The sequence below is a fragment of the Bubalus kerabau genome, chromosome 14, assembly GCF_029407905.1.
Source record: "Bubalus kerabau isolate K-KA32 ecotype Philippines breed swamp buffalo chromosome 14, PCC_UOA_SB_1v2, whole genome shotgun sequence".
Lineage (NCBI taxonomy): Eukaryota > Metazoa > Chordata > Mammalia > Artiodactyla > Bovidae > Bubalus > Bubalus kerabau.
Window position 1 is genome coordinate 23,482,142 of NC_073637.1, and position 132,519 is coordinate 23,614,660.

The following is a 132,519-nucleotide window of genomic DNA, read 5'->3' on the forward strand; positions in this document are numbered from 1 at the left end:
TTTAGTTCTTCATTTCTCTTTTTGTTTTGCAGCAGAACTGAAGAAAACTGTACGGATAGCACCCTGTTTCAAGAGGGGATTGGATCCAGGGGAAGGTCAACCTCTCAACACCCCCGCCACCGCGGGGCTGTCTCCAAACTACAGTGAGTCCCTGGAGCTGTCATTGATTGTCACAGCCACTGCTCCTCAACACACAGCCAGCCAAGCTGAGAGAGAAGGTTCCCAGTGGCGTCACTCGTGCCCATCAGCTGAGCAGTCACTCAAATGCACTCTTATACCAGGCTCTAGAGATGTAACGACCTGGTGCGGACAGGCCACAGAGGAGTTCCTACTATGCAAACTGTCCTCTCTCCTCCTCTCTCCTTCCCTCCTCACCTCCCCCCACCCCTGCCCATCATAAGCACAGGATGAAGAGGCCACACTGGGCAGTCTGCAAGTCCCTCAGGTGACCAGCTTAGAACAGCCACCTGAACTGATCCGGTCCCCATGTTCTGGAGCAACCATGGTCACCCTCCTGTCTTGCTGTTTAGACAGCGAGATGACTTCTGAGATGTCATCTGAGATCCGACTTTACTAAATAAACATATTTTACCTCATTCAATCACTCATCTCCCCATGTGAGAAATTTCTCTCCGTGGAAACAAATTTAAAAGACCCTTTATCTCTAACTCCCCTCTGTCAAAGTCAGCACAGTGAGAAAATCATATCAAACAACGTGGGATTAGGAGTGTTGACCACCCCCCTTGCCCAGTCAAAACTCTGACTATAACCTTCCAGGCCACGGTTCCCCACATCCTTGGGTTCAACCACCTGGGATAGGCTGTGAAGACCGGCAGCGTTCTCTGCTGGAAAAAATCCACTGTAAGTGGACCCACACAGTTCAGAAACATGTTGTTCAAAGATCAATTGGAGTAATATAAACGTCAACTACAGATATCTTAAGTCAATCTTTGTAGGTTTTGAGTAGACATGTAGCATAGCATGGGCCTCCCAGGGGCTCAGATGGTAAAGAATCCACCTGCAATGCAGGAGACCCAGGTTTGATCCCTGGGTTGAAAAGATCCCCTAGAGTAGGAAATGACAACCCACTCCAGTATTCTTGCCTGGAGAATCCCATGGACAGAGGAGCCTGGAGGGCTATACTCCATGGGGTTGCCACGAGTCGGACACAACTGTGCAACGAACACACACAGACACACACACACACACACACACACACGGCATAGGCTACGTTTCTGAGTGAGGCATGTTAGTCATCCATGAGGATGTTTAAAATCTAATTTCTTAGGATTCCATCTGAAATTACCTACCTGATTGAAACCATACCAATCATACAGCTCGTTTAGGCTGTTTTCTGTTTCAGCCAACTATGTCTCACTAATAAACTCTCATTTGCCACCATCCAATCGCCTCTTTGCTTGTATAATATAGAGGACGCCAGCTCTATAGAGATTCATGAGTAAAGCTTTCCAGGACTTCCCTGGTGGTCCAGTGGTTAAGAATCTGCCTCCCAATGGAGAGGACACGGGTATGATCCCTCCTAGTTTTTCCTTCAGGAAACTAAGATCCCACATGCTCCAGGGCACCAAAGCCTGAGCGCCACAATGAAGACCAAAAATAAATCAATAAACTCATCCTTTAAAAAAAAAAAGATTTCCAAATGTTTCCAATATTATAATCACTATGTAAACACAAGGGACTAAAACTCTGGTATTCTCATTCTTCCCTACATGGCATTACAGCAGAATTTCACTCACACACTAAAGTTTGTTTTGTGTCTTTATTTGTCCATCTTTGCCCAGAGGCCAAAACCAATAAAACTGAAAACTGAAAATGTAGCTTCACAATATCCTTGCAACCAAAGGGGCCCTCTGCACTTGTGTTTCTGATGGACAAAGACGTGTGTGTGTTTCAGACACAAACAAACGTACGGACAGTTACGGGAGGGACAAAGGAGCTAAAAATGGAAGCAACGGCCAGTCCGGAGCCCCGTCTCCATGACACCAGCACAAACAGGGTAGAAGCCTTAAAAAAGCCGTGACCATACTGTGATGCATTGTTAAGCAAATCATGTTTTGCCTTCTCTGAAAGGATGGGGTTTCCTATCGTCTTATTTAGGTTTCTCATTTTTCCATTATTGTTTTTAAATGAAATGGATGAATTGCATCAGGGTGTGTTGTTTTCCAAACAAAGCCCCAAGCACCGACACGTTCTTCTCCCCACGAGGTTCATGCGGACTTTTTATTTAAGGTGGCAATACCATGGGCTTCCCTAGTGGCTCAGCTGGTAAAGAATCTGCCTGCAATGCGGGAGACCTGGGTTCGATCTCCGGGTTGGGAAGATCCCCTGGAGAAGTGGAAGGCTACCCACTCAGTATTATGGCCTAGAGAATTCCATGGACTGTATAGTCCATGGGGTCACAAAGAGTCAGATACAACTGAGCGACTTTCACTTCACCATATGCTCCAAATTCAAAAAAGGTCTCAGGATCCTAGTTATCAGTTCAGAAAATGAATATGAACAATATATATAGAGAGAGTATCATATTTCAATAATATGACCTCTCCTACAAATGCCTTTAATTCAAAGAAAAACAACACAGACTTTTTTCATATTTCAGTTTTAATAAAATTTACAGCTCAAATTAATGCAAATAAAAACAAATTCTGAATAGATGTATTAAATATTATTAAATTATAATTATAAAAGGGGACTTCATACATGATTATTCAACAAGCATGTTGTGAAAACTCATACCCAAAATATCATTTTTCTTTGGCATGATCAGACATAATTTACATAATTAAATATATAATTCATACATATATAGAATGTTAGCCATATAATAAAATAACATATATATAGCAAAAATAAAGTATAATAGCATAAGTTTTAATATTCTATTTGCAATATATGAATTGAACTTTGCATTCAACATTTTCAAATTTCTGTATACACGAAGATAAACCAGGGAAGATCTTGTCTTACGCTTGGACACAGATCACCAGCTATTTCTGAGAAGTTTCTTATTTCACTCATCTTAATACACCATGAAATTAGAAGTTTCATCTCTTTTTATGTTTAGTATGATCCCAGATACTTTTTTTCTTTCAAATTAGATTTACATTCTTAAGAAATGCCTGTGAGAGGGAAGAAGAAAAAATGTCATTTATGACCAGGTTTTTATCCTACTTACACATATGCATAGTTTTAATATAGCTATATTTTCTTTTGCTTAAAGAATCTGTGGACTCTTAATTTATAGTGTAACCCTGAGGGTGTACATTAAGGTGTGTGTGGAGCAGGCGAAGGGTTTATCCGTACTTTTAGAAAGTTCGTTTTTTTATTTATTTTTCAAATATGTTTCTTGTCCATACTGCACGGCTTGTAGGATCTTGGTTTCCCAACCAGGGATTGAACCACTGAAAGCACTGAGTCCTAACCACTGAACCACCAGGGAATTCCCTAGAAAGTTTAAATGATGACTTCCACCACTGAAGTTTTAATGAGACACCTGCATCAGCCAAAAAATGAACTTGGCATCACCTAAATGATGCAAAAATATTCCTAAAATGTATTAATCTGTAATACTCTAACATCTTGTTAACTCCTTGGAGACAAACCATCAGAGATGACTCCTGCAGAAGACCTCACTAAATCTCCAAACTCTGCAATTTCAAAGGGGCCTGTTTATCAGCTCTGTCCTCTATGAACCTTGTCCAAGGAGAATGTAAGTTTGCATTTAATATTTTAAATTATAATACTTGTTTCTTTGAGAACTTTTCCAGTTATTATGTTGCCTTTTGGACTTTATATAAACTTACTCATAAGAATTACTCATAAGCTCGATTTCTTAATCTAAAAAAGGGCAGCTTTTTAGTTCAGCAACTTTCAATATGCAGAATTGAGTGCCAATTATTATTATTAATTTATCATTGCTTTTAATATAAGAAAAGCAACAACAGTAGGTCAGAATTGTCTCAGTAAAGGTCACCACAAAACTATCAGATGGAGAAGTAAATTCCCATATAGTTATTTGAGATAGAATAAGTTATGATCAACCTAGACAGCATATTAAAAAGAAGAGACATTACTTTGCCAACAAAGGTCTGTCTAGTCAAGACTATGGTTTTTCCAATAGTCATGTATGGCTGTGAGAGTTGGACTATGAAAAAAGCTGAGTGCCAAAGAATTGATGCTTTTGAACTGTGGTGTTGGAGAAGACCCTTGAGAGTTCCTTGGACTGCAAGGAGATCAAACCAGTCCATCCTAAAGGAGATTAGTCCTGATTGTTCATTTGAAGGACTGATGTTGAAGCTGAAACTCCAATACTTTGGCCACCTGATGTGAAGAGCTGACTCATTTGAAAAGCCCCTGGTGCTAGGAAAGATTGAAGGTAGGAGAAGGGGACGACAGAGGATGAGATGGTTGGATGGCATCACCAACTCAATGGACATGAGTTTCAAGAGTTGGTGATGGACAGGGAGGCCTGGCGTGTTGCAGTCCATGGGGTCACAGAGTCAGACATGACTGAGTGACTGAACAAGTTATACTGGCCAGATTAAGATATTCACTGCTGCTGCTGCTAAGTCGTTTCAGTTGTGTCCAACTCTGTGCAACCCGAGACGGCAGCCCACCAGGCCCCCCCAGTCCCTGGGATTCTCCAGGCAAGAACACTGGAGTGGGTTGCCATTTCCTTCTCCAATGCATGAAAGTGAAAAGTGAAAGTGAAGTCGCTCAGTCGTGTCTGACTCTTAGCGACCCCATGGACTGCAGCCTACCAGGCTCCTCCGTCCATGGTATTTTCCAGGCAAGAGTACTGGAGTGGGGTGCCATTGCCTTCTCTGAAGATATTCACAGATACTTCTAGATTACAGATTCTCCAAGACTCAAAAGCTGAGGAGTCAGTGTCTTTAAAAGGACTTGTCCATGGTCCTGATACACTGACACCACCCCCCAACACACCCCCAAAATGTTGACTTTGTATTACACTGGAAAGAACAATAAAGATTAGAAAGATCTTTGCCCAGAAATGAATACCCTTCAGTCTTTCCCATAGATTCTATGAAAGTGAAAGTCGCTTAGTTGTGTCTGACTCTTTGCAACCCCATGGACTACATAGTCCATGGAATGCTCCAGGCCAGAATACTGCAGTGCGTAGCCATTTCCTTCTCTAAGGAATCTTCCCAACCCAGGGATCAAACCCAGGTCTCCCTAATTGCAGGCGGATTTTTTACCAGCTAAGCCACAAGGGAAGCCCTGGTGGGGCTTCTATAATTATAAACAAATGTTAGAATTTACATTTGATTTATTTAGGTCATACCAATACTTTATTGCTCTAGAGCTCCAAGGGTAATTTAGCCAGAATGAAAATTCTAACTTACCATTTCACTCTGGCAAAATATATACCAGAGCAGACAATGCCTACATGTTCATCATGTGTTTGATTATTTGCTTTTCCTTCTATTCTTCTAATACTGTGTCTCTTATCTTAACCTGTATTGTATAAATCAAAATTCTAGGGTCCTACTTTTATTATACTGTGTCTACTTTTAAATTATGACTGTATCTATTTTGACCAGTTTTTTTTTTTAAGGTAGACTTTTAAATAGTTTTGTTCATCTCATGTATATTTGCATGTGATATGAAATAACATCAAATTTGAAATATTTTTGAAAATCACTCAGGAACAGTAAGGTTGCCAAAAAATCTGTTTCTATTAATTCAATCATTGTTGAGGACATACTTTTTTATTAATTTAATACACCATTTAGGCCAGACCTTAACACTAAGTGGAAAATCCACAGATTAAGTTCATTAGGTGGTGCTAAAATCAGCTTCCTGGGGTTTTTTAATTGTTCAAAATTTCTTAAGAAATCAAGCTGTTAAACAGAAAAAGGAAAATTGATAAATACATACTCACACGTAGGTCTTCTCCGTTTGCGAGCACAGAGGACTCACTGCTAGTCTTTTTAACAATCTAGCACATCTTTTGTAATCTAGGGAAAACATTTAAAAGATAATTATGTGTATAGTTACTACAAACGTGGGAAAAGCTGTGTTAAATTATTGTCACTAGTACTTAGTAATGATAGCTATAATTTAATAAGCATCTAATAGAGCAAGGACTTATCTGGATTTTCTCTCTAATTCTCCTACTGATGTAAGCAGCTGGACGCTATTGCTGTCTTCACTGTAGAGATGAGAAAACAGCCTGAAAATGTTAAGAATCTCATAGCTAGAATTCAGCTTCATTCCAAAGCCCAAAGTTTCTCCACCAGGCTGAGCTACCACTTAATCATTCTGCCTAGATGTCAACAGGACTCGTCCTCCCTAGTCATCAAACGCAAGCATTTTTGAAAAACTTACAACTCTGACTCAACATCCTGGGTAAAATTAAATATCCCTCAAGATGACCAATTTAGTTTAAGAAAAAACTACAAAATGTTTAAAGTTCATTGTCTTTGAAAAGTAAGTTTAGACTGAGAAAGGAATTTAAAAACAGGCAACGAGTTACCATACTTAATCACGATTTAGATAAAGGAGAGCATTTAAATATTATGTTTAGAATTGCTACTCAGTTCAGTAACTTAAGTATCCAAAAAAACTCATTAGACAACCTTTAAAATACATGCTACCATTATTCAGGAAAAAATCTATTACTTGTTATATAAATGATGTGATATGAAACTATTTATTTTTTTAAAAACTTAAGAGGAAATTTTTACTTATACTTCATGGCCATTTTTTTTTCATTTATATGAGACTGCCTTATTTGTGCCAAGGGATTTTTAAAATGATAAAATGTTTAAATCCTGACAAATACCGTGGTCCTTAAGGAAATCTGGCTCTTTTCAGATTTGTCTGAAATAGTCCCAATTAGAATGTGGTTTCATTCCTTTACAGTGTCAACAGCACAAACACAAACATGTTAAGTGTGAGTACCATCAATATTATAAACAGCACGTCTTACAATATTTAGTCTATTATTTCCCACTCACAGACAGTTGAAGTTTAAGATTACATGCATCTACAGTTGGATAAAGTTTTTTGGGGGGCTGTGCCAGGTCTTAGTTGGGGCAGGATCTAGTTTCCCGACAAGGGATTGAGCCCCAGACCCCCTGCACTGGGAGCACGGGGTCTTAGCCCCTAGGACTAAGGAAATCCCAAAGAATTTTTTAAAAGAACGAAAACGACCCAAGCTACTTACAAGCTGGCGTCGAGCAGTCCCTGGTGTTGTGATACAGCCTGTGGAAATGTTTGCTGCACTCAGCTGAAAACGTGACTGGCCCTGTCGCACAGGGAAAGAACGCTTATGGTACACGTCGCTGTGTTTTCCAAACAAACTCCCTAGCACTTTCTGCATAGTGATGATATCCCTGGTTTACATCTTCCCATGCCCTTAAAAGACCTTGCCTAAGATCAAGTCTTCCCCCGACCCAGACTCTGGAGGAGGCAATGAGGTGTGTCTGTAAAAAACAATCAAAATTCACTCCACAGTGTCAACCACTCACATAAAAGAACCTTCAATTTCAGAAAAACTCTTCAGAATAATTAAGAGACAAAAGCTCCAGATAGGAGAGGGGGAAAATCTGCAGAGAGCAAATTAAGAGGACGTGAAGAATGAAAAAACAAATATCTCTGGTTTCTACTTTATGCTCTTCAGTTTTGTATTTAACAGGAATGAAGTTTCTATGCAGGGACATTTATTCCACTTTCTACTTAGATTGATTTGTGTCTTATAAGCGACAAGGACTACTGTAAAGTGGACAGGGTATTGAGACTTCCCTTATCTTTCCCCACAAACCAAGACAGTCCACACCAAAATTCATCCCTATGTCTGAAGTCTGCTTTTATGGAAGTAGTAGAAGGAGAGCCCAGAGTGCCGATAGAGAAAGTTGCTCAGTTGTGTCCAACTCTTTGTGACCCCATGGATTGTAGCCCACCAGGCTCCTCTGTCCATAGGATTCTCCAGGCAAGAACACTGGAGTGGGTTGCCATTTCCTTCTCCAGTGGATCTTCCCGACCCAGGGATGGAACTCGTATCTCCTGCATTGGCAGGCAGGTTCTTCACCACTAGGAAAAGACTAGGAATGGAGTGAAGGTGGGGTGCACAGTTCACAATGATTAGGTGACTTGCTAGAATGTGGGGCACAGGATAACTATAATGATTCACCAAGTTGCACGAACAGCCCAGGAGTGCCGTGGGAGAGGAAGCTACATGTACTGACCCGGTGACAATAGGCCATCAGGACGTCTGCTCTGCCCTGAGCGAAACACCTCCACTGTGCTGCTGGCCGGGCAACATGGCTAGACCCCTACTGTATCACGGAGAGCTCGTCACATGACTCCACCCACCGATCCAGCCATACTCTGTCCCCGGCCACACACACTCTTGCCTAAATGGCCCAGGTCCTGTCCCAGATCACACCATGTGTTCAAAGGATTCCTTCTGACCAGAATGCCTCTCTGGTAAGGGAAAATCCTACTCATCCTTAAAGCCCACCTGACACGTTGTGTCCCCGACAGCCGTTCCTCGTAGTCTTTGGCAAAACCATCCACTTCCTGTGTCTCCCTAAACTCTGCTTACACTTCTATCACTCACCCAGATCTGGTTTATATCGTAATAATACTAGGTAATGGGATTTGTCCACCTTCCTGACCCAACTGTGAGCCTCTCACAGACATCTATCTTCAAATCCTCACTCCTTCATGAAGTAATCTGCATACAGTCTTTTTATTTAATTGAACCACTGATAAAGTTCATGCTTACCTGTGAAATGCTTGATGAATTTATCTTTTAAGTTCAAATCTCTTGGGAATATTTCTGAAAATAAAAAAAGAAAAACTTTAAAATTTCTCCAATGTGTCTTCATTAAAAATAACATTAGAACCACTAATTCAAAAGAATAATTTAGTAATTTTAAATATTTGAAAATAGTGATTTAAAATTTTAAATATTTTGTAATATTTAACAATGCAAAATATTGATTATATTTTTTAAAGTAAAAAAAAATTAGGTGAAATTTTAATACATCGTTTAACCTGCTGCTGCTGCTGTTGCTGCTAAACCACCTCAGTCGTGTCTGACTTTGTGCAACCTCCTAGACGGAAGCCCACCAGGCTCCCCTGTCCCTGGGATTCTCCAGGCAAGAACACTGGAGTGGGTTGCCATTTCCTTCTCCAATGCATGAAAGTGAAAAGTGAAAGGAAGTCTCGCTCTGTCGTGTCCAACTCTTAGCGACCCCATGGACTGCAGCCTACCAGGCTCCATCGTCCGTGGGATTTTCCAGGCAAGAGTACTGGAGTGGGGTGCCATTGCCTTCTCCATCGTTTAACCTAGTAAGTCCATAATATAATCCTTTCAATGTGTAATCAATGTTTCCCAGGGGGCACTAGTGGTAAAGAACCCATGCCAATGCAGGAGATGTAAGAGATGCCAGTTCAATCCCTGGGTCAGGAGGATCCTCTGGAGAAGGGAATGGCATCCCACCCCAGTATTCTTGACTGGAGAATCACATGGACAGAGGAGCCTGGAGGGCTACAGTCCATGGGGTCAAAAAGAGTCATACATGACTGAAGTGACTCAGCACACATGCACGAAAGAAGGCGGTCTATGTTTTTTATACTAAATTTTCAAAATCTGAGATGTATTTACCACTCACAGCACATGTCAGTTTGGACCAACCACCCTGCAAGTGTTCAGCGGTCATAAGTACCCAGTGGCTACCATGCCGGACAGTGCAAGGATAGAAGTATCCTTCATTCCTCTGGTAGCTAATGACAATGGTATAAGAGATTCCATGTACAGATGGATTAAAAATAAAAAGATCCCTAGATAATGCATGAAAATTATCCTGGAGCAACTTGAATAACCTCTCATCTCATTCATCCAATTTATGAAAATTTCTAGTTTTTATTTAACCAAAACAGTTACCATCTGCCACCCTCATCAATTTTAAGTTTACAACAATATATTTTTAAAGGAACAGATTTGCATATTATGTATATAATGTTGGCAAGCTTATCTCTTGTTCCTACTTCTTATTTAAAAATGACCAGAGATCATGTGAAATAATAAAAAATCATAACACAGAACAACTAGAAAATAACAAAAAATGTGTTTTAGTGATTGCTTTTACCTGCATATAACTTAATATCTTACCAAAAAGATAATTTGCTCTGCCATGATCAATTCTATACAAAGCCATGTTGGTGGATCCTTAGTACCTTCTGAGGTGCTGAAGGGTGTTACTGTGTGCTTCAATCCACCATTTTTATGTACTTGAACTGAAATATTTGTTATATAGTTCCTTGAGTTACCATTTCCTTTAAAGAGATGACATGCTTATTCTGCTAAGTCACTTCAGTCCTGTCCTATTCTTTGAGATGCTATGGACTGTACCCACCAGGCTCCTCTGTCCATGGGATTCTCCAGGCAAGAATACTGGAGTGTGTTGCCATGCCCTCCTCCAGGGGATCTTCCTGGACCAGGGATAGAACCCCCGTCTCTTATGTCTCCAGTGTCGGTGAACAGTTTCTTTACCACTAGTGCCACCTGGGAAACCCCAAGTTTCTTCTCTTTCCCAATATATTGGGTTGGCCAAAAAGTTCATTTGGGGTTTCCTATACTAGCCAATGGAAAACCTCGAATGAACTTTTTGGCCAATTCAATATAAAAACAATTATACTTTCAAAAATAAGAACTAGATTTATTACATCAGGGCTGAAAGAATCACTGAGGGAAAATATAAGTGTTTAAAACAATTCATATGTAGTAGTAGCTCAGTTCCATGGATCTCTGGGAGTTGGTAAGAAATACAGGATTTCAGGCCCAGATCTAAGAGTCACTTTAAACGAGAACTCTTAGGAGAGTCACTTGCACGTTTGAGAGCTGTACTCTAGATCTTCCAAAAAAGACATAAAACATCTTGAATCCTCAGCACTGAGTTCCTTCATAATCAATATGATATAATATTACTAACTAATGCATTTGTCATTTGTGGTTAGTAGAAGACATGAGACAGAATTCTTTCCAGTAAAAATCTGCCATCGTTGGAGGGAGGGGTTGTTGATGGTGTTTTGAATTTTTATCACTTCCTTATATTCAGGTACAAACAGATGCTCCAAGCTCATCCCGAGTCATCTCCTGTCCTGTGTTAACATCAGTCATTTCTCCGAGGAGCCCCAGTTCCTCTTACAGAGCATGGTATCAGAACCAAAGTCTGGACACCAGGTGATGTACTTGCTGCTACTGGGACGTGGCTGCTCCCAGGCCCTCACAGCTGACAGTCCAAGGACACATGTGTGTCATATGTGTGGGTGCCCTGATTTTTAATACTTTGTTTCTTCAGTTGCTCAGTAGTGTCCTAATCTTTGTGATCCCATGGACTGCAGCCCACCAGGCTTCCCTGTCCTTCACTATCTCCAGAAGTTTGCTCACACTCATATCCATTGAGTGGTTGATGCCATCCAACCATCTCATCCTAGTGTCTTTTTATATAGTGGTTTTTAATATACCTAGTGTTTAAATTATTTAAAATTGTACCACAATACTTAATGGATGGAATCCCAGCTGAGCTATTTCAAATCCTAAAAGATGATGCTGTGAAAAGGCTCAATATGCCAGCAAATTTGAAAAATTCAGCAGTGGCCACAGGACTGGAAAAGGTCAATTTTCATTCCAATCCCAAAGAAAGGCAATGCCAAAGATATTCAAACTCATGCACAATTGCACTCATCTCACACCCTAGCAAAGTAATGCTCAAGATTCTCTAAGCTATGCTTCAATAGTACATGAACCGAGAACTTCCAGATGTTCAAGCTGGATTTAGAAAAGTCAGAGGAACCAGAGATCAAATTGCCGACATCCGTTGGATCATAGAAAAAGCAAGAGAATTTCAGAAAAACATCTACTTCTGCTTCATTGACTACAGCCTTTGACTGTGTGGATCACAACAAACTGTGGAAAATCTTAAAGAGATGGGAATACCAGACCACCTTACCTGCTTCCTGAGAAACCTGCATGCAGGTCAAGAAGCAGCAGTTAGAACTGGACATGGAACAACAGACTGGTTCCAAATTGGAAAAGGAGTACGTCAAGGCTGTATATTGTCACCTTGTTTATTTACCTTATATGCTGAGTACATGATGCAAAAAGCCGGAATGGATGAAGCCCAAGTTGGAATCAAGATTGCCAGGAGAAATATCAATAACCTCAGATATGCAGATGACACCACCCTTATGGCAGAAAGTGAAGAGGAACTAAAGAGCCTCTTGATGAAAGTGAAAGAGGAGAGTGAATAAGCTGGCTTAAAACTCAGCATTCAAAAAACAAAGATCATGATATCAGGTCCCATCACTTCATGGCAAACAGATGGGAAAACAATGGAAACAGTGACAGACTTTATTTCTGTGGGCTCCAAAATCACTGCTGATGGTGGCTGCAGCCATGAAATTAAAAGATGCTTGCTCTTTGGAAGAAAAGCTATGATAAACCTAGACAGCATATTAAAAAGCAGAGACATTACTTTGCTGATAAAGGTCCATATAGTCAAAGCTACGGTTTTTCCAGTAGTCATGTATGGATATGAGAGTTGGACTATAAAGAAAGCTGAGTGCCAAAGAATTGATGCTTTTTAACTGTGGTGTTGGAGAAGACTCTTAAGTGTCCCTTGGACTGCAAGGAGATCAAACCAGCCCATCCTAAAGGAAATCAGTCATGGGTGTTCATTGGAAGGACTGATGCTGAAGCTGAAACTCCAGGATTCTGGCCACCTGATGCAAAGAACTGACTCATTGGAAAAGACCCTGATCCTGGGAAAGACTGAAGGCAGGAGGAGAAGGGGGATGACAGAGGATGAGATGGTTGGATGGCATCACCGACTCGATGGACATGAGTTTAAGTAAGCTCTGGGAGTTAGTGATGGACAGGGAAGCCTGGCATGCTGCAATCCATGGGGTCGAAAAGAGTCAGACATGACTGAGCGATTGAACTGAACTGAACTTGATAGAATACGTTTTTGGGATGTACAGCATCTGTAATATTTCACTGATGATACTGCAAAGAATTTAGGATTCAGATTTGTTTTGTCTTAACAAGGAAACAGATGCAAAGACATCACAGAGGAAGAGGGCCTGTGAAAGGAGGTGAATTCTGACAGTCAGAGGCAAGAGAAGTGTGTTCCTGGGGCTGGCGGCAAGGCAGAGGCAGCAGCTGTCAGTCTGTGAGGAGCAGGACCAACCCATGCGACCTGAACCCTGTGAGAACCCCAGAAAGGAAGAGAGGGCAGGTCACAGGGGACTTAATGTCCTGCCATCAAGAGAAGTTAGGACTTCCCTGGAAAACCCAGAGAAACCGCTGCTTATCTGTGACAGGAGGAAATAGTCTGGTGCTACAAAGAATATTCATTTGTAATTGTTCATAAATGGCCTTTACATCCCTGCTATAAGCCTCATGCCAGCAAGGTTTTATACTAAAAAAAAAAAATAGTAACACAAATCTGGTTCCATCAGTCTGCAGAAGAATGTACTGTCACCTCTTGAAAAGGCAAAGCCTTTCTATCAAAACTCTCAAAAAGCCCCTCTTATACTTCTCTTTCCCATGTGTGTGCATGCATGCATGCATACTAAGTCGCTTCAGTCGTGTCCGACTCTTATACGACCCTATGGCCTATAGCCCGCCAGGCTCCTCTCTCCATGGGATTCTCCAGGCAAGAACACTGGAATAGGTTGCCATGCCCTCCTCCAGGGGATCTTCCTGACCCAGGGATCGAACCTTTGTCTCTTATGTCTCCTGCATTGGCAGGTGGGCTCTTTACCACTAGCACCACCTGTTACACATTGCACACCAATTCCTTCTCTGTCCCAAGTTCCTCCAAACTCCCTCTAGTCCCACAACTGCCCAATTTCTCAGTCAGCCAACCCTGTCTTTATTTCAGTAGAGGAGACCCCAGTGCTCCCCTTCTTCTGCAGAATTCTGGGCATGATGCTTTGCTCCATTCTGCTGGTGTGATGGTGGAACAGTGGAGAAGCCAGGATGCGAGTAATGAAAGCCCACCGTCTACTCTGAGGCCCCAGCAGGGGGCACTCCTGGCTCTAGGCAAACAGTCTGGCTTGAACCAGGGTGATTGATGGGCAGGACAAGACAAAGGCAGGACCAGACTGCAGAGACATTCCGGGTAGACAAGTCTAACACGAGTTCCTTCAGCACAAGAACCAGTCATGTTGGTTCGTTGTGTTCCCACACCCATCAAAGCACGTCCAGTGTGTGCTGAGCGGCTAAACGACAGCAAGACTGCCGCCCTGTGCTGCGACCTCTCAGGGGGTACACCCCCCAGGGGCGCCTCTGCTCCCAGCCTAGGCGGGCATCTCCACGTGCGCACAGGCTCCAGAGACACCTCTGAGGGGCTTCCTCCTCCTCCCCAACCCACCACCTACCCCCTCACTCCCACACACCCCCGCCTTCCTGCCCTGCGCGCGCCCTGCACCCCAGCGCCCGGTCAGTCCTCCTAGTCTTGGGCTTCTCATGTCTCCTGCTCTTTCACCCGCCATCCTCTCCACCTCGGTGTCCCCCGACGTTGGCTGCTACTTCTCCTTCCCCATCCACCCCTTCTACTCCATCACTCGTTGGGCAACTAAGTGGTCAGGATCCTGAGCGCCCAGAGCTGATTCGGGAGCCGTGGGCAGCGTTGGGGCGGGGAGAGGGGACTCAGCTAAGCATCCCCAACCAGCCCCCTCGCCAGCTCCGAAGGACGCAGAAGAGCGTCGAGGCTCCAGACGCCGGTGATCTAACTTTATCCCCAAACTCGGAGAGACCGGCACGAGGTCCTGCGAGGTGCTGACCTGTCCTCCGGCCTCTGCCTCTGGGACGCAAAGGCAGGTCCTCGGGCTGCGAGCCCGCACCCCCAAGGCCTCCCACACCGGGAAGGGGAGCTTCGGGCTGGTTCTTCTGCCAGATGGGTTTCTGGTCACTAAAGTCTCGGCTGCGGTACATCTAATAATCTCATGACCTCCTTCCCTGAGCGCCAGGTACCGGCACCGACGCCTATTCTCCGAGGTGCACCGTCAGGCCGCCCCAACCCAGCGCCGCTCGGGGCCGTAGGAGCCCCCCAGCCCCAGGCTCGGGGCGCGGGGCTACTCACCTGAGCTTCGAGAGGCCGCGGGGAGGGACGGCTTCGGCTCCTCGCCCGCGACGTGCGCGCCCCTGCTGCCCCCGGGCCTCCCCTGCGTCCCTCGCGGGGCCAGGACGAGCGCCAGCAGGAGCAGCGCCGGCACCGGGGCGCCTGGCCTCGCCAGTCGCATGAGCGCGCGGGAGCGGCCGGAGAGCAGGCGGGTGCCGGGCGGAGGGTCCGCTCCCAGAGGACAGACGGCGGGCGACACCTGCGTGCCTCGGGGAGGGACGCAGGGCGCGGACGCAGGACGAGGACTCGGGCTGCCTAGGGGAACAGGGCAAGTCCCAGAGCGCGGATGCTCAAGAGTACGCTCAGCCTCTCCGACGACCCAGCCTTGGCTCTGCGGGTGTCCGGGCTCCCCGCGCAAGGCCCACTCTGTCTACCGCCGCGTCCAGCCCACCCGGCTCGAGACAACCGGCAACTTCCCGTTCTGGACCGCGGAAAGCAGCGCGGGAGCGGCGTGCGGCGGCAGAGACGCGGCTCCCAGTCTGAAAGGTGTAGGTCCCCGGAGCTTGAGCCCCGCCCCCAGCCCCGCCCCCAGCCCGGAGCCCCGCCCGCTCCCCCGACCTGGGCCTGGGTTGGGAGGGGGTGGAGGACAGCGGCTCCTTCCCGCCCACCGCAGACCCCGGCCCTCGGCCCCGCTTGGTACCCCTTGCCGCCACCTAACCGTGCGCTCGGGAGAGCAGTCCGCCGGGGTGGTCTCCTTAAGACAAAGACCTCCTTTCCAGCCACTGGTGGATGCCCACGAGAGAGAATGAGATTAAGTCCAGCTGTTTTTATTAAAACAAAATGGGCATCTCTCATCAAGGCGCGTCCCGTGAATTACAGAGGTTCTAGACATTTCATTAGCCCTCTTTATTGCTTTATATTATGTATGTTAAAAAGTTTTGAAATCGCTGGCTAATTAGTTGATTGCTTATTGTCTCCTCAGATGCAAAGTGCACACAATTGGTGGAAGAGGGGAGGAGTAACATTAAACAGTCCTACAAAGACATCTTGTCACTCACAAATCCCCAAAAGTAATCCCAACTTTTTCAAGTGGTTTTTCTAAACTTGGTGTTGCCAAAATGTCCGGAAAATCGCGAAAACAAAGCAAGCCTTACAGTTCAGTTCAGTCCAGTTCAGTCGCTCAGTCGTGTCCGACTCTTTTCGACCCCATGAATCGCAGCACGCCAGGCCCCCCTGTCCATCACCAACTCCCGGAGTTCACCCAGACTCACTATAAAATCGTGGCTTTGAGTGAAACTCTTGATAGCAAAGTGTGTTTTCCGCGGGGCTGCATCTCTGGATGGGGAAGATCCCCTGGAGGAGGAAAGGGCAACCCACTCCAGTATTCTTGCCTGGAAAATCCCTTGGACAGAGGAGTCTGGTGGGCTACAGTCCACGGGGTGGCAAAGATTTGAACACGACTGAGTGACTGAGCAGGCATGCACACACGTGTTCCAGGTGACGACTGATGCTTCCTGTCACTTTACTAGTAAAGAGGCACAAGAATCTGGTATTTTCACAGCAAACACAGCAGCGAGAGAATCCACCGTGGGACACATGGCCAAAGGAGCTCAGTGAAAAAACAAAACAAAACAAAACAAAACAGGGTGTGGTCAGGCCCTGGTGAAGGGGAATAAACTCACAGCTCTACTCAAGGGAAATAAGACAACGTTAGCAGTGCAGAGACATTGACAGGTGTTAATATTGCAAAAAGTAATTTTAATCAGAAATACAAGTTGAGAATGACTGTGAAAATAGTGGGAAAACTACAGTGTGAAATGATGCTGGTGGAAGAACAGACACAGAACCAACAGTGAGACAGGGAACCCATCACCTATTTGTCAGTGAAAAATCACTCTCCAACCTTGTTCATCTTGTAGCTGAAAGTTTGTACCCTTTTCCCCAACCTGTCTCTATTTCCCCCAGCCCCCAACCCCTGGCAACCACTTTTCTACTCCCTGTTTTATGTGTTTGACTTTTAAAAAAATTCCACATGTAAGTGATATCATGCAATTTTATCTTTCTCTGCCTGGCTTATCTGACTTAGTGTAATGCCCTCCAGATCCATCTATGTTGTCATAAACGACAGGGTTTCCTGCTTTTTCATCTTCCTTATCCATTCATCTGTTGTTGATGGACACTTAGGAGGCTCCAGATCTTGGCTATTGTGATTAATGCTGCAGTGAATATGGCAGTGCAGACCTGTCTTTGAGATACAGCTTCATTTCCTTTGAGGGTAAACCCAGAAGCAAGACTGCTGGGTCACATGGTAGTTCCGTTTTCCATGCTGGCTGCACTTATTTTGAACCAACTGTGAACCAACGGTGCACAAGGATTCCCTTTTCTTCATATCCTCACCGAGGCTATTTATTGCCTTTCTTCCCTGATAGCTCAGTTGGTAAAGAATCCGCCTGCAATGCAGGAGACCCCGGTTCGATTCCTGGGTTGGGAAGATCCCATGGAGAAGGGAAAGGCTACCCATTCCAGTATTCTGGCCTAGATAATTCCATGAACTGTATAGTCCATGGCATCACAAAGAGTCGGACACAACTGAGCAACTTGCACTCACTCTATCACAGCCATACTCACAGCTGTGAGATGATCTCTCACTGTGGTTGTGATGTTAAAATTTTCCCTGATGATCAACAACGAGCATCTTTTCATGTATGTGCTGACCATTTGTATGTCTTCTTTGAAAAATGTCTATTCAGTTCCTCTGCCCATTTTTAAATCAGGTTGTTTGGGGAGCAGGGGGCCTTGGTATTGAATCATGTGAATTTTTAATGCATTTTGAATATTAACCCCTTACCAGATACATAGTTTGCAAGTGTTTTCTCCCATTCAGTAGATTGCCTTTTCATTTGGGGAGTGGTTTCCTTTGCTGTGCAGAACTTTTATATTTATGTAGTCCCATTTGCTTAATTTCCTATTTTGTTGCACTTCCTTTTGGTGTCAAATCTAAAAAATCATTGCAAAGACCAACGTCAAGAGATTTTTTGCTATGCTTTCTTTTAGGAGTTTTATGCTTCCAGATCTTACATTCAGGTCTTTAATCCATTTTGAATTGATTTTTGTATATGGTGTAAGATGGTAATCTAATTTTATTCTTTTTGAACATGGCTGTCCAGTTTTCCCAACACTAATTATTGGAGAGAACATCCTTTCCCTAGTGTATATTTTTTGCCTCTTTACCATAAATTAACTGACCACATATTACTAACGACCCTTTATTTATAGGTTCTCTATTCTGTTTCATTGGCTTGTGTGTCTGTTTTTCTGTCAGCATACACTGTTCTGATGACTACAGCTCTGTAATCAAGTTTTACATCACATCAGGAAATGCGATGCTTCCATTTTGTTTTCCTTTCTTTATCTTGTTTTGGCTATTCATGTTCTCAAACACTTTTAAAAGATAGATTTCTAAAGGCACTAGTTGTCCAGTGGTTAGGACTCAGAACTTTCACTGCCAAGGGCCCAGGTTCAATCTCTAGTTAGGGATCTAGTTAGTAAGATCCCACCTGCAAGCCATACACTATGACCAAAATGAAAGAAAAAAGATTAAGTAAAAGGCACAATTGAAAAACTCATTGCTACACTTTCCCAAAATGATCAATAATGTAAACTTAAAATCGTCATCTCTGTATGTATTTTGTACCTTCTTTTATAACAAGGTTGTTTTTTTGACCAAAGTGAATAGAAGTCCTACTTCAGGTCAGCTGAGATTACTGATTCAGGGTTGTCTGTTAGAAATTCAGGACCTCAATTCAGTTTTGAATTCAGGGAACACAAAAATCTGGGAGAACTTCCAAGACAAAGCATGTCATGGAGTTTGTGGACCCAGTGAAGTGAAAGTCACTAAGTCATATCTAACTCTTTGCAATCCCATAGACTATACAGTCCATGGAATTCTCTAGGCCAGAATACTGGAGTGGGTAGCCTATCCTTTACCAGAAAATCTTCCCAACCCAGGAATCGAACCGGGGTCTCCTGCATTGTGGGTGATTCTTTACCAGCTGAGCTACTAGGGAAGCCTTATGGACCCAAGCCCCTTCCTATAGAAACAAAAGCTTTCAAGCTCATTTCTCTCTAGAACTAGGTGTATTACATTTCACACTCACCTTTCTCTTAACTATAATCCCTTATACAACTCAATTTCTTTCATAACTTTTTTTCCTGCCTATGTTAATGGAATTCTGTACACACACATACTCTAGACTTTAAGACTGTTACATAATATTTTACTGTCTGACTTGACCTAAACTTCATTCAATATAAATATAGTTTGAATTGAGTAACAGACAGCAAATTCTGTAAATATGATGGAAGTATGCTCCTGCAATGCAGGAGACCCAGGTTTGATCCCTGGCTTGGGAAAATCCCCTGGAGAAGGGAATGGCAATTCAATCTAGTATTCTTGCCTGGAAGATTCCTTGGACAGTGGAGCCTGGTGGGCTACAGTCCATGGGGTTGGAAAGAATCAGACACGACTGAGCGACTAACACATACACACTTTTCTTTTTATCTACCAACCCTTCAGAGTTTTTGCTGTGGTTCATGCAATTATATAGCGGGACAAGGGAGAGAAAAAGGAGAATATCAGTAAGGTGATTTATACCAAATGAATAAGAGGCATATTTATGACTAAATTTCCTATAACAAACTGGTTTTGTGACAACATACAGTTTCTATCAACCATTTCAGCAATGTTTATAATTAACCAGCTTTGGCATTAATGAGTTACATTATGGACAAAGACTCTCCTTCAGTTCAGTTCAGTCGCTCAGTTGTGTCCGACTCTTTGCGACCCCATGGACTGCAGCACGCCAGGCTTCCCTGTCCATCACCAACTTCCGGAGTTTGCTCACACTCATGTCCATTGAGTCAGTGATGCCATCCAACCATCTCATCCTCTGTTATCCCCTTCTCCTCCCTCCTTATCGCTACACAAAATATCAGGAAAGTAAGACAAAGAATCCATAGCCTGTGATAAATGTGACAGCAATCTCATTTACCATCACCGAGTCAGATGAGCAGACAGGTAACACCAGGCTTTTTGTCCACCTGCTGAGTGGCAAGTATTCCATATTTCTTATCATCTTTGGAACAAAAAACAACTTACAGCCTAGCACATAGCACAGCAACAAAATAAAGAAAAGACGTATAGGTCTAGGGATATTGGAAAACTGCTTTCTCTCTGTGATTTCTCTCAGGTCTCTCTACATACCTTGCCCATACATACCTTTATTTTTATTATTATTAATTATTTGTTGCGCTCACTCTCTGTTGCTCCACACAAACATTCTCTAATGGCTACTCTTCCTTGCAGTGTGCGGGCTTCTCAATGCTGTGGCTTCCTAGTTGCAGAGCACAGGTTCTATGTGTGTGGGCTTCAGTAGTTGTAGGTCCTGGGCTCTAGAGCACAGGCTTAGTAGCTGTGGCACATGGGCTTTGTTGCTGCATGGCATGTGGGATCTTCCCAGACCAGAAATCGAACCATGTCCCCTGCATTGCAAGGTGGATTCTTAACCACTGGACCCCCATGGAAGTCCCCATACATACCTTTAAAATCAAGGCAAGGCTAGAAGAGAATTATCCAGTATATTGGTACCATGTGATATTCCTGGGTGATATAGGCTTCCTGACTGCCCACAAATGGTCTCCACTGAAGGAGGCAACAGAGTGGACCTCACAAGATGCTGCTTTGAGGACATACAAACACATGTGACCATGCTGTCCTAAGTGGCCACCACTCTGGATACATGGGGCTCTTTAAAGATGTTACTAAATGATGTCAGAACTATGAAAAGCTTAATTTGTGTGCCTCCTCTCACAAGTGTTTAGTCTGAGCCACCTTTATGTCACTTTTATGATTCTGAATCAGCTAAGTGGCATACTTAAATAAAGTGGGAGGACAAAGATAGTACTTATAATTCTCTAGCAAGAGCATCGTCATGAGCTCTGTTCATACTTTTGAGCTGAGATACACAGGTACAAAGACACAGAAACAAATTGCGATGCTCTTAGGCGAACATTTGAAGCATTACAAATTCTGAAACTGTATATGTCCTGTGCTGCGTGCACATAAACCATCCAAGTGATTGGGGATAATTCAAACCAAGTAAAAGATTGGAATTTGAAAACATTTAATAAACTTTTATAATGTGCAGTGTTACACAGAGCAAAATGAATTACAAGACAGCGCTCTGATCGTGAAGGAGCAACAACATAGTATCTGTTAGTCTGGACTTGAAGCAATAAACATTAGTCACGGGTCACGCATGGTACCAGCAGGGAGTAGCTGCAGTTAACTCAAGTAAAACTTCATTGGTGGAACAGTGGATAAGACTCTACCAGCCAGTGTGGGAAGACAGGTCCGATCCCTGATCTGGGAAGATCCCACATACCTCAGAGCAGCTAAGCCCCGAGGGCCACAACTACTGAGCCTGTGTTCTAGGGCCTAGGAGTGACAACTACCGAGCCTACACACCGTAGGCTCAGCCCATACACAGTAGGCTCAGCCCACATGCCCTAGGGCCCATAATCTGCAACTAGAGAAGCCGGAACACTGCAGCAAAGAGCAGCCCCCACGTGCCACAACTAGAGAAACCCCGTGCAGCAACAGAGACCCAGTGCGACCAAAAAAAAAAAAAATTTTTTTTAAACTGTTAGAGCTTAAAAAAAAAAAAAAAGAAGTAGACTAGAAGATAGAGTCTAATGTGGCATTTCTAGGAAATGGGCATCTCAGGGAATCTACCTGGATGTATATCCCAGCTCTACACTTCATAGCTGGGTGACCTTTAGGGTACCTCACTCTCTCCAAGCCTCTGGTTCCTCCCTGCATAACAGGAACAACCCACTCACACTCACCCACCCACAATTAAGCTCAATTTAATTTTAGTCTCCTTTAAAATAAATACAAATGTAGAAATCCCAGGATGGCCAGAGGCCAGCTGCCATGCGATCCTGTAGTTCAGCAAGAACAATTTTCAGTCCTCTGCTGGCGATGTGAACGATGTTTTCATTTCTTTGGATGAGACTGATCTCCTTTTGAGGAAGTGGCCATAGCAGGCTCTTGACTGCAAATAATGTCTGCTGGGCTTCCCAGGTGGCTCAGACACTAAAGAATCTGCCTGCAATGTGAGAGACCCAGGTTCAATCCCTGGGCCTGGAAGATGCCCTGGAGAAGGAAATGGCAACCCACTTCAGTATTCTTGCCTGGGAAATCCTATGGACGGGAACCATGGTGGGCTACAGTCAACGGGGTCAAAAAGGGTCGGAAACAACTGAGCGGCTGACACTTTACAGAAGGGAGAGGTTGGTTCCTCTCCTTAAGATTTCTCAATTAACTCTCAAACCTGTGTGTTAGAAATGCCACTGACATGTGAGGCTGACGGCTGTCTTGGGCACACTGGACCTGGAGCCCCTCTTCAGACCCCGTGTAAAGCTTCCTCTGTGTGTGTGTCATTTTTGTGTGGACCACCTACCACCACCATCTCAGCCAGTGACAAGCTAAATTCAGTTCAGTTCAGTTCAGTCGCTCAGTCGTGTCCAACTCTTTGCAACCCCATGAATTGCAGCATGCCAGACCTCCCTGTCCATCACCAACTCCCAGAGTTCACCCAAACTCATGTGCATTGAGTCGGTGATGCCATCCAGCCATCTCTCCCTCTGTCATCCCCTTCTCCTCCTGCCCCCAATCCCTCCCAGCATCAAAGTCTTTTCCAATGAGTCAGCTCTTCGCATGAGGTGGCCAAAGTACTGGAGCTTCAGCTTTAGCATCATTCCTTCCAAAGAACACCCAGGACTGATGTCATTTAGAATGGACTGGTTGGATCTCCTTGCAGTCCAAGGGACTCTCAAGAGTCTTCTACAACACCACAGTTCAAAAACATCAATTCTTCAGCGCTCAGCTTTCTTCACAGTCCAACTCTCACATCCATACATGACCACTGGAAAAACCATAGCCTTGACTAGACAGAACTTTGTTGGCAAAGTAATGCCTCTGCTTTTGAATATGCTATCTAGGTTGGTCATAACTTTCCTTCCAAGGAGTAAGCGTCTTTTAATTTCATGGCTGCAGTCACCATCTGCAGTGATTTTGGAGCCCAAAAAAATAAAGTCTGACACTGTTTCCACTGTTTCCCCATCTATTTCCCATGAAGTGATGGGACCAGATGCCATGATCTTCGTTTTCTGAATGTTGAGCTTTAAGCCAACTTTTTCACTCTCCTCTTTCACTTTCATTAACAGGCTTTTTCGGAGAAGGCAATGGCATCCCACTCCAGTACTCTTACCTGGAAAATCCCATGGATGGAGGAGCCTGGCAGGCTGCAGTCATGGGGTCGCTAAGAGTTGGACACGACTGAGCGACTTCACTTTCATTTTTCACTTTCATGCATTGGAGAAGGAAATGGCAACCCACTCCAGTGTTCTTGCCTGGAGAATCCCAGGGACGAGGGAGCCTGGTGGGCTGCCGTCTATGGGGTCGTACAGAGTCGGACACGGCTGAAGCAACTTAGCAGCAGCAGCAGCAGCAACAGGCTTTTTAGTTCCTCTTCACTTTCTGCCATAAGGGTGGTCTCATCTGCATATCTGAGGTTATTGATATTTCTCCCGGCAATCTTGATTCCAGCTTGTGCTTCTTCCAGCCCAGCATTTCTCATGATGTACTCTGCATATAAGTTAAATAAGCAGACAAGCTAAATTAGTCCCTTCCAATTCTCCTCCTGGGACCTCATGTTGCATTGAAACAGGTGAGCAGTCAGCTGTCTTGCATATAGTATCTTTTAAACCATATCTTCAATTTTTCCAGCCTGAAGACAGGGCATTTACTTTTTACTCCCCTGGTTACTCTGAATGGAGCTCAATACATATTTGGGGGTGGGCTGATTGGAGCAAGTGAGAAAGATCAACAGGATTCCTCCCAGTCTGTTTCTGTGCAGGACGAGGTTAGAATGGGCAGCTTATTCACCATTAGGTGGCAGTGGTGACTTAATTTCTGGACAGATGATTAGACCAGAAAGGCAACAAATTGCCAAAAATGCCTGATTTCACTTTTCATCCCTTTATTGTGTTTTCCTTCAGCCTCCAAGGCCCTCCCTGGCTCTCTGAGCTCTCTATGCCGCTTCCACAACAGTTGTAGTTGAAGGAGCTCCCTCTGCTAGAATTCTCTGTCTCGACTCTTCCAACTCTGGGGTTTCTCCGAAATCATGTCCATCGGGGCTTCAGTGGTGGCTGAGACAGTAAAGAAACTGCCTGCAATGAGGGAGACTGGGTTTGATCCCTGGGTCAGGAAGAACCCCTGGAGAAGGGAATGGCAACCCACTCCAGTATTCTTGCCTGGGAAATCCCGTGGACAGAGGAGCCTGGTGGGCTACAGTCCATAGAGTCGCAAAGAGTCAAACACAGCTGAGCGACTAACACGTCACACTTTCACATTCATAGAGGCCATAAACTGGAAGAGGTCTCTGAAATCAAGATACAGGGGAGCAATTTTATTTCAACCAAAAGATTTCATATAAATTCTCTTTGTTATTACAAGTCATAAACAAACTCATTGATTGTCATCCTTAGCAATGGAGATTCATTCTTGTTACTTGAGTCTCCTGAAGAAAATACTACCTTCTATTTAAATTAAAATACTTAAAAATGACAAGAACAATGGGGGAAATGACTTTTACTGCCTCAAAGGACTATTAATTTACTTGCTGTTTCTAGTTTTATTCTGTTTCTCAGCAGAAAGAATACTCATTTACCTTAAAAAACCTGAAAAATATTATTTGTGGTATATAGATAGAAATATTATTTATAGCTTTAAATAAACCATTCACGGGATGGTTTATTTCTTATGAATGGACTCAGTGCCACCAGTTAAATTAATGAATGTTTTCTGAGTGAGGTCGATGGTTGGGCTGAGAACATGCTTAGGGGAAAATCTCCAGCCCTCCGGGGATGCTGTGCTCGTTAAACCTACTGTAAAAGTTTGTTTAAAGTTCCATCTTCTATCTTCTTAAGCAGTCTTAACTATAAAACCAATCCAAACCCTTTAAGGAAAAAAGGGACCTTATGTATCTGCTAATCTCCATGTAAATCTCACAAGGGTGATTAATATGATTACTTAAACCCAACTGTCCCCAAAAGGGGTTTTTGACAGTTTTACGAGGGAATTAGTTACTCTCTATTTTACAGCCAGTCTTGTCCTCCCAGCTGCTCAGTGTCTTTCTGGGGTGTCTGCGGGCTGGTCCTTCCCTCCCAGCCCGGGGCCAGAACCTGAGCTGAAAGTCCCCCACAGAGGACACCTTCACCCCAGCCTCATCTCCTTCACAGGTAAATCCCAAGGTCATGCCATGGACATCTCACCTGAGAAGAATTTCCTTCTCTGCTCTGCTTCTCGTCTGTAATTCTCTGGGCAGATAAAACATGTATGGAGTGAGGATAGTGCTTCTGTCCCTTGAGCTGTGTTACTGCTGAGTAGCCGTATTCCTTTCATCGCCTTGGACAGGTGTTCCTGCATCTCTCGCCCTGCCCGGAAGCCCCAGCACTGAGGGTTGAGACATTCATTCCTCTGATCTGTTCAGACATCACTTTCAGAGTAAAGATTTACACATTTTCAACTCTGTCCTGAGTGGTAGTAACTTTTTCCCTCTCTGGAGCAATCCAAACATCAGGTTGATAAGCCCTAGGAAATTCATATACACTACAGACAAGAAGCATTGTTTCAGGTTTTCAGGATGATGGCTATGGCAGCCTCTGATAGCTTATGATTTTATACAACTCTATGGATGCTTTTGAACTGTGGTGTTTGAGAAGACTCTTGAGGGTGCCTTGGACTACAAGGAGATCAGACCAGTCAGTCCTAAAGGAAATCAACCCTGAATATTCATTGGAAGGACTGATGCTGAAGCTGAAGCTCCAATACTTTGGCCACCTGATGTGAAAAGTGGACTAATTGGAAAAGACCCTGATGCTGGGAAAAATTGAGGACAGGAGGAGAAGGGGGCGACGGAGGATGAGATGGTTGGATGGCATCACCAACTCAATGGACATGAATTTGAGCAAATTGCAGGAGATAGTGAAGGACAGAGGAGACTGGTCTGCTGCAGTCCATGAGGTCACAAAGAGTTGGACATGACTGAGCCACTGAACAACAACATTGATGATTAATAATAGGCTTGAATTTTAGAACACTGGAGCCAAGCAAATGTTTGAATTCATGCTTTGTATCCAAATCACAATGGAAAAACTTATATGCTATTCAAAGAAATCATCTATTAAATTTTGACTTTCCGAGGAAGTGGCCTGCTAATGAAGAGAATAGATTTTAAGTCATTCATTGCAGGAAGAACTCTGTCAAATATCTATTGCAAGAATAAAATCTGGAGAGTTGAAAAAATTACATGTTTGTATTAGATTTTTCATACATTATTCCTCAGGTCAAAGAGATTTGAATTTAGATGTAGGATAAAGAGACTTGCTGCACTCTGCATGTAAATAGTAGCCAAATTCAAAGAAACAAGGTGAATTTCATATGCTTTTTTGGTGCCCTAATTATTAAACCAATTGCCACCTCTGTAACCGGTACTCATCGATATCAAGCAGACGAGAGGAAACAGCATCGTAAATTTGGTTACCCATCATGGAAACACCACACTCACTTTGGCAAGATGGTGATTGTTGTTTTCAGTGGGACCATCCCTGACAATTCTGAGACTGTGCCTAGTCTCACCTTCTGCCGCTAGGAAACACGTCCAGGCATATTTTACAGGAGCAGATGGTCAGTAATAATATTCGTTTCCTAAGTGTGTCAGTCAAAATCTAAATGTCCTTTCACTTATCTGTGCCCTTATTGTACCATTAGAGGAGTTTAGACTGCTCAGTTAGGGCTAGGGTTAGGGCTTGGGTGTGAAATCACCATCATTGAAAGCACCTCTCAGTCATGGGATATTGTTTCCATTGCTAATTCCTGAGCTTTTTATTTTTTCTGACATCGTCAGCAATTTGTGTTGAGGCCTTTTTGTACCTCCAGATTAACATACCTCAGAATGTCAATAATGTTAATAAGGCCTTTTTTATAAATTGATCTTCAGGCGTTTAGAAGAAATTAGAATTTTAAAAAAAAACACCAGTCTTAGAACTAAATATAATCTTCTTGTATGAAAATATCATTCAACTGTGATGTTATCCTTGTACACTAGATGTTTAGCCATTATTACTACTACCATTACAACTAAGCCCATGCGCTACAGCTACAGAAGCCCGCGCACCCTAGAACTTGTGCTCCAAAACAAGAAAGCGGCCCACTCGCTGAAACTACGGAAAAGCGCTCGCAGCAACAGAGACCCAGCACAGCCAGAAATAATAAAAATAATAAATAAAATTACTTTAAAAAAGAACTTTAGACTTAAACATATGGTAATTTAAAAATTGCTCGTGAACAACACAGGACATGTAGAAAACGGACGTTCCTTGGATGCGTTCAGTGTTAGCCTTGCACACACACAGCCTGCTTTGGCCACAGAAGATAAGCGCAGGCGTCTGTGATGTTTAAACTCAGGGACCCCTTTCTGGAGGTGCGGCCCATGGCCACAGTGAGCTGGACCATAGGAAAAGTGAAAGAAAGTGAAGTCGCTCAGTCGTGTCTGACTCTTTTGAGACCCCTTGGACTGTATAGCCCACCAGGCTCCTCCATCCATGGGATTCTCCAGGCAAGAATACTGGAGTGGGTGGCCATTTCTTCTCCAGGGGATCTTCCCAATCCAGGGATTGAATCCGGGTCTCCTGCATTGCAGGCAGACGCTTTATCATCTGAGCCACCAGGGAAGTCCTAGACCATAGGGGCAAGCTGCAAACCACCTCTGCCTTCCAGGCCTCCTTCCTCAGGGAGGTGGCAGCCAGTGAGCTCACCGAGACAAGCTGACTTTGGAAGAAGACACGGAGGACTAATTTCCAAGGACAGAGCAAACAGGGCAGGCTGGGCGGAGTCACCCAGGACATCTACTACAGTGCCTGACACCAGGGAGAGTCAGTCACAGGAGCTCAGCACACAGGCCTGCAATGGCTGTTCTTGTAAGTTCAGAACATTGGATGCTTGAAAAAGGATAGTTTCCCGAAACTCAAGGGCTCTGCCCAAACAACTGGCCCTGGACAGATTAATCCAAGTTTGAGGAGGGAATTCCCTGACGATCCTATGGTTAGGATGCCATGCTTCCACTCATGGGAAGTGGGTTCAATTCCTGGTTGGGAAACTAAGATTCCTCGTGCCATATGATGTGGCCAAAAAAAAAAAGAAAAGAAAGAAACCCAAGTTTGACAAGATTGACCCAATACTATTGAATTTATTAAGATACTTAATTATACTTTTTTTAATATAAAGAAGGCTGAGCACCAAAGAATTGATGCTTTCGAACGTGGTGTTGGAGAAGACTCTTGAGAGTCTCTTGGATAGCAAGGAGATCAAACCAGTCAATTCTAAAGAAAAATCTACCCTGAATATTCATTTGAAGGACTGATGCTGAAGTTCCAATACTTTGGCTACCTAATGCAAAGAGCCAACTCATTGTAAAAGACCCTGATGCTGGGAAAGATTGAGGGCAGGAGGAGAAAGGGGTGACAAATGATGAGATGATTGGATGGCATCACCGACTCAATGGACATGAGTTTGAGCAAACTCTGGAAGATAGTGAAGGACAGGGAAGCCTGGTGTGCTGCAGTCCATGAGGTCACAAAGGGTCAGATATGACTGAGTGACTGAATAACAGCAGTTACACTTTTTGGTCTCCAAATTCAGGCTCGGAGCCCTGAGAGCTCCCACAAGCATCCGCATGTGATGTGACTAGCATGTTCATGCAGTAGGTAGCTCTAAAACACTAAACGGAAACACACAGAGCAGAAGGAGGAAATGAGAAAGAAAATGGTAGGTGAAGGGCAGGCTTGGATCCATCTATAACAAAGAATGATTATCAAAGGTTTCAAAGTCACAAGCAGAAATAAAACTAAACATTGTGATAGAACAGTTTCAATGCTTCTGAAAAGCTGAATTCTCCTGGAAGACAAATTAAAATCCACCAAGAAGTGGATGGAATTAAACTATTAAGTAGGTGGAATTAAACTATTAAGGCAACTGGTAGAGGCTGTCTATGGGGTCGCACAGAGTTGGACATGATTGAAGCGACTTAGCAAGCTGCAGCAGCAGAGGAGATAATCTGTAATTTAGGCCAGAGAGTAAACAGCCTGCCTGCCAATGCAGGCACATAATGAGATGTGAGTTCAATCCCTGTCTTGGGAAGATCCCCTGGAGAAGGGAATGGCTACCCACTCCAGTATACTTGCCTCAAAAATCCCATGGAGAGAGAAGCCTGGTGGGCTATTGCGCATAGGGTTGTAAAGAGTTGGACATGAATGAGGCAACTTAGCATACACACGAACAGTTTTAGTTTCACCTTTCTCATTTAATACCCTCTTTGCAAAACTTAAAAAATAAAACAGGTTCCAATTTGTTTAGAAAATTTCTTGACATTTGTTGTAGTAATTGAGCTCAGTCATGTGATGATCTTAGAAACTTTCTTATTAATTTGTAATTATTTTTAATTGTATAAAATACTAAGCCTTCATCATAGTTGTAGAAATATTTCTTTGTGAGCTGCTGGCCATTTTATTTTGGTTATTCCATTCACTGAAGAGACTCTTTCATTAGCACAGACAAGTTTATCTTTTTCTCTTCCTTTTATAATTTCTTTTTTGTAAGATTAGAAAGTCTCCCCCTTCCAGGTGGTGACAAACATTTAACTGCATCACTGGACTTGTTTTAAATGGTATTTACATTTTCTATTGGAGAAGGAAATGGCAACCCACTCCAGTATTCTTGCCTGGAGAATCCCAGGGACAGAGGAGCCTGGTGGGCTGCCATCTATGGGGTTGCACAGAGTCAGACACGACTGAAGTGACTTAGCAGCAGCACATTTTCTATCCTCAGTTCATCTAGATGTTATTTTGGGTGAGAAACTAGGTTGATTTTTTTTTTTCAAGCAAGCTAGCTGTCTCCTCTGACTACATGTATGAAGTGTGTTGGTTTGGCTAAACTGGCCTATTTCCTCTGCATCTTTAGAAAGATCTGGGATTCCGCTTGTCCCTGGGGTGTGTTGCGGGCTTGGGTGATGGGTTTAGCTGAGGGCAGAGAGAGATGCTAGAGGTCTTGTCCAGGGTTGAGACAGGAGATGCCAGCGAGGGGCACTTTGTGGGCTTCCACCAGTGCTACCAGGCACCCGGACAGTGACCAAGGAGACCCCTCAATGTGGGGAGGGAGCTGCTTTAAAAATGCAAATTAAACCACCCCAACTTCTTGTCCTTTCTCCATCATCAAAGATATGGATCTGTCGTTCTCTTTCATGCACACACCTCCTAGGCTACACACTACATCATTTAATTTAAGTTTCAAAATTGGACAGGTCAACTGTCCTGAACCCCAATTTTTTCTGGCATGTTGTTACCCACGGGCTGCACACTTTAAAGTGCCAGCAATAAGAAAGCAGAGCCTTCCCATTTTCTTGCTTTGAGTTCCCCTCTTCAAGCATGTTTATCTTGTAAGAAGACAGGGACCAAGAGTTCTGTTGTCTAAAACTGCATCAGACTTCATACCAAAGGCCAACAGGCACATGAAAAGATGTTCTACATCGCTAATAAATACCAAAGTGTGAATCAAAACTACAATGAAGTATCAGTTTGCACCAGTCAGAATGGCCATCATCCAAGTCTAAAGACAGTAAATGATGGAGAGGGTGTAGGATAAAGGGAACACTTCTACACTGTAGGTGGGAATGTAAACCAATGTAGGTGGTACAACCACAGTGGAGAATAGTATGGAGGTTCCTTAAAAACTAAAAATACAGTTACCACAGGAGCCAGCAATCCCACTCCAGGGCAAATATCCAGAGATACAGGGTCATCCCATCCCTTTTAAATAAAACAGTGTGTATATTTTAATTTGGTCATACTTGAACTTCATTTAAATGGAATCATTCAGATGTAATCTTTTATATCTGTCATTTTAATTCATTGTTATTTCTATGATATTTCTTTATGTTATGTGTACCAACAACTCATTCTTTTAAGATGCTATGTAATATACCACTGTGGGCTTCTTGGGTAACTCAGCTGATAGAAGAATCTGTCTGCAATGCAGGAGACCCTGGTTCAATTCCTGGGTCAGGAAGTTCCCTTGGAGAAGGGATAGGCTACCCAATGCAGTACTCTTCAGCTTCTCTGGGGCTCAGACAATAAAGAATCCACTTGCAATGAGAGATACCTGGGTTCAATCTCCAGGTTGGAAAAATCCCCTGGAGGAGGGCATGGCAACCCACTCCAGTACTGTTGCCTGGAGAATCCCCTGGGACAGAGGACCCTGGTGGGCACATACCACTGTGTGAATATACCTGGATTGATTTATCCATTTTTTATTGAAAAATGGGTAAATGTTGAAAAATGTTTATGGAAAAACATTTTGATTGTTTTCAGGTTTTATCTATTTACATTATCTTGTGCATCTTTGAATAAATGTACACACTCATTATTCTTGGATAAATCCTAAGGGTGAGATTGGGCTTCCCTGGTGGCTCAGACAGTAATATCAGCCTGCCAATGCAGGAGACCCAGGTTCAATCCCTCAGTTGCAAAGATCCCAGGAGTAGGAAATGGCAACCCACTTCAGTATTCTTGCCTGGGAAATCCCATGGACAGAGGAGCCGGGTGGGCTACAGTCCATGGGGTTTCAGAGTCAGACACGACTGAGCAACTAACACACACAAGGGTGAGATTGCCATGCCAGTAAGGAAGAGTGTACTTTCAAAGGATCCTGCCATGTTTTCAAACCCCTTCCCCACTTCTCCCCCCAAAAGGGTTGTTGCTGTTGTTCAGTTGTGACCCCAGGGATTGAAGCATACCAGGATTCCCTGTCCTTCACCATCTCCCAGAGCCTTCTGAGACTCATATCCATTGAGTTGGTGATGTCCTCCAACCATCTTGTCCTCTGTTGTCCCCTTCTCCTCCTGCCTTTAATCTTTCCTGGCATCAGGGTCTTTTCCAATGAGTTGGCTCTTCTTTTCACATCAGGTGGCCAAAGTATTGGGGCTTCATCTTCAGCATCAGTCCTTCCAATGAATATTCAGGACTGATTTCCTTTAGGACTGACTGGTTTGATCTTGAAGTCCAAGGGACTCTCAAGAGTTTTCTTCAACACCACAGTTCAAAAAGCACCAATTCTTCAGCGCTCAGCTTTCTTTATGGTTCAACTCTCACATTCATACATGACTACTGGAAAAACCATAGCTTTGACTAGATGGACCTTTGTTGGCAAAGTAATGTCTCTGCTTTTTAATATGCTGTCTAGGTGGGTCATAACTTTTCTTTCAAGGAGCAGGCATCTTTTAATCTCATGGCTGCAGTCACCATCTTCAGTGATTTTGGAGCCCAAGAAAATAAATTATCTCACTGTTTCCATTATTTCCCCATCTGTTTGCCATGAAGTGATGGGACCGGCTGCCATGATCTTCATTGTTTGAATGTTGAGTTTTAAGATGGCTCTTCCACTCTCCTCTTTCATCAAGAGACTCTTTAGTTCCTCTTTGCTTTCTGCCATAAGAGTGATATCATCTGCGTATCTGAGGTTATTGATATTTCTCTTGGCAATCTTGATTCCAGCTTGTGCTTCATCCAGCCCAGCATTTCTCATGATGCACTCTGCATAGAAGTTAAATAAGCAGGGCAACAATATACAGCCTTGATGTACTCCTTTCCCAATTTGGAACCAGTTCGTTGTTCCATGTCCAGTTCTAACTGTTGCTTCTTGACCTGCACACAAGTTTCTCAGGAGGCAGGTAAGGTGGTCTGGTATTCCCATCTCTTGAAGAATTTTCCACAGTTTGTTGTGATCCACACAGTCAAAGGCTTGGCATAATCAATAAAGCAGAAGTAGATGTTTTTCTGGAGCTTTCTTGCTTTTTCTATGATCCAATGGATGTTCACAATTTGATCTCTGGTTCCTCTGCCTTTTCTAAAGTCCAGCTTGAACATCTGGAAGTTCACAGTTCTTGTATTGTTGAAGCCTGGCTTGGAGAATTTTAAGTGTTACCTTGCTAGCGTGTGAGATGAGTGCAATTGTGCGGTAGTTTGAACATTTTTTGTCATTGCTTTTCTTGGGACTGGAATGAAAACTGACCTTTTCAAGTCCTATGGCTACTGCTGAGTTTCCCAGATTTGCTGGCATACTGAGTGCAGCACTTTAACAGCATCATCTTTTAGGATTTGAAACAGCTCAGCTGGAATTCCATCACCTCCACTAGCTTTGTTCATAGTGATGCTTCCTAAGGCCCACTTGACTTTGGATTCCAGGATGTCTGGCGTTAATGAGTGATCACACCATCGTGGTTATCTGGGTCATTAAGATTTTTTTGTATAGCTCTTTTGTGTATTCTTGCCACCTCTTCTTAATATCTTCTGCTTCTGTTAGGCCCATACCATTTCTGTCCTTTATTGTGCCCATCATTGCATGAAATGTTCCCTTGGTATCTCTAATTTTCCTGAAGAGATCTCTAGTCTTCCCCATTCTATTGTTTTCCATCTATTTCTTGCATTATTGGCAAGATGGTAGAGTAGAAGGATGTGCGCTCATCTTCTCCTGTGAAAACTCGAAAATTACAACTCACTGCTAAACAACCATCAACAGGATAATGTTGGATCCCACCAAAAAAAGATACCTGACATCCAAGCCCAAAGGAGAAGCCCCAGCAAGACAGTAGAAGGGGCAAAATCATATTTAGAATCAAACTCATACCTGCCAGAGATGCTTGGAAGGCTCAAACAAAACCTTGTGCACACCAGGTCACAGAGACCACACAGAGACTGAGTCAGACCTGTGTTTGAGTCTCCTGTGGAGGTACAGGTCAGCAGTGGCCTGCCGCAGGGAAGCTATCTGGCCACACAGCCTGTGGTATAAGCCCTCTTGGAGGTCGCCATTAACCCCACCATAGAGCTGCCGAGCAGATGATCCACAAACTGCAGAACAATTATACTAAAGAAATTCTTGCACTGTTAAGAAAGTTCTAGGACGCATAACAAATTTCCCAACCTGGGAATCTGGCAAAAGGACTGTGAACTCCCAGAGAATTTGACTTTGGAGGCCAATGGGATTTGATTACAGAACTTATATAGGACTGGGGAAACAGACTCTTGGAGGGCACAAACAAAACCTTGTGAGCACCAGGACCCAGGAGAAAGGAGCAGTGATCCCACAAGAGACTGACCCAAACTTGCCTGTGAATGTCCAGGAGTCTCTGGTGGAGGCGTGGGTCAGTGGTGGCCTACTGCTGGGTCAGGAGCACTGAGTGTGGCAGTGCATGCAGGGGACCTTTTGAAGGAGGTCATCATTATCTTCATTAACTCAACCATAGTTTGGTCTCAGGTCAAACAACAGGGAGGGAACAGGCTCCACCCATCAACAGAAAATTGGACTAAAGATTTACCGAGCATAGCCCTGTCCATCAAAACAAGACCCGGGTTCCCCCACAGTCAGTCTCTCCCATCAGGAAGCTTCCATAAGCCTCTTATCCTTCTCCATCAGAGGGCAGACAGACTGAAAACCACAATCACAGAAAACTAACCAGTCCGATTACATGGACCACAGCTTTGTCTAACTCAGTGAAACTATGAGCCATGCTGTGTAAGGCCACCCAAGACGGACAGGTCATGGTGGAGAGTTCTGAAAAAACATGGAGAAGGGAATGGCAAACCACTTAAGTATTCTTGCCTTGAGAACTCCATGAACAGTATGAAAAGGCAAAAAGATATGACACTGAAAGATGAACTCCCCCAGCTGGTAGGTGCCCAATATGCTATTGGAGAAAAGTGGAGAAATAACTCCAGAAAGAATGAAAAGGTGGAGCCAAAGTGAAAACAATGCCCAGTTGTGGATGTGATGGGTGATGGAAGTCAAGTCCGATGTTGTAAATAGCAATATTGCATAGGAACCCAGAATGTTACGTCCATGAATCAAGGTAAACTAGAAGTAGTCGAATAAGAGACAGCAAGAATGAACATCGCCATTTTAGGAATCAGTGAACTAAAATGGACTGGAATGGGTGAATTTAATTCAGATGACTATTATATCTACTACTATGGCTAAGCATCCCTTAAAAGAAATGGAGAAGCCCTCATAGTCAAAAAAGAGTCCGAAATGCAATCTTGGTGCAATCTCAAAAATGACAGAATGATCTCTGTTCGTTTCCAAGGCAAACCATTCAATATCACAGTAATCTAAGTCTATAACCGAAGAAGCTGAACAGTTCTATGAAGATCTACAAGACCTTCTAGAACTAACACCCCAAAAAAGATGCCCTTTTCATTATAGAGGGCTGGAATGCAAAAGTAGGAAGTCAAGAGATACAGTAACAGGCAAATTTGCCCTTGTAGTACAAAATGAAGCAGGGCAAAGACTAACAGAGTTTTGCCTAGAGAAATGCACTGGTCATAGCAAATACCCTCTTCCAACAACACAAAAGAAGACTCTACACATGGACATCACCAGATGGTCAATACTGAAATCAGACTGATTATATTCTTTGCAGCCAAAGATGGAGAAGCAATAACTGCAGTCATGAAATTAAAAGAATGCTTGCTCCTTGGAAGGAAAGCTGACAAACCTAGACAGCATATTAAAAAGCAGAGACATTACTTTGTTGACAAAGGTCCGTCTAGTCAAGGCTATGGCTTTTCCAGTAGTCATGTATGGATGTGAGAGTTGGACCATAAAGGAAGCTGAGTGCTGAAGAATCGATGCTTTTTAGCTGTGGTGTTGAAGAAGACTCTTGAGAGTCCCTTGGACTGCAGGGAGATCAAATCAGTCAATCCTAAAGGAAATCAGTCCTGAATATTCATCAGAAGGACTGATGCTGAAGATGAAGCCCCAATACTTTGGCCACCTGACCCAAAGAACTGACTCACTAGAAAACACCCTGATGCTGAGAAAGACTGAAGGCAGGAGGAGAAGGGGACGACAGAGGATGAGACGGTTGGATGGCATCACCAACTCTATGGACATGAGTTTGAGCAAGCTCCGGAATTTGGTGATGGACAGGGAAGCCTGGCGTGCTGCAGTCCATGGGGTTGCAAAGAGGAGGACACGACTGAGTGACTGAACTGAACTGATTTCTTTGCATTGATTACTGAGGAAGGTTTTCTTATCATCTCCTTGCTATTCCTTGGAACTCTGCATTCAGATGGGTATATCTTTCCTTTTCTCCTTTGCCTTTCACTTGTCTATTCTCAGCTATTTGTAAGACCTCCTCAGACAACCATTTTGCCTTTTTGCATTCCTTTTTCTTGGGGATGGTTTTGATCACCGCCTCCTGTAAAATGTTAGGAATCTCCGTCCATAGTTCTTCAGACACTCTATCAGAGCTAATCCCTTGAATCTATTTGTCACTTTCACTGTGTAATCATAAGGGATTTGATTTAGGTCATACCTGAATGGTCCAGTAGTTTTCCCTACTTTCTTAAATTTAAGTCTGAATTTTGCAATAAGGAGTTCATGATCTGAGCCAGGGTATGAGTTCCAATTGTCCCACTTCTTTGTCAACACTTCTTAGTCTTTTGAATTTAAGCCAGTGGAAGGGGTGTGCAGTGGCACTTCATTGTGGTTTTGGCTTGCATTTTCCTGATGGTTAATGATTTAAGCACGTTATTAGTAACTTATTGGCCACTGGTTATCCTCTTGTGATGATCCCGTCAAGTCTTTTGTTACCTTTTACATTATTTTTTTTAATTGTTCTGTAGTTCTTTATATAATCTAGATATGAGTCTTTTGTTGGATGTAGGTATTGTAAATACCTTCTCCCAGTCTATGACTTGCCTTTTTACACTAATTAAGAGTTTTGTTTGTTTTTTCATGAACAGTAGTTCTTTGTTTCAATGAAATCCAATGTCTCAGTCTTTTAATTGGTTTTTTTCAGTCCTTCCCCAGAGGAGAAAAAAGGATATTTTTCTATAGTGTTTTTCCTAAAAGTTTTATTTTGCCTTTTACATTTATGATCCATTTCAAATATGTTTTTTATGCTTCAAATAGATTTTGTGCATCATCTGCAGTCAAGGCCATGATGCATCTATTTTCCATGCAGGATCTTTTGTTAAGAAGACCACGCACAACTGTAAGAAGGAACTTACAGTGACCTGGGATAGTTAGGGAGTTTGGGGTGGATATGTACACACTGCTGTATTTAAACTGAATAACCAATGAAGACCTACTGTACAGCACGGGGAACTCTGCTCAGTGTTACGTGGCCACCCGGGTGGGAGGGGCATCTGGGAAAGAATGGATGCATGTGTATGTATGGCTGAGTCCCTTTGCTGTGCACCTGAAACATCACAACACTGTTAATCAGCTATAATCCAATACGAAACAAACAGCCTAAAAAAGAAGACCATCCTTTCCGCACTGAGCAGCAACGGCGCCTTTGTTGTAAATCAGGTGACTGTATACATGTGAGTCTATTTCTGGACTCTGTTTCTTTTCCACTTTATCCTGTGAGCAGAAACCAGGACTGAATTTGTGAGGCCAGAGACAGGCATTTCCCAAGATGCTATTTTTAGGAGAAGACATGAATGCTTTTGCTTTGGTAGAATTCTTTGGATTCTTTTCCCCAACTTACTTTCCATCTCTTTATAAGGACAAAGGTGGCAGTGAGCTCCAGGCCAGGCACTGGCAGGCATTTTTTATTATGAATTTTATTACGTCTACTTTTTCTAACAGAAAAAAAAATTAACAATACAAAGTTTAATATGTCCCTTAACCCAATATCCAGAAAGCAAAATGAAATGACACAAATGCCTGTGGAACTTATATTTTGCATTATTCATAATTCATTTTCTATATTCCTGATAGTGGTGGATCAGACAGTAAAGAAATCTGCCTGCAATGCAGGAGACCTGGGTTCCATCCCTGGGTTGGGAAGATCCCCTGGAGAAGGAAATGGCAACCCACTCCAGTATTCTAGCCTGGAGAATCCCATGGACAGAGGGGCCTGGTGGGCTACAGTCCATGGGGTTGCAGAGTCAGACATGAAAGACTAACCGTTTCACTAGAAATGCTGTAAAAATGTCTTGAAACCTCAGAGAGAAAACAGCTAATGCTATAACCTGGGATTTAAACTTTTCCTGTTTTTTTATGAGTAAAAATATCACTACATCAGTTTATCTTTAATCTTGGCATTTAATAGTGTTATAGACAGTCACACTATCTCTGTTTGCAAATTATCTTTTAATTAGAAAAGCACACTTTAAGCTCTTGCTTGTGAATGGCAACATTAGCTACAAGAAATATTTGTATGTATTTTGATGGTGACATATATATTTTGTGAAATATTTGTAAATATTTGTAAGAAGTAAAATTCCATGTACTCTTTGTAAAAATGACAATTAAAAAAAAATCGCATGATGTATGTATTGCTCACAATTTCTCTGGTGCACCCAGTGGAACTAGTTTATCAAGTTCAATTTTCTACAAGTTCTGGGTCACTCACACTTCATATCTCATAAAAATGTCTAAGTCCATCTCAGAATGTGCCAAGTTCCAGAGTAGGTTCAGCAGTATGTGCAGCTTTAATGGAGAAATGATGGATTTCTTTTTTCCTCCTCTCCCTGTGTTTAATTGAGACTCCCTGTAGCAGGACAGTTCTTCCTATTACAAGAGGCTCACTGAGCAGGAAACAGTGAACACACTCCTTGCCTGACAATCCCTACGCTCACACAGTCTGCCTGCACTGTCTCTTACACAGATCAAAATCCAGGATTCAAAATATTGCTTTTACTGAATCACAGGGGAGTCAAAAAGTTGAACCATTGTAAATCAAGGCCCATCTATATACTCTGCCACTACAAATCAGCATGGGTTTTGCTTTATACCAGAACCACATCTGCTCTCTGCCTTTATTTATGAACACGGAAGAACCGTGACTATGGATTTTTTTTTTTTTTTTTTTTTTTGCCATACCTCGAGGCTTTCAAGATTTTAGTTCCCCAGCCAAGGATTGAACCCACACTCTTGGCAGTGAAAGCGTGGAGTCCTAACCACTGGACCACCAGGGACTTCCCTTAGGAAAAAGCTTTGTGAGAAGTTATTTAGAAGACAGAGCAGCACTGGCACACCTGTATTAAACAGAAGGAAAGGGATAGTTCAAGTAATAAGAAGGCGGCATTTATGCTTGAAAGTCAAGAAGCTCTTTCGACATTTGTTATATCCCCAAGTCTGCTCCTTGTGGGTGTGCTCCGTAGTGTGCGACTCTGCAACCCCATGGACTGTAGCCCACCAGTCTCCTCTGCTCGTGGGACTGCCCAGGCAAGAATACTGGACTGAGTTGCCATTTCCTTCTCCAGGGGATCTTCCTGACCCAGGGACTGAACATGCGTCTCGCATTTCCTGCTTGGCAAGCAGATTCTTTACTATTGCACCACATGGGAAGCCCCACTCTACTCACTAGGAATTATCATTTCATTCATGTTGTGAAGTCTCTGCTATCTCAGCTAATACTTTGATCACTGATGACAGTAAACGGCCTGTTAGTTTTTCAAGAAATCAAAACTTTGTAGTTTGAAAGCCTTCTGCTGTTACAAGGAGTGCGTGGTGTCTTGGGTCAATGTAGAAATGCTTTGTGGAATATCAGGTACTACAGTTAGAAGGTGACCTCTAATGTTCTTACTTATTACATAATGATACTTATTTATAAGGCATCTCAAAGTATTTTTAAATTATGCACAATTGCTTTTAGTTCTAATTGGTAACAAAAAGAACCATCTAAGATTTTGAGTGTCACAGAAGACAATGGCTCATTGCTCTTCCATGCTCCCATGCATTCCTCAATGTTACAAGCTAAATCTGAGGGATACTCATGAAAATGTTATTTTTTTTTTTTTTAAAAAGGATCTAATTAAGTGTACGGTGGCATGAAAATAAAGGAGAAAGTATGCACTTTTGCTGACCATGAGTTGTTATTGCTAAGTTGTATCTTACTCTTTGCAACCACATGGGCTGCAGCATGACAGGTTTCCCTGTCCTTCACCATCTCCCAGAGTTTGCTCAAACTCATGTCCATTGAGTCGGCAATACCATCCAATCATCTCATCCTCTGTCACCCTCTTCTCCTCCTGCCTTCAATCTTTCCCAGCGTCAGGGTCTTTTCCAATGAGTCGGCTTGTCGCATCAAGTGGCCAAAGTATCAGAGCTTCAGCTTCAGATGAGTCCTTCCAATGAATATTCAGGTTTGATTTCCTTTAGGATTGACTGGTTTAGATAGACGATGTATAACTTGTTTTAAAAGTGATACCAATTAATACATATTAATACATAGGCGGTGACATCTCCATACTTCCCAAACAGTGAGGAAGAAGAGAGAAGCCTGGAGCTTAAAATTTTGACTGAAATTGTGGAAAACTCAGGCATCATATAAGCTTGTGAGATTAGGCTTTCCAGTTCCATAAGAGTTCCATAAAAGTTCACTTTAAGAACTCATTCTTTAGGAAACCAAACTCATGGAAGATGCCTGGGCTGGTGAAGGAGACACCTACTGGCCAAACAGAATTCCAAAGAAATTACAAATGACAGCCAAATTAATTATTCACTATGGCCAGTACAGGAGTTAGTTGGGAGCATTTCTAAACTAGCCTGAGAAAAAAGCATTACAATATGTGTTTGGAATCAGACCATCAGAGAAGCATCTGTACCATTAGGGTCCACAACACTGCAGAGACCCCTCTGAAGCAACACTTGACATTTGTCAAAGTTAAGTGAAGTCGCTCAGTCTGACTCTTCGTGGCTCCATGGACTGTAGCCCACCACGCTCCTCCATCCATGGAATTTTCTAGGCAAGAGTACTGGAGTGGGTTGCCATTTCCTTCTCTAGGGGATCTTCCCAATCCAGGGATCGAACCCGGGTCTTCTGCATTGCATGCAGACACTTTACCGGAATTCCCCAAAGTACTGACACTTCCTAAATTGCCTTAAACCCTAGTGATGGTGAAAACCCTAGGACTTCCCTGGTGGCTCAGACGGTAAAGCATCTGCCTACAATGTGGGAGATCTGGGTACATTAGAGAGGACATGTATATGTCATATGGAGGTTTGTTTCCGCCAACACTGGAAGTGATGCTGCTATGAAGCCTCACCTATTTTAAGGTGAGATGCAAATAGGTGGGGCTCAACCTCCCTGGCGTCAGAAGCACCTAACAAGTCTGTAAACCACATAGCTTCTAGCTGATAGTGTGTCTCACCAGTGATACGCCAGGAATCATTTGAATTTCCATTTTACCCATGAACACTGTAAACTGTACAAAGTGTTCTCACAAATTGGCCAAAGATGGCTGGTTTATATTCTAAGAGGATGGCTAACATAAAAGCTGTCAATTAATGGACATTAGTAACAGTTTAAACTGCTTCCCAGTTATTAACAGTAAGTGTAAGTAAAAGGGTACATTTATGAAAATTAGATTTTAAAATCATGTGCTTTAAAAAAAATCAAGGATATTTACACCTAAATATTAATGGCCAATAGCTACTTCAGTCCTAACTTCAAAAATACATGTGATGCTTTAAAGATTGTATGTATGTAAAGTACATGCATAGAAGAAAAAAAATATATATATATATCTCCAAGTCACTGAGCCAACTTGAAGCACAGGAGTAGCTACACACACACACACACACACACACAACTTGAAGCACAGGAGTAGCTACACACACACACACACACACACACACACACACTTCCCGATGGCTCAGCAGGTAACGAATCTGCTTACAACTTGAAGCACAGGAGAATCTGCTTGCAACCTGAAGCACAGGAGTAGCTACACACACACAACTTGAAGCACAGGAGTAGCTATACACACACACACACACACACACTTCCCGATGGTTCAGCAGGTAACGAATCTGCTTACAATGCAGGAACCACAGGAGACTTGTGCTCAATCCCTGGGTCAGAAAAACCTCCTGGAGAAGGAAATGGCAATTCATTCCAGTATTCTTGCCTGGAAAATCCCAAGGACAGAGCAACTGTTAGGCTACAGTCCAACGGGTCACAAAGAGTCGGACATGACTGAGTGACTATTATTAATGTATGTGGACATATATTTACATATAAACTTATTTTTGTAGTATATTATTTTGTATATTACAAAATATTTATATACTATACTTATTTTGAAGTATATAAATATATAAGTATATACTTTGAATTTATACTTATATATGTACTTATTTTATACTTAAGTATACATACTTACATAAATATGTATTTATACTTGTTTTTAAAGCATACATGTGGTGCTTTAAAGAGTGTATGTAAAAATATTTTTATTAAATTTATTTAATTGGAGGTTAATTACGATATTGTATTGGTTTTGCCATACATCAACATGAATCCGCCATGGGTGTACACGTTCTCCCCATCCTGAACCCCCCTCCCACCTTCCTCCCCATACCATCCCTCTGGGTCATTTATATATGTCATTGGCCCAACTTGAAGCACAGGAGTAGCTGTGCACGCACACACACACACACACATATATATATCAAATATCTATAAACATATATGGGTATTATATCTATGCAGCTATTTCTGTGTTGATTGGCTCGGTGACTCAGGATGACCAAAAGACTGGTAGAAGTGATGTGAAGTCTTCTAAGCCTCTGACTCTGCTGCCTGCCCCCTGCCGCTTTTAGGAATTCTGTGGCCACTGCTCAGAAACAAGGGTACTCTGACAGGACATATAAGGAACCAAAGCACCTGGATGGCCTGAGCAATGTCATGGAGCTCCCAACCCAAGGTGAGTTGACAGATGAACACACTCACGTGAAGCAAATCAATGTTATCGTAAGCCACTGTTCTGGGTGTGCGGTTACCAAATACTTGACACAGCAACCAGCAGCCAGAGTGAGGGGCAGAGCACTTGGCACTGCTGCCTGACGAGGCTGGGAGAACAGGGAAGTGCCTGAGAAGGCTGGAAAAGAAAAACTGCTACTGGAACAGAAGATGGAAAGATGCTGACTGACGTCTTTTAGCAGCAAGGTAACTGGCAAAACTAACAAACACGTTTTTGGCTAGGAAAGCTTTCCAAGAAACGTTTGCAAGTGTCCACTGGTTTCCTTCAGTTGTGCCCTGGAAGAGAGATGAAATAGAGAAGCAGTTCCTTTGCAGGGACAGTTCAACAGAGATACAGGCAACTCACGCTTTGTAAGGGGTGGTGGTGGTGGTGGTGGGTTCCACTTTCTCCAGAGCTCAAAAGTCTCAAAGTGAGAACTGGTTTCAGAGCCATTCTAGCTGTGCATCAAAGGAGATTTTCAAGAAACTGACAAGATTACCTACCAAATGGGAGAAAATATTTATAAATCATCTAAATGTAGAATCCAGTATATATGAAGAACTCTTACAATAATAAAAAGAAAACAAACAAAAAAAAAATGGACAAGAGTGCTTGAACTGGTATTTCTTCAACAAAAACACAGAAATTCCCCAAAAGTACATAAAACACCCACTTAGAATGGCTACTTAAAACGAAGTCATGATAACGTAAATGCCTACCAACTAAAAAGTAACATACTACACAGGAATGACAGTAGAAAAGGTTCTTGTAAAATAACTAAATCTTCCTTTCATATGAGAAAGTAAACTGACATTATAAAAATGCTTTATCCAGAAATACCAACTTAGTCATATAGCTTATTAGCACATCAAAGTGGCCAAACAAGCAAAATTACCTCTACCTGGCAAAGTTGGGAAACAGGACAGGGTTTTAAGGGCTTCCCTAGTGTCTCAGACAGTAAAGAATCAATCTGGAATGTGGGAGATCCAGGTTTGATCCCTAGGTCAGGAGGATCTCCTGGAGAAGGGAACAGCAACCCACTCTAGTATTCGTGGCTGAGAAATCCCATGGACAGAGGACTTGCCTGGCAGGCTACACAGTCCATGGTGTCACAGACAGTCAGACATGAGTGAGCGACTTTCACTTTTTTCACTTTAAGGGCATATTAATTTTTTTTTTTGAAAGCATGTGCATGTTTTACACCATGATGATTTTTAATAAAAATAAAATTTGTGTAATTTTTGCTCATTCTGGTCTTAGTATATCCAGGTACCTTTGCAAAAATAAAACTATCCACATAATTCTTATGTGCTTGAAATATACTGGCATCTAAATGTGACTTAAACTTTCATTCTTACAATAAAGCTACATTTCTATTCAAGTTTGAATAGTGAATTTGCAGGTTGTGATTAGACAAAGAAGAAATCTTTATAATAGCTAACATATGTAAGTACTTAGTCTGTTTATCTGAAATTGTTCAAAGCCCTTTACATTTATCCTTTTCACCACTTAATTTTCTAAAATAACCCTCTGAGGCAGGTTCAGAGTTTATGCAGCTTGCCCAGATAAAGTCAGACCTGGGACAGAAGCTTGGGCACTCTGATGTCATGGCTGGCCTCACCCACCCAAAGAGGGTGGAAACCCAACCAGGCTTCATTTCTCTTCTTTGTAACTAAGAAAACCATACTTTCTTTTTGTTTGCTTTATGAAGGCATAGGTAACCGCTGATAGCATGGATATAGAATAGGATGTAAGAAAAATGATAAGCAACAAAAGTCGACATTAAAGAGTGCCACTCAGGAGAGATCAGGTTCAGCCCGCATTCCACAGCATGACTCTGAAATTTGAAGTCAAAAAAGCCCACCGGGCAGATTCACTCAGACCCAAGAACACCTGCTCAGCAGACCCACCCTTACACAGAGCTCTTTGCTGGTGATGCTGTCTGCCTGAGGATGCAATGGAAGGACTGAAGAGAAACGTGAAATCATTTGTCCATTTATTCATTAATATGTTGTCAAATTCAGTTTTCTATACACTATGGTGTTTATTCCATTTTCTGTACTATTAGATATACATATTTAAAAAAATATTTAACTTATTTTTATGAAGAAATTAAATACTTTCTGGGAAAAAAAAAAAAAGCCATTTTATTATTGTTCTCTAGCAACAAACCTCAAACAAGTCTCAATCCACTCAGGCAGCTCACTTAGATGCCTCTGTTCGCGGCATTTATCTGAAGACCGGGTTTACACAATTCTACTCTACAGAAGGCTGTTTGACCCTGTTACATAGCATACAGTTAAAGAACATTTTTGTAATAAACATGTTTCTCTTTGATATGATACAGAACAAGTTTTTCACACTTCCCAGCAGTCACTCAAATATATTAAAAATGTTTCCGTCTTTAAAAGGCACACACATTTACAGGTTCAAATCTTTATTGTTTTAAAATTCTACATGTCTTTTACAATACAACATTTTGTTATTTAAATGACCTCTAAATGGTTAATGTACAATGACTATGCTTTTTCTGAAACTGAACCATGAATTACGACCTCGTCGATATGATTCTTCTAAACAGAGTAGGAAAGTGTTGGGAGCGGCTGTGTGCCACTTGGAGACCACCCCCAGCGCACACCTCCTTGGAGAACCCAGGCGACCATCTGCTCAAAGTGCTTCTCAAGACTGTAGATATGCCTGATCTTAAAGTCAGTCAATTGAATTAGAGTTCCTTTTTGTTTTGAAACATCAAAGGGCATTTAAAAAAATAAATGAAACAATTTGCTTTAGTAATCTACAGAGGCAAACAAAACCATGACTATCTGCATGCAGGAACACTCCTCTTTAAATAGTTCTGAAGAATGTATACATTTTATAAAGAATGTGTTAAAGAGTGCAAGTCTTCTGATATTGGCGTCACAAAAAGACAAATGCTGGTACAGTAACTAACACGGACTATCTAAGTTCAAGCTAATGTATATGTAACAGGCAATTAGCATGGCTAATCGTAGGCCACAATGCACAGGGTATGCCCTTTGAGAAAATGAACTAGTTTGGTCCCCATTTCTAGAGTTACTTGGGTAGAAAAAAACAAAACCATTTTAATTCAGCTCAGAGTTTTGATGAATTTATTGTTCCTAAAGTGTAGCCAGGTAAAAAGTAAATGGTATACACCAATGAAGTACATTGTCCTGTTGACTTTTATATAAAAAGATGGCCTGCTGTTTTTGGAGTGATGAAAGAGCACTGTTGGACAAACCAGGAAAACGTCACAGAAGGTCTCAATTTCTTCCGCAAATTATACTTTCTTATTCCATGACACAGCTTTCACTCTGTAAAACTTTGTCCCCAAAGGAACTTTAAATCTGTTTTGTGCCTAAGACAGAAAGAAAAGGGTGATTAAACCAAAGTGCCTAAGTTCTGTCCCATCACACTACTCAAAGCTGAATTACTGGGGGGGGGGTCTTTATCAGAGGACACCTGCCTCCTCCCCATATGAGTGGAGACTCAGCCACTAATACTGAGGCAAGAGTCAGTGATCACTGATAAAGATACGGTGCCAAGTGAGCCGTATGTCATTACTATGAGCATCAAAGAAAAGTCCAGCACCACCCGGCTCGAGTCCTGCTGGTACACGGGGCACAGAGGAGGGTCGGGAACCTGCTCACTGGAGGTCACTGAGCCCACAGCACCGACACTGCCAACATGACAGTCAGGCGCATCCTGAGCCAGCAACACTTCACTTGTCTCTCACACTTCACCTGTCTCTCCTCGGGGGAGGGGGGGGGGGGGGGCGGCGGCACTGAGAGTCAAGACGCATCAGTTCTGCCGGCAGACGGATTCATCACCAGCTCCTTTACTGCACAAGGAGCACCAGCAACTCAACACAGAACAGTAACTTGCTGTAGTTTTCCTGTACAGGTTGACCATTTGTTGGTAATCTAGCTCTATTTTCAGAAGGCAAGTAACACAAATATTCATAAAACTGCTGGTGCAAACTCACATTCACGAAATTCAAGGCCTGACTCAAGTGAACTAAAAGGCCAGGACTAGCACTGCTCCTGACTTCTACATGACACAGCCAGAGAACCTTCTTTCAACTCCAGGGTCTGCATCCCACCGTGAAGCTTACCTTTTTGGCCTGGCAGTACTCCTTTTCCATCACTTTTCCAAGGACCCACGGTCTTCGAGACGCACCTGAAGCTATGGAATCAAATCATTAATTTCTTTTTGAAAGTACTATTATAATTACTCATGAAAACCAAACTGCCAGAATCAAAACAGACTAAGGACCTTCTCCCAAGTGAAATCACATAAATGCAAAATGACTTATAAACACAACTGGATTCATTTTACTTTAAGTACAGATGGTAAGTAAATCAGAAGCAAACAATCTGAGTACAAATCAGGAACAAATAAATCCAGGTATTCTAAGCAGCTCAGCAGTGCCACCTACTGTAAGTGCAGACACATGACCTGTTCTGCTGCTGAAAAGAAAACTGATTTTCTAGGTTCAAAGCAAAGCACTGCATTTTTATTTTTGGCACCACAACACAAACAGTCAGTGCAAAATAAATACCTAAGAATGAAAGAACATCTGAAGGGACTACTTTTGTGAAGGGAAGGAAAAAAATGTGGAAGGAGACAGGATGAAAAAAACTCATGTCACAAGCTGAGATGCAAGCTCATTCTCTTAAAATTCATCAGAAGTTGTCATTAAAAAAGTTGATTCCAAAAGTATTTGACCAATAATTTATCTGTTTAGAGTAAAACCTCTGAAATTCCCAAGAGAAGATAAAACTGATTTTATTCTATAAACATTACTTGGCAAGACGTAAATTAACAGATCTCCTGAATAAACCATCAGAAACACAGACACAGGGACTGGTTTAGTGGAAGACAATTTTTCCACAGACAGGGGTGCAGACGGTTTCGGATGATTCAAGCACGTTACATTTACTGTGCACTTTATTTCAATTATTACTGTACCAGCTCCACCTCAGATCACCAGGCATTAGATCCCAGAGGTTGGGGACCCCTGGTCTAACACTGAAGTCTAAGGAGTGACAAGTACCCCTGGTCAAAAAACCACAAAAAAAAAAAAAAAAAAAAAGAAAAAACTTAAGTTTATGGTTTTCAAGGTATAAAACTAGTAAATTAAACTGCAACTGTCTTGTCTCATTTTCTGTGATTACACTCTGCATAACCCACCAACAACAGGCACGGAGGCAGTGGCCAAGTTAGAGAACTGACATCTGACCACTCCAAACAGGAAGGGAAGGAAAGGGAAGTCAAAGTTGCTCAGTCGTGTCTGATTCTTTGTGACCCCATGAACTATACAGTCCATGGAATTCTCCAGGCCAAACAGGAACATCAAACCAAATGGATACAGTCTTTCTATTCAGGCAAAGTATTTCAGGGTGTCTATTATGTTCTTTTTGAGTTCTTTTAAAGGCCAATGTACCCAATAATTGTACATTGTACCAGACAATGTACCAGATACTAACCACAACTTGCTATATTTTAACAAAGCTCATTGCTTTGAAAAGAAAATGAAAGTACTGACAATAACGAAAAAGAAGGTAGAAACACAGAATGATATATTGCACAGAAGAGACATTTTATAATTTAAAAGAATTTATTGTCGCCAAAACAAGGAAAGTGCCCTTATAAACCAATGAGCACGTTATATTCAAGCTTACATAGGTATGAGCATTTTAACAGTACAATCCTGCTGTTGCCAGGGCATGAGATAACTGACCCGACTTCGTTAGCTGCACTCAGGCTGAACTGTCAACAGAACCCAGAAAAATAATCTGGATAATGCAGACCGAATAAAAACAAACAAACAAAAAAGCAGATGGAAGCAGAGCTCTCTCTTGCCTGTGTAACTCTGACACAGTTAGACAAGCACACACTGGGTTTATGTCTCAGTGTGACACTTACCGCCCTCTCCGGGCCTGAGGTCCAGGGCGGGCAGGGACTCCGCATGCAGGAAGTACAGGGTGGGGCTCACCGTGAAGAGCACATAGTTGTCGTGGCGCTCGTCCAGGATGATGAGCACCAGGTCGCCCACCTGGAAACTGAGCAGAGGAAAGCTTCAGTCACCTGAGAAGCCACCATCTCCCCCTTAACGCTCTGCTCGCGGACTCTGCAAGGCCCAACCAGTTCAGCTATCAATGCAACAGCAGATGTTGACTGCTCACACAGCTGCTCACAGGAGTCCTGGACATACACATATGTTCAAAGGGTAACACGAGCAACTGTCAGAGACCAACATAATCTACTGGTTAAGAAAACAGCCACACACACACACACACACAGCTTGGGTGAGGAGGAAAAAAAATACCCAAGTTCACCTAGTTACAGGAAGAAGGTACTCATCCAAACCTATTTTACAACAACGCACACAAATAGAGGGAGCAAACGCACAGTCACGTAAGGAGGGAAGCGGTAACTTGTCCAGCAGTGCTGCTCCAGGCTCTGAGGAGAGTCCCCTCAGTCTGGAAGGAGAGGCAAGGAAACCAGGTGTGATGGCCTGGGGTTTCAGATGGCATCTGTCTGTCTCCTCAGGGTCCTTCAGAATTGTCTTCGCAAGACCAGTTCAAAGTTAATCTGGATCTCAGACAATAGTGGTCCTGAACCTGATAAATCATTAACATCACTAGGGAAACTCTACAAAGGTAACAGCCTCTCCTTCATTAACTGTTTATCTCACAATTAACTGCCTGACTAAAAGAATAGGACCAGATACGTTCTGGACAAACATCAGAAGACAACACCTCAAAAGGGAAGGTGGGCTTCTCGGAGATGGTGTTTTTGTTTTAAGCTCATCTCTCTCATTTTTCAAAGACTGTAAGTTGATTTGACTTGACATACAGCTGGTAGGGAAGGACAGATACACCCAGCCCTTTCAAATCACTCAGTTTAATGTCAATAACCCAGACATTTGGTTGACAGATCTATTACAGAGAAAGTCTTGTTTATTTTTTAAGTCAGTGCTGATAAGCAGTGCATTATTGATGTGTAGCATATCAATAAAACAAAGTCTGAGAAATAAGCAGAAGAAGAAACACTGCAACTTAAAAAATCAAGAGTTTCCAATCTAAAATGAAAAAGATGAAGGTGGTAAAAGGGATTTAAAAGAGGTGGCAGCAACTGAAGAGGCTTCAGGAATGCAATGTAAGGGACAATTAAAGCTAGGACAGGAAGGACTTCCAATACAATCCCAATGTCCTCAAATCCCAATGCAGGAGACACAGGAGACCCAGGTTTGATCCCTGGGTGGGGATGATCCCCTGGAGAAGGAATCCAATATTCTTGTCTCGGGAAAGCCCATGGACAGAGGAGCCTGGTGGACTACAGTCCAAAGGGTCAAGAAGAGTTGGACATGACTGGGCACAACAACATCCCCAAAATAACACAGAAAAACCTTGCTTTTCAATTAAAAAAATATTAATTATGAATGAATGTATAACATTCTGCTGACTAAAACTGAGGTTGAAGGGCTACAGTCACTGAAACACAATTTCATGAACAATTCAGTACTATTCAATTTGGCAATTTTTTTTCACAGAAAAAAAATCATAAAAAACAAAAACAGTACTTACTCTCTAATGGCTATCTTCTCAGAATGCCTTGAGGATACGGAGGACATGCTCTGAGACATCTGGAAGAGAACAGTTCAAAGGTTACATGAGTCAAGTGCTCTCTCCGGGCACTTTCTAGGCCTGACTGCAGACACTTCTTCCATTATGATGTGTGGTCACGTCTGCGTCCCAGCTTTCAGGGCCCAAACTCCCACGCTTCATTAACGTAATGCCTTTCCTTTAACAGTTACTCTCAGTGTACAAATTTATCTACACTTCTACTTATGCTATTCTTAATCAAATTTGGCTGGATTAAAAACTGGATATAGAATTATTTTATCAATAAACAGACACCTAACCCTAACAAATATCAGAAGGAAGGAGCTGCTGATTTCAGTAAGAGTTTACAGTCCACGATTCTGAGCGAGCAGCAGCCCAAGAAGGGCTGCCGACAGTCCTCCCCAGCAAGCATCCAGGTGGGAGAGGGCGGGGCTCACCGATCTCAGTCGGGCTTCAGCCCACTTCTCACACTGTTACTTGATACAGGGGACATGGGTCCCAAGGTCTGGGGGCCAGAAAGGATGACAGGGATACCTAACCCTCCCAAGCAGAGTGGCCCAACTCTAGTCACACAAACCAAGGACAGATAAATGGCTTTCCGTCTTAAACACTTAACAGCACCTACAGTGTCCTATGCACTGCCGACTGCTCTGGGAGCACAGTGCACAGTAACAACGCCCTCCAAGCACAGCGCCCTCCCCTAGGGACGCAGCCCAGAGCACATGGGGAGCCGCTGTGGCAGCAACTTCTCCACGTCTTCCTGAAAGGATGTGCTTCACTTACAAACAGCAAATAGCCTTAGAGCTGCTGTGGTCATAAGTTCAGGACTGACAGTTTGCAAGTTGTGGAAATAACGTGGAAGTTTTGCTGCTCGAGTTAAGACAGGCACATGCAAGAGACTGGATGCCTCCTTACATAAGACACTTTACTTTAAAATAACTCCACTCTAATCAGTGCCTTAAGGTTTTCAACACAGGCCTCAAACTGCTCCCACTTCCTCATAAATCGTAATCATTAGAGTATGAAAAATGAAGCAACTGGTTTATTAAAGCACGTTAAGACTGACTTGTAAAACTGATTAGTCAGCAAAACCTACCAGGCATGAATTAATCAAACCACACAACTTTCTGATCTTCTTAATGAAATGTGACCCAAACAGTTTAAATGTCAAGATCAACTGGGCGAGAAACCTTACCAGTCTCTGATTTAACCGCTTGTTCTCTTCTTCTTTCAACTGTAGTGTCTGCAGAGAAGAGAAAAAGACTATTTATGCTCATAAATACTCAAATCCAAACATAATGGACTAACGCTGATCTCTAGTATTAAAAATATCTTGGGGACATTCTTTTCTAGGGAATCTCTCCAACTGTTTTATTTACTGGCATAAAAGACAACTGGAATAATTTTTAGGTATACTTCCTTAAGTCAGGTGTTCTCAAAGCTTAATCTGCATTAGAAGCCCTCAAGGACTTGCAAATATACACTAACTATCAAGATCTGTCCCCAGAGGCTGTGTTAGGAGGTGTGGCCCAGGAGGTGGGACCCACAGTTACTACACACAGGCAAGCAGACGTGATGACCCTTCACTAACAATAGCACAGGGGAGACCCGAGCAGCGAGAGTACATGTCTGTACAGATCAGGCTCCGAATCCTCAGACAGTTATCTTATGGAGAGCAAAAGAAACTGTAAAAATCTTCAAAGCCTAAGCAATGAAAAGTACTCTATGAACAAAGAAAGGCAAGTCTGCAATTAAGAAGAAACCCCTATTGCCATTTTTTTTCTCTTCACCTCAATCAATCCCTATAAAAAACCTAACTTTTCTTCATTATTCACATATTCTGTTTTTGCCCCATTTTGGAAAATACTTAATTTTTGAAAATTAGTATGCAGAATTCACACTTAAACTTTGTTGCTGAATCCTGAACTGTTACCAGCCACTAGGATCAGAGATGACAGAGCTTCTCAAAAATAACCACAAAATAACCATTAAAAAGATCTAATATATAAACACAACAAATCCTGTTCTCATGTAAGGTTGCTTCACTGCGATCCAGAGTGAAGGCCTTTACCCACTATGCTTCAACACAGACAAAATGCACTTACTCGTTCCAACAGCATTATCCGCTGTCTTTCTTCAGAGAGCACGTGGACGTTTTCTCTAAGAGAAAATGACTTACTTTAGCCATATTGACAAATAAAACTGTAACACACTTAGAATGCACAACGAGGTGGTCTGAGACATGTGTACTGTGCACCGCTAATCCACAGCCCCCTCACCTCACATGACTACCTCCTCCCTGCACCCACAGTCCTGGGGAAACCACGCTCCTCCTCTCCACTTCTACCTGTATGACTTTCATTTCAGATTTTATGTGTAAGTGACCACTCCATCCACCACGGCCTCAGCCCCATGAACACACCTGAGCCTCTGGTAACCCCTGCTCCCCGAGGCCATGGGCTCAACCCTGGAACCCCTGCAGACACCAGTCCGGCAGCCCTTCCTGGCTACCCATGGACACTGCAGGGACACCAAGGCACCCCATGAAACACGCCCATATGGGCTCCCACAGATAACCAGTGATGTTAACACAGACTGTGCTATAAACAATCCACCAGGTCCAGCTCTCAGGTCCGTGGGCTGCGGTCACCACCGGGGCTGCCCAGCCCTCCCACCCTCAGTGCTGGCTGGCCATTCTGAACAGGAGGATGGAGCACTCACTGGACAGACATCGTGCTGGTCTCCATGGCTGAATCTGGCCTCCCCTCAGCAAAGGTGTCCAGGGCCTCCACTGGGGGCTCAGGTGCACAGGCCCCGTACAACTCCGGGGCTGCGGCCACGCCCGGGGAGGGCACGAAGGCGCCGCCCCGCAGCCGGCTGACTTCCTCCTCCAGTCGCTTCTTCTCCTCCAGCAGACGCGCGCGGTCCTCAGACAGGGACTCGATCAAATCTGCAGCCAGGGTTGGGACAGAGTTACCCACGGCGCGCATCGGTCAGAGCCAAAGGTGCCGCACTCCTGAGGCCCGCTCACCTTTGTCCCGCTCCTGCTGCTGCATTGTGCTCTTGAGCTTATCACTGAGATCATTGATTATGTTTTCTTTCCTCATTTTCTCTCTCGTTAAAACAGTGTTAAAATTGGTCTGGAACAACAGAACGAGAACCACTCACATGATCTGTACGCACAGTGCAGTGGCAGACACAAAAAACACACTGCATCTATTTCTGGTGGTACGTCTCAACATGGAGAAGAAAAGTATCATACACAAGGTGACACTTAGTTTTAAATAAAAATGCCAGCTCATCACATGGATAAGAATTAACAGCACATAAATTAGAAGAAAATTTCACAGCTTAGAGAAAAGAAACTCAAATGTTACCCATGTAGTAGTATAAACACTTTCATTTGCAAAAATTAATGTGATGTGAAGACATTAAATGACTTTGACAAGATCAGGGAGGAAGCTAGGAAGTCAGGAACAGAATTTACATTTCTTCATTTCTAAACTAGGACTGTTTTCTTTTTGAAGTACTCATGTGAAATAATGACTGTTAAAAAGAACATGCTTTTAAATATGAAGAAGATACTTAGCAAATACCACCAGGATCATTGTAGGAAAAGTCACAGTTAAGACAGCAAAAACCTCAGCTACACAGACACACTTGTTAACCTTCTCAGTCCGGGAACCCACACACCTGCTGCTCAGCGATCAAAGATGTTCGAACATTCTGCATCTCTTCATTCTTCCTTTTCTCCTGCTCTTCAAGTTGTTCTAGAAACTTAGCTTTTTCTTCCTGGAGCTTTTCTTGAAGTTCAGCAACTAGGCTTGAAGAATCTTCTCTGGCAGATTCCATGGCATGACTTTAAAAATTAAATACAGTATTACATTTTCCCCCCAGTATTACAGATATAATCACAAGTATACCAAGTATCATAATTAGATGACACCAGAAATGCTAAACATCTTCCTTTAACCTAACAGTAGTTATAGTTAACTGGTGTTAAAAGATCTTTCTATGTCAACTCTCGCTTTTTATCCACCAGCAAAAGAGAAACAAGTGCCAGGGAAAAGCCTAATACAGACCACATCCTCCCAGCAGTGGGGTTGAGTGGTTATATCCGATATTCAGGATAATCAGTTTCTACAGCAAAAGGCAACATTGTCAATATAAAAATTAATATACTTCAAGAGCTCAGCTTCAAATTCTAGTTTTACCTTTCCTGTTACTGCCAGACACAGGACTGAGAGTTGAATTAAAAATACACCTGCAGAACACATCTGTTGAAGAGCTTTCATTTTTTAAACAGGCTTTGGTTCATTTTGTTACCTAATGAATAGGTAACCTTAAACTAAAGTGAAACTTAAATGTGTACACAGCAAACTGACATACGCCTAAATTCAGATTCACTTCTCTCAGAACCTGCTCACCTCCAAGGGGTGCTGAGGGGCTGAGTGGCGAGGTCGGCGAGAAAGCACAAGCCCAGGCTGCTGCTTATTTTATCTGCTTTCAACCTCACAATCCTCTACATCCAAATGCTTGTCAAGAAGTAGATAATCTCATCCAAGGTGTTAAAATATCCCCGTCTCAGGAGAAAGACTGTAAACATTCCCACACTATCCTAGCAACCAAGTCAGTGAAGGGTTTTAAATGTACATTTATTCAATTTAAAAGGACACTTCAATGTTTTTCAAAGTTTCTCCTTTGGGGCTGGGGAGGGGGTGGATTAAAAATCACAGGCAGCATCATTTCAAGGTCACTGAGGAACCAGGATGAAGCCAGGGACTTCGCTCACTAAGAAAACGGACTTAGGATAAAATAAGCCGTACGCAGGGCTTACATGTGAGCAACTCTTCATACTGTCTGCCTAATGTCTACTTTGTGCAGGTTTAAGTGACACGCCTTGAAGAAGTACTCCCTACAGTTACAGGGTAAGCCAACTACTGTGGGGAAAACAAAAAGCCAAGTTCCAGGCAAGTAGGCAGGGCAGAGGGAAGAGAATGAGGTTACAGGCGAGGGGGCAGCAGGTCACAAAAGTCTAACTGGACTACTGTAATATACAAGATGAAGAAGCAATAAGGTCCTGTTGTACAGGGAACTCTATTCAATATCCTGGGAAATGCCTTAATGGAGAAGAATATACATATGTTTAACTGCATCACTTTGCCACACAGCAGAAATTAGGATAACAATGTACATCAACTATTAAAATGCTAACTGTGTCCGACTCTTTGTGACTCCATGGACTGCAGCCTGCCAGGCTCCTCTATCCATGGAATTCTCCAGGCAAGAATACTAGAGTGGGTAGCCAATCCCTTCTCCAGGGGATCTTCCCGATACTGTAGGCAGATCCTTTACGGTCTGAGCCATGGGGCTTCAGATTATACTTGTGTCAATGAAATACATTTTTTAAAGTTAAAAACAAAGTAAGTCCCTGGCAATCCAGTGGTTAAAATGCCATGCTTCCAAAGTAGGGAGCATAGGTTTGATCCTTGATCAGAGAACTAAGATCTCACATGTGCTGGCATGACCAAAAATAAATTTATTTTTAAAATTAAAAAAAAAAAAAAAAAAAAGGAATTAGCAACTACTTGAGCTATCAGGGAAAGACACAGTGGGTGAGCTATCAGGGGCGTGAGCCATGATAACCCACAGCTTGTCTGTCAGTACAACAAGATTTCTAAGTGTAGAGCAGTTCAGGCACACGGGACGGCCTGTCCAAGGTGAGGGTCAGGATTTCTGAGACCCAGAGGCAGGACAGAGCGCATCTGAGTTGCTGCTCCAGCTACTCCACTGAATACCTGTGCAGCCCCTGCTGTGGGAGCATTCCCCGCCTACCCTACCCCACCACCACCCTCCACCGCGAACCCATGCAGCTGCTCTACCAAAATGGACACTGAATGGAGCTTTGGCAAGTCCTACGGGAGAACCATGGTTGAGGCCCTTCGGATTCTGAAGCAGGGAACCTGGCTTAAGGCTTGTACCTGGTCTGTGGAGACTTGACCCCTGCCATGGTCTCCTCAGTTACCATAAAGTGGACACAGCCTCACTCCTGGAGCTAGGACACTCAGGTGACACAGAGGACACAAGGTGGGGTCCACACGAGTCCTGACAGCACTGGGCAGGTACGGAGGGGCTTCCATTCCCCCACGGCAGCCACGGCGAGCCTGCAGGAAGGATGCTGCAGGAGGGCCCGGTGTCCAGAGGATTCTCAGAGGGCTCCAAAGCACGATGAGAAGGGGTAGGATGAGAGGGGGTGCGATGTCTGGGCAGGACCCCGCGAGGACTACAATCTCTGACCGAACACTGCGCACCATACCCATCACTGGCCCCTGGAGGACCCTGGTGCCGCCGGCCTACCTGGCCTTCTGCAGTGACTGCCTCGACCTCTGCATCCCCCAGGCTCTGAGGACACTCAGAGGTCCAGTTCCTCTAAGAGCCTCCAATCCCTCCAGAAAACATTCTGTTTTCAAAACAGACTTGGAGGTTCAACTGTGCACCAGGTTATGAACAGTATACAGCAGATAGTCAATCACAACAGACTGGGTAAAAGTGATAAGCAGCAGCTGGAGGTTAAATTACATAAAGCACATACACCTATACAGATACTCTCTTGGAAGAATTAATGATAGAACCAACTAATGATGCTCTAGAAATTGTTTATTAGGCCACAAACCCCCTCAATAAATTTTAATGAGTAGAAATACCAAAGTCCATTTTCTCTGATCAAAGGCAGTAACATCAGACAACAATAATAAAAAAGCAAAAAAACCCACCACTGTATAAAACCCAGAATTTAACATTATCTTTTGAATCACAGAGGCAATAACTGAGATTGTAATATCAGAAAATAACAACCAGGAAGCTGGAGTCCTAAACGTTACTAACTGCTGCTCTTTTATACATTGTACATGATTTTAAAAGAATGAAAATCAGTAACTTTCAAATGAAGAATTCAGGGAACAAACTACAAATAAACTGAAAGGAAATTTATATGTTAAAAAAGGGGGAAAAAGATCCTGAAAACATTTGAAATTTTCAAAACTTATTTGTCTTGAAATCCAAAATACGAATCCATTTTTAGAGGCCATCCCAGTGGATTTACAGTCTGTTATTTCTTTCAAATATTTTTAAGTAACATGGACTATTTTAAAAAGGACATTTTTACTTCACAAATATCTCAATGGTTACTTTTACCTGAGGTAAATGAGGAAATTAAGGTACTGTGATTACAAACACAATTAAAATTTGAATCACCAGACTTTAATTTTATGATTACAGACTGAAGTTCTTTCTTACCTTTTTGCTAATTGACTCTCAAGATGTTTAACTTTCTCTAACAACTCTTTCTCAACAGCTTCTCTTTCCAAGTGCATTTCTTTTCTGGCAGTCTCAATAGCAGCTTCTTTTTCACAATTAAGCCTCTGAACTAGCTGTTCTCGGTCCTGTTCCTGTCTCATGACAAATTCCTCTTTGTCTTTCTCTAGCTTCTGGATAATAGCTTTGTACATATCCTCTTGCTGGGAGATTTTCTCATCTTTTTGTTTTTCAAGAGCACTCAATTCTGAGTCCAATTTACTCTGCAGTTCAGCTAATTCTTCTTTCAGGCCTTTTTCTATTTCAAATGCTTGCTGATACAATGATGTCATTTTGTTTAAATCAGTTGTAAGCCTATCAGATTCTTCTTCGTGTCTACTAATTAACTCGGAAATGCACTGATCTTTTTCAACTGTCATTAAAGTTCTCAGCTCTGCCAAGCCCACCTGATAATTTTCATTATTGTCGTGAATCTTTTGGTTTAGTTTACTGATCTCTGCTCTCAACTGTTCCGTCTCTTTTTCGAAGAGAGACTGCAAGGTCTTCTTCTCCTGGGTTCTGCTTTCTTCCAGCAACATTTTTATCTCATCAGTTTCCGCTTCCTTCAGAGCCAGCTCCACCTCTAACTTACATCTCATGTCTGACAAATCCGAAACCTTGAGCTTTAACTCCTGGACCTGCTGCTCCTTCTCCTGGATGACTGCAGCATGAGAATCTTGGATCTGCTCGATCCTCTGCTGGTTTTCCATTTCTAGTTTCTCCAAGCAGAGCCTGTGCTCGCTCATGGCCTTCTCCAACTCCTGTGTGTGACGGACCTGCAGTGTGTCCTCCAGCTCCTTCAGATGACTCTGCTCCAGGCGCTGGAGCTCTGCCCGCAGTAGCTGGAGCTTCTCGTCATTCTCCACGTGGAGCTTCCTCAAGTCCTCCAGGGCAATCTCACGCGACTGCCGCAATGCTTCCATCTCACAGTGCTGGGTGCGCACTGTGCACTCCATCTCAAGCAGCTTCTGGTCCTTCTCTTTCTGCAGGCAGATGACGGCTTCCTTCTCGTGCTTGACCAGAGCAAACTCATTATCCTTATTCTGCAGCACCTCCTCCAGGCATACCAGGTCCCCCCGCAGCTTGGTGATCTTGCTCTTGTTCTCTTCACTCTCCTTCACCAGGGTAGCGAGCCTGCCCTCGTACTCGCTTTTTAAAGACTCTAGTTCTTTTTGATGTTTTTCATGTAGTGTTATTTCCAAAGAGTGCTTTACTTTGTCGATAATGCTTCTTATTTCTACTGCTGTACACTGCAAGGAATTGGCAAAGTCACACTGTTCCTTCTGCACGAACGTCCGGAAGTGGCAGAAGTCCTCCTTCAGGGTCTGAATGCTGAGGTGCGAGTCGTGGGCGGATGCGCGGCACCTCCCCAGCTGGACACTGAGGGATGCGCGGTCGCCCGGGTCCTCCTGACCGGGGGCACTGGTGTCCTGCATCCGCCTGCTGTCAATGGCGTTGATGACAGAGGAGTAGAGGGACTCCACCATCATCTCTGGGCTCTGCGGGTCACTGATGGGGTTTGGAGACGATAGCTGCTCCTCTATGACAAACTCGTTCACCGCAGACATAAAGTCCGACTCAGGACTTTCTGCTAGTGAATCCAAGTCTAAGGAGGCCTGGTGGAGAGTATGCTCTATATTTGGATGGGGGATAGTCTCAAAGTCGAACGTGTGGGCATCAATGCTGTCTGGTGACAGCTCCTCTAAGGGGCAAACTGCAGGACACAGGGGATCCTGCACGGCGAGTGGAGGCGGTGTCCTGGGTGAGGTAGTGGTTGTGATTCCTGTCGCGCTTTCCAGCCGGGGCGAGGAAGCCGACTGCGGGGACGTCTGACTCGCAGAGGCCTGGAAGAGAGAGGGACAGGCTGACCGAGCTGCGACACCACAGGCATGCATGCTAACGGGGCGAACCACTGCAAAGAACTGGATTTGCCTTTTGTTCACTCAGCAGGTCTGTAATGGTCTGTGACATTTCATCCAAACTTTGTGCTGCTTTTACCAAATTATGCAGAGCAAGTACATGCTGGTGGAGAGGTTCAAAGTCACAAAGTAAGGGAACCCTGAAACAGAGCGCAACCAAATTAGACTTCTAATTTCTTAATGAGAAAGGGATAACTACAACCAAACATTGTAATCTGTGCCCAAAATGATTCTCTATCAATCAATACCAAACAAGTTGAAGAAGACTAACACATACCATGCATCAACACAGATTACTATCAGAAAAAACTAATTTCATGTAAGGCATTACTTTTCTTCTACTTTATTATCTTCATTTTCTGATCTTTATTTTCTAATCATTTTTATATTCCCTGCAAGCTTCCCAAAGCAGCCATGGAAGAACCAGCCTATCATGAAATCCTCCTCTGTTCTGGAGTCCCCTGCGAGCACTGGTGCTCTTCCCACCACCCAGGGCAGCGAGAACATCCCAAAGTGGGATCTACAGGCATTTACCTGAGGAATGGCTGAACTTCAGAAGGACAAAATGATTGCAGAAACTGTAAATCTTTTAATGAAATATCTGGAAGTTCACAGTCAAACTTTCGAGGCTTCTGTGTCTATATATAAAAAAAAATTACCAAAAAATATACAGGATAATTTTGTATATGATTTCTTACTATATATTGACTATACTTATTATATTTCTTGTTATAAATACTGTATTTCTTACTATATAATTCAGTACAATAAGTAATTAAAAATGCTTCAAACGATCTACTCATCCCATAGAAACAGAATAAGATAATCAACTACAAATGAAGGACTGCTCAATGAGAAGATCATCTCCCAAGTCTGAAACAACAGGGATGCCGGGCTTGCGCCCTCTCTTCTCTGCTCTCAGCATCTTTTCATAGGAACACTGCTGTTTCCACGTACATTAAAGGAACCCATCTGTCTCGCTACCACACAGGCTGTTCCCAAATTTCCACGTGACCGACTGCTCAGTCAGCACACTCCTGAGGCCCACCCTGGCCCTCCATCTACTTTTGTCACCACTGGTGTGTGGTGCTGTTTTAAGGCAGCAAAGACTTTCTTTCTAACATAAAACCTCCTTCCATACCCTTGACTCCAACTTTTCATTACATTTTCCAAAGTATGAAATCTTAGTCAATTGCAGCATCTTAAAAAAAAACAAAAATCACCTACCATTCTTTTTATTATTGCTGAGAAATGCAGCTTTTAAGACAAGGCCATGGCCTTAGTCATGACTTATGCAGGGTTCCCCAGTAAAGGCGTGTGTGTAGGAAACCCTGCCTGTTTGCAGACACACAAAAACACAACATCTATAGCCCTAAGGAATCCTGTAGCACGAAGTACGTGTGACCGTGAAACAGTGTGTGTGAAGAGAAAACGTGTGTGAGGAGAAAACAAACAGACAGCATTTCCAAAACTTATTTGACCACGGAATTGTTTTTTGGTTTTTTTTCATGTAATAAAACTAGTGGTCCCATTCTGGTTTAGAAATACAGGGACCTTATATTTCATGGCTTCGATGAAGATGACCTGATTGGGGATTGTCCAACATGAATCAAAGAAAGGGAAGGAGGAGGGGGAGGGGAGGGCCGGAAGGAGAGGAGGAGGGAGACAGATCCAGTGAGGGGAAGAGACTCCGTTCCTACCCATCTCAACAGTGTCCTACGACGTCACCGTTCTGAGCAGAGAAGACTCCTGACCAAAAACTATGAATTCATCTTAGAGTCAAAAACACCGTTATTTTGACTAAAAATTTGTTTCTGATAAGTATCTCCACTTCTGAAATAAAGGTCTGAACACACAGGACTTAGTCATGTTAGAAAATAAATACGTACACAAAAGGATGGGGGCCAGGAGTCCAATCCCCTGAACAGACGATTTCTTAGAAAAGACTTCCCTGTGTAAAGAGATTAACATGCAGTTACTCTACAACTTCAGCTGCATAATGTACTCATAACTACAAAATAAAACCAGCACTTTTTCTTAAAAAATGTTAAGTTATTAATAAAGAACACTTACTAAATAATTTCCCAAAGGATTCCCTTTTTGACTTCTCAGCCTCATACAATTGCTTTCCGTCCTTGACTAAAGCACCAGCCCACTGAGGAAAGGAGAGCAGTATTAACATCAGCACCAACTCACTGAGGCCCAGACACAGTAAACACAGCTCAGCCTGCGTACCTCCCTGTAGTGTTTTATGAACATTTTTCTCCTGACAACCTCAACAACAGCTAAGCAGTACATCTGAGGAACTGTGCTCAGAGCTTCTACGATCTTGACTCTTTCTAAGAGCTCGATAACCAGGCGGAGCAAAGCCTGCAACTTCTCTCCATCCTGATCTGCGTGGAGCATCACAAAGCAACACCACCTGCAGAATGAAATCGAGATGCACAGACTCTGAAAAACCATCCGTGCCCATGGTCGTCAACCGACGAAGAGTCAGTATGGTAATAAAATCACACCATCACTTGGGAGAAATACAAAGCATCAACTCTCAACACCCCAAACCAGCTGCCTGAGAACGACTTACTTGAGTCTGACATGAAGGTTATTTGCGAGCTCCTGTTTGGCAGTGGTGCACTTCTGTTTAATGTCCAACAGCTTTCTATGGTTTTGCAACATAATCATCAACTGATTTGCATGACTCAGGCACAAATCAGGTAGCACAGATGCATCCTTCAAGTTTTCAGCTCTCATCTGATTAGCTAAAAATCCCTTTGAGAGAAAACATTTTAAAGGATATTAACTTTCATTAAAAACACGAACATTCGTTTAAGAGGAAAAGCTTCATATTAGACACAAACTGTTCTCCTCTCAAATAAGATTTTAAAATCTCCTACTTTTCCGAATGTAGTAGATGGGTCCATAGCAAAAGATTCAGTTTTTAAGAAATTTATGCTTATCTAATTCTGTTCAATTTTCATGCTTTAAAAAAAAAAAAGAAAGAGAGAGATCCAGGAAGATAAAGTAACCTGTCCAAGGACACAGCAGGCAGATGAGAACCAGAAGACTGTAAACCCTTGCTAGGCCGCTGTGCAGTCAGAGTGCAAGGAAGTCACACAGGGCCACTGACTTGACTTTACAACAGATTTAATCTAATCAGTGATACTCAACAGTATACACTTCTCCCAATAAAGTAACAATCGGTTGACTACATCACTCACTGAAAAGCCATTCCCCACTCCAGTAATCCTGGGCTGTTGTACCTCATTCCACTGACCTGTGTGCACGTCTTCAGAACAATGATTTCCACAGTATTATTTTGTAGGAAAAATAATGATTAGACTCTTTTCTTAGCTATCCTTATTTATTTTCACAAGGGAGCCTTGCATCTTTTTGTTAGGTAAGGATTGTGCTTAGGCTGTAGATTCAGACACACGTGTCAAATCCAACATCAAACAATTAAAAAAAATAAGTCTAAAGACATCTTGAAGAGACATCTTGATGAGTCAGTATGGTGACAGCTTTCTTCTTGCTCGCTTTACTGAACAGTTAACACGCTAAGGGAGTTTTGGGGTCTGCACATCATGGTACTATCACACCTGCAGCGCACACATCGCATTTGTAGGGCTCAGGCTAGGACGGCACACACAGCTTCCTTCTGTAGTTCTCTCTCTTTACTGTTTCATGTTTTTCTAAACATCATGAAGGCAAATTTAGGTTTAAATGATTTGTTAAAGTCAAGACGGTTCAATATCTGAAAATAAGACAATTTTAATAATAATAATGTTATATGTTATTTTTCTTCCGATATGTTGCATGATGCTTTTTCTGTAATTCAGTTAAAAAAAAAAACAAAAAACTTACTGCTTTAATCTCCTTTGATAAAATCTTAAGAGGTTTTCAATGCTTTTTACTGAATCCAAGGAAAATACCACATCAATCCACAATCCATGGAGTGCAAGCTCAACGCAGGAGAAATACCAAGAAAGCCACAACTCGCCACGTCACAAACTGCTAAAACCCAAACCAAAGGCAAACGGCTACAAGTGAATCACTAACAGCCTAGAATTCCCTATCAAGAGAAAATATCCTTGAGAAACAAAGGATTTTCCAGTGACAAAACCTGAATTTACCACAAGCTAGAAATACTAAAGAATACTTTACTGTAGAAAAGTCGTGTAAGTTGCTCAGTCATATCTGACTCTGAGACCCCATGGACTGTAGCCTGTCAAGCTCCATGGGGATTCTCCAGGCCAGAATACTGCAGTGGGTAGCCTTTCCCTTCTCCAGGGGATCTTCCCAACCCAGGGATCTAACCCAGGTCTCCCACATTACAGACAGATTCTGTACTATCTGAGCCACCAGGGAAGCCCATTTTTAATTTATGATAGACCTTAATATATCAAAGATAAATGTGTCATTTAAAGGGAAGACTGCTAATACATGAAAAAGACTATATTATGACCACAATGAACGTATTCCAAGAATCCAAGGATGGTCAAGATTAGAAATAGAATGTACCTTCCTTAACCTTATAAGGTTTTCTAATAAAACAAGGGGAAAAAAAAAACCCAACCTACTACAAACATTGTAATGGTGAAATGTCAACCATTTCCCACAGATCAGGAATTAACCAAGGACAGCCAGTATAACATCTATCGATACTCAGCACTGCACGGGGTGGGGGTGGCGTGGGCTGGGGACCCACTCAGTGCAAACACAAGATGGAGAAATCAGTTAAGGAGGCTGGATCCAAAATTAAGGGAAAGGAAAAGAGAATCTGGTAGTTACAAGATGAATTCAGTCTGTAAACTATAAAAACATTATAAATATTTCAAACATGTTTAAAAATTACAGAAAGTCACCACATGGAGAAAACTTCCAGGTCAGTCACTCTCCACAATCCTACCACCTTCTCATGGTTATAAATCTAATCTGGTACCAGAGTTCTTGGAAGTGAAAGTAGCTCAGTCATGTCCAACTCCTTGCGACCCCCATGGACTATACAGTCCATGGAATTCTCCAGGCCAGAATACTGGAGTGAGTAGCCTTTCCCTTCTCCAGGGGATCTTTCCAATGCAGGGATTGATCTCCCACATTGCAGGAGGATTCTTTACCTGATTTCTTGGAACACAGCATTGAACTAGACCTCCTAAGGCTCCCCATTTTCCTGAGGCGGGAGCAGGAGGTGCTCAGGGATCATGGACAGGGGTTGTGGGCGTGTGCAGGGCTCCCTACCGCCCAGTGCAGCCTTAGCTCAAACCTCTGAACATGAGGAACCGGCCTCCTCCTGTCCTACCAGAACCAGTAATACCACAGTTAACAGTACTCACGGGTGACGTGGAAACACAGGGCACAGCAAACAAACAGTGCATATAAAAGACTAGTCTAGAAACCACAAATCCCCCTTCCCGAGAGAGGTCTGCAGTAAGCACCTGAGCGAGTTCTTTCTGCTCATTGACCAGTCGGCCGCAGCTGGCAATCATCTGGTCCAGGGCATACAGCCGGTCTTCCAGGCCCTTGATGGCTTTCATGTTCTGATTATCGAGATTGGCAATAGTCTGACGGCATTCGGCCATAAAGGGTCGAATGATCCGGGGATCAAGCTGAGTGACATGGAAATATGTATGAATGAAATTTTCAGCCAAGAGCTTAAAATACATTTCACACTATTTTGATCTACAACTTCAAAAAAAAAAAAAAAAAAAACAAACAGTGAGAGTAAAGATTATAGAAAAGTGGAAACATGAGAAATCAAGATTATATTTTCCTAAGGTTAAGAACAGGGTAATTACAATGTTACAAAACCACAATTATTACTGATTATGTTGGGATACTTAAGCAATCTAGTTCCAGGCATACACCTTACAACTCAAGCCACAATTCATTCAATTCTCAACAGCCCACCGAAAATGCTATTTTCAAGATCTTATGCAGTAGGGCAAAATTAGTAACAAAAACATATTCTTTGGTCATTACCTGTCTAATCAATCCAACCTCCCCCCTAAAACATATCAACATCTTCAAACCTCCTTCCCCTTGGCAATATCTTTATTTTCAGGTTGTACTCCTCCAGCAATCTGTTTCATCACCTATACTTTCTTGCTGTGTAATCTCCCCTGTTGCTGGACTTTAATTTTCCAAGTTTCCTAGAATTTATGTAATTCAAGGAACCCAAACACTTCTCTCCACCTGCTCCTCTCGCCTTGGAATAACACTGCACACTGGTGTCTTCCATGCAGACGGCCCTGCACTGGCTGCTCTCAGGGCTCACATGTGGCCCAACGGAGACCACCTCCTCCGGGACCCTGCTCCTCTTCTGCCTCCTCCATAAACAGGCGATCCCAGGGGATTCTGTGCTGTGGCCCATTTCTACTGCTTCTCACAGGGTTTCAGCAGTGGCTGTAACCAGAATAAGGTAACTCCCAACCTTTTTATCTTTATCTTCCCGCCGATGTCCAGTCCATGTTTCTGCCTGTCTGCTACCATCTCCACGTGGACATCAGCCACGATCACTGACTCATTAGAGCTGTCCTCTGCTCAAGTTCCTAAACAGCTTCCTTCTGCCCAGAGACACAGAACTGCAGATGAATGAATCTTGAGTTTCTCCAGCTAGGTCTCTGTTCATGCTGACTGCCCTACCAGCTACTGAAGCACACCTCTGCTTACTGTGAGCAGTCCCGTCAAACACATCTTCCCAGAACACTACCAGCTGAGGGATCATGAATTATTTATTTTTGGTACAGTGTTCAGCACGCTGACAACACATGTAAGCAATTAAAAATGAACTATTCTACAGTTAGCGAGAATTCAGCTGCACTTCTAAGATCATGCAGACGTCAATAGCCAAACACGGGAGGCACCTGCCTTGTATGACAGCTAACTAAAATGTGTGCATATGTGAACATTTTCTATTTTCATGGTGAGTCCAGTGCATACATTTCCACAGTACTGACTAGCTATAAATTATTAGGGTGACAAAAGGCTATAGAAGATGACTAAAACAGATTTCATCTTGGGCAAAATTACGACACATAAAACAGCAGTGACTTAAGGAAGGAAAAAACTCCGGACCATATGCTGCTGGTTACGATGTTCCTGTATTTCCTCACTGAGAGAACAACACAACTATACAGACGAATATGGAAGAGTGTCTTGAGACTCACTCAATTCTGTAGGTGTAAATGAATGTGAATTTTCATCAAGCCAGACAAGGATTACTGTTTCTTCTCCCTTGTAATATAAAGTGAATAAAACTTGAGGCTTTGCTAGATTTCATTCAAACATGCAAACACACAGCCATCTGTAAGCCCTTTAAAAAGAGGTTCCCATGGCCTAGAGGCCTGTTCTCTGACTGATGTAAAACTACAAAAAATGACACTTCACTCACTCTATCACAAGCACATGACTGATTTTCCATAAACATAATTTTCAGGCTACTAAAACGTCAATAGCTTGGATAGAACACTAGCTTTCATTCATTTCTGGCAGTAATCTTTGCATAATATATTCCACACTTCTCTACCCAGGCAAATGTCTTAACTGAAGATTTCTTTGACAACAAATAATGAACGGCCAAAATGAAAGCCACGCCCACAGGATGTCATCAAGGATGCGGGTACTGAGAGAATGACGACTCAGACTGCACTCCGCCTTCAGCAAGAACAGTACGCTGCTGTTTCCAGGCACCCAGACCTGTGTGGCCTTTCTCCCAACAGCCAACCACAGACCAAGCCTCCGTCCAACCAACTGAGAAGTTCACCTTCACGCTGTTTCATCTGGTCTGTCTCATTGACACACGTGCCCCACCAACTTCCTCTCAGGCAGCCAAGATTTTCTACCACTTACTGATCAGGTCTGAAGAGCTTTATTCCAGATTTATGCCCCAAGTTTAAAAGCTTTTATAAGTATACTTGGGGAAAGCATAACCCTAAGCACAAGTCACTATGATTACAAAATACGATTAAAAAACAATGTCTAAGTTCTGACTTTTATCTCAGGTGAATCTAAAATTACTTCTTTCAAACATCAGAGGCCAGTTGCCAAGGTGGGGTGGGGACCCGATTAGAAAGAGGCCCACAGGGTTTTCTGGGAGGAAGAAAGGTTCAATGTTGTCCTCCTCTGGAAGCTGGTTCCTAACTACTCAAGACTTGTGTACTTCACTGAATGTAAATCATTTTCAGAGTAAAACAATTTAACTGTTAAAGATATAAGCGAAATTATATCTACAGCATAGCTGCAGAGACAAATTACAGGAGCTATTAAAAAGTCCAAGTGATACTACAGGACCATGAAGAAAAAAATTCTAAGTACCACCACCACCACCAAAACCATCCCCATTGGAATGGACACCTCAAGGCTCAGCCCTGCATAGAGATTTTACCTGTATTACCTCTAGTAATCTTCCCAAATTTGCTGTCAGTTTCATAAGTATGGTTACATTACCCGTTAAATGATTTGGTTTGTCCAAGGTCCTTCCTACACGTGGTTATGAAGTTTCACTCCAAGGCTCAAGGCACCCTTTCTTCCATTACTGTACAGTAAGTACTTAGTGTAGGCAATCTAACTTCAATTGGCGAAAACAACACAGTGACACAAGAAAGATCAGACTAAGACTCCTCACCCTGCTCATGGAATCAAAGCACTTCCTGACCAAGGACTCGACGTCATTAGGCCTGTCCTGCACGTTGATCCAGTCCAACAGAGAAACATTAAAGAAAGGCAGGTCCCCCTCTTTAGCCTCTATTGCAGCTGCGTCCTGCTGGGCAGGGCTTGGACAAGGCTCCCTCACATCCTTTCCACTTTCAGCATCTGCGGCGTCTGAGGCTACGTGCTCCACAGACATGTGAAATGAGGTGAACGAGGGTTTGCTCGTTGCTGCAGGCGTATCAGGAGAGAGCACCAGTTCAGTGGAGGTCTTTGTCTCAGCCTTTTCTGAGCCTTCGCGTTCAGGCAAGGAATCCACTCTCCCCAGACATTCCCTGTAACTGTGTCTGGTGAGGCACTCCAACAGCGGAATCTTGGCCATGACTGAAACCGCAGTTCCTAAACTTAAAGTACAAAAGACCTGTCAGTAAATCACAGGACTACTCAAGTTAGAGGTTAGCATTTTGAAAGGAAGAGGTTATCACGAAATCTCACCCCCTCTCTCTTAGGCTACATGCATCTGAGCAGTCCACGAGGTGTCCGTTAAAGAAAGCAGAGAGGAGAGTACCTTTACACACTGAGACCCTTGAAAGTAAAGGTACCAAGTCCACACTATACATATGGACACTCAGTTTTTAACTAAACTTAAGGTATAAAAAATTCAAACTTATAAAAAAGATTTACCATAGCAGTCTCTTAAAGTTTAATGTTTTGTCTCTAAGCTAATCAAACATTTTAGATATAATGAAAGCAGAGGATAAAATTAACAGTTTTATTAGAGATTAAGGTTAACTCTTGGGTTTATTACACCCTGAAAATACACAGACAGGCAGATAGATATATGTTGTCGAAAAACATGAAGCAAAGATGAAATCTTGACAATTTAACTTCTATAAAAATATATATAAAATCATTCATGCTCCTACATTAACATGTGAGATGACTAGCTCCTGCCTTGTACCCCTGAACAGTTTTACTTGGAAAGGTTATTACAAAAACTTTTAAAAGCTCTTCCCAGTCTTAATCACTCTCTTCCTTCCCAGGATGTGTCCCACTGTCATCTCAAAACCAAAATGTTCCTAAACATTCAGAATACAGAAACCTGAATTAATAAGGCCCACTTGATTTCAAAAAAGAATGTGCTACTTCCCTCTGACTCTAATAAAAATTTTAAGAAAAAACAAACAAAAAATGAATACAAGACACTGAAAGCATACATGTACACACACAACAAAGGGCCACATTTGTGCAGAATTATTGCCATATTTTTTACATTCATTATAGCCCTTTTAAAAAAGAACCAATGGGTATCATATGCTTACATGCAAAGAACCAAAAAAAAAAAAAAAGAATCTAAATGAAAACTAGAACACAATGGCTCTTTTCCATCTTAGCAAGCCTACATCATATGGCAATATTAAAAAAAAATTTTTCTTTGACTACCATTTGAAAACTTTTCATTTGCATTTTGCCTCACTTTATTGGTAGCAAGGCAAGAAACAAAGATTCTTGGGTTTCTAAATAATTTCAAAGTATAGAGTTTTTTACATAAAGAAAATACAAGAAAACAAAATGTGGTAAATCTATATAATATGTGGAGAATAAAACTAACCATAGTTTTACAAATTTTACACTCCATGAAAGTCATTATAAAAGTCTCAAAAAAATAAACCTCAATTATAATAAATATGTGGCCTACTAGAAATGAAGTGACCGTTACTAAAAGTACTGATAAACTGCAAAGGTATTTTAAACAAACATGTTATTATCCATTTTAATGGCAAACATACTGAGTAAGTTTTAATTTGATGTCTTCTACGGATTGCAGATAATTTGAATAAATACTTTCAAATTTGAAAAGCAGCTTTTGGTAGGAATTTGAGCAATCTTCCAGATTGGCCATAATTGCAGCCCAGCCTTGGTGCTGAAGATGTTCATCATGGACCAGACCTTCACAGAAAGAGCAGAGTTTCTTGGCAACTTCATACATTTCCTATGTTGGAAAAGAAGAAATAAATGGTAAGAGAAGGTAATGCCTATGCACACGTCTGCACACGTGTACTTAAGTGCATGCATGAATGTGCTCTCAACTCATGTCAAAGGAAGCACTGTTCTGGACTGTTTCAGGTTATGGCTCCTGCCTGCTGCCATGGTAATAAGGAGGAACTCACACCTGGGGGAGGATAAGGGGCTGGAGATCCGGGCAGAGTCAGGCAACAATAACCATCAAAAGAAAAACTGTGAATTCACACAAGGGAATACTACATGGCAGTTAATACAAACCTGCAACTACACAACTGAGTCTCAGGAACATTGCACCGACTCAGGTCAGTCACAAAAGGAGTCAGAACACTGATCAACTTCACGGAAGAGAAAAATGGGGACTGAAAGCGAGGGAACACAAAGGAGGGCCGTGGCTGATGCCATATTTTAAAATCTGTTCACTTTGTGAAAATACGATGACAATGAATATCTAATTGTGATACATGCATTTTCAAATATGTATGTTAATAAACAAAACTCTATTATTAATTTTACTAATAGTAAAGACAAAAGTCTAAGGTCACACAAGTAACTGGGAAATGTGACTCTGGAGATGGCGCTCTGGATGGTTATAAGACAGAGCCTGGCGGTCCGGGGATGAGGAATATAGGCTCTCACTGTTGGGAGCCCAGGTTCCATCCCTGGGTAACCAACTAAGATCCCACAAACCCCACGGAATGGCCCAAAACACAAGTCTCTAATTGCTGATGCAGTGGACAGTCTGAGCCGCAGTCACTGTCTTGGTTTCGTATAGCAGCTTTTGGGTGAATGCTACAACCTGAGATACTTTCTTCCCTCCACTTCCCATTCTTATTTCTCCTTATTTTCTTACCTATACCTGGACAGTGATCTTTCCAAGCAAAACAAATAAAACCCCCCAAACTCTCCTCATTCCCCAGAAGCAAAAATGCTTCATCACAACAATTAACTAATTAAGCTAGTTAACACTGTGATTAGAATATGATCAAGAACATCTTTCCATTTGTTTATAATGTTTTATGTTCTAGAATTGTATAGGCTTTTGTTGATGCTGTTATTGAGAATGCAATATATTTCCCATTTCTATTCTAAAAGAGAACAATAAGGGAAATATGAATGTCTACACATTTTTATCACATACTCCAATCAACCTTACAATTCCTGCTGATGGATTTTTATTAAATTCTCTCAAATTTACCAAATATGCAATCATATCACCTAAAATGGATGTTTTTAAATGGCATGCAACTATATAACCTATCTTTATTTGTAGACCAATAATCAGAAAACATATCTAAAGAACTTTAGTAAATAAATTCAGTTGACAGATTTGCCTTTTTAAAAATAATGCTGCCTTCTAAAAATCATCTCCAGACCCTTTAATGTTTATTAAACATAATTCATAAAGATGAGAGATGAGGTTCTCTTTTTTATGTTGCATCTCATGTGAATGAGCCAGTTTCACAAATGCATGTACTGCATTAAAACAGATTGCTAAGAAATATATTTTAGAAAACAAGTATTCATACTTACTAGTAGTTTAGTATTTTACTAGTTTATCTTCATAAAAGGTAAACACTTCGGGTTGACTGTAAGACATTTTTTATGTCTGAAAGCAAAATGTGTCCCTCTGCTGATAGCTTACAGCTAGTATTACAGCAAAGTACTAGCAAGTCAAAAACAAACACAAATAAACAAAAACAAAATCAAATGACTGGGAAACAACCCATAGGGTTTGCAAGCAGCAATACGAGTATGTATCAGGAAGAAACTGGGTTCTCCTTCAGGACCTGACCATGGATACAACTCTGCCTGTGTCTGTCTACCTGAACACAGGAACTTCACTGATCCAAGCAATGTTCTAAAGTTATCATCTGCATATCATCCTCTAGAAAAGATGGTAAAAAAATGTTTCAGATAGTGGTTCTGTGCTAAGATCCTGGAACTGTAGAATGACTAACAAAGTGTGCACCTGAAATTATAAATCAGACAGAGTCATCACAAAATTATATTTTCAAAAAGTTTGCTATTTTTCATGTTTTGGGCATGCTTCTTCTATAATTTAGACTGCTATGCTATTTAGATCTGAATGCTTTTAAAAGTAATCAGTTTTTTAGATCACTTGCTGTTGCCTAATTGTCCACAAAAACATTACTGATCATTGATTTGTTAAATACGCCAGTTTTAAATTTTAAACTGCACCAAGTATAAATAATATCACAATCACCACTGCAAGTTGTGTCCTTGAAGCGACAGTGTGAAAAACGGCAGGCATCATAAGGGACTCTTCAACTTTTATTTCCATGTCATTTTCTGTTGAAAAGGTAGTTTTAGGAATAGCAGGTAGACGCTCAGACAAGATCATTTCCTTGTTAAAAAGAAAAATTGGATTTGTGTCCTAGAGAAGTAAAAAACAAAAACAAAGAAGAGCTGAAGTAAACTGTTACAGACACAGAATATGCACACTGCCCTCTGTAGGAGTCAGACCCCAGTTCCCAGCCGCGGGAGAGCTGGAGGCCGCCCACGTGGAGGAGGTGGGGCACCTACCGTCCCAGCGCTGTAGGTGCACACCCTGCGGTCGGCAGCCATGCACTCGCCCCCGTTGACCACCAGCACCTGGTGCTGAATGGCGATCTTGTACTTGCTGTGGATCGCATGCTTCAGGTCAGCCACACTTCAGAGAGGGAGGGGGGCAAAATCCGTTATTTACATTTGCCTGAGAATGGCCTTTCTCATTATCAGTCACTCTGTGTAAAAATATCTGACAAATGAACTTCAATTAAAAAGTTTCCCCCCAAACAGTAGTAAAATATATAGGCTTATTGTTTCTGCAACTGGATTCCACAATCAACAAGCCAATCATAAATAACTACAAGGTCAGTAAACCACCCATGTGTCACATCTAACACTGAGCCTGTGAAGTGCAGCCAGCAGAAATATTTATTTCTGTGATCTTTACATAAGTAGCAAAGCTGCTTATATTAGCATTTGTTAAAATCCTCATGTGATGTGGAGATTTTAATATATATCCCGTTACATAAAACACATTAAGTGGATACCATGAGAAAACTGCTCTCATTTTCTCATCTTTCAAAAAACCATTTAATTACAAGTCAAATCATATTTTATAAAAAACAACTCTCAAAAAGTAATTTCATCCATTAAAAAAGATAAGGTTTATCCCAAATTTTACTCTATCATTAACAAAACAAACACTACTGGTTTTATTCATTAAAATAATAAAAACAATGATGAAAAACCATAGGACTGGAATATGCTGGTTTATACAGCTAGCAACAATACCCTCAGCAGGGCACTGTGAAATTCAGGAGAACAATCAGCTATGAAAACTATTAGACTGCTTTGGTTTGAAATCAGTTTGTTTACCGTGAAAATAGTCACACAAACAACAAAGCACAACTTAACAAATTTAATGTTAACATTTTAGAGGAAGATGACAATTGTACATGTAAACAATGATTTAAGACTTTCCATATTGCCACTCTTATTTAACAAAGGAACAGTATTCTCAAAATCAAATCTTCAACTTTCTACATGTACAAAATGCAAAAGTGATGAGAATCAAGGAAAACACAGCTCACGTTTGCACTGTAAGTTCAGTGTCAAATGTCAGGGTGGTTCCAGTGTTCACCAGAAATACATACAACTTCATGATGGTTTCCTGGATTCTGTAAGCTTACACCTCACACTCTGATATGGTTACTGAAAGAAACAGACAAGAGAAGTTATCAATTTACAAACACATGTATAAATGTGGTTATGTTCCCATAAGACAGAGCACAGTTATAATACACAAGCAACAAATAATAGGATTTGATGTCTAACATGGCTAACTGGACAATTCAGTAAACTTGGTGCTTAAAAAATAATAATGAATAGTAATGAGGCTAATGAGAAGTATAACTTCTATCATGAAAAAAAAATAATTGATTTCAGGAAGAAAGAGGCCAGGAGTTAGTACAGTTAGGTGTATATTTCACACTGTTCTCATGTACCACACAACATTAAGAATAAAAATTAAAAATGTGGTCAAACATTTTTCTAACTCCAAAAGTTCCCCCCACTTTTTCCTTGGAACAACAACAACAACAAAAATAGTTTTAAACTTACTAACAGCAAATAAGAGCCACCACTTGCAACAGGAGGGACAGACTTGGTTAATCCAAGTTCCACCTCCACGCTGAGCTAGAAACACTCCACACAAGAAACTCTGGCCGTAAGAGCTCATCACTTTGTGGAACAGCAGACAGTGCATAGGATATCTGAATATTTAAAACAACTCTGCCATTACCCAGTTATCCAAGTCAAAATCCTACATATAAATAAAGCTTCCTCATCTATGAATAAAGGGGCAGATGTCAAGAGCTAGTATTTTATGTTTTAACAACCAGAGGTAAAAACCCCCAAGATCAATATAAGTGATGAAAGATGACAAAAACTAAATTTTCAGAAACTAGTAGCTATCTTTCCTTATGCTCTTTCCACATGAGCTTCGAGTAGAATTATGAGGGAAGAAGGGAAAAGAAAGGAAGCAAGGCTTTAAAATTAATGTTTCCAAAATCACTATTTTAAATGCATTACATCAAAACTCCGTTATAAAGGCAGGAACTGTGACTCACCGGCAGGCACTGTTAAAAAGGACTACCACTGTTCTTAAGAAGCAGATTACAAGTGGCTTATGTTTGCTTTGCTTGATATTGGCAACTGAACGGCATTACTGGTTAAACTCAGTGAACTAGAAAAGAAAAATTTTTGATTATCGAGAGAAATAATTCAACAATAACAACAGCATGCTCTTCCAAAAGAGTGATCTCTACTCTTCACTGAACCACAAGCACATGACCTTAACCTAGACCATCCCATTAAAAAGATATCAAAGTCCCCAGAGAGCTCCCCAACACTGTCGAAGCCTACAGTCCCTTTTGTCTTTAATACACAATGGTCCCCATTACTTGTATATTTAATACTTACAGTTTCTTCTGTAAAACAGGAATAAAAGGGTATCATAGCCCCGAGCCTCAAAGCCAGCCCCTTGGACATGGGCAGGGCCTGGGATCTGTTGGAACCACTGAAACTCGGCCAGGGTAACAGGAGGTCATTTACACGATAGCATTTCCTCAACATAACCTCCACCTTGCCGGGTGACTGCTCCCACCTGCCAGCTTCACAGGACACGCTGTCATATGGAGAGGCCCACGTGGCAAGAAACGGAAGCCAGAGCCAGCAAGAAGCCTCCGTTCAAGAACCTGCAAGGAGCTGGTTCTTGACAAGCACAGCAATTCCTGCTGAACCTGAGACAAGACCCCACCCCTGCCAGAGACCATCACCGAGTCTACTGAGACAAAGCACCCAGCAAATGTGAAATAATATGTCTGTGTGTTTCCAACAGCTAGGACTGTGGTACTTCTCACATACAGTACCAGCATCGCAGGGGCACTGCGGGAACAGTGAGTAGAGATCATCAAATCACTGGACAGACAGGAAGCACCCTTGCTGGGCGGCTGCTCCTCCTCCTCCTGGGCCTCCTCCCCAGCGTCGGGCTGGGACCCCACCACCTCCCGTGGCACCACTGCTGATGACCAAACCTGCCGGCATGCCTCCCTAGGCGTTCTCTGTATGACCCCGCCCCCATCTGCTCTGCCACCTAAAACCTAAAACCTCTCTTTACTGATGGAACCAACAAATCCCCTCTCTCACTTGCTGTCTTACAGACCCTCCTGTAGTCCTCACAGGTAGGTTAACAGCAGTAAAAATCCAGTTAGTAGTATTTTTATTGTCTACTGACCACCGACTTTGACTCCTGAGGCTCCTGTGTTCATCAAGCCCTCACTTGTCTCTGATCTCCACAAGTCTCTCAACCTGCTCCCTGCATCCTCAACACCTCACCTCCCTCAGCATCCTCCCACTGTCCTCAGGGAGGTTGGGGGTGGTGGTGTGTGTGTAAGATGGTTCTGCTCCTGAACACCAACCACCATCAGGATGACCTTCATAGCAGCAGCCACCATTCATAAGTATTTACTATGCTCTAGGTCACTGTTCTAATAAACGCTTCACTGTTTCATTTGATCCTCACATGAATCCTTTAAGCTGAGCTTCCCTGGCGGCTCAGATGGTAAAGAATCTGTCTGTTAATGCAGGAGACCTGGGTTCGATCCCTGGGTCAGGAAGATTCCCCTGGAGACAGGGCATGGTAGCCTGTTCCAGTATTCTTGCCTGGAGAATCCCATGGAGAGGAGCCTGATGGGCTACAGTCCATGGGGTCGCAAAGAGTCAGACATGATTGAGCAACTAATACTCACACACACACAGAACCCTTTAAGAGGGATACTATCATCATTCTCACCTCACAGATAAGGAAACTAAGAAATCAGGGCTTCAGTAATATCACAGGATCCAAGCCCGGACAGTGCAGTAAAACGGCAGACACTGTACGGCTTCTTCCTCTCCTCCCCTCCCCAGGTTTCACTCCCAAACGCCATACAGCTTAGCTCTCTGAACAAAATGAGCTACTTCAAGTCTCTGAGGCTCTTCCCCAGCCTGGACCCTCCTTCCTCTGCCCACTGTGATCATCACCCCCCATGATCTACTGCAACACCACACCCCACCCTCCCCCCGCCCCGCTCCAACACACACACACACATTCTCTTTCATGGAGTTAATCACATAATCCTGCCATTCGCTGTGCTGACTTTATATCCACGTGTGCTTCTCTGCTGCAGCTACTGGGATGTTTCTCCACACAGTTCTCACCTCTCCTGAATAACAAGCTTCTTTAAAGCAAGCATACTGCATTCCTGGAAACCAGCTCTAAAATACTTTCTCAATAAAATGAATGAATAATCCCACACTAGCAAAGAATTATCCTATATGCCTGTGAAGACTGCGGAGAAGTCACATGAGTAACACTGACCACACGATTTCTCAGCTTGTTCCCAAAGGAAAATCTCTAAGGTTTTCAACGTTGTCATCTCCACCAAGGATAAGTAAGGCTCCACTTCACCTACAATCACCCCACTACTGATTATGGGGCACGCAGTTACTTTCCAAATGCACCCCAATGGCTCTACACTAACACTAAGAGACGTGTTCCTGTCCCACTGCAGATCAGAACCAAATATTTTAATGAATGAAGGGCAAGAAGCCAGCAGACTGAAGTGATAGCCGACTGTCAGGAGCTCCCAAGTGGCAGAGCCGGTACTGGGTGAGTAATGTCAGTGCAGACCCCTGCCCGCCCTGGAGGGCTTGTGGTGTGAGAGAAAAACTGAACAATCACAAAAACTCTACATGAGGATTTCATATTACAGCATCATCCAGTACATCTTGACTCATCAATTACTAGTCCACTAATAACTGTCTCTCCACATTATTACAGATACTTCATAAACAGCATTATTGAAGCCCAAAATGCACTCCACATATGAGTGTGCAGTGGTTTCAGTCACACCCAGACTTAGATGCACCAAGCTCCACAAGACCACTCTCCGCCTGGGATCCCAGCCACAAGTCTGGTGGTGCCCAGGATCACCCTCACTTCAGACCAGCGGACCAAGTTGAGGCGTCACCTAAGCTCACAGAGTTCAGGAAAGTGCTGTACTTTGGATTACCGTTTTATTATAGTGAAAGGATACACATTAAAGGTAAAAGCAGACAAAGGAAGATTTGCATGACAGGGAGCTTGGAGTGCTCCAGGTGCAGGGCTCTGGGGGTCCTCTCTGGGGTCAGGAGGGACAGTCTTGCCTCCTCCTGGTGGGGATGTGTGGCCCACCCACGTTTTATTGTGTTTTAAATGTGTTTAAAATGTTCATTAAATCCATACCTATAGATAACTGACGTATTTATCATCATTCAGCTACAGAATGTACCATGTGATTCTATTTGTGGGTTTTAGTTTATTAACTAATACTGAGGGATGTATACGAAGACACAAGCATTAAAAAGTCTGGAACAATGTAACATCAATTTTTTTAAAAAGGCTATCTCTGGATGCTGGACTTTGGTCTCTTTAAAAATCACAATTGGGGGTTAAAAATACTTGTTTCCATTTTTGAAAAAGAAAAAAAGAACATCACACAGTTACAAAGAAATAAAGGACCTGAAAACCCACCATCTCAGCTGGTGCAGCTAAGGGATGGACAAGGCTCCTCACCTGCTGGTCCTAGGCTGGCCCCCATCAGGCTCCCAGGAAGAACTACCCCCTCACTCCACACACTTCCCTAGATATGCACATAAGAGGGAGGAGAGCACTGTGAAAAGAAGGTGGATCCTGCGTCAGAAGACCTATATTCAAGTCCTGTCCCTACTACTGACTGTGTGACTGATGGACCTCAACTAACCTAAATTATTCTGATACAACAAAGCGGGAGACTTCCCAAGTCACAGGGCTGTGAGAACACAGAGAATGTACACATGCAGAGAAGGGCTATGCCAACCAAAGGCAAGACAACCGCCACATGAACCCTCCCAGACCTCTGCCCTCAGCTCAGGACTGGTGCTTACCCACTGCACTTATCTCCAACCAGAAATCACACTGTCTCTCAAACTCAGCAGGTCTACACTTCAATTTGGTACTTTCCCTTTAAAACTGTTCCCTAACTTCCTCTGTGAACAAAACTATCGCTCTGTTGCTACCCAAGACGTCAGTTATTTCTGTCTGCATCCTATCCCTTTTTTCCTATATAATCCAACCCCTGATTTTCCAATGACATAATCCTTATTTTAGAGACTGGAAACTCTCTATCCTGCTCCAGCCCTTCCTGAACACGCCCACCACTTAGAAGCACCAGACGCTCCGCCCCCCCAGAGCCTCACTGTGGCCACCGCAGGCCACAAACCTGTCATCTGTTTCTTCACAGCCACTGCCCCGCTGACCTCAGGACAGGACCCACTCGGTACACAGTCTCCTTGAACTCCATCGTTTGCCCGCCCCTTTAAAGAGAACCCACCAACTCTGGCTTAAGGCTAGATGAGCACTGAAATGGCGAGTCACCTGTATTTGAATGCAACTCTCCCACGGAGACTCAGATGACCTCTGCACATCAAGAACTGAAATAATACCTCTGCAGAGAAGGACAGCAATAATGCATCTCACATTACCACACGGTGCAAGGAATATAGTAACAACTCTAAAAATGGTGACAACCATAACTTTACCAACATTTTAGAACTTCATAATCAACCCGTTTGCCTTTCCAAAAGTATCTCCAGCTATTTCCCTACATGAAACCCATCCTCTCACTTTACACAGTCTTCCCATACTTGCCATTTCTGCTCATTTGACAGTTACTCATTCAAGTGTGGTCAGAAAGCCCTTCTGGGTCCATCAGCCCTTTTGGAAGTCGCCCCTGGTCACAGATGGCCCTCGGCCTTCGCTCTCTGACTCTGAACTTACAGAGCTCTCTCGAGCTGTCAAGTCGTATGAAGGATCTCATTTGGGGAGAACAATCTCACATCGTGAAAGGACATCTGTTCCTCCTGGGTCCTGGGATACAGTAAGCTATAAATGAGGGGGTATTTTTAAAAACACTGATTCCAATGCATTTACTCCCAGAGATACAGGTGTTACAATTGTACTTTAATGCTTGTAAAAACAAGAAAGCATCTCCCATATTCACACAAGTGTCTATCATTTATTACTGGATATCTGCAATTTGTTCTTTGAGGCCTTACCACCACAACAGTCAGGTTTGTCCCTCTAGCTTACTGTCAACCTGTCTGATCCATTCAAAACTCAGAATCAGCTTCCTTACACGGGGAGACAAAGGGAAACCCCCAGACAACAACAACCTCCCAAATGGCACACTGCTGGTCATTATTCACCCTATGTTTACTGAACACCTTTTGGCTCAGATGGTAAAAAAAGAATCTGCGTGCAAGGCAGAAGACTCGGGTTTGATCCCTGGTTGGGAAGATCCCCTGGAGAAGGGAACGGCTACCCACTCCAGTATTCTTACTTGGAGAATCCCATGGACAGAGGAGCCTGGCGGGTTAAAGTCCATGAGGTCGCAAACAGTTGGACATAACTAAGCAACTAATACTTCTATGCCAGGTGTTGGGAGTCCAAAGACCCTCGAGTTGCTCTCAGGTCTAGCAGGCCACATGAAATGTGGATGATGCTGGACAAGGTGGACGAAAAGCTTCAGAGAAAGAATAAGGAGTAGGAAAACTTCTGTCTGATTTGCAATTTTGCAAACTGTAACTCAGCAATTGAACCTGAGGGCCATGGGTGCTGCATCAATGAAACTAGTGATGTTCACCACAAATGGGAGAGTCCAGGTCATCCAGGGACTGAAACTGGGCTTCAGCCTCTCCAGATCAGATTTATTCCCACCTGATCCTCCTCTTTCTCTGCCAAGAAAAGAAAAAAGAAGGAAAGAAGAGTAGGTCAGGCATCTTCCTCACACTCCCCAGAGAGCCTTTCCAGAAAGGTCCAGGGTGTCTGTAACCAGACCTGATGGGAGGACAGCAGGACAGGAATGGAGCGAGAGGGAGATCCCTGACAGTGTGGATAGAGCTGGGCCTTTGGGGTCTTCCTCCAGATACAGGAAGTACACCTGGACAAAGTAGTTTCTCAAAAATGAGATAACAGCATGCATACATGCAATCTGTTTTGAGATGAATAGCATAATAACATGGGAATCTCTCCATATCAGTACATATAAACGTATTGCACACTGTGGTGTCCTGACATTCATAAAAGCTGTGTAAAACACATGACTTTAAATACACAGTCTAAAATATGTGTCCCAATAAAGATTATTATTACTTTATCCTTAATGCAATTTGAAAATTTGCATGTCCTATGGCTGATTCATGTTGATGTTTGACAGAAAACAAAATTCTGTAAAGCAACTATCCTTCAATTTAAAAAATAAAGTTTTTTAAAAATTTGCATGTCATCTGATAGATTCTCAGAATAACTGTTAAAAGATGCTACATCAGGGCTGCACATGATAGTTTTTAAACAATCGCAAATATGAGCTTCCCAGGTGTCTCAATGGTAAAGAATCTGCCTGCCAATGGAGGAGACCCAGGTTTGATCCCTGCGTCGGCAAGATCTCCCGGAGGAGGCATGGCTACCCACTCCAGTATTCTTGCCTGGAGAATTATATGGACAGAAGATCCTGGTGGGCTACAGTCCACAGGGTTGCAAGATTCGGTCACGACTTAGTGATGAAACAAGGTATGACACCATCCTTAAATGTAAATGTGAATTCTGCTTGTTTAAAGTCTAACGTCTCACACAACAGTATCTACAACAAGATTTTCTAATCTTTCATAGCATGTAAATACTCAGCAATATCAAAAAAGGGTGTGCACTGCTGTAATCTGCAGTATAATGGTTAAAAACACAGTCATGGAAATAGTAACTGCACTGATTGACTAAGATTTCAGTATTCTGATGATTACTAGCCAATTATGTAAAGCATATAAAAGAAAAACATAACCTAGATGGTCCTAAACCAGTTACGTTTATGTCCATCTCTAAGCACAATTAAAAGCCAATAAAGGGAGAATTTAGGGACTTCCCTGGTGATCCAGTAGTTAAGAATCCACACTTCCACTGCAGGGAGCAAGGGTTCCATCCCTGGTCTTCCAGGGAACTAAGACCCCACAGGCTGCATGGCAGGACCAAAAAAAACATTAAAATAAAAAAATTTTAAAGGAGAAATCAACAGAGCAAAATTGGAGGTAAATCCCATAACCCTCAGGGCAGCCAATAAATAGCTGGAAGAAGGGGTGTATGGAGGTACTCAAGCACTGTGCCTGCAAAGAGTCACTTAAGAGAACAGCAGCTTCACTGAGGGATGGAGAAAGGCCAACCTCCCAGGGCCCTGTACAAGAAGCCCAGGTTACAGGTTGCTCAGGACCACAATAATGGAAGAACCACAGCAGTGTAATCATGACATGTATAGCAAGTATGGATCTTCAACCCAGCACTCCACGATCTGCTCCTCCAGCACTGTGTCTATTTCAGCACATCTCAACGTAGTGTGAACTTGCAACTGATCTTCCTTAAAACCACCAGTGTGTCACCGCCGCTTTCTACAACCTCATACAAAGTGTACATATAAAGTTACCCTTGTTCACTGCTCATTGCTAGAGTTAAAACTGGGTCTTGCTAGGGTTTAACATTTCATGAAAAAATGAATGACTCTCAATCCAAACTGCTTCCCAGATTCACCAGGTTTACTGAACAAATCACTGTGCCTCTGAACATGGCAGTTTACAGGACGCTACTCTCCTCTAAGTATCTGTTGAGCCTCCAGGACACCACCTCTTCCTACTGCTCTCCCCTCACTCCTGTCCACCCACCTTTTAGTGATCTTTTCCCCTATATATGCCAAGGACCTCAAAGCTGCTGCAGTTTCCTTCTATTCCGAGATGGTCAGAAATAGTCAGCTTCCTCACTTCTCTTGGGTCTTTCCTTCAGATTTCAGACAATGCTTAAATAGTAGTTGACTGTATACAGGACTTCAATCTCCCTTCTCTTACTGGGCAAAAACAACATGGTACACATTCCTGTATTCCCTGCAGAGCCTGGCTCCATGGTCTATCTCCGTAAGGAAGTAACAACCATCTGAGGGAGTGAGTGTGGAAGGGGGGGCTGCTAGACTTTCACTGGAGGTGCCTGAGCCAGTGTTTTCTGAATACAAAAAGCTTACTGGGGTTACCAAACAGTACTATCTGGATGAGAACATTTTACTACCCACTGCTTTTTTTTTTTAAAGTTACACACATCTGCAAAGTAAAGCATAAAACAGGTGTTTAAACATTTGCTGAATGCAGGAGAGTTTAAAGACAGTCTCAAAATTAGAGGCCCAATAAGAGCTCCTCTCAAGCTTCTGACTGAAAAGAACAAGCTTACATAATAAAAATTTAGGTTCAAAAGTGTGGGGTTTTTTGTTTGTTTTTCCTCCCCAAAATACAAAGGTCTTGTGCCCTCTGCCCCTTCAATGAGTTTCATTTGTTGGAAGTAAACCTGCCCTCTATTCTGAACGTGTGTGTGTTCAGCATGGGCCAGAAAAATGCGGTCCTCCTCTCCTATCATCCAACATCTCCACACAAGAATCAGGCCAGAAACAATCCTAACTGTGACAAACATAAAGCATTCCAAACAGACGAAATTAAATTACTCTTTTGAAAACCGTGTCTGAGTCCATATCTGATTTCCATCACCAGGCATTTACCAACACAACCGTTTATCAACATAAAGCACCCTGTTTTATAAAACTCTAGGTTTTAGACACAATGTTAAACACAAATGTTGAGAAAATATGCTCATTCAGACCATATTCTGTTGCTACAACATTAAAAACAGAAAGGAGAAAACCATCTTCTGATCCCCAGCAGGGCCTGCTGACAGATCCAATCAGCCGCCTTCCTCGACGGCCCCTTGCGTCTTTCCACAGAAACACCGGACCTGGAAGAACCCTGTGTCCATCAAACATGGAAACGCACCAACGAGACTCATCACACAGGCTGTCTACCTCAAATTGAGTACCCCTCCTAAGCTGCTAACCTCCCCACCCTGCTAAGAAACCACACACACACAAGCACCACACACACAAGACAACCGAGAAACTGTACAATACGGCGGCTAGCAAAGCAGACCGGTCCTCCTGCGGCCCGCATCGGGCCTCCCCTCTCCGGCTTGAGGTCTCTCAGCCTCCGTATCCACCGCGAGCACCTCGGCCCGCCCCGGCCCGCAGGCCCCGCGCTGTGACCACACGGCAGGAGCACGGTGCGGGGACTCGGTTACCAAACAACCCCGGGCGCCGCGGCGCGTCCAGCCGGGAGCCCGCGGAGATGCACCCCCCAACACCCGGCCGGCCCGCCCGGCTCCAGCCGGGGAAGTTGTGAAATCCGCACACACGCCCCGGCCCGCACCCACCCGCGGGCCGGCGGAGGCTGAGTCATTCCCAGGAGTAACTTTATCCGGACGCTGCCCTCGGGGAGCCTCGAGCTCCGGGGTCCGGACAGAGCCGCGTCTGCGACCCTCGCCCCGGCCGGCTCGCCGTCTGACACCTCGGGGCCCGACCTGGCGGCGGCAGGAGCGGTCGGCGGCGAAGGTGCGTCTCGGACCCCGGCGCTTCCGACGCCGGCTGGGAGCACTGGGAGGTCGGGGGGGCACTGCGAGGTCGGGGATCACCTTAGAGTCCGGGCCGCACAGGCCCAGCGCAGCCGCCCGCCTCCGCCTCCCGCCCGGGGACCCGCGCCCGAGGGGCCCGACGCCGCGCTTACCGGGCAGCGCCTCCTCCTCCGCCGGCGGCAGCAGCAGAGCCCGCGGCCCCCGGCACCATCTTCCGCCGCCGCCTCGTCCTCGGCGGCGGTTACCAACCGCCCATCCGCGCCGTCAACCGACACAACCGCCGGCGCCGCCAAGGCAGCCACCTCCAGGCACGGGGACGGGTAGGCCCCTCGGCTCTGCGTCAGGGGCCGGGGAAGGGCGAGCCGCGGCCGGTCAGAGCCGAGGGGCCGGGCGACGGAACCAGAGGCAGCGCCGGGCTCGGTTAGGGCCGCGGACACGGCCGCCACGGGTTTGTTATTGTCGACTCCGGCCCTTCCTGCGCGGGGCACGCCGGGAAGCGGGCGGGGGAGGGGCGGGCGCGCTCAGCGCACCTCCGCGCAGTCCCGGAAGTCAGAGGGCTGCCGGAAGTCGGCGTGCTTCCGGGTAGGGTCGGTTCCAACTGCCCCGCCACCTGCGGCTGAGGATGCCGGGGCTGGTGACCTGGGAGTCCTCTGGTGACCCTGGAGACTCCGCCGGGCAGTCTGGGACGGTGCTGGCTGTCGTCCGGCTGCGAGTGCCCCAAGGTGAGCCTGACCTCCACTACAGCGAGTGGCCCTGCGCCCGCCTACCCGCCGAATCCTGAGTTAGCCTGGGCGGAAGAGCTCGACCTGTCGAGGTGGAGGGCAGCCGAGGGACCGCGACCTCGTTTGAGACCGGACCAGGGCCTGTGAGGGGACTGGGCGCCGGGAGGGTTGTCCCAGGCCGGGTCCCAGAGTGCGGGCGGCGCGCTCTCAGACCAGGAACGGGGAAGAAGGGAGCTAAGGGTGGGTCGGGTGGAAGAGGTCGAAAGCGCCGCACCCACCTCTTTCAGCTCTACCCTGAATTCTCTAGCAATCCCCGCGAGCTCTTGATTCTGTGAAGGTGACCAATCATGGGCAATGGCTTGAAGCCGCAGCTTTTAAGTATTAAAAAAATCTGGTGATCAGAAGTTACAGTTAGAATAATATATATAATCCTTTCAGAATTTCTGTTAAATCGAGGAATGTCTGGTATGAGTTAACAGCTTGCAGGTGGTAGGGCTGAGTCATTAGAGGGCTTTAGAGTTGTGTTTGCGTAAAAATGGGTATTAACATCCTTTTCAAGGACTGCCAAGCCGAACACACGCTACTGGGAAGCCGTCTTAGAACCTTTACTTGTCATGTTGGGAACTGATAAGCACTAAATGGCTGGTTAGCGTTACGGATTTTCAGTTTCCGTCTCCTGACCCGGTATCTGAAAGGTGGAGAAGGACCTACAAGGTACGACTTTATCTATTTTTTTGTTTGTTTGTTTGTTTTAACACTCCTACAGATCCCACAGAAGCAAGTCATTTTACTTTTTTTTTGAAGTGGAGTCTTATTACACCACGCCAACGATGTACAGCAGGGAACTGAAAATTAAGAGGCTAAATTGTTGTTACGCCTTGGGGGAAGGTGGAAAGACTGAAGAAAGGAGCTGATTCTATTAGGCACAGCATAGTAATAGGCACAAAGAGAGTAAGCGGTAAGAAAGAATTCAGCCAGAAAACTGGTAAGCAAAGCACAGTCTTAGGCCTTTAAAAAATATATTGGTGCTTGACCTTCCTCTTAGACATCAGTGACACTCATCATTACAAATTAAATACACCTTAGTGTGTAAAATCATGACTGGAATATGCCGGTGACAAATCTAGTGAATAAAATGTTTTAAATGTTTCTTGTCTGACTTCTTTCTTTGGGGTGGGAAGGAGAATAAAACTAATTCAGTCCTCATCTTCCCCTTTTCCAGAGTGTAAATAGTAGGAACTTATATGTTCAGTATTCTTTCCTAGTGATAAGTGAAAATGTATCAAGATTAGTTTTTTGACATATGCACATATCTAGAAAAAGACCCTGATCCTGGGAAAGATAGAGGGCAGGAGGAGAAGGGCATGACAGAGGATGAGATGATTGGAGGGCATCACTGACTCGATGGGCATGAGTTTGAGCAAACTCTGGTAGATAGTGAAGGACAGGGAAGCCTGGCATGCTACCGTCCCTGGGGTCACAAAAAGTTGGACATGACTTAGCAACTAAACAATAACAACAGAGAAAACACTACTGCAGTTTCCTGATACTTCATGTGTCTATAATAATTCTCAGCAAGTTCTATTTCCCTTAAAGCCAAGGATGTTGACAACCCTGTGCACTCTCCCTTCCTTAATAAATGAAAACAAGAACAAACAAAAAATCCAAGGACCAGCCCCCCAAGTTACTGTATTAAATGGACAATGCTGAGACTTAATTTGAACTTACTAAACCATTGCTCCTTTATGTTTTTAAATATTTTTCTCTCCCTGCTGCCCTCTGTAGTGTCTCCCTCTTTGCTCTTAAATCTGTTATTTAGGCCTCTTCCAAATTCTCAAAAGTAATTATAATACAGATACAAATGATAAAAACATGAGGTGCTGGAGGAGCAGAGAAGAAACTGAATTTTGTCCTCATAACATTATTTCATTAATAAACATTTTAGGTCCTTCTGTAGATTTCCCATGCGGGCAAAAGAAAGTGTTTCTTTTTAGGAATCCTTAAGAGGCTACTATTAAAACACCCTAAGTACTTCAGGTCAGTCCCGTTGTTAAAGCTTTTTTTCCCCACCAGGTCTCAACTGGAGTGTCACCTTCTCAGGAGTCCTTCCCTGACACGCCCAGAATTCACCTAGATCCTTCTGTTGGGTTGGCCAAACGTTCATTCAGGTTTTTCCATGACATCTTACAGAAAAACCCAAACAAACTTTTTGGCCAACCCAGTACCTTTCGGTATCTGTCTGACCTGCCAAAATGGAAATCCTTCTCTAATAAAGCTATTTGCCCAGTGCTTGCTGGACACTCACATTTGTTAACAGCACCCAAAATGTTTTTCAGTTTATTGCTCAGCTTACCTCCCAACTCATCTTTTGTTATTTACTTTATCTCAGACCATTCTGATCCTATCTCTTACCTGCCTATGAATGACCTTCACTGATTTTGTTTTGTGTGTTAGATACAACTTCTCAGCCTAAGAATCTCCTAGGTACCAGCACACCTCTAGGTTATCTTCTGGCACTTCTCATCTCTACACATACCTGGTATGAGTTTCATCATCCAGAAATGTTCTTCCGATCTTGTTCATCTTTCAAAGTCATCCTTCAAAACGGAACTGGGACCTCAGCCAGCCTCTAGCTTTTAGATAGTGACTGCTCTCCCTTCCGCCGTCTCTGCTTCATGTTACACAAGTAAACTGTCATCTCCGCATCGAAATCTAAAACCGCTAAGGAACTATGAATGACTCGTTTCTAAACTCCTAGAACTTTGTAGAGAGCTTGGCACTTAGTAAAATACTGAAAGTAATGAATTATTCAAGTTGAAGGTTGACTAGGTAAGGTACTGTGGGAAACTTCTGCCCTCTGCCCTTAAATATGTAAAAAACTTGGATGGGGGACCGTTCAAAAATCACTCTAGTGACAAGTTAATGACATCTTTTAACCAAAAATGCATCACAATATCGGGAAGATCACAGTACACGGCTTAATTTTGTTAACTCTACCTGATTAGGGATTTCATTCCCCATCTGCATTAGATATTTCTCAAACTTCTTAAGATTATGTTCAAACAGCCAGCAACCATGACTGACATGACTTTACTCACAGTATGAATCATAATTTCCCATTTTTAAAAGTTAACTCCTTTTAAAAGCCTCAGACTGTTTTGAAGATCATAGCTAGTTTAGTGTGTAAAGTGTGGTCATGTGCTACTTAGAGGCTGCTGGCACGTGATTCTTATGTTAATTAGTTCGGTACTATTTACAGACCTTACAGCTGCCCTACTCAGCTGGCCTGTTGTTATTCACACATATTATTAATGATAATGGTGATAGTTATGAGTGACTGTTTTCAAAGCTAATGAGGAGCTTGACGAGCTGGTGAGCAACACTGTTTCTAGTGCTGCAACACAAAATGCAGCATGCTTCATTTTCCAACAGATTTACACCAGTAGATCGAGACAAAACAGTCATCTTTCACGTCAAGTTCCTGTCTCATTATTTTGAAAATGTGCTTAAAATGTCAAAAAGTAGAGCTGGGATGTCTGGAAGCAGAAACTACTACTTCTTCCACTCCTCCATTTCTTTCAGTAAGCCCTCCCTGCCGCCATGCAGGCAGAATACCTCCCAGTTGTGTAGTTGCTAAGTCATGCCTGACTCTTTTGCAACCCCATGGACTGTAGCCACCAGGCTCCTCTGTCCATGGGATTCTCCAGGCAAGTATACTGGGGTGGATTGCCTTTTCTGTCTCTTGGGCATCTTCCTCACTCAGGGATCGAACCTGTGTCTCCTGTGTTGGCAAGCAGGTTATTTACCACTGAACCACCAGGCATCCTTTTTAATGTGGTTTAAGAGATGCACTGAACTGGATGTCTTGCTGGTGTCTAGTCCTGCCTCAGTCTACTGTGCTGTGTTTCCCTAGTCAGCTCTCAACCCTCCATCAGATTGTATTGCTCTTAAATCCCTAAGCCCCACCTCTTTGCAATTCCTCTTTCTTGGTCAATAATCTCACCTCCTACATCACAAGGAAGCTGTGAGAAAGAATTCCTCCACCCTTCCTTGCCTTCCTTCATCTGCAGAGCTATCCACGCCTCCTGTTGGTTCCCCCTCCAGGCACCCTTCCAGTGAGGGGCTCATGGCTCTTGACTCCGTCATCTGTCAGTCCTTCTGTGAGACCACTTGACACATGCCAAATTCAGTGCATATGCAGAACGTTTTACAGAATTTAAAGCATCTTTTAAAACTGGAATTTATCCTTAATTGCTTATTGTTCCACTTAAGATTAAAGTAATAAAGCATTACATCAGCAGTATGATTTAGTACGAAGGTAAATTTGGCTCTTTCAGGTTTATTAAAATTGATTTATTAATTGCTAGACAATTATTTACATGAAATCTCATGTTGATCTCTTAACAAAAGATTAGAATTAAAACTCTTAGGTAGATACAAAAACTATAGAGAGATTGTTTTCCATTTTGTTTCTGTAATGTTTATGCTACTTTTAACTTTTAGTTTTGACTGCCTTGATTATGTGACTTTTCAAGAAAATTTTTCAGTCTTTATTTTTTGGCCATTAGTGCATGATTGTTACTTAAATCAATTTCATTGTATAGAAGAATGGACTATTGGAAATTTATCCACTTTTTAGTGTGTCAAGTACACTGGATATATACCATTGACAGGGCCCAGGACTCTTAACACATTGTAAAGGGAATTCTGCTCAGTGGTAAAGAATCTCCTGCCAAGAAGGAGACGTGAATTCAATCCCTGGGTTGGGAAGATACCCTGGAGAAAGAAATGGCAACCCGCTCCAGTATTCTTGCCTGAAGAATCCCATGGATAGAGGGGCCTGGTGGGCTATAGTCTGTGGGGGTGCAGAGAGTCGGACACAACTTAGCAACTAAACAGCAGCAAGGGAATTCTAATACAGATGATGGCCTTGAGAAACAAAGGACTAAATCTTCGCAGATCTTACCGTCCTCCTAAATCTTCCTTCTCCTTTTCATCTGTACTGCTATCCTCTCTCTCAAGGTGCATTTATCAGATAAGTCCTAATCCATTCACAGCTTTATATATCTTTGTACTTTTAAAGGAATTAATTTGAAATCATTTGTTATTCTCAAATGTGCCCTAATTTTTAAAAATATGTATATTTATACGTAACTAGACCATAAGTTGTTAGCATTTAGGAAAACCAGAGGTCTCATTTGGATTTGGAAAATCTATGATTTCAAATTCCTCCTGTTAAAATGGTAGCTGTTGTAGCTACCTCACATTATTCTCTAGGTTAGGATACAAAGTTCCATGTAGGGACTTCCCTAGTGGTCCAGTGATTAAGGCTCTGCATTTTCACTGCTGAGGACCTGGTTTCAATCTTAGGTCAGAGGAACTAAGATCCCACAAGCCAGGAGGCATGGCCAGAAAGGAAAAAAAAGCATGTAAAATACACTACAACTCAGACATTTTGTGTGGTCCCAGAACAATAATTGGCCACTCAAAATACTTTTTTTTGAAAAATGAAACTCCATCAGTTCTTGAAATTAATGAAGTGTTAGTATGTATTTCAGTACACACATCTAGCTACATTTAAAACATAAAAGAATTTCAAAATTTTTGTAGTTTTACATCTTTTTTATCACATTCATATTACAGGCTTTTTATCTTTTCCTCTTTCCCCCTTCATTCCTTTTTGCCCCTAAATTTCTAGAAACCTACCCAACAGAGATCTTTGTGTGAAATGCTTTTCTTCTTTCTATACAAGTCTCCCCAAAACACTCCTATTTCAAAGAGATTATCTTTTTGAAAAATGTCCAACATCACCAAGGAATAAACTGAGAATCACGGGTTTCCTGAAACGAAGTTCATTCAACCTTTTAAAAAAAGTTATGGAATGGATGCCTTCAACAGGGCAAACAGTACAGATTCAAAAAATAAATAATTAACAGCAAAAGTCCACTCCAAGTGATTTCCTACTTCATGAGTCTGCTTCAGTGGTGGTGTTTACTTAAAGCATTTTTATTAGAGTTCTGTAATGTAGCAATAAATTTAAAATGTGAAAATTTAAGAAATGAAAACAACTCCTTTAACAGCATCCATCTTAAAAGCCCATACTAGGAGTAAGCTTAGCCAAAGAATTGTAGGACTTGTACACTGAAAATTACAAATGTTGAAAAAAATTAAAGACATTCCCTGTGCATGAACTGGAAGACTTACTAAGATAGCAATGCTTTCCAAACTGATCTACAGATTCAACATAAGCCCTCCAAAGATCCTAGGTAGGTTTTTTCTTCTTTTGTTTTTTGTTTTTTTTTTTTTGCAGAAACTGGCAAGTTCGTCATAAAATTCATATGGAAATCCAAGGGACCAGAATAGCCAAAACAATCTTGAAAAAGAACAAATGTGGAGCATTTACACTTCCCAAATTCAAAACTTAGCACAAGGCTACAGTAATCCAGCCAGTGTATGGGGAAGGAAAAGGCAACCCACTCCAGTATTATTGCCTGGAAAATCCCATGGACAGAGGAGCCTCACAGGCTACAGTCCATGGGGTTGCAAAAGAGCCAGCCACAACTTAGCAATTAAACAACAACAGCAACAATACCAAGTTTGGCAGAAGCAAAGAGGTTTTGATAAAGTTGAAAGAGGAGAGGGGAAAAACTGGCTTAAAACTTAAGATTCAAGAAACTAAGATCATGGCATCCAGTCCCATCACATCATGGCAAATGATGGGGAAACAATGGAAACAGTGACAGACTTTATCTTCTTGGGCTCCAAAATCACTGTGGATGGTGACTGCAGCCATGAAATTAAAAGATGCTTAATCCTTGAAAGAAAAGCAATGACAAATGTAGACAGCATATTAAAAAGCAGAGGCACTACTTTGCCTGCAAAGGCCCATCTAGTCAAAGCTGTGGTTTTTCCAGTAGTCATGTATGGATGTGAGAGTTGGACAATTAAAAAAAGGCTGAGCCCTGACGAATTGATGCTTTTGAATTGTGGTATTGGAGAAGACTCTGGAGTCTCTTGGATAGCAAGGAGATCCAACCAGTCAATCCTAAAGGAAATCAACCCTGAATATTCACTGGAAGGACTGATGCTGAAGCTGAAGCTCCAATACTTTGGCCACCTGATGTGAAGAGCCGACTCATTGGAAAAGATCCCGATGCTGGGAAGGATTGACGGAAGGGGAAGGGGACAACAGAGAATGAAGTTCTTGGATGGCATTGCTGACTCAGTGGACATGCATTTCAGCAAACTGGGAGGACAGGGAAGCCTGGCATGCTGCAGTCCATGGGGACACAGAGTCGGACATGACTGAGCGACTGAACAACCACCAACTTTGGGACAATGACCAAATAAATATTTATTTAAAGAAAGAAAAGACAGTGTGGTACTGACAATATTATACTGATTAAAGGAAAGGAATTGAGAGTCCAGAAATGAACTGTTAAAGTTAATTGATTTTCAAGAAGGGCATCAAGATGCTTCAATGGAGAAAGAATAGCCTTCTTAACCAATGGTGTTGGAACAACTGGGTATCTACATTGAAAAGATGAAGTTGGGCTACCACCTCGTACCACTTAATCAGCTCAAACTGGATCAAAGACTTACAGGTAAGTCTTTGGACTTCCAGCTTCTGGAAGAGCTAGAAGGTAAAACTGTCAGGAGAATGCATAGGAGAAAATCTTTGTGACCTTGCATTAGGTATGCCGTTTCTTAGGTATGCCGTTTCAGTCATGTCCAACTCTTTGAGACCCCATGGACCATAGCCCACCAGACTCCTCCATCCATGGGATTTCCCAGGCAAAAATACTGGAGTGGGTTGCCATTTCCTTCTCCAGGGGATCTTCCCGACCCAGGGATCAAACCCACATCTTCTGTGTCTCCTGCATTGCACTTGAATTCTTTGTCACTGAGCCACCAGGGAAGCTCTTTCTTAGGTATAATACCAGGCAATTCATACAAATTAGATAAATTGGACCTCATCAAAATTAAAAACTGCTTCAAAGGACACTATCATAAATGGAAAAGATTACACAGAAGGTGAGAACATAAGAACAAGTACCCAGACTATATAGTGAACTCCTATGACTCAATAAAAAAGAACCCAGTGTTGTAAGTAGGCTGAGATTTGAATGTGCATTTCAAAATATTCACTTATCCAATAAGCATGTGAATATATGTTCAATTTCATTAGTTATTAGGGAAATGCAAATCAAAATTGCAACAAGATACCAGTTCACATCAGTTAGAATGGCTAAAATCAAAGACAATAACAAGGGTATGGAGAAATTTGGAACTCTTAATATGTTGCTGGTGGGGATCTTAAAATGATGCAGCCACTTTGGAAAACCATATGGAGGTGTCTCAAAAAACTAAAAACAGAAGCATTATATGACCCAGCAATTCCACTCCAGGGTACATAACCCCTGCAAAAAAAAGACCTGAATTCAAAAAGATATATGCACCCCCATGTCCATAACAGCATTATTTATAATTGCCAAGGTACGGAAGCAACCTAAACGTACACCAATAGATGAAGGGACAAAGACGTGGTATATAGATATATGGTATAGAGAAGACTATATGGTATATAGAAGACTACCCAGCCATTAAAAAGAATGAAATTTTGCCATTTGTAGCAACAAGAGTCGGGTATCAGGCTAAGTGAAATAATTCAGACAGAGGAAGACAAATAATGTATGATATCACTTATATGTGGAATCAAAAATACAACAAACTAGTGAATATAACAAAGAAGCAGCAGACACAGATGTAGTGACTAGTTGTTACCAGGAGGAGCTGGAAGGGAGGAGGGACAGTATAGGGGTAGGGAAATAAAAGGCACAAATTACTACATATAAAATAAACTACAAGGATATATTGTACAATAGAAGGAATATAGCCAATATTTCATAATAACTATAAATGAAGTATGTTGTGAGTCACCATGCTGTACACATGTAACAATGTAAAATTGTACATCCATTATAATTCAAAATAAATAATTCATAAAAAAAATGTTTTTAATAGATACACCCCTGATTTCAGAAAAAGGGAGCTGATAAAATGGAATAAGCATGTATGAGGTATCACACTGAGTGCTTTATAAATAGGTGTAGGCTTAAGTGGCTGTTTTTCCTCAAATTCTGTTTAAAATTCTAAATAGCATGAAAAAATTGTATTGGCACATTTTTGCTATCTCAGTCTTGGGCTGATTATTGCTCTCTCAAAACCAATGTAATAGCATACTATTTATATAATTAGTTAACTTTTAAACTTGTGTTAGTTCTTGGTAAGAATACCTTTCCAGGACACTAGTACAAGCCATGGCAAGACAACGGTCTCGAGATAAAGGGAATTATTAGTAGATGCATATACTTTAAAAGGAAACTTTTTAGGGACTTCCCTGGTCCAGCGGTCAAAACTCTGCGTTTCCAATGCAGGGGGCACAGGTTTGATGTCTGGTCAGGGAACTAAGATCCTGCATGCCTTGCAGTGTGGCCAAAAGAAGAACAAATGATAATGTATTAAATTTGTAGCTTTGTAGCTTGCCTAGTCAACATGAACTCAGCTCAAAGAAAAATTGTCCAGAAATGCTTCTATCGGCAAAGCCTTGGTGTATAATTTTATTTTGAAAGGTAAATAATAAAAGGAGATATAGTCATTAAGATAAGGTCCATGTCTAAAATATAGGACAGGAGAGAAACAAACCTATTGTCTTTAAACGCATTCATAAAACGTTCTCTCTTGTCTACAATTGAAAACCTTTAGGGTGAGGATGTAGAAGCTGGATACCAGGAGAAAGTATTGTGGCATTTTGCCAAAAATCAGAAATTTCTAAGCATGGTTTCAGTCAACCACATTTCAGCATTGCTTTGTCCCAGCCACAAAATGCATCATCCCCAAATATTAAATAATGTCCTATGCCAAAACGTTGCCATCACTGCATAGTCAGTGCTGTCAAGTTCTTACATGGAAGCTGCCCTCTGTCACAATATGAAAACCAACTGAGGAATCAGAGTATCTGAACTCAAACTTGAGCATTAAATAACTGGCCTCCTTGTAACAACAAAGCAGCCTAGGCAGATTTATTCTTGACTCAGTAAATATAGGCCACACTCAGGTTGTGATGGCCTGTAGCCAGCCAGCTGGGTGTGTCCCTACAATTCAAAAGGTTGCTAATAGAGTGCTTTTTGAATTCAAAAGTAGAAAGATCATCCTTGAGATGTACTGTTTCTTCAGCTGAGAGATAATTGAGGCTATTAATGCCAATTATGAAAACTGAAAAACTATATTATACAGAGCTTGAAACCAGTAAAAGGCTATTCTTCCCCAACCCTGTCTATCTGCCTCTAAGATCATGAAAACAAAGCAAGGGGCTGGGCTTGGAGCTTCCTGGGCATCATTTTGACACTGTAATTTCTAGTAGCGATTCTCAACTACAGTCCATACCAGAAGTCTAATATGCTTCACAATAAGCTTCCTTGTTACTCATGGATGATTCATTTGGTTTATTCATTCACTCAGCAAACACTTATCAGGGACCGGGCACTCTGACATGACTAAGCGACTAAACAACAGACACTCTGACAAGGATAAAGTGATACGGGAAAAGCATAATTGCCCACTAGTGGGGATGCAGATAAGTAAATAGCAGTATACTCAAGTTATACAACTGAAGACTACCCAATAGCTTAAAGTGCATGAACTAGAGCTATGTATATCTCCAAAATGTGTGTGCATGTGCATACTAAGTTGCTTCATTCATGTCCAACTCTGTGTGACCCCATGTACCGTAGTCCACCAGGCTCCTCTGTCCATGGAATTCTCAAGACAAGAATACCGGAGTGGGTTGCCATACCCTCCTCCTGCCATACTCTGGATCTTCCTGACCCAGGAATCTAATCTATGTCTCTTCAGGCAGATTCTTTACCACTGAGCCACCTGGGAAGCCCCAGCTAACATCAGTGGATGGTCTTAAAGATGAGAGATAAGAATAGCAAGCTACATGTTTTTCAAATCAACACCAGGGGTCACTATAAGCTGCTGCTGCTGCTGCTAAATCACTTCAGTCAGTTGTGTCTGACTCTGTGCGACCCCATAGACTGCAGCCCACCAGGCTCCCCCGTCCCTGGGATTCTCCAGGCAAGAACACTGGAGTGGATTGCCATTTCCTTCTCCAATGCATGAAAGTGAAAAGTGAAAGTGAAGTCACTCAGTCGTGTCTGACTCTTAGCAACCCCATGGACCGCAGCCTGCCAGGCTCCTCCATCCATGGGATTTTCCAGGCAAGAGTACTGGAGTGGGGTGCCATTGCCTTCTCCACACTATAAGCTAGAAACCTTTAAATGTTTTTAAATGTTGAGTTAATATCAATCACATGGTTTTATTTGAATACTAAGCAACAACAAAATTAATTCAGTACTTATTATTCAAAATAAACAGGCAGATGAAGGATAAAGACCTATATGCAGGTTGAAGTTTAGGTAAAAAACTTTCAATTTTCTGGTCAGGTGGGACACCCTGTATCTACAGAGATAGAGTTCCTGTTACAAACTCTAGATTTTACCATTTTAAGAAATCATTCCCTCCTTCCAGAATTTGTTTATAGCTACAGATACTCTGACCCAGAAAAATGCACAAAATTCAGTATTTACCAATAAAGAAGCAAGGATCTCAAGTTGAGAAACTCTACCAAAGACATTTCAGTCTGATTTCTCTTATTTGTAGAGGATAAGTGAGGCTAAGCTGTGTTTCAGGCTTGCTTTCAGCTACAGTTAGGTCTGTGCTGGGCTAATTCAGCACGCAGCAAACCTGCCCTGCAGAAGCCATTAGCCATTCCTGTTAAGTGCAGTTCTGCTTATCAGCAGCCTAATGGCAACCCACTCCAGTATTCTCACCTGGGAAATCCCAAGGAGAGAGGTGCCCACAGGCTGCATACAGTCCATGGGGTCACAGAGAGTCGCACGCAACTGAGCAGACAAGCAACCACTACCTGCATCAGTACTTTCACCCAAGAGCCCTTCTTGCTGGGGTTGAAGGCTTGACCTCATCCTTTGAATTATTTGTGAATTGCCCCTCTAGAGTTTGTAAGTTAGGGGGCAACAAAATTATAAACAAAAAAATGTGTGCAGTTTTCAGTCACAAATAATCATTACCATGAAGTTCATTCTAAGAATGTGACTTTATTTTATTTGACTTGCTATGTGGTTGTGTGTGTGGAGGTGCCAGTGGTAAAGAACCTGCCTGCAGATGCAAGAGACATAGGAGACAGGGGTTTGATCCCTGGGTTGGGAAGATCCCCTGGAGGAGGGAATGGCAACCCACTCCGGTATTCTTGCCTGGAGAATCCCATGTACAGAGGAGCCTGGAGGGGTATGGTCCATTGGGTCATATAGAGTTGGACAAGACTGAAGCGACTTAGCACACATGCATGTGGAGAGAATTTTAAAAGACACTGTAGGAAATTTCCTCATCCAATGTTTAGGACTCAATGCTTTCACTGCCTAGGGTTTGGATTCCATCCCAGGTGGGGGAACTAAGATCCCAGAAGCCACGTGGCATGGCAAAAACAAAAGAAAATAACTGAACTCATAGAAACAGTGGTGGTAGCCAGTGGCTCCTGGTTGGAGGAAATAGGGAAAGGTTGGTCAGAGGGTACAAAGTCTTAGTCATAAGATGGATAAGTTGCATCTCTAACTAATGTAGATGCATGTAGAGCATCTAATGGAGAGCATGGTGACTACAGTTAATAGTATTATGTACTTGAAAGTTGACAAGTGAACTTAAGTGTTCTCATGGAACTGCTATCAAAAAAGATATTGGATGAATTTCTACGTCTGGCCATGACTGAATAAAGGGAATTGGATTCGCTCTCAGACCCACTTTTTTTTTTTAAAGGTATTTGGTTATCATTGAAGTCAGATTAAACAGACTATTTAGCTACTTACACTGATAGAGCTATAAGCCTCAAAAAGATCAAATGGATTTCAAACAATTTAACTGCATTTTTAGAATTGAAACCCAAACATATTTAAAGAAATTTTTAAAAATTCGAACATCCAAAAAAAAAAAAAAAATTCGAACATCCAATAGCACATAATTGACAGCACTGGTGTCTGATCATGAATTGCCAAACAATTAAGCAATAAAATATGTTGTCTCAGTACCAATAGGAAGAAAACAAAGATGCAGATGCAGAAATGACATAGTCAGTAGATAAGACATTAAAACAACTGTTAAAAATATACTTAATATGCTCAAGAAGACTGCAGAAAAGAAATATAAATTGTAGAAAGTACCAAGTTAAATTGCTAGATGTGAGAAATACTACATCTGAGATGAAAAAAAAAAAAAATATATATATATATATATATGAGATTAATAGCAGTAAGACATCACATGTGCGTGTATGCTTAGTCGCTCACTCAGACTCTTTGGGACCCCATGGACTGTAGCCCACCAGGCTCCTCTACCCACGGGATTCTCCAGGCAAAAATAGTGGAGTGAGTTGCCATTTCCTCCTCCAGGGGATCTTTCCGACCCAGGCATCAAACCCATGTCTCCTGCATTGCAGGCAGATTCTTTACCTCTGAGCCACTTGGGAAGGCCAGAAGCCCTTTGGGGAACAGTTAATAAGCTAAGAATAATTCCAAGATTACTGTTTTTGACAAATTAGAGATCTAACTCACAACAGTTATTCTTCTGGAATAATCGTTCTTGTAGAACTCTCCTAAGTATTGACTTTCACTGAAGTTTCCAAATCAGACATGCCTGTTTATGTTACGTTTACCCAGACAGACAAATAGCCAAGGCTAAGAAATTGCACAGTCCAGCATAACCAAGACAAACTGAGGAAATTTTTAAAGTATGTGTTCTTATCACAGAAAATGTCTTACAATTGTCAAAAATCTTACATTTCTCAACTGCATGCATACATACCTTAGCACATTTCCGCTAAAAGCTGTTCCTCTCTAATTAGCAAATTTTCACTTTGCTTTACTTCCAGGTTTGTTCAAAGACTGCAGAATTTTATTTTGAAAATGTTTTTGGTTTGAGTAGGCTTTGATCAAAAAGTTTCATTCAAAGAATAGTTTTGCTTAAAAACTATCTAATTCACAGTTCAATAGAATCTACAAGGTAGAATGTTTTTAAAGTATTTGCTTTTTTTTTTTAAATTCATCTGTCTTACTGGCAAACTAAATGTTCATAAAACAAGTATTTTCACTATTTAAGCTGGCAAAGAAAAAAATCAATGCTTTTTGCTTAGTACTTGAAGTATATATTTTAAAAAAGCAATTAGAAAAACCATGTTATTTACAATTTAAAAACTTGGTCTCACTCACCTTCTCCTGGTTGACCCATACAGGCAGAAGAAAGCAGATATTGTGAAAAGGTTAATGTCAATTCACAGATAATCTCTGAAATCTCTTGGGGGTATTTATACTTATGCCCCTCCCCTAACCATCTAATTTAAATTTAAAAGAAGACTGAGGAGACTTTAAGTCTTCAGGTAGGAATTACCTCTGTCCTTGAGGAGCTGAAAGGTAGAATTATCCCTGGAGGTGAGGAGGCTGTGAATCTTGTTGGCAGAGTTTCAACTTTCAGGCTGGAAGAGATGATGAGATTGAGTCACTGGTTCAGTTAGCAGTTGTTGGACCCCTCCTGTGTTCCAGGCAGCACTAAGTACAAGAAAGTTTAAAAAAAAAAAAAAAAATCCAATCAGACAAAGTCTTGTCCTCAGAGGACTTAAGATTTCTGAAAAGGAGTGAGAAGAAAGCCCTCGGGTGCAATTTCACCTCAGTTTTGTGGTCAGTGCCTTGATCCAGAAACTGAGCTGGACAGCGGGACTTCACAGAGGGACACTGACCTTCAGGTGACACAAAGGGAAGGGAGATGAGAGTCAGAGAAGGGTTTGGAAAGCAAGAGTATCCTCTATGCAAATGAAAGGTGAGCAGGAGCTTCTGGACTAGAAGGAAGAAGGGCCCCTCCCCTTCCCATGCTCCAAGCTAAGGACCAGTGTCTGAAACTGCCCAGGCTGGAAAGAGAGAAAGAGTAAGGTATCCTTGAAGTTTGGGTTTCGAGGGTATAGTATCTGTGGGTTGAGATTAAAGAAGAAGAAGTACATTGAATCAAGATTGTGAATTTACTCATGACAAGCTAAAGATGCAGAATTTTACTAGGGGAACCCTTGAAGGTTTTTTAACTCATTGGTTCCCAACCCTTTTTTGGCACCAGAGACCAGTTTCATGGAAGACAATTTTCTCAGGGATGGGGGAGGGGAGTGTTTGATTTTGTCAACTACGAATTGGCACTTGCCAAGAGCATTTGCCAACTACTAAACAACCGTGACAACAAGGGCATTTGCCATCTGCCTCTGTGGAAATTGAACCCTGTGCTGCTGCAGCTGTTGACCTTTAACACCCCCTGAAGGAGTTCAGGGTAAAGTGAGGTGCTCTGTGCTCCAGGGAATCTGATGGGACAGGTCTTTCAGTTCAGTTCAGTTCAGTCACTCAGTCGTGTCCGACTCTTTGCGACCCCATGAATCGCAGCATGCCAGGCCTCCCTGTCCATCACTAACTCCTGGAGTTCACTCAGACTCATGTCCATCGAGTCAGTGATGCCATCCAGCCATCTCATCCTCTGTCGTCCCCTTCTCCTTCTGCCCCCAATCCCTCCCAGCAGCAGAGTCTTTGCCAATGAGTCAACTCTTTGGATGAGGTGGCCAAAGTACTGGAGTTTCAGCTTTAGCATCAGTCCTTCCAAAGAACACCCAGGACTGATCTCCTTTAGAATGGACTGGTTGGATCTCCTTGCAGCCCAAGGGACTCTCAAGAGTCTTCTCCAACACCACAGTTCAAAAGCATCAAAACAGGTCTTTAGATGGCTGGATATTTTTAGGAACAGATTTTATGATCTCAATCCCTGCATCTCCTCATATCTAGAAAAGCACTAAATCTGTTCATGGTGACATCAGATCCTCATGACTAGGAGAAAGCCTTTTGTTAAAGAAGCTTGGTTACATTTGATAGGTAATTGGAATAGGAAAAAGGAGTCCAGAATGGCGGTGGCTAAAAGACAAGGAAGGGAAAAGTCAGTGAAAATAGAACAAAGGAAGGTCTAAGGACTGGAGTGAGGACCTCAGGTAAAGCAAACAGCACACCTGGCTAGCCCAATTTACATAGGGCAGGCCCAGGGGGAGGAGAAAAAAACATACAAAAAGAGGAACCAAAATTGAGCCCAGGGCCTCTCTTCTCTTTGCGTCTTTTGGGTCGGCTTTCCTTCACAGCTTGAAGATGTATTTTCCTTTCAGATCAGTGCAGATCAGTCGCTCAGTTGTGTCCTACTCTTTGCGACCCCATGAATCGCAGCACACCAGGCATCCCTGTCCATCACCAACTCCCGGAGTTCACTCAGACTCACGTCCATCGAGTCAGTGATGCCATCCAGCCATCTCATCCTCTGTCATCCGCTTCTCCTCTTGCCCCCAATCCCTCCCAGCATCAGAGTCTTTTCCAATGAGTCAACTCTTCACACACGATGTCCAAAGTACTGGAGTTTCAGCTTTAGCATCATTCCTTCCAAAGAAATCCCAGGGCTGATCTCCTTCAGAATGGACTGGCTGGATCTCCCTGCAGTCCAAGGGACTCTCAAGAGTCCTCTCCAACACCACAGTTCAAAAGCATCAGTTCTTCGGCACTCAGCCTTCTTCACAGTCCAACTCTCACATCCATACATGACCACAGGAAAAACCATAGCCTTGACTAGATGGACCTTTGTTGGCAAAGTAATGTCTCTACTTTTGAATATGCTATCTAGGTTGGTCATAACTTTCCTTCCAAGGAGTAAGCGTCTTTTAATTTCATGGCTGCAGTCACCATCTGCCGTGATTTTGGAGCCCCCCAAAATAAAGTCTGACACTGTTTCCACTGTTGCCCCATCTATTTCCCATGAAGTGATGGGACCAGATGCCATGATCTTCGTTTTCTGAACGTTGAGCTTTAAGCCAACTTTTTCACTCTCAACTTTCACTTTCATCAGGAGGCCTTTTAGTTCCTCTTCACTTTCTGCCATAAGGGTGGTGTCATCTGCATATCTGAGGTTATTGACGTTTCTCCCAGCAATCTTGATTCCAGCTTGTGTTTCTTCCAGTCCAGCGTTTCTCATGATGTACTCTGCATATAAGTTAAATAAGAAGAGTGACAATATACAGCCTTGACGAACTCCTTTTCCTATTTGGAACCAGTCTGTTGTTCCATGTCCAGTTCTAACTGTTGCTTCCTGACCTGCATGCAAATTTCTCAAGAGGCAGATCAGGTGGTCTGGTATTCCCATCTCTTTCAGAATTTTCCACAGTTTATTGTGATCCACACAGTCAAAGGCTTTGGCATAGTCAATAAAGCAGAAATAGATGCCTTTCTGGAACTCTCTTGCTTTTTCCATGATCCAGCAGATGTTGGCAATTTGATCTCTGGTTCCTCTGCCTTTTCTAAAACCAGCTTGAACATCAGGAAGTTCACGGTTCACGTACTGCTGAAGCCTGGCTTGGAGAATTTTGAGCATTACTTTACTAACGTGTGAGATGAGTGCAATTGTGCGGTACTTTGAGCATTCTTTGGCATTGCCTTTCTTTGGGATTGGAATGAAAATGGACCTTTTCCAGTCCTGTGGCCACTGCTGAGTTTCCCAAATTTTCTGGCATATTGAGTGCAGCACTTTCACAGCATCATCTTTCAGGATTTGGAATAGCTCAACTGGAATTCCATCACCTCCACTAGCTTTGTTCGTAGTGATGCTTTCTAAGGCCCACTTAACTTCACATTCCAGGATATCTGGCTCTGGGTCAGTGATCACACCATGGTGATTATCTGGGTCGTGAAGATCTTTTTTGTACAGTTCTTCTGTGTATTCTTGCCATCTCTTCTTAATATCTTCTGCTTCTGTTAGGTCCATACCATTTCTGTCCTTTATTGAGCCCATCTTTGCATGAAATGTTCCTTTGGTATCTCTGATTTTCTTGAAAAGATCCCTAGTCTTTCCCATTCTGTTGTTTTCCTCTACTTCTTTGCATTGATCACTGAGGAAGGCTTTCTTATCTCTTCTTGCTATTCTTTGGAACTCTGCATTCAGATGTTTATATCTTTCCTTTTCTCCTTTGCTTTTCGCTTCTCTTCTTTTCACAGCTATTTGTAAGGCCTCCCCAGACAGCCATTTTGCTTTTTTGCATTTCTTTTCCATGGGGATGGATCTTGATCCCTGTCTCCTGTACAATGTCATGAACCTCAGTCCATAGTTCATCAGGCACTCTATCTATCAAATCTAGTCCCTTAAATCTACTTCTCACTTCCACTGTATAATCATAAGGGATTTGATTTAGGTCATACCTGAATGGCCTAGTGGTTTTCCCTACTTTCTTCAATTTAAGTCTGAATTTGGCAATAAGGAGTTCATGGTCTGAGCCACAGTCAGCTCCTGGTCTTGTTTTTGATGACTGTATAGAGCTTCTCCATCTTTGGCTGCAAGAATATAATCAATCTGATTTCGGTGTTGACCATCTGGTGATGTCCATGTATAGAGTCTTCTCTTGTGTTGTTGGAAGAGGGTGTTTGTTATGACCAGTGCATTTTCTTGGCAAAACTCTATTAGTCTTTGCCCTGCTTCATTCCGTATTCCAAGGCCAAATTTGCCTGTTACTCAAGGTGTTTCTTGACTTCCTACTTTTGCATTCCAGTCTCCTATAATGAAAAGGACATCTTTTTGGGGTGTTAGTTCTAAAAGGTCTTGTAGGTCTTCATAGAACCGTTCAACTTCAGCTTCTTCAGCGTTACTGGTTGGGGCATAGACTTGGATTACTGTGATATTGAATGGTTTGCCTTGGAAACAAACAGAGATCATTCTGTCATTTTTGAGATTGCATCCAAGTACTGCATTTCGGACTCTTTTGTTGACCATGATGGCTACTCCATTTCTTCTGAGGGATTCCTGCCCGCAGTTGTAGATATAATGGTCATCTGAGTTAAATTCACCCATTCCAGTCCATTTCAGTTCACTGATTCCTAGAATGTTGATATTCACTCTTGCCATCTCTTGTTTGACCACTTCCAATTTGCCTTGATTCATGGACCTGACATTCCAGGTTCCTATGCAATATTGCTCTTTACAGCATCGGACCTTGCTTCTATCACCAGTCACATCCACAACTGGGTATTGTTTTTGCTTTGGCTCCATCCCTTCATTCTTTCTGGAGTTATTTCTCCACTGATCTCCAGTAGCATATTGGGCACCTACTGACCTGGGGAGTTTTTCTTTCAGTATCCTATCATTTTGCCTTTTCATACTGTTCATGGGGTTCTCAAGGCAAGAATACTGAAGTGGTTTGCCATTCCCTTCTCTAGCGGACCACATTCTGTCAGATCTCTCCACCATGACCTGCCCATCTTGGGTTGCCCCACGGGCATGGCTTAATTTCATTGAGTTAGACAAGGCTGTGGTCCTAGTGTGATTAGATTGACTAGTTTTCTGTGAGTATGGTTTCAGCGTGTCTGCCCTCTGATGCCCTCTTGCAACACCTACCGTCTTACTTGGGTTTCTCTTACCTTGAGCGTGGGGTATCTCTTCACGGCTGCTCCAGCAAAGCACAGCCATTACTCCTTACCTTGGATGAGGAGTATTTTCCTTTACTTTCTAAATAAAACTGAGCTGTAACACGGAGCTGTAACACTGGTCATCAGAGGGCTGTTAACACTGGTCGGTCTGAAGGCTGTAACACTGGTCCGTCACTTCAACTTTTTGTTGTGACGAGACAGAACCTAGGAAATTACACACTCCCCCACACACTGAACTCCCCCTTCACCAAAACTTTATACATTGACCTTTCCACACTACCTCTTTGGAGCCGTCTCTCAGAGCTATCTGAGGTGCTGCCTCCCTGGGTGCAGTCCTCATTTTGCCACAAATAAAACTTCAGTCTCAACTTTCAAGTTGTACATCATTTTTAGTCAACAATTACACCCACTGCTCACCTCCTGCCACACAGCTTGGTTCCTACGAAGTCAGGTATTGTTTTAATTGGCTGATGTCATAATCAGACTAATACTTCAGGAAGATCACACCTCAGTTCTGATCCTCAGAGAGAGCTTGGATTAGAAGGGAGAACACTGAAAATTCACAACATGGAAGAACTCAATGTTGTTACAGGAAAGAGTAGAGTGCGAGTGGAAGATCAGGCCCCAGGTGTCAGGCGAGCTGCTCAGATGGGGTGGGCTTCCAAGTGGGGTCCATGGCTTCTAAAGTAAATAATTCAAGAGCCAGCCCTGGTAAAGTGAAAGCAGGTTTATTTAGACAGATATACATCTATAGACAGAGTGTAAGCTATCTTAGAAAGTGAGACTGAGCTAGAAATTACTAGGCAGTCAGTGTAGAACACTGAGACCTCAGTCAGTAAACATCCTACTCTGTTGTCCTAAATGCTTGTAATGTGTCTTTAGTCTGATAAATTATCAGCACTCAGATCCAGAAATTCTGTTCCATATTCCTGAGGGAAAAACAACTGGTGATCCTTAATGTTAAGCCAGCAGTGGCCACAAGACAGGAAAAGGTCAGTTTTCATTCCAATCCCAAAGAAAGGCAATGCCAAAGAATGCTCAAACTACCGCACAATTGCACTCATCTCACATGCCACTCCAGTACTCTTGCTTGGAAAATCCCATGGACGGAGGAGCATATTAGGCTGCAATCCATGGGGTCGCTAAGAGTCCGACATGACTGAGTGACTTCACTTTCATTTTCACTTTCATGCATTGGAGAAGGAAATGGCAAACCACTCCAGTATTCTTGCCTGGAGAATCCCAGGGACGGGGGAGCCTGTTGGGCTGCAATCCATGGGGTCGCACAGAGTCAGACACGACTGAAGTGACTTAGCATAGCACACATTAGTAAAGTAATGCTCAAAATTCTCCAAGCCAGGCTTCAGCAGTACGTGAACCATGGACTTCCAGATGTTCAAGCTGGTTTTAGAAAAGGCAGAGAAACCAGAGATCAAATTGCCAACATCTGCTGGATCATTGAAAAAAGCAAGAGAGTTCCAGAAAAACATCTATTTCTGCTTTATTGACTATGCCAAAGCCTTTGACTGTGTGGATCACAATAAACTGTGGAAAATTCTGAAAGAGATGGGAATACCACACCACCTGACCTGCCCCTTGAGAAACCTATATGCAGGAAGCAACAGTTAGAACTGGACATGGAACAACAGACTGGTTCCAAATAGGAAAAGGAGTTCGTCAAGGCTGTATATTGTCACCCTGCTTATTTAACTTATATGGAGAGTACATCATGAGAAACGCTGGGCTGGAAGAAACACAAGCTGGAATCAAGATTGCCAGGAGAAATATCAATAACCTCAGATATGCAGATGACACCACCCTTATGGCAGAAAGTGAAGAGGAACTCAAAAGCCTCCTGATGAAAGTGAAAGTTGAGAGTGAAAAAGTTGGCTTAAAGCTCAACATTCAGAAAACGAAGATCATGGCATCTGGTCCCATCACTTCATGGGAAATAGATGGGGCAACAGTGGAAACAGTGTCAGACTTTATTTTGGGGGGCTCCAAAATCACTGCAGATGGTGACTGCAGCCATGAAATTAAAAGACGCTTACTCCTTGGAAGGAAAGTTATGACCAACCTAGATAGCATACTGAAAAGCAGAGACATTACTTTGCCAACAAAGGTCCGTCTAGTCAAGGCTATGGTTTTTCCTGTGGTCATGTATGAATGTGAGAGTTGGACTGTGAAGAAGGCTGAGTGCCGAAGAACTGATGCTTTTGAACTGTGGTGTTGGAGAAGACTCTTGAGAGTCCCTTGGACTGCAAGGAGGTCTAACCAGTCCATTCTAAAGGAGATCAGCCCTGGGTGTTCATTGGAAGGATTGATGCTGAGGCTGAAACTCCAATACTTTTGCCACCTAATGAGAAGAGTTGACTCATTAGAAAAGACCCTTATGCTGGGAGGAATTGGGGGCAGGAGGAGAAGCGGACGACAGAGGATGAGATGGCTGGATGGCATCACCAACTCAATGGACATGAGTTTGTGTGAACTCCGGGAATTGGTGATAGACAGGGAGGCCTGGCGTGCTGTGATTCATGGGGTCGCAAAGAGTCGGACACGACTGAGTGACTGAACTGAACTGAATTGAAGAAAGTGAAAGTGAAGTAGCTCAGTCGTGTACGACTCTTTGCCACCCCCATGAACTGTAGTCTACCAGGCTCCTCCGACCATGGGATTCTCCAGGCAAGAATACTGGAGTGGGTTGCCATTTCATTCTCCAGGGATCTTCCCAACCCAGGGATCAAACCCGGGTCTCCCGCATTGCAGGCAGATGCTTTACGGTCTGAGCCACCAGGGAACCCCTAAGGTGATCTAAGGAAGGATATAAAAACTGCTGTAAGTCCCACCTTGGGGGGACTCTTTACCCCCTCTCAGTGTCTAGGCTGGGAGCTTTGTACTTTCCTCCTTTCAGTTCAGTTCAGTCACTCAGTTGTGTCTGACTCTTTGCAACCCCATGGACTGCAGCACACCAGGCCTCCCTGTCCATCAGCAACTCCCGGAGTTTACTCAAACTCATGTCCGTTGAGTCAGTGATGCCATCCAACCATCTCATCCTCTGTCATCTTCTTTATTCAATTGCTACTGTTAGGTAGGTAAAATAAGAAAAAGGAGTCCAAAATGGCGGTGGCTAAAAGACAAGGAAGGTCCAAGGACCAGAGTGAAGACTTCAGGCAGAACAAACAGAACAAACAGCACTCCTGGCTAAGCCCAATTTGCATAGGGCAGGCCCAGGTGGAGGAAGGGCTTTAATGTCTGTTGCTTCAAATCTTTGTAGTGATGAGCAAAGAACCGAGGAACATACACTTGCGTGACGCTACCATGAGTGTCTGCATGTTTATGGATTCCATTCTTCTGCTTCACCGACAAGAACTCCTATACCTGTCTCAAGAGCAGCCCTGAAATATGCACTGGTAAGTTTTTATGGGCTGGGTTATTTCATATGCTAATGAGTGGGAGGATTATTTCAACTATTTGGGGTAAGGGCTCCACTGGTGGCCCAGTCGGTAAAGAATCCACCTGCAACATGGGAGACTTGGGTTTGATCCCTGGGTTGGGAAGATCCCCTGGAGGAGGGAATGGCAACCCACTCCAGTATTCTTGCCTGGAAAATCCCATGGACAGAGGAGCCTGGAGGGCTGCAGCCCATGGGGTCACAAAGAATCGGATACAATTGAGTGACTAAGCGTGGAGATTTCCTGGAATTGGGCCACCACCCACTTTTTGGTCTTTGGACAGTGCCTTGGAAATGTTGTGGCACCTCTAGGTATGTCATTTAGCTTGCTGATGGAGGATCAAGGTCTAGTCTCAGAAGTTGATTTGTCTGCCATCTTTGACTCATTTTATTCTAATCAGTTTATGTTTCGTCCTCAGGCTATGTCATTCTTTCAAGGGTTGTGCCCTGCCCCTTTCCCTCCTATTTCAGAACCACCATAATGCTGGCAGGAGTTGGGAAGGAAAGGCAGATTATGAGTCAAAGTGTTCAAGTAATCATAACAACAGTTAATAAAAATGGAGCCTTTGCTGTATGCTTGGCACTGTGCTAAGAACTTTATTAAGATTGCTATCTAATCCCTAGAACCCTCCATGGATGGTGGACATAATGAGGAAATCTACACTTGACTGTTTAGAAGAAGTAATATGCACCAGACTCACTTGCCCAGGGCAGCAAACAGACACTTGATTTCGATTTCAATCCCTCCCAGACCTCTGTAACAGTCCTTGTGAAATTTCCTGGTTCACCAGAAAGACAGTCTACATGACAAAGACTCTGCTGTTCCCTCCTCCCAAAATAAACTGGCCCACCCTATCCTTTCTTTTCTTTTACTAACACCTTCTTGCCCGACCCTCCTCCTATTTATAAAATCCTCCCCTTTTGTACAACCCCTCAGTGTGCCTCAGCTTCCCCAGTAGCTCAGATGGTTAAAAATCTTCCTGCACTGCAGGAGAAATGCGTTCAATTCCTGAATGGGGAAGATCCTCTGGAGAAGGAAATAGCTACCCAGTCCAGTATTCTTGCCTGGAGAATCCCATGAACAGAGGAGGCTGGCAGGTTACAATCTATGGTGTCTCACAGAATTGGGCAGGACTGAACAACTAACACACACTTTCAGAGTGCCTTAAAGCTGGGTGAGATGGTGCCTGACTCATGAGTCATTTAGGATAACCAATTAGGTCTTCAAATTTATTCAGTTGAATTTCTGATTTTTAATAGCAATAAAACTAGGAGTTGTGGAGTGGCTGGAGATTTTAAGTTTTTTGAATGTGGAAGCAGTTAATGATCTAAGAACAATTTAGGGAAGAGATGCTGCTTTCTGACCCTGTGATGTCTAAACTTAGCAGGCAGACCTTAGCAGCAACCCCAAGCCAAATTCTTGCTACAGTAGTTAGCTGAATAACGACTGTGTGTCATGATGTGTGTGGCTCATAACTAACATTGGCACAAAATAAGGCATATGCTTAGGGGCACACATTAACTGGCTGCTCCATCAAATCTGTTTAGGAAAAGGTGGAACATAAATGATTCATGATCTGTCGATGCTTTATTTTCACCATGTACTCTTAAACTGATGGAACAACCACCAAAATTATTATGACTAGTCATAGCGCTGGTCTCTCCAGCAGGGCTAAGTGGTGACACAGAAACCAGGGTGCAGATATGCACAACGACTCCTGCAGAGAAGTGCAATCATTTTCTTGGTCTTTTAACTTTGTTTGCAGCATACACACAATCATTCTAAAAATATCATTTTCTCTTGTGTTTGCAGAGCTGAAATGCCACCTTCCAAAGGACCTGTGTGTTGTTCTGCTGCTGGTGGATGGGGAAGGCTGGTACCCTCCAGTCTCCTGGGGAATGCAGAGCCCCACACGTCCTCAACTGGAAGGGGAGATCCTGACAAAGTGTTGAGTATCAGAAAAGAATTTGTCAAAGATAAAACACTTCCTTCTCTCTGAACCTCTCAGTTCATCATTTATCTCTGCCGGTGATGTGTGAATGGACCCAGTCAAAATAACCTTTGTGTGTTGTTTGGTCGCTGATTCATGTCCAACTCTTTGTGACCCCATGGACTGTAGCCCACCAGGCTTCTTAGTCCATGGTATTCTTGTCCATTCAAGAATACTGCCGTGGGTTGCCATTTCCTTCTCCAGGGGATCTTCCTGATTCAGGGATTGACCCTGCATCTCCTGTATTAGCAGACAAGTTCTTTACCACTGAGCCACCTGGAAAGCCCCCAGGAGATCGTATCTCCATACATTTGGCTGTCATGTCTCTGTTGAGTTTCTCTCATGTCTTTGTTTTTGGTAGTCTTGACAATTTCAAGGAACAGTGGACAGGTATTTCATAGAATGTCCCTCAGTTGAGATGTGTCCCATGTTTTTCTCTTCATTCAAGTGGAATTTTTTTTTTTTTTTCATTCAAGTGGAATTCTATTTTTTGTGGGGACTGACCAGGTACAGTTTGTTCTTATCATCTGTAACCAGGATACACACCACCAACATGACTCGCCACGGCCAGGACTCACCTGGATTGACTGACTGAGATGAAATTGCTCAGATCCCCTGAAGTACAGCTACTGTCATTTCCCCTTCACCACTGTGTTCCCTGGAAGGCTTTGCATACAGCCCACTCTACCACCTTGACAGAAGTGTATCTACATAAATTATTCAGAATTCTTTTGCACAAGTTCAGTTCAGTTCAGTCACTCAGTCGTGTCTGACTCTTTGTGACCCCATGGACTGCAGCACACCAGGCCTCCCCGTCCATTACCAACTCCCAGAGTTTACACAAACTCACATCCATTGAGTCGGTGATGCCATCCAGCCATCTCACCCCCTGTCATCTCCTTCTTCTCCCACCTTCAATCTTTGCTAGCATCAGGGTCGTTTCCAATGAGTCAGTTCTTCACATCAGGTGGCCAAAGTATTGAACTTTAGCATCAATCCTTCCAATGAATATTCAGGACTGATTTCCTCTGGTTGGATCTCCCTGCAGTCCAAGGGACAACACTCGGGTCTTCTTCAACACCACAGTTCAAAAGCATTAATTCTTTGGCTCTCAGCTTTCTTTATAGCCCAACTCTCACATCCATACATGACTACTAGAAAAACCATAGCTTTGACTAGATGGACCTTCGTTGGAAAAGTATTGTCTCTGCTTTTTAATATACTGTCTAGGTTGGTCATAATTTTTCTTTCAAGGAGCAAGCATCTTTTAATTTCATGGCTGCAGTCACCATCTGCAGTGATTTTGGAGCCCCCCAAAATAAAGTCTGTCACTGTTTCTATTGTTTTCCCATCTGTTTGCCATGAAGTGATGGGACTAGATGCCGTGATCTTAGTTTTCTGAATGTTGAGTTTTAAGATGACTTTTCCACTCTCCTCTTTCACTTTCATCAAGAGGCTCTTTAGTTCTTCACTTTCTGCCATGAGTGGTGTCATCTGCATATCTGAGATTATTGATATTTCTCCTGGCAATCTTGATTCTAGCTTGTGCTTTTTCCAGCCCAGCATTTCTCATGATGTACTCTCCATATAAGTTAAATAAGCAGGGTGACAATATACAGCCTTGACGTACTCCTTTCCCAATTTGGAACTAGGCTGTTGTTCCATGTCCAGTTCTAACTGTTGCTTCCTGACCTGTATACAGATTTCTCAAGAAGCAGGTCAGGTGGTCTGGTATTCCCATCTCTTTCAGAATTTTCCAGTTTGTGTGGTCCATACAATCAAAGGCTTTGGCATAGTCAATAAAGTGGAAGTAGGTGTTTTTCTGGAACTCTCTTGCTTTTTCCATGATCCAGCAGATGTTGGCAATTTGATCTCTGGTTCCTCTGCTTTTTCTAAATCCACCTTGAACATCTGGAAGTTCACGGTTCACGAATTGGTGAAGCCTGGCTTGGAGAATTTTGAGCATTACTTTACTAGTGTGTGAGATGAGTGCAACAGTGCAGTCAGTAGTTTGAGCATTCTTTGAAAACGCCTTTCTTTGGGATTGGGATGAAACCTGACCTTTTCCAGTCCTGTGGCCACTGCTGAGTTTCCCAAATTTGCTGGCATATTGAGTGCAGCCCTTTCACAGCATCATCTTTTAGGATTTGAAATAGCTCAACTGGAATTCCATCACCTCCACTAGCTTTGTTTGTAGTGATGCTTCCTAAGACCCATTTGACTTCACATTCCAGGATGTTTGACTCTAGGTGAGTGATCATACCGTCATGATTATCTGGGTCATGAAGAACTTTTCTGTACAGTTCTTCTGTGTATTCTTGCCACCTCTTTTTAATATCTTCTGCTTCTGTTAGGTCCATACCATTCCTGTCCTTTATTGTGCCCATCTTTGCATGAAATGTTCCCTTAGTGTCTCTAATTTCCTTGGAGCTCTCTAATCTTTCCCATTCTATTGCTTTTCTCTATTTCTTTGCATTGATCACTGAGGAAGGCTTTCTTATCTCACCTTGCTATTCTTTGGAATTCTCCATTGAGATGAGTATATCTTTCCTTTTCTCCTTTGCCTTTAGCTTCTCTTATTTTCTCAGCTATTTGTAAGGCCTTGTGAGAGGCCAAACCATTTTGCCTTTTTGCATTTCTTTTTCTTGGGGATGGTCTTGTGTGTGTGTGTGTGTGTGTGTGTGTGTGTGTGTGTAATAAAGTTTTATTAAAATATAAAGGAGATAGAGAAAGCTTCTGACATAGGCATCAGAAGGGGACAGAAAGAGTACCCACTTGCTAGTGTTAGCAATGGAGTTATACATTCTCCAGTGAATCCAAAGACTGTCTGGAGGTTGTAAAGACCTCACCAGACCTATTCCCATAATTTACATTTTAAGATAGCAGAATTAGCCATAAATTTTAATCCAGAGACTGTCCTCAGGCAGGATACATTATTGTTATATAATCCTAAGGAATGTAGAGGGGAAAAAAATGGTTTGTCCTTTCTTTCTCCTTGAGAATTCCAGACCCCTCTCTCCTTGGGGACCCCTAGACTTGTTATCTACCTGCCTAGGAAATGACTCTCTCATCCCCGCTTTTTCTTTTAGGAGAATTATGTTGCCAAGGGAAAGGGGCATCGTTTTCATTCCATAACTACTTCATCCTGTTTAGGTGCATAGTTCCTAAATTGTTGAGGCAACATATTCTCCTAACCATCATATTGAGGGTCTCTGATCCAGGGGCCCCAAGTAATGGTTGGAGGAGTCTGTGGCACTCATAGGAGCTTGGACAACCATTTGTAACTTAAAAGCTTTTAGACAGAAAACCCCATTATACAGTTACAGATGTAAGGCAAAATAGTCATTAAACCAAGTTAAGATCAAAATGAAAAGTCATATTATGTCCATAGTTACATCAGTCCATCTTAAGGTTGTTAGTTGTCATCAGTTTAAGAAGAGGCATCACATGCGATTGTTGTTGAAGGTATTTGCAGACTTGGAGAAAGTCTTTTCCTTGAAGTGGAGATGTCCACCACGGGAAGCCTTCCACTGACGAAGAGGGGAGCACTCCACAGACCCAGCAGTTAGACTGATTGTAGAATTCAGTGTAGGAGTGAGCCCAGGACAGGAGGGAATTGTCTTGAGGATCAAACGGCAGACTCGGGATTTTTGGAGTCAGCAGAAGTAGGCTCACATAGATTATCGGGCCCATCTGTTGGCTCGTCCAGACAGTCCCTTTACAGAAGTGGATCAGGAAGAAAGTGGGCCAGGGGCTTCAGTAAGCAGAGTAAGTTGCCCCAGTATCTAAAAGGAAATCAATGGATTGGCCCCCCACAGTTATTGATACCCGGGGTTCCTCAGGTGAAATTAGGACAGGAGCTTGTGTGGGGACCCCCAGGCACCTTCAGTCCTGATTGTCTTGAGTCCAACCCCTGAAACCTATGCCCCTGGGGGCAGTCTCTCTTCCAGTGTGGTCCTTTGCAGACCCGACATGGAGCTGGGGGTGGCTTAGATGCCTGAGGGCAATTCCGCTTGAAATGCCCTTCCTTTCCACAGTAATAGCAACCCCATCCCTTTTCACCTGGGTCCCTGTGGGCATTTTTCTCAGGCTGTTTAAGAACGGTTCTCATAGCCACTGCGAGGGCTTCCACCTGTTCCTTTGTCTTTTTCTGCCTTTCTTTCTTTTCCTCATATTCCCTACTATAATAGATCGTTTGAGCCAGTTGTAACAGAGTATCTAAAGACTGATTTGGTCCATATGCCCATTTTAATAGCTTACGGAGCATATCTGGAGCTGACTGAGTGAGATATATATCCTTTAAGATCCCTTTTCCCTCTTCACTTTCGGGATCAATCTCAGTGAATCTGCGAAGGGCTTCTCGCAGTCTATCTAGGAATTTACCAGGAGCTTCCTTCTCCTCCTGTTCTGTGTTTGCCAGTTTGCCATAGTTTAGAGGCATAGAATGTGCCTGCCTGAGTCCTTCAAGAATACATCTGATATGGAAGCAACCTAGATGTCCATCAGCAGACGAATGGACAAGAAAGCTGTGGTACATAGACACAATGGAGTATTACTCAGCCATTGAAAAGAATACATTTGAATCAGTTCTAATGAGGTGGATGAAACTGGAGCCTATTATACAGAGTGAAGTAAGCCAGAAAGAAAAACATCAATACAGAAAGATGGTAACGATAACCCTGTATGCGAGACAGCAAAAGAGACACAGATGTGTATAACAGTCTTTTGGACTCTGTGGGAGAGGGCGAGGGTGGGATGATTTGGGAGAATGGCAATGAAATATGTATATTATCATATGTGAAATGAATCACCAGTCCAGGTTCAATGCATGATACAGGATATTTGGAGCTGGTGCACTGGGATGACCCAGAGGGATGGTATGGGGAGGGAAGTGGGACTGGGGTTCAGGATGGGGGGGTGGGGAGAATACATCTGACAAAATGATTCTGATCCCATCTTCCTTTAGCTGTGTTGTAGTCCCAGTCTGGTTCTGTAATTGGGACCTCCTGATTCCCAGTGGGGAGGGTGGTTATCTCGTCCTCCCTCTTCCCTGCTGATTCATTACCAAACCGTTCATCTCCATAAGCAACCACTTTTCCCAAAACTCGAGTTTTTAAGTTGGGAGTCAGCGTTTGCCCCAAGATATACATCACATCCTTCCAAGTAAGGTCATAAAGCAGAGTAAACACCTTTAAAATCTCTAATATATTTTTCTGGGTCCTCTAAATAGTCTCCCAGATCTTCCTTGATTCTTTGTATTTGTTGATAAGAAAAAGGCTTATTAACTCTCATAGACTGATTATTTCTCCCGGAGGGTGCTTCATGAAGAGGCAACAGCTTGTGTGGCTGTTCCTCAGTCTCTCTGGCTGCTCTGCGCATATGATCCCAGGGATAGATTGGAAAAACCTGCTTTTCTTTATCTCTTTGTCTCCTGTCCTCCATCTCATCTAGCAAAGTAGGAGGACAGGAGGGAGCTGAAAGAATTACACCCAAATCTATACCTTTAGGACGTAAGTCTGGCATATTTCACAGAGAGAAAAAGGGCAACACATATGCTACTTCTACCCATTTCTCTTGTTTTCTACAGAACCAGTCTAATTGTAAAACAGTATTATACTTAAGAGACCCTCCAACCGGCCACCATTCGCCATCCTCCAATGGATACCGTAGCCATGCAGTATCACATAGGAAGACCAGGTGTGTCTTCTTTAAACCCTGGGGATCAAATCTATCCCAGTTGTTCAGGATACAGTTCAAAGGAGTGAGGCTGGAATTGTTAGCTCCCATCTTGTCCTCAAGAATCCCAGACGAGCCCCCAGGATGAAAGGTTGTTGCTGAACCACGCAAAGATGCGGGGATTCTTGGCCTCTAGAGGAGAAGAATTCAATCCGGGGCCAGAGACGAGGCTTGATCGCTCAGAGCTTTGTGTAATAAAGTTTTATTAAAGTATAAAAAAGATGGAGAAAGCTTCTGACATAGGCATCAGAAGGCATCAGAGTATCCCTTGGGGATGGTCTTGATCCCTGCCTCCTGTACAATGTCACAAGCCTCCATAGTTCTTCAGGCACTCTATCAGATTTAATCCCTTCAATCTATTTGTCACTACCATTGTATAATTATAAGGGATTTGATTTAGGTCATACCTGAATGGTCTAGTGGTTTCCCTATTTTCTTCAATTCAAGTCTGAATTTGGCAATGAGGAGTTCATGATCTGAGCCACAGTCCACTCCCGGTCTTGTTTCTGCTGACTGTATAGAGCTTCCCCATCTTTGGCTGCAAAGAATATAATCAATCTGACTTTGGTATTGACCATCTGGTGATGTCCATGTGTAAAGTCTTCTCTTGTGTTGTTGGAAGAGAGTGTTTGCTATGACCAATGTGTTCTCTTGGCAAAACTCTATTAGACTTTGCCCTGCTTCATTCTGTACTCCAAGGCCAAATTTGCCTGTTACTCCAGGTGTTTCTTGACTTCCTACTTTTGCATTCCAGTCCCCTATAATGAAAAGGACATCTGTTTTGGGTGTTAGTTCTAGAAAGTCTTGTAGGTCTTCAGAGAACTGTTCAACTTCAGCTCCTTCAGCATTACTGGTCGGGTATAGACTTGGACTGCTGTGATATTGAATGGTTTGCTTGGAAACAAACAGAGATCATTTTGTCGTTTTTGAGATTGCATCCAAGTACTGCATTTTGTACTCTTTTGTTGACTATGATGGCTACTCCACTTCTAAGGAATTCTTGCCCACAGTAGTAGATAAAATGGTCATCTGAGTTAATTTCACCCATTCCAGTCCATTTTAGTTTACTGATTCCTAAAATGTCGATGTTCACTCTTGCCATATCCTGTCTGACCACTTCCAATTTCTCCTGATTTATGGACCTAACATTCCAGGTTCCTATGCAATGTTGCTCTTTACAGCATCAGACCTTACTTCCATCACCAGTCACATCCACAACTGGATGTTGTTTTTGCTTTGGCTCCATCTTTTCATTCTTTCTGGAGTTATTTCTCCACTGATCTCCAGTAGCATATTGGGCACCTACCAAACTGGGGAGTTCATCTTTCAATGTTCCATCTTTTCGCCTTTTCATACTGTTCATGGGATTCTCAAGGCAAGAACACTGAAGTGGTTTGCCATTCTCTTCTCCAGTGGACAACATTTTGTCAGAATTCTCCACCATGACACGTCTGTCTTGGGTGGCCCTACACCACATGGCTCATAGTTTCATTGAGATTGACAAAGCTGTGGTTCATGTGATCAGATTGGTTAGTTTTCTGTGATTGTGGTTTTCAGTCTGTCTGCCCTCTGATGGAGAAGGATAAGAGGCTTATGGAAGCTTCTTGATGGGAGAGACAGATTGAGGGGGAAACTGGGTCTTGTTCTAATGGGCAGGGCCATGCTCAGTAAATCTTTAATCCAATTTTGTGTTGATGGGTGGGGCTGTATTCCCCACCTGTTATTTACCTGGGACCAAACTATGGTGGAGGTAATGAAGATAATGGCGACCTCCTTCAAAAGGTCCCATGCAGGCACTGCTACACTCAGTGCCCCCAACCCTGCAGCAGGCCACTGCCAACCCATGCCTCTGCCGGACACTCACAGGCAAGTCTGGGTCAGTCTCTTGTGGGGTCACTGTTCCTTTCTCCTGGGTCCTGCACGCAAGGTTCTGTTTGTGCCCTCCAAGTATCCATGTCTCCAGTCCTGTGTAAGTTCTGGTGGCTCTATGGTGGGGTTAATGGCAACCTACTCCAAGAGGGCTTATGCCACACCCAGGTCTGCTTCATCCAGAGCCCCTGCCCCTGCAGCAGTCCACTGCTGACCCGTACCTCTGCGGGAGACACTCACAGTTCTGTCTCAGTCTCTCTGGGGTCTCTGGGTCCTGGTGCGCACAAGGTGTGTTTGAGCCCTCTGAGCGTCTCTGGCAGGTATGGAGTTCGATTCTAAGCACAATTTTGCCCCTCCTACCATCTTGCTAGGGCTTCTCTTGCTTTGCCCTTCTCTTTCTCAAAGGGCAAAGGCCCTTCAAAGTGGGGTATCTCCTCACAGCCACTCCAGCACCACGTAGCCGCCGCTCCAGCACCTACCCTCTTGCTGGGGCTTCTCTGCCCTTGGACGTGGGGGTATTTCCTCACAGTCGCTCCAGCGCAGATTTGTGCATTCTTCCTCATTAAAAAATTCAGTCGCTGATTTATGAATAGATTCATGGATATAGAGTCTTGGATATTTACCCACATAGAGTATAGACTCATGGGTATTTACTTTATATTTTAAGGTTTTATCCAATACTATGTTGTTTAGATAGTTCCAGCTGTGACCATTCGGAGCTCTTCCAGGGTACTCCGTGTCACACTGACACACCCCAGTCACTGTGAGTGTATGTGTATACTTTATTACTTTCTGGCACCACAACACACTCTGGCTACACCTTCCCCAGAGCCCCCTTCCCTTGGGAAATGTTAGTAATAAGTTCTGTCATGGCCTTGGCCCCTCTGTGTAGTAACTCAGACACCTCCATATACTCTAATCCTATAGAAATGTGTTTGGGAAAGATGCAATACACCAGCATATAGGCCTTAGTGGTTTAATACACATACATACATAGTTCTTTATTGCAAAATTTTGGAGAATTTAGCTATATTGTTAAATAAGGAAAATATGCAAAAAAAAAAAACAAAAAAACAAATTAACTTGACTTATGAAGTTAGGATTTTCGAATAACACAATAGAAAAAGACAAGATTATTAAGACATATTTGCAGAAACTTTAATGCTTCCCAAGCTACCATTCAAAGGACAAAGGAAATTAAATGTTATAGTAAAGGTCAAACTTAAAGTAGAAATGATAAAGAAAAGTTGTGTGTGTGCTTGTGTGTGTTTGATTTTTAGAAATCTAGCCAATCACAATTATATTTTTGAAACAAAAGTATGAAACCACCTAACTACAGGGAAAGAAGTTACTGGAATTTGGTTCACAGTGGAAAATTTTCAAGGCTGTCTGTAAGATTACTGATCATGGAATGCTTTTTGTGAGAAACATTTAAAATTGACTAACATCATCTCAAGGCCATGTCTGTTCACACTAAGTTTATAAGTGAAAGGTTGTTGTTGAATCACGCAAAGACACCAGGATTCTTGGCCCCCGGAGGAGATGAATTCAATCCGGGGCCAGAGACGAGGCTTGATCGCTCAGAGCTTTTGTGTAATAAAGTTTTCTTAAAGTATAAAGGAGATAGAGAAAGCTTCTGACATAGGCATCAGAAGGGGGCAGACGAGTACCCCCCTGCTAGTCTTCAGCTGGATGTTATATAGTCACTAGCAGTCTGTTAATGAAAGAAAGGAATGTCTTAAAATTCAGAATGGCACCAGGCCCTCACCCATAAGATGCATTTTGGGATAATCTTGGCACCAAATGGTCTATCCTGGGCCATAAAATGATTAACTTGAATCTTGAAGAAGGGCAGTGAAGTGAGTGAAGTCGCTCAGTCGAGTCCGACTCTTTGCGACCCCATGGAGTGTAGCCTACCAGGCTCCTCTGTCCATGGGATTTTCCAAGCAATAGTACTGGAGTGGATTGCCATTTCCTTCTCCAGGGGATCTTCCCGACCCAGGGATCGAACCCAGGTCTCCCACATTGTAGACAGAGGCTTTACCGTCTGAGCCACCAGGGAAGGGCAGAAGAAGGGCAGACCACCATACAAATAGTTTCATTTACATAGATTAGGGGAACAATATCTGAGTATAACATACTGGTTTGTCAAGTAGGTTCCAAGCCAAGAGGGGGAACCAACTTGAAGACAGAGTTTGGGGTAAATGCATAGTACATTAGCATAGCTTAAGACAAACATTTTCATAAGAAAAAGGCATTGGTTATCTCTAGGTTTGAGAATAGTTAACTTCAAGCAAAACCAGGTGTCATTATGGCAACACAGTATTTTAAGAGAAACCTCCTTTTAAATTTGTATAGAGAAGGGAAAAATATCTCTAGTTTGTTTCCTCCTGCCGCTTAAGAGAGATAAAAATGTCTGACACTTGCAGGCTATTTCCTCTGTTTGGAGACCCCTGGCCTTCCTGCCTGTTACCCTCTCATAAGTGTTTTGAAATTAATTACCCACATTACACCTACACTCAGGGTGACCATGTATATTAGTGTGATTATTAATATCACCTCCTCTTGCTCTCAGAAGTGTGCTGGTTTGGACAGAAAATTACAACAAATTACACATCTGTCTAACCCTCACTTATCCCAGAGCTGAACTTTTTTTTTTTTTTTAGCATGTAATAAAAGGCACTTGTACTGAAAGAATGTTGATCTAAAGTGTTTACCCTGAAGTGTGGTGCTATGTGCTCAGTCGCCTCAGTCGTGTCGACTCTGTGTGACCACTGGACTGTAGCCCGCCAGGCTCCTCTGTCCATGGGTTTTCCAAGGCAAAAATACTGGAGTGGGTTGCTGTTTCCTCCTCCAGGGGAACTTCCCAAAAGACCTAGAGTAAATACTCTAAACCATTGCTTAATGTAAATAGTTCTTACAATTGATAAAAAAAATTGCAGACATATATTATCAATAGTCACTAAATATTATCACCATCATCAGGCCTGTTTTCTTTTTTAATTGAAGTATAGTTTTCTTACAATGCTGTGTTAGTTTTAGATGTGCAGCAAAATGATTCTGTTATACATATACATATTTTTTTTTAGATTTTTTTCCATTAAAAGTTATTATAAGATATTGAATATAATCCCCTGTGCTCAACAGTAAATCGTTGTTGTTTTTATATTTTAACTAATCTCAAACTCCACATTTATTCCTTCCCCCTTTTCCCCTTTGGTAGACACAAGTTTGTTTTCTATGTCTGTGAATCTATTTCCATTTTCTTAGTGAATTCCTTTGTATCATATTTTAGATTCTACATATAAATGATATCATATAATATTTGTCTCTGACTCCTTCACTTAGTATGACAATCTCTCGATCCATCCATATTGCTTTGTGAATGTGTACTAAGTCGCTTCAGTTGTGTCTGACTCTTTGTGACCCTATGAACTCAAGCCTACCAGGCTCCTCTGGTCATGAAATTCTCAAGGGAGGAATACTGGAGTGGGTTGCCATGCCCTCCTCCAGGGGATCTTCCCAACCCAGGGATTGAACCTGTGTCTCTTAGGTCTCCTGCATTGTCAGGAAGGTTCTTTACCCCTAGTGCCACCTGGGAAGCCCCTCATGTTGGTGCAAATGACATTATTTCATTCTTTTTAATAGCTGAGTAATATTCCACTACATACATGTACCACTTCTTTTTTATCCATTCATCTGTTGATGGAAACTTGGGTTGCTTCCATGTCTTCATCAAGCCTGTTTCCTTGATATTGTTTTTTGGCTGTGCCATGTAGCATGTGGGATCTTAGCTGCCCAACCAGGGCTGGAACCCATGCCCCCTGCAGTGGAGGTGTGAAGTCCTGATCACTGGACTACCAAGGAATTCCCGTTTTCCTGATTTTACTTGTAGGTTAACTTCAGTACCTTTGAACTGCAGTCAGATTTTTATTATCTAGAAGATGCTTTTAAGACATCTGTAAGCCTATAGAACTCTAGGGGGAACTTCTTTGTACAAAGAGGTCAGTAAAATGATTTTGTGCTCAGAAATGTGCTAAAGGTAAATCAAGCCAGCTAAAATTTTTCACGAAACATTGTGTCCCCAACACCTCAAGGATACTAACAATGGCTGATTTTGACATGTTTTTGACATTTTGATATGTTATTCAGCATATATCCTGTCTGCAGTCTCCTCTCTGTCCAGAACATCCCCTAGTTCAACCTCAGACTAATCCTCCCCAAAGCCCACCCAATCCTGGCATCGTCCTTCCTTCCTTCCCCCAACTCCCTAAAGTGAAGTCGCTCAGTTGTGTCTGACTCTTTGTGACCCCATAGACTGTAGCCTACCAGGCTTCTCTGTCCATGGGATTTTCCAGGCAAGAGTACTGGAGTGGGTTGCCATTTCCTTCTCAGGAGGATCTTCCTGACCAGGGATCGAACCCTGGTCTCCCGCATTGTAGGCAGATGCTTTACTGTCTGGGCCACCAGGAAAGCCTTTAAAGCCTTACCCAGGTGAAGAGTTAGTCACCTAGTCGTGTCCATCTCTTTGTGACCCCATGGACTGTAGCCAGGCTGCTCTGTCCATGGGATTCTCCAGAGAAGAATACTGGAGTGGATTGCCATTCCTTCTCCGGGGCATCTTCCTGACCCAGGGATCGAACCTGGGTCTCCTGCATTGCAGGGGGATTCTTTACCATCTGAGCCACCAGGGAAGCTCTGGGGGTGACAAATTCCGCAAGGACCTGTCCCCTGCCCCCCACTGCCCCTAGCCTGCCCTGCTGCTCCTCCGTCCCAGAGTCTCTTCGCTCCAGGCACGCTGACTGGAGCAGCTCTCCAAAATGGAGAGCCTCAGTCTTCATGGTTTCTCTTTATTGGCATCGCTGAAGCACCAAAATCATGGAGGAATTTACATTACTGAGACGTATTCATTTAAAATTTTTATTTGGTAAACTTCCTAGGAAAGTGAAAAACAATCACTTCTTTCCCCTGTTTTCCCTGCCTAGAGGCAATTTACTGTTACCCCATCTTCACCATTGAGGCCAGCAATGGGGTTCGTGTAAGCCTGTCCTTGGAGGAGTGGGCCTAAACCCTGCCATGCAGAGAGCAGTAAGTCTGAATCCACATTCAAAAACATCTTTGCAGGACCAGAGTATGGAGAAGGTGGGAATCTTCTAAGGAAAGCTCCTGGTCATTAATAAGATAACCCTTCAACATGATAAAATTCCAGGAAATGGCCTTACAGAACTGAAAAGATGACAATGGCGGTTTAATCCTCAGTTTCATTGTTGTACTCCCTCCTCCTCTCCTGTCTGAGTTTCTTTCCATGCATGTCTGTTCACCTAGGAATCTTGGTGACACCTGGCTGTTGGCATTCAGACCATTTAGTTCCTTATAATCACAGCCTTCGTGGGCCACAAATATCCAACCTTCTAAGCACACAGGTATCCTACTGTGCTTTACAAGAGGAAATGTATTCCTATAAATAATTCCTATTATTCCACAATTAACCATTGGAATAATATTTATATTTTCTGAATGAGTTGCATGAAGGCGAACTTTTCCCCTTACCTGTTCTCTTTTTCTTTTTAAAATGATATTAAGATAATTTAAATCACTGGAGGGAGCTTTGTGAAGTCAGAAAGCCTGGGTTTCTCTCTTCATTTTACCTCTGACTAGTTATGATACCGTAAGCACGCCAAGTAATAGTCTCATTAGAAGATCCTATTGAGAAAGGCAGGAGCAGGAAGCCATCTGGTGTGTAAGGTACCTGCTGGTTGAAAAAGTTATGCAGTCGAAAATAATCTCAGTATGACAACTCTTGAAATTAGGCTTCTGGGCAAAAACACTGCCTAGTGGCCAGCCCAGGAGAGGGCTATATTCCTAGCCTCGGCACAAAGATCAGGACAGGGTAAAAAGCCATGAAAACCACAGCTCTGGTGTGGGGCTGATAGGAGAGGATTGACAGGTTTGGTTTCAAAATGACCTAAAGATAGAGGAATGATCAATAATTGTCATGATGCCTCTTGACAGATTTGAACAGAGTGTGGAGCACGGGGGTGGGATGAAGAACCGTGCATGTATAAAAAGGGGTGCCTGGGTGAGAACATGATTGGCAATGCCAGCTATGGCCCAGAATCTGGAAGATGTAGACAGTCCCAGATGGATGTTAATAATATAGTGCTGTATTCATTCCAAACTACAAGAAGTATAAAAAAAGCTTTCAAGTTCATTTTTCCCTTTTTCCCATCATTAAACTACAGAAAGTTTTAAATATACATAAAATTTGAAAGAATTTTACAGTATAAACTTGTATACCCACAACCTAGGTTTTACTATTAACATATGATTATGTCTGCTTTATTGATGCCTCTACCATCCGTCAACCCATCTTATTTTTTGATGCATTTCAAAGTAATTTACAGGAATCAGTACACTTTCTCTAAATTCAATATTGTTTACAGTTTTTTTAAGGCAAAATGTACACACAATGAAATGAACACTTCTGAAGTTCTATGAATTTTGACAAATGCATGCACCTAGGCATTCCAGGGTGTAGAATATTTTCTTCACCTGAGAAACTCCCCTTGCTCATCTGCAGTCAGTCTTTGTCCCTGCTCACCCAGAGGCAGTCACTATCTTTATTTCTACTTCCAGGTTATTCTTCCCTGTTCTAGAACTTCATGTAAAAGGAATCATACAATTTGTACTCTTCTGTGTCACTCACCATAATATTTTTGAGATCCACACCACACCCCCCCCAACTCCACCAGTAGTGTGTGTATTCCTACCTTGTTCTTTGTTGTTGTTGTTGATTAATGTTCCGTTTTATGAAAACACTAAGCTTATTTTCCATTCTCTTATGGATAGACACTTGGCTGTTTTGGGTTATCCTGAATAAAACCACTAGGATATACAAGTATTTTGAGGACATGCATTTTCATTTCTCTTGGGTTATATGCAGGAGGAGAATTGCTAGAGTAATTCTGAAGGAAACATGGAATCGTTTTACAAAGTGGTTGCTCCAATTTCACATTCCCACAGCAAGGTCTGAGGGCTCCAGTTACTCCTCATGCTTGCTAGCACTTGCAGTGATACCCTGTGGTATGTGCTGCGTTCAGTAGTGTCCAACTCCTTGCGAACCCATGGGCTGTAGCCCACCAGGCTCTGTCCATGGGATTCTTCGGGCAAGAATACTGGAGTGGGTTGCCATTTCCTTCTTCCAGGGATCTTTCCAATCCAGAGATCGAACCCAGGTCTCCTGCATTGCAGGTGGATTCTTTACAGTCTGAGCTACCAGAGAAGCCCAAGAATGCTGGAGTAGGTAGTCTATTCCTTCTCCAGGGGGATCTTCCCAACCTAGGAATCAAACCAGGGTCTCCTGCTTTGCAGGTGGGTTCTTTACCAGCTGAGCTACCAGGGAAGCACCACAGGGACACCTTACATGATTTTAATTTACATATTCCTAATGACTAGTGCGGAGAAGGCAATGGCACCCCACTCCAGTACTCTTGCCTGGAAAATCCCATGGATGGAGGAGCCTGGTGGGCTGCAGTCCATGGGGTCACTAAGAGTCAGACACGACTGAGTGACTTCACTTGCACTTTTCCTTTCATGCATCGGAGAAGGAAATGGCAACCCATTCCAGTGTTCTTGCCTGGAGAATCCCAGGGATGGGGGAGCCTAGTGGGCTGCCGTCTATGGGGTCACACAGGGTCGGACACAACTGAAGCGACTTAGCAGCACCAGCAGCAATGACTAGTGACACTGGGCAGCTTTTAATGAGATTACTAACCAATCATATCTTCGTGACATATGTATTCAAACCTTCTATCTGTTTATTCACTGAGATATTTATATCCCAGTTGTAGATATAAATATGGAGTCCTTACTTTATCCTTAATACCAGTCCATCCTCTGATTGATATGCTCCCTCAGTTGGTGGTTTGCTTATTCATTTTTTAAAAAATATATTCATTTATTTGTCTGCCTTGGGTCTTAGTTGCAGCATGTGGGATCTAGTTCCCCAGTCAGGGGATCACACCTGGGCCTCCTGAATTGGGAGTTCAGAGTCCCAGCCACTGGACCAACAGGGAAGTCCTGCTTATTCATTTTTAAAAGGTGTCTTTTAATAAGAAATTTTTTATTATAATTAAGTCCAGGTTATCAGTTTTCCTATTAACATTTTGTTTTTAATGATTACTTTTTTCCTATTATTATTATTGTCTCTCTTTTTTTTTTTTTTTAAGGAAACATTTATCTACCCTCAAGTCAGAAAACTAGCCTCCTATGTTTCCTCCTGAAAATTTCATGGTTTGAGCTTTTACATTTTGGTGAATGGTCGACCTCAAAATAATGTTTGTATATGGTGTGAGATAGGGATCATGCTTTATTTCCACCACCACCCCCCACCAAATATCAAGTTGTTTTAGTACCATTTGATGAAAAGATTGTCCATTTTTCCAATGTTTTTGTTTTCTTTGCTGAAAATCAAATAAGCCTATAAGCTTGGGTCTGTTTTTCTTCTCTGTATTCTGCCCTGTTGGTATATTTATTGATCCTTATTTGAGTACTACACTGTTTTGAAAGCTGTAGGTTTGCAGTATGTATTGAAGTCTGGTGGTGTAAGTTCTCCAGTTTTAGTCTTCTTCAGACTCTTCTTGGTCCTTTGATTTCCATATAAACTTAAGAACTCGCTGGTCAATTCCTATAAAAAAGACTATGAGATTATAATTAGGGTTGTCATGAATTTCATTTACTTTTTAATGCAAACATGTTGGATTTTTTTGAGTATTTGATTTTATTCTGACTTTGCTTTTAACTAGAACATAAAGAAAATAGAATATAAAATTTTAGAAAGGATCAAAGTGATTAAATGGCTTCACACTAGGAAAGAGAACAGAGTATAGGAATGGTTTGGGTTGTGTCCGTAAGATGCACATTTTCTCTCAATTTTTGCCTAGTAATTTGCTAACTGCTTGGTGATTCTTATATGCATATTATACAAGGCACAAAACAACCACACAGCTCAGTCTGACTTTGCTTCTAATATTGTTTACCAATTCTCCCCTGGTTCTTATGCTAGGGATAATAATAGAGTGTATACCTACATGATTCAAACATAAATGGAAGGACTTCCCTGCTGGTACAGTGGATAGGAATCTGCCTGCCAATGCAATGGACCCAGATTCAATCCCTGGTCCAGGAAGATTCCATGGAGTCACAGAGTCAGACAGGACTGATCGACTTTCACTTACACTTTCATTACAGGCCAGGGATTTTTTTTGTTGGTGTTGTTCAGTTGCTAAGCTGTTTCCAACTCTTTTTGACACCATGGACTGCAGCATTCCAGGCCTCCCTGTCCTTCACTTTCTCACAGAGTTTGCTCAAACTCATGTCCATTGAGTCAGTGATGCCATCCAACCATCTTGTCCTCTGTCGTCCCCTTCTCCTCCTGCCCTCAATCTTTCCCAACATCAGGGTCTTTTCTAGTGAGTCACCTCTTTACACCAGGTAGCCAGAGTAGCCAGAGTATTCGGAGAAGGCGATGGCACCCCACTCCAGTACTCTTGCCTGGAAAATCCCATGGATGGAGGAGCCTGGTAGGCTGCAGTCCATGGGGTCGCTAAGAGTCAGACACGACTGAGCGACTTCACTTTCACTTTTCACTTTTATGCATTGGAGAAGAAAATGGCAACCCACGCCAGTGTTCTTGCCTGGAGAATCCCAGGGACGGGGGAGCCTGGTGGGCTGCTGTCTATGGGGTCACACAGAGTCAGACACAACTGAAGCAACTTAGCAGCAGCAGCAGCCAGAGTATTGGAGCTTCAGCTTCAGCATCAGTCCTTTCAGTGAATATTCATGATTGATTTCCTTTAGGATTGACTGGTTTGATCTCCTTGCAGTCCAAGGGACTCTCAAGAGTCTTTGCCAGCACCACAATTCAAAAGTATCAATTCTTTGGCTCTCAGCCTTCTTAATGGTCCAACTCTCACATCCATACACGACTACTGGAAAAACTAAAGCTTTGACGAGATGGAACTTTGTTGGCAAAGTGATGTCTCTGCTTTTTAATATGCAGTTTAAGTCTGTCATAACTTTCCTCTTTTCATGGCTTCAGTCACTGTCCACAGTGATTTTAGAGCCCAAGAAAATGAACTCTGCTACTATTTCTATTTTTTCCCCCATCTATTTTCCATGAAGCAATGGGACCAAATGCCATGATCTTATTTTTCTGGATGTTGAGTTTTAAGCCAGCTTTTTCACTCTCCTTTTTCACTGTCATCAAGAGGCTCTTCAGTTCTTCCTTGCTTCCTGTCATTAGGGTGGTGTCATCTGCATATCTCAGGCTGTTGAGGAATTTTGGCATATATGTTTTTGCCTCATTTGACCTGCTGAGGATCATGTGATGTCAGCATGATTATGAAACCCATTTTCCATTATAGGAAGCTGAGGTTCAGACATGAAGTGATTCACCCCTGGAATTTGAATCTCAGCTTGTTTGACTTCAGAGCCCGAGTACTGTCTATTCCATCGCCCAATACAAAGAGGTTCTGGTCACAGAAGACCCTATCTCACAATATTATATGCAGGGCTCTCCAGCCTTCCAGGACCCCAAGCTTTGAGGAAAGACTCAACTTCTGTCTGAGATCTTGGAAACAGTGAATTTACCATCCCTCCTGCCTCCCACTAGACATCTTCTTTCTTTCTTAGCTACCTCCTCTCTCTGGTGAGTTTAGGAGGATCAGAGTTAGTGACAAGAGATAAATGAAAGGATGCCAGGCAAGGGCAACCTTTGGGGTAGAAACTGTTGTGTTTTGGAGGCAGTATCTAAGCCTCTAGGACACTGGCTGCTGTTGGCCGGATCTGCGAGCATGGGGAGCACCGTGGCAGTGTGTTTCTCCCTCCTGCCCAGAGGAGCCCGTTGTCTTCCTGCTGGGCTGGGGCACCGTGGAGCATCCACAAGCCTACATGGAGGTGTCCAATTAGTCTTACTCAGTGTGGCTGGCATGGATCATCCAGAATTATTCTGCTCTGCTCAGCTATGGGATTACCATTTCTATTTCCAACTGGCAGCAGCTTGTCTCCCTTCCCAGATACATTTCCATCTTAACAAAGCTCTTATCCTGCCGGGCCTTTGCCTAGCATTTTCCGACCTTCTCCCACTATAGGTAGAATAAAGCCCTACTCCTTGCCAGGGCCCTGCAGGCCTCCCGGGATCTGATCCAGCCCTCCCGTCCCCTGGCCCCTTCCTTCCCTCACTCTTTTTCATTTTCTGTGATCTGGTTCCTTCTCATCATTGGAGCTCAGCTTATCTGAATCTCAGCGGGCCTTTGCTCTCTCTCAGCCTTGCACAGCTTCCTCCCACCCTCTCTGGCTCCCATTTTATCACATTGCCCTTTCTAGTTTTCCCAGAGAAAGAACATTTCACAGGCAGAAATCATGCTTTAGATTGATGTGTTCATTTGTTCATTTTGTTTTCTGACTCTCTCCTGCCATCAAAACATGATCATTATTAATATTTGGGAGGGTGTTTTCCAGGATTTTTCTTCTTGGCTTCGAGGCAGGTGGGATCTTCTTAGCTCCCTGACAAGGGATCAAACCCACCATCCACTGCATTGCTGCATTGGAAGGCAAAGTCTTTTTTTTATAGTCTCTTATGATGAGTCTTTGGTTTATTTAATTCCAGATATTCTTATTTTAACATATGAGAGTCTTTAAAAAGATGGAATTTTTTATTATCGCAGGCATTTTTCCCCAGATGAGTATTTTATAGTAGAAAAATGACCACTTGCACAGAGAGTTTAGCAGTTTAGAGTTCAGCAGTAGATGATAGGAGTACAATTGCTTCTAGTTAAACAGATAACTATAATACAATAGACTTACTTGTGAAGCTAAACTCATAATTGGTCTCAACTGTAGGGAACTCAATTGTTGCCCTTACGGATGTGTTCTTTAGTCATCTGTTATATTTCTTCCTCTGGGAAATGGACTCCATGAGTTTATCACTGGGATCTCCGATACTAGAACTGGAATGAGACCATTCTGGGAATTTGATGAAATCTATAAAAATTCTTCAAGAAAATGTGCACATATAAATGCATTCAAATTTCTAAATATAATTGGAAGGCAAAGTCTTAACCAGTGGACCTCCAGGGAAGTCCTCAGGTTTTTTTCTATGCATATATTTTAATGAAATTTGGAGTATTCTGTACAGATTTTTACACTGGAAAATTATTTTTACCCAAAATGTTATGTAGATGTTTAGATATATCACAGAAATGATGAGTGATCTGAAAAGAAAAGAACCAATACACGTGTGTGCATGGGATAAAGCAAGTACCTATCAAGTGGGAAGTTGGTTTCATTAACCATCCAAGATAGTTTTACTGGAAATCTCATGCTGTTGGTGAGAGTGACAGTTGGATCAATCTTTAAAATTGATTAATCTATTTTAATTGGAGGCTAACTACTTTACAATATTGTGGTGGTTTTTGCCATACATCGACATGAATCAGCCATGGGTGTACATGTGTCCCCCAGCCTGAACCCCTCTCCCACTCCCCTCCCCACCCTAACCCCCTGGGTTGTCCCAGTGCACCAGCTTTGAGTCCTCTGCTTCATGCATTGAACTTGGCTGCTAAGCTGCTAAGTCACTTCAGTCATGTCCAACTCTGTGTGACCCCATAGACGGCAGCCCACCAGGCTCCCCCGTCCCTGGGATTCTCCAGGCAAGAACACTGGAGTGGGTTGCCATTTCCTTCTCCAATGCATGAAAGTGAAAAGTCAAAGTGAAGTTGCTCAGTTGTATCTGACTCATAGCGACCCCATGAGCTGCAGCCTACCAGGCTCCTCCATCCATGGGATTTTCCAGGCAGGAGTACTGGAGTGGGGTGCCATTGCCTTCTCCAGGACTGACCATCTATTTCACATATGGTAATATACATGTTTCAATGCTATTCTCTCAAATCATCACACCCTTGCCTTCTCCCACAAAGTACAAAAGTCTGTTCTTTACATGTGTGTCTCTTTTGCTGTCTTACATATAGGGTTGTTGTTACCATCTTTCTAAATTCCATATATATGCATTAATACACTGTATTGGTGTTTCTCTTTCTGACTTACTTCACTCTGTGTAATAGGCTCCAGCTTCATCCACATCATAATAACTGACTCAAATGCATTCTTTTTATAGCTGAGTAATATTTCTTTGTGTATAAGTACCACAACTTCCTTATCCATTCATCTGCTGATGGACATCTAGGTTGCTTCCATGTCATAGCTATTGTAAACAGTGCTGTGATGAACATTGGGGTACACGTGTCTCTTTCAATTCTGATTTTCTTGGTGTGTATGCCCAGCAGTGGGATTGCTGGGTCATATGGCAGTTCTATTTCCAGTTTTTTAAGGAATCTCCACACTGTTTTCCATAATAGCTGTACTAGTTTGCATTCCACCAACAGTGTAACAGTGTAAGAGGGTTCCCTTTTCTCCATACCCTCTCCAGATATTTATTGTTCGTAGACTTTTTGATGGCAGCCATTCTGACCAGCGTGAGATGGTACCTCATTGTGGTTTTGATTTGCATTTCTCTAGAGAATAATTTGAACTTGTATCAAAATTTCAAAAATTGACATCCTTTGAACTAGGGTAAACTCAATCCTAGGAATTTAACCATAGGAAATAATGGGAAAACTACAAAAATGCTCATCACGTCTTGGTTTATGAGAGTGAAAATAAGAAACAACAACTTATTTACTTCACTATAAAGGATCAATCTGGAAAATTTTAATCTAGGCCTGTGTGCATGCTCAGTCTTGTGTCTTGTCCGACTTTTTGCAACCCTATGGATTGTAACCCACCAGGCTTCTCTGTCCATGGGATTCTCCAGGCAAGAATACTGGAGAGGGTAGCCATGCCTTCCTTCAGGGGACCTTCCTGACCCAGCGATCGAACCTGCGTCTCTTGCGTTTCATGCTTGGCAGGCAGATCCTTTACCGCTAGAGCCACCTGGGACATCCGCTAGACAAAGCAGTGGTTTTTTGTTTTTGCTCATGAGTATCTTCTGACACCTAACGAGAACTTGAAAGCCAACCTTGTTCTTTCTTCAGACTTTTATTGTCCAAGAGTGCTGAGTTGCATTTCTGTTATTTATTATTTTCTCAAACCTATTTCATAAGAAAAGTGAATGCTTATAAGCTAAGTGTCTTCATTTTGTGACTTATTTCTGGAAGGCAAAGATATCTTCATCTAACCCTTGCCTTTCCTTATGAGTTTTTTGTTTCATTTTATTTTCTTTCAGTTCTGCTACATCAATAGACAAAGCTTGAAATATTAGATTCAGAATCTCTTTGTTGGAGAAGCAAACTAAACATCTCCTTTAGCGCCACAGCCCATGAAGGCCCTTGGGGACAATGTC

At 42.8% G+C, this 132,519-nt stretch overlaps 2 protein-coding genes and 1 long non-coding RNA gene across 14 annotated transcripts; 1 reads left to right on the forward strand and 2 right to left on the reverse strand.

The window, feature by feature from the left end:
- Window positions 1–2,605: 2,605 nt before the first annotated feature.
- On the reverse strand, window positions 2,606–15,657 carry ALKAL1 (ALK and LTK ligand 1). Of its 2 annotated transcripts, none has more exons than XM_055546841.1 (5): window positions 15,144–15,657; window positions 8,774–8,827; window positions 7,211–7,291; window positions 5,920–5,999; window positions 2,606–3,140 (listed from the first exon to the last, which is right to left on the reverse strand). In XM_055546841.1, exons 1-4 carry the CDS (start codon window positions 15,301–15,303, stop codon window positions 5,920–5,922), a joined length of 375 nt encoding a protein of 124 aa, XP_055402816.1. In that variant the 5' UTR covers window positions 15,304–15,657; the 3' UTR covers window positions 2,606–3,140. The 2 variants fall into 2 exon arrangements, with proteins under 2 accessions (XP_055402816.1, XP_055402815.1); XM_055546840.1 differs by having other exon boundaries at window positions 2,608–3,140; window positions 5,924–5,999.
- Window positions 15,658–46,169: 30,512 nt separating this feature from the next.
- On the reverse strand, window positions 46,170–100,085 carry RB1CC1 (RB1 inducible coiled-coil 1). 8 transcript variants are annotated; one of them, XM_055545972.1, is made up of 25 exons: window positions 99,816–99,885; window positions 88,013–88,147; window positions 75,285–75,400; window positions 74,247–74,367; window positions 73,192–73,318; window positions 72,872–73,042; window positions 70,413–70,615; window positions 68,600–69,026; window positions 65,412–65,582; window positions 62,564–62,748; window positions 62,215–62,401; window positions 62,053–62,134; window positions 61,869–61,930; window positions 60,514–60,617; window positions 59,993–60,119; window positions 58,004–59,904; window positions 54,401–54,566; window positions 53,739–53,847; window positions 53,429–53,657; window positions 52,813–52,867; window positions 51,903–51,950; window positions 50,669–50,727; window positions 49,005–49,141; window positions 47,191–47,261; window positions 46,170–46,434 (listed from the first exon to the last, which is right to left on the reverse strand). In XM_055545972.1, exons 4-25 carry the CDS (start codon window positions 74,315–74,317, stop codon window positions 46,357–46,359), a joined length of 4,770 nt encoding a protein of 1,589 aa, XP_055401947.1. In that variant the 5' UTR covers window positions 74,318–74,367; window positions 75,285–75,400; window positions 88,013–88,147; window positions 99,816–99,885; the 3' UTR covers window positions 46,170–46,356. The 8 variants fall into 8 exon arrangements, with proteins under 8 accessions (XP_055401947.1, XP_055401949.1, XP_055401950.1 ...); XM_055545974.1 differs by lacking the exon at window positions 88,013–88,147 and adding an exon at window positions 79,652–79,721 and having other exon boundaries at window positions 99,816–99,868; XM_055545975.1 differs by lacking the exons at window positions 88,013–88,147; window positions 99,816–99,885 and adding an exon at window positions 99,994–100,085.
- LOC129626676 (uncharacterized) lies at window positions 85,329–110,526 on the forward strand. 4 transcript variants are annotated; one of them, XR_008702142.1, is made up of 4 exons: window positions 85,329–85,476; window positions 86,036–86,190; window positions 108,349–108,484; window positions 110,339–110,526. It is a non-coding gene; the product is annotated as an uncharacterized LOC129626676 (long non-coding RNA). The 4 variants fall into 4 exon arrangements; XR_008702143.1 differs by lacking the exons at window positions 85,329–85,476; window positions 86,036–86,190 and adding an exon at window positions 100,151–100,419 and having other exon boundaries at window positions 108,163–108,484; XR_008702144.1 differs by lacking the exons at window positions 85,329–85,476; window positions 86,036–86,190 and adding an exon at window positions 100,515–100,529 and having other exon boundaries at window positions 108,163–108,484.
- Window positions 110,527–132,519: the final 21,993 nt, after the last annotated feature.

Bases quoted from the DNA above. Each gene is read 5' to 3' on its own strand.
- RB1CC1 (XM_055545975.1), bottom strand. From the start codon at position 74,317: ATGAAGTTGTATGTATTTCTGGTGAACACTGGAACCACCCTGACATTT. The intron at 73,319-74,246 runs GTGAGCTGTGTT...CCCTCTCTGAAG, and splicing joins ACTGAACTTACAGTGCAAAC to TGTGGCTGACCTGAAGCATG. The intron at 62,749-65,411 runs GTGCTTACTGCA...TTTCTCTCAAAG, and splicing joins AGCAGAAAGAACTCGCTCAG to GGATTTTTAGCTAATCAGAT.
- ALKAL1 (XM_055546840.1), bottom strand. From the start codon at position 15,303: ATGCGACTGGCGAGGCCAGGCGCCCCGGTGCCGGCGCTGCTCCTGCTG. The intron at 8,828-15,143 runs GTGAGTAGCCCC...TTTTATTTTCAG, and splicing joins CGCGGCCTCTCGAAGCTCAG to AAATATTCCCAAGAGATTTG. The intron at 7,292-8,773 runs GTAAGCATGAAC...CCTGTGCGACAG, and splicing joins ATTCATCAAGCATTTCACAG to GGCCAGTCACGTTTTCAGCT.